General features: G+C 39.6%; 8 protein-coding genes across 12 annotated transcripts; 3 read left to right on the forward strand and 5 right to left on the reverse strand.

The window, feature by feature from the left end:
* Positions 1-2,804: 2,804 nt before the first annotated feature.
* LOC129778454 (protein maelstrom homolog) lies at positions 2,805-4,734 on the reverse strand. Its single transcript, XM_055785350.1, has 3 exons — positions 4,589-4,734; positions 4,171-4,531; positions 2,805-4,116 (listed from the first exon to the last, which is right to left on the reverse strand). The coding sequence occupies exons 2-3, from the start codon at positions 4,525-4,527 to the stop codon at positions 2,917-2,919; spliced, it is 1,557 nt and encodes a 518-aa protein (XP_055641325.1). The 5' UTR covers positions 4,528-4,531; positions 4,589-4,734; the 3' UTR covers positions 2,805-2,916.
* Positions 4,735-11,093: 6,359 nt separating this feature from the next.
* Positions 11,094-13,961, forward strand: LOC129777609 (ribonuclease H1). Of its 2 annotated transcripts, XM_055783981.1 has the most exons (5): positions 11,094-11,232; positions 11,304-11,381; positions 11,439-11,625; positions 11,689-11,993; positions 13,519-13,961. In XM_055783981.1, exons 2-5 carry the CDS (start codon positions 11,329-11,331, stop codon positions 13,886-13,888), a joined length of 915 nt encoding a protein of 304 aa, XP_055639956.1. In that variant the 5' UTR covers positions 11,094-11,232; positions 11,304-11,328; the 3' UTR covers positions 13,889-13,961. The 2 variants fall into 2 exon arrangements, with proteins under 2 accessions (XP_055639956.1, XP_055639955.1); XM_055783980.1 differs by having other exon boundaries at positions 11,119-11,381.
* Positions 13,962-14,001: 40 nt separating this feature from the next.
* LOC129777608 (ribonuclease 3) lies at positions 14,002-23,306 on the reverse strand. The gene is made up of 3 exons (XM_055783979.1): positions 22,594-23,306; positions 20,674-22,531; positions 14,002-15,694 (listed from the first exon to the last, which is right to left on the reverse strand). Exons 1-3 carry the CDS (start codon positions 23,224-23,226, stop codon positions 14,049-14,051), a joined length of 4,137 nt encoding a protein of 1,378 aa, XP_055639954.1. The 5' UTR covers positions 23,227-23,306; the 3' UTR covers positions 14,002-14,048.
* Positions 23,307-25,805: 2,499 nt separating this feature from the next.
* Positions 25,806-76,083, forward strand: LOC129775043 (bridge-like lipid transfer protein family member 3B). The gene is made up of 15 exons (XM_055779217.1): positions 25,806-26,127; positions 41,249-41,450; positions 47,222-48,093; positions 48,150-48,269; positions 48,323-48,570; positions 48,746-48,766; positions 51,504-51,596; positions 51,652-52,808; positions 52,865-53,024; positions 53,111-53,777; positions 53,834-53,948; positions 55,258-55,278; positions 64,887-65,029; positions 65,106-65,564; positions 74,165-76,083. Exons 1-15 carry the CDS (start codon positions 26,084-26,086, stop codon positions 74,337-74,339), a joined length of 4,497 nt encoding a protein of 1,498 aa, XP_055635192.1. The 5' UTR covers positions 25,806-26,083; the 3' UTR covers positions 74,340-76,083.
* LOC129773469 (sodium channel protein Nach) lies at positions 75,330-85,531 on the reverse strand. The gene is made up of 4 exons (XM_055777081.1): positions 84,897-85,531; positions 77,018-77,102; positions 76,673-76,958; positions 75,330-76,612 (listed from the first exon to the last, which is right to left on the reverse strand). Exons 1-4 carry the CDS (start codon positions 85,529-85,531, stop codon positions 76,161-76,163), a joined length of 1,458 nt encoding a protein of 485 aa, XP_055633056.1. The 3' UTR covers positions 75,330-76,160.
* A 519-nt stretch (positions 85,532-86,050) lies between these two features.
* LOC129777234 (TBC1 domain family member 19) lies at positions 86,051-107,351 on the forward strand. Of its 4 annotated transcripts, XM_055783391.1 has the most exons (7): positions 86,051-86,415; positions 86,479-86,721; positions 105,279-105,700; positions 105,773-106,025; positions 106,110-106,247; positions 106,307-106,641; positions 106,700-107,351. In XM_055783391.1, the coding sequence occupies exons 1-7, from the start codon at positions 86,380-86,382 to the stop codon at positions 106,953-106,955; spliced, it is 1,683 nt and encodes a 560-aa protein (XP_055639366.1). In that variant the 5' UTR covers positions 86,051-86,379; the 3' UTR covers positions 106,956-107,351. The 4 variants fall into 4 exon arrangements, with proteins under 4 accessions (XP_055639366.1, XP_055639367.1, XP_055639365.1 ...); XM_055783392.1 differs by having other exon boundaries at positions 86,468-86,721; positions 105,279-106,025; XM_055783390.1 differs by having other exon boundaries at positions 105,279-106,025.
* A 2,136-nt stretch (positions 107,352-109,487) lies between these two features.
* On the reverse strand, positions 109,488-112,068 carry LOC129773470 (uncharacterized protein K02A2.6-like). The gene is made up of 3 exons (XM_055777082.1): positions 111,758-112,068; positions 111,320-111,715; positions 109,488-111,277 (listed from the first exon to the last, which is right to left on the reverse strand). The coding sequence occupies exons 1-3, from the start codon at positions 112,066-112,068 to the stop codon at positions 109,954-109,956; spliced, it is 2,031 nt and encodes a 676-aa protein (XP_055633057.1). The 3' UTR covers positions 109,488-109,953.
* A 2,635-nt stretch (positions 112,069-114,703) lies between these two features.
* On the reverse strand, positions 114,704-115,974 carry LOC129777179 (39S ribosomal protein L28, mitochondrial). Its single transcript, XM_055783299.1, has 3 exons — positions 115,808-115,974; positions 115,532-115,673; positions 114,704-115,480 (listed from the first exon to the last, which is right to left on the reverse strand). Exons 1-3 carry the CDS (start codon positions 115,826-115,828, stop codon positions 114,795-114,797), a joined length of 849 nt encoding a protein of 282 aa, XP_055639274.1. The 5' UTR covers positions 115,829-115,974; the 3' UTR covers positions 114,704-114,794.
* Positions 115,975-119,330: the final 3,356 nt, after the last annotated feature.

Raw genomic sequence — 119,330 nt, forward strand, 5'->3', positions numbered from 1 at the left:
CAGGTGTTGGGTGTCTCAAAGCCGGGCAACGACAGCAAACACGGCGGCTGGTCTCCTCTTCGCAGGAGTGGCGCTTAAGCCAGCCTCTTATCTACGAAAAGCCCCGGTAGCGACTGGCTCGCACGCTTTCACAGCGTCGCGGGTTACAGCATAGTTGTCCTGGTAGAATGACTATTTTTCTATCTCAGAATTACGCTGAGAATCTTAATAAGGATACAAGTGACAAACGTCGAAATACATAGTCAGTTTTAGCGAGTTTAAAAGAATTTCCTCGGCGACCTTCTTAGGTTAAGAATATATTATCAATTAGAGGAATATTAAAAGGGTTTTCTAGCGACTTTCTCAGGTTGCCGAAAGTAACCTTGGTCTCCACGATTGAATAAAAATAAATCGATCGAGAGTTTTTAAAGGAGTTTTTTATTACCTTCTTAGGTACGACGAGTTCGTGTACATGAGGCCGCAGACGTCGATACTAACAAGGAGATCCGGAAACGCATCGAAGTCGTGTTCTCTTCGGGCGCGCTGGTTAGATCCGGTTGTCTTCTACGGGAATGAAACGTGGACAATGCTGGTAGAGAACCACCAAGCACTTGGCGTTTACTACGGAAAGTGTTACAATCAGACATGGAGGGAATTTGGCGCTGGAATGTTGAGCTACAACAACTTCTCGGAAAACCATTCATTGTTCACACCGCATTACCGGATGCCAGATGCTAACCCGGTTAAGGAGGTTCTCATCAACAACCCAGATGGCACCCGATGGAGAGGAGCGTTAGATGCGCAAAGCAAAAAAAAAAGGATTGAGCCATTAAATCGACATTCAGACAGTAAATGAATCGCTTGTTTGAGAAACCCTATAAGTCCATTTGACGCACAGACGAGAAAGCGACAAAAAAATGTTTTTCTCAAAATTTCGACCTGGTCCTTCAATTTGTTGGTATGAGGTTCGATTATTAGACCCAAAACATATTATTTGGGACCACTACTTCACCAATATAACATGTTCAGCTCAAAATATAACGCTTCAAAGTTGGTGGACTTAGAGGGTTTCTCAAAAAACGAGAAATCAGCGGTATATTTAGCGGTTTTGAAATGATTCAATTCAATTTTATGTATTTTTAATGCATAAAATAAAGAATTGGGCTGTTTTTATGTTATGCTTTGAATTCAAGGAGGAGTGAGAGCTAAGGGAAGTCGGATAGGTGTTATTTGTTATACTCTTAATGCAAAAGGAATACAAAAATACGTTGTGGAGGAAGATAGAGAATCTGTTGGCGTAACATATGTGATTCTTTTCCACCGCCAAGTATGTTGGTCATTTGGGGTGCTTTCCAAGGAAATGTTTTCTCGCGTAGTTACTGGTAGTTTTCTCGACGATAATATAGTGGGATATTTTTACGGGAGACGACGAAATGTGTTATAGGGTAAATTATCTTGGTTTGTCCAATTTGGGGTGTTTTTACGCAGCTATCAAATGCAAATCGATTTTTCTTCATGAAAATCACACATAATCGATACGAGTTTGGGTTTGTTGAAAAGCCCCAAGTCTCTAGTTGCTAATACTACCATAAGGTGTTGAAATTATTCAAATTTTTATGTTTTTTTAACGATTTTCCTTAAAGAAGAATTATGATCATGGTTTGACCACCTCTGATCATGGTTTGCCCAAAAAAATGATCATGGTTTGTCCAGTTTTAGAAATCTCCATTTTTGAATGAAAACATTCGAATTCACAATTAGATGTTGCATTTATCATTGCTTGAATTTACTGTCATCATATTGATTCATTCATAATTTAGGCTTTCTTCAGAATATTGCCTTTTCTTGGGCATTTTAGCAGTGTTCACCTCAACACAATCAACACAGAAAAACCATACTTCTGCTATGCGCGAAGCACACCATAAACAAACTGCAGCGCGCCAAGCAATTGCCATAGGAATCATGTGGACAAAAAAACATTATTGAATTGAACAACTCATGATCAGAATTGAGTTCATCAAAATGCGTTAATTTAATGGTTTAGCTATGTAAATCCGATACAAATAGTGAGCAAGCATGATGTTTACAATATTTATAAGTGTTGTAATCCAGAAAAGGTCTGAATACGTGCCAAATAATCATCTGGTGATCGATTAAAAGTTAGCTCGAATGAGGGGCGCATTGACACAAATAGAAGGTGTATTTTATAATCCTTTAAAACATGTGATTTCGTAAAAAATATACTATCAAACTACTATAAATCATGTAAAAGGCAATTTCATTTATATGTTTCGAAACATTCGAAGGCCTTATTTGACACAGGAGCGCTGAATTAGAGCATTCAAAAAAGTGGGCAAACCATGATCATATTTTCGACTGGACAAACCAAGATCATTTACCCTATTACTTCTTGCGAATGTAAATAGAATGTAAACAATGAACGAAATTGTATACCGCAGCGTTGCCCATGGTGAAAATAAGAAACATGGACATACGGGGTTTCTCAAACAAACGAAAATTTGCAACCCCAACTTAAGGTGGTTCGTAGAACTTTTTCTTAAATTTTGATAGTCGATGTAGGTACCCTCAAGGACTCGGAATCTGCCACAAAGTGAATTTTGATAAAAATGGCGTTTATGGGGTTTCTCAAACAAACGATTCAAAAATGACAATGGTTTTTTTCTCTGTAATTTCTGGTTTTATTCGGACTTGTTATGATTATTACAGTGAAATTAATAAAAAAATATTTCCTTCTCATTTCTATGAGAAGCCAAACTATCCAATCATTTGATTCCGATTATTCGAATTATCCAAAGTTTCGAATATGTAGTTCTCTGACTGCGTTTAATTCAATTAAACAAAATTTAAAAAACAATCACTTCAATTTATACTTCTGTTCTGGATGACTGTTGAAGAAACCTTCCCAAATAGCACACTTCAGTTGCCATCCTCCTCGTAGCTGATCTTACTTGTAGGGCCAACCGATGATAGGGAACCCGAAAATCCAACTCCACGGCCAGCGCCTTTGAAAGCCATGCTTGATTTCGATCCAGCCGATTTAATCTGACATTCCAATCCCAGCAATGATCCACGTCCTTGTCCAATAATGCTAACACAATCCCGCGGTTGACGAGATTGCTCTAGCTTCACACGACGGGTTAGTGGGCTGTCACTTCTGACACTGCTCATCGAGAGGACAGATGATTCCGTTTCGTAATCATAGTTGTAGAATGGATTTCTTAGATTCTTCCTATCTGCACTTAATTTGGCGTGCCCTTTGGATGTCCCTGCTCGGGAGCTGCAAATGGTTGAACCGGTGTCATCTTCTATGGAACGACTGCTCGATTGAATCCGCTGGACCTTAGGCAGCGTTACATGAGTCACATCCGACGTTGAAACGAACGACATTCTATCGGATTGAGATGGACATATTTTGGACTCATTATCAGATATTTCTGAACAAAGCGTTGTATTAGCGTTTTGAGGCAAGTGACGACCCGCTATCAGGTCGATGCTCAGATCCAAACAACAGCTGTCCGAGATTGTGTACGACCAACGGATAACCTTGGATAGTGCGCAGTTCATGCCATTGCCCTGCTTTTCGTGGAATTCGCACGAAATTCCCCTGGTAAACTCATATATATCTTTCCTCAACAAAACGTCTGCAATCACCTTCGAATGGAATGTGCATATATCAAGCCCATATCTTTCCGTTTCTCGCTTCAGTTGGAAAAATAATTCCCCCAGTGGGCACACCAAAAAATTGTATTGAATCTTCGATTCGTCGGACAGCTGTCCGATGATGTTTTCCACCATTGAAACTTCCTTCGAATCGGTGAAGAGAAGAAACGGTTTAGCTTTCTTGCATTTGATTTCAATGAAAGCAAGCAATTTATCGAACAAGACGGAAAAGTCTGTTTCACCCATCGAATCAGGTGGCACCGGTAGCTTGTGAGATTCTTCGCTCTGTATCCTCGCTTCGTAGGCCAAACCTAATGGAAGTTTGCCAGGATTAATGAATTCATGGAGTTTATCCACCACTCCATACTTCAAATTGTATCGAACCATTGCCATTTCCGCAGGTATATAACTATCTGCGGAGGTTTTACAGAAACAATTGAACGAAATGAAATGCATCTGAAATGGTAAATAACATAAATATAGTTCTATTGCACCTAATATTATATAAACCTTCAATTCATCCAACGCGTTATAGCAGCTTGCTGTTTGGATCATTTCAGCAATAGATTTCCTAATCGTATCTTGTTTAGTCAAGCATTCGTTCTTTTCTCGGTCAATTTTTGAAAATGCTACACCTTGGGCGGTATATTTCTCGCCATAATCGCCAGTCTTCGATTTGTATGATTTGGCTCGCTCTTTGTAAACCGCACGTTGCTCATCGCTAAGCTGGTTCCAATGAGGGGCCGCTTCCTGTTTGATTTGTTCCATTCCTCCGGGAAAACTTTTGCCTTTCGATTGTTCACGTCTACGATACTCAAGCATGAAGATCAAATATGGACCAATGGGAGCCTTTCGACGCGGAGGCATATTACTGAAACAATGATCCAATTTGATTAACAATTTCAAGATAATTTTACAATATACTAACGAATGTTTGGATTAGTTTTAGAAAATTAGTTATTGGTATACAGAAAACCAGTTGAAATTGGTATATTGTTGAAAGTGATGATGAAAATTTTCCAACAGAGCCAGCCGAGTCAGCAAGCGCAAAAAATAATACAAAAGAAATGTGTCACAGTGTTAAGGCTGCTGAATCCTGGCAGCCAGAGATGCCAGGTATGAAGAGATGTCTTCATTTTGAGTCAACACTAAGAGAAACAATAAGTATATATTACAAATTTTCTAATAAATACCAATTTGTTAGTCATATTCGACCGTACTAATTATTCGTATATTTTACGCGAGTACATTGGTAAATACAAGTGTCAAAATATGTACCCGAATATCACCCCAACTTCGATCCTGCTTTCGGGATTTCGGGCTAACGCCCAATTTATTGAAACTGGGTTGCATTTGTATTATTATTGTATTTTCAGTTCTAGCAATAATTACGATGAAAAAGGTTATTTTTTGTCAATTTATTTCCATCAAAAACAACTTCAACATACAAAATGTAATTATTTCGGACTTGAGCACTTGTATGGGCTCTGGTTTATGTTGGCACAATTTGTAGATGAGTTCACTTTCCCGCTCGAAGGATTTTCCTGTTGGATGATTGGCAAGTTGGTAATGAATACAGTGACTCAAATCCGTAATCGTACTCCGCCATGCAGATCACTTTTACCTTCTTTTGAAAGTCGAAAACAAGCTTTCGGAACTTTCTATTTAGATAAAATTATAATGTCATATGAGAGTTAAAAGAATTGCTATCTGTTTTCAGAATAATGGTTTTTATTTCTCTAAAAAAGGCGAATGTATGTGCTAATGTATAAAAATTGACTCAAACTCATAATCGTACGCTGGTTCAAGTCTCTACTCGATTTCGAAGGCGTTGGCCAATTTCCTAATTCCATCATTATTATGGTATCCCTTGTTCATTGCAACTATCTTTAGCTGTCTTTAGCCTTATCTGCAAATTTTTTGGTGTATTCAGAAGGTATATTCATCATTTTTTCCATTAAGTGGTTTTTAAAATCGTTATTTTTAGATATTTAATGGTTTCTAAATTTCCTACACAGATAACTTCCTTAGTTTTTTACTGGGATTGATGTCGGAAGAATGTGGAGGAGTATCAATAACTTTTGAGTAATTGTAAAGTAACCATGTGCGAACTTCATATGTCTTGAGCTCTGGATCATTGTCTTGACATAACTTGAATCCTCGATTCCATCTCATTTTGTTCACACTTTGCTACATACTACACCTTTAGAATGTTCAAGTAAACATTCTGATCCATTACAACATCGATATAAACCAAATTGAGCAAACAAAAAATTTGTAATGTGCCTAGGAAGGGCAGCAAGAATGCTCGAGCACAGAGGGGCAAACCATTTCTCAGCAAAAAAAAGATCAGTAAGGCCGATTACACATTATCCGGTTTCAGCCGGACCGTCAAATTTCCCAAATGGCAAATTTCGACCGTACCAACCTCTTTACGGCGCCGTGATGCAGCCGTCTACTGCGACTACAATGTCCGGCGACCGGACAAGAATGATACGCGATGACAGTAGCACTGTGTCGACGTCTGGTGGAGACTTCGGTTTGGGAAAGCAAATCATTCTCTATAAGCTTAGCAGATCTTAAGACAGTTTTAAGTTGTTTAAATTTTTAATGAAAATTTCTACTTTATGTTATTTGATTACTTAAAACCCGTAGTACTGATTCTTAATTAACCATTTTTTGTATAATTTTCTTGTGAAAATAAAACTCATCATTGTAATATGAAATCAGTATCAAACACAATTCTTCTTCAGGGCATTTTCCCCACTTGCAAAAGAAGGTGTTACTCTATTACATAAAGAACATATTTCATAAGAAGAAGTTAATTTTCATTCATACTTTCATTTTTCAAATATGTGTTTACTGCACCTGAAAATCCATTATCACTATCATTTCCCAAAAGCGGAACACGAAACTCCATGCCATCAACGCGAATTGATAGTTGTTTGTCATGTCTGTTAGTATTAGTACAATTCAGGCAATAGGGCTCTTGCTACACATACATGCAGAGCATGTGTTGGGCACACATTCGCTTGTTTACATTCGTAGTGTCTATGCAGCAGAAGCGGATTTTTATCAATCGGCGTTCTTGTAGATGATTTAAATAGAGTTACGGTCATTCTAATAGTGCATAGAGCTAACATGAACTTTGTGAAACAGTTAGGCAAGCTATTTTATGAACAAGAGTTTTTGTGTAACGCATATTATTTAGTTTACTAGCACCTATTTCGCGATGTTCATTGAGCGACTCTCCCATTAGATTGGAATCGAAAAATTGGCAGAAAAAGGATTATCAACATTTTCGCACCTAGATCAAAGTCACAGAGTCTCGAGCTCACGTTTGAATGCTTCCTTGTATTTCCATGAATTGGTCAATCGATGGATTTTTTCCGTTTCCGATAAATTTTCTTATAAACGTATTTAGCTTCTCCGCAGAGCATTCGGGTACTCGGAAATCATATCTGAGAGTTGGTTGATATTTCAGGCTGAAAATGTCCTTAATTTCAACATAATCAACTGCTTTTTTGGCGGAACTAGCCGCCGATTAAGGATATCTGCACACGAATATTCATTATAGTTTATTCTTTCACGAGACCAGCAAAAAGCTTAAAACCTAAATGGGAGCACACTTCACCTAATCCGGCTATACAATCGCAATGTGCAGTTTGCACTATTTCTGTGAAAATTTTTGAATAATCAATCTGCTTCCATTGATATGAATCATGGCCAAAACAGAAATTTCTATTTTTCCCCGTGTGTATGGCTTTGACGCTAAAAGTAAATATTTTTATGTGAAGAAACATATATTCGCATGTTATTCATATAGATTAGCGCGTAATCTTTATAACTATTTCGCTAAAATAATTATTTAAACAAAGCTCAATCTTGTCGCTCCATATAATTCCTATGGAGCGATCACTTTTGCCTGCCCAACAGATCACTAATACATATGCACGCTGCAAGCGCCCTATGTTTATCCCCTTGAATTAGTATGTGTGTGTGCTATTGACGTTTGTTTGTTGATTTTGAAATCAATTCAGAATTTACAAGTGATATGGATGTCGAAATTTTTATTTCGCTTCTTCGGCAACGATCTTTGCTGCGGAACAAATTCGGTGATGCAAGTTGCTGCACGAAGGTAAGCAATGGTCACAGGCGCACGAGATCATCATGGAGCATATTGCCGTGGACTGTGTTATCAACGGTGGGTGGTGTCTTTCGACAAATTGAACGAGTTCTTAAATTAACTTCCGTTTTTGTTTTGTTCACAGATTTGCTACTGAACGAGTTCGATGATGTCAAACAAATTTCCAACTGGTTCATCAAGGGACATATTTTGAGTGAGCTTATCGAGACTTTATGAGGAGGTTAGTTTGTGGTAATTTGAGCACACCAAAAATAGCTCTCTCTCTCTCCTAATATTATATTCATATTCTTTCAGACAATTCGACCTGACTTGAGACGCGATCGACTACGAGGTGGACGAGGCTCGGCTCGAGGATTTCAAGCCCTAAATGTCCGATCTGTGATCGGTGATCGAGATGTTTCCCTGTCCGACGCCGAAGCATCGGTTCTGTCAGAGCGAAATCACCCAATATATCTAGGTGGCCGTACACTGTTTGCCCGGAGGTCAAATATTTGATATATTTTGACAGATAAAGTTTGATTTGATATTTGTACAAAAACTATTTTGTTTGCCACTCTTAAATATTCAACAGTGTTAAACAATGTCAAACACCGAACATGGATAAAATCGACTGAAATATTCAAGGTAACCTAATCATGTACCGACAGGTTCGAAGAACAGAATAAAAAAGTATTCGAGGCATCCAAAAATTGAATATTTGCTTGTTGTGTTTTGTGTAGCATATATTTGATCAGTACACGTCGACCAAATTTTATCTGTCAAAAAGAGTCAAATATTTGGCTTCGGTCAAACAGTGTATGAGCACCATCTGAGTCGGACATTCTTTGCCCAAGATCCGCGTATATGAGATAGAGTTCGAAGGAAAATTATGACGTTATTTTAATCATAAAGATTGTCAGTGCAATGGTGAAATAAAGGAAAAACACAAAAATATGGGCACACAATACATATAAATAACTTCATCGAGCTGATTGTGAAGGTGAGTTTTTGTTGATTTGAACACACCAAAATAGTTCCCTCTTCTAATATTCTTATTCGGTATTCCAGACAGTTCGACCTGACCCGGAACACGATCGACGATGAGGTGGTCGCAACTCGGCTCGAAGAACTCCAACCCAAACTGTCCGATCTATGCTCGGTGATCAAGATGTTCCCCTGCCCGCCGCTGAAGTATCGGTTCTGTCAGAACGAAATCACCCAGCTGTTGGCATATATGATTTGGCCATTCTTCGCCCACGATCCGATGTGCGTTGATGCGAAATGTGCTCCAGAAGCTGACCCTGCCCCAGGGGAACGTGTTCCAGGAATTGCGACACATGCTCAGCGTGTTTCTGGACAAAGATCTGCGGAAGCAACAATGAGCTAGTGTTTGAAGGGAAATTATGTTTTTTCAATTAATTTATTTGTAAGGCTCAATCGCGTGTGAAATAAATTATGCTATGTGCGAATTACGGAAAATGCTCGTAAACGTATTCTGAAGTGGGCGTAAGAACACCGTCCTGATGCAGGGTGCGCGTAATGTCCTGGTGTGCCACACTCAAACATTCGGCCGTCTTCTCCAAGGGACGCAAATACGAGAAGGCTCGTAGTTGCCGCAGCAGCTGTGGTTCCAATATTTTTCGTATACAGTGGAACCCCGATTATCCACGAGCGGATGATAGTTTGCCTCATACAAACGTCTTAGATACAAACTAATGTCGTATCCAGACCATTCACCATTCCGCTGTCATCGCGGATATTTGCAGCAATGTTTATCTGTCATTCCGCTATATAAATGAATGCATGTATGTGTTTGTGAAAGATGTATGGTTTTGTGTAGCGCGAGGTTTCTTTCACATTGTTATCCGGTTATCCGTCCAAACCCAGTGGCGCTTTTTGAAACCGGATAATGTGTAATCGCCCTTAGTGGAGGAAGTTTTGCTACTGGCAGGCGAAACCTAATCACATATAAAATTCCAGAACGACATTTACTTTCTTGGTGACTAAACAAGCTAAATAAACTCTTTTTGTTAATAAGAACCGCGAAAACAGTAGCAATGCTTCATTATGATCAATATTAGCGCAAATGCAATTCTAGTTAAAGGCAGTTTTGCGACTGGCACGCGAACCCAAATAACTTATTACATTCCAGTAAGACATTCAAGATGCTTGGTATATCCCAAATAACTTTTTGGCGCACAACCTTAACGCCTGCTTTGCCATAACGTCAGTTCAATGCATTGATGCATTCTCAAAGGCAACAACGAAGCCCTTATGATGACGGAAAACAAATAATGTTAAAAGCTTGGAAAAAGACTGAATTATGCCACACAGCTTGTACTCTGCTGTAACAACCATCGATGCGAATTCGCTGATGAGTTTGTCAAGAGCGATCGCCTTCACCACCAGCGGGGGGAGCTTGATTTTGGTTGCTGCCTGGGTAACGGCGTTTACATTTTCGACCGACGCGCTGAAATCGCCTACTTCGCTGTTGTTCGATGCGGTGTCACACTCGCGAAGGCTGGGTTCAGTGCGAGTGCTTTTCACCGCACCAACATCGCGTGCATCATTAGATGACGCTTGCCTCGAAATTTTATTGCCCCTGACAATGCGTTCGTTTTTTGCAAGGCTACAGCCTGCCTTCCTCTTCTTCTTGCTCATCACACACTACGTGGAGCGTCCAATTTATAACGCGGGAAGAAAAACACACGATTCAAATAACGAATAACGAACAGAAAAAGCAAACGACAATATCCAAGTTGGATTACCACTGGTGGGGTCCAATCTCAGATCGAAACGCAACGAAAGCAAAGTGAACTGAATTGCTCAACAGTTCGATGCCAAATGAAAGTTTGCCTCAGCAAGATCCACTGTTTATACTGTGGATGAGTATTCCTCTTCATTCTTCTACTTTTCCTTTGTTCACGGGGACTTTAAATCCTACGATTTCCCCTCCGTTGATCGGCGATAAGTTGCTCGTTATTGACAGCTCTGTTCGGGAAAGCACACAAATGGACAGAACAAATGTATGGGAAAATGGAAACGCCTAAAGTTTTCATGAATTTTAACCATTTAAAAACCAGGGGATTCTAATGTATAGCATATTAAACAAATTTTACGGAATTTCCGATTCGTTTAGTATGTAAATCGCCAAAATCCGTTCGCGGCAAAAATAGTTATTAACGTTAACTTTATTTCATAAAAACGTGACCTGTTTTCTGATTTGGCACCCTTAATGAAAGACGTAGTTCTACGTCAAAAAAGCAATGTACTCACTCACACACTCCACCGTTCCTATTACTACACACTGACCTCCTACCATTAATCACATTGTTCAAAACAACACTCTACGAAGTGTTTTGATGGCAATAAGAAAGATTATTAGTGTACGAAGCCTAATAAAGTATTTTTTCCCTGCATGTTGAGCGCGTTGGGTGATTTTTCAGGTATCGTTAATTAGCTTGGTTGGCTTTATGCTTCTGAAACTAACGAATCATTTCCGTTGAATGTTTCGAAGCTTGCTGAGGCAATTGATACACGAAATGCCTTTCTATGCCGTAGCGAAGGGGAGAACAACTGGCATATTTTTAACATGGTAGGTGCAGCTATTAGTTCGTTGAAATGGCATATGACACATAAATACTCCTGCCAGGCCCGAATGCCAACGTCAGGTTAGCGGATTTACAGGTGCGAAATTCAAAAAGTTCCCAACACGCGAACAAGCTGAAGCGTTTGTACGCGGAAATGGTGGCACACTCCCCGCTTCCGCTTCAGACAGTGGAAGTGAATCTCCAGCTGACTTGCACTCATTCCAACCTGTGGATTCTTTTCGAGTATTGGTTGGTTTGCTATTTATTTCCTGGTTATAACCCACAAGTGATAATAAATTACCCGTGTTCTAGATCGACAACAACGATGAAATCAACGCGGCATGCTCGCGGATAGAAGGGTTGAAGCGAGAACTGGACGAACTCAGAAGCTCGACGTCATCGGCCACAGCAGCTGGCAGTGGTTCTAAACCTGCCAAGCGTCGGAAATTGAATAGCATCACCAAACCAGTAACGAAGCTGCAGAAATACGGCAAATATAGTTTCTTACAGGACGATGACGGTTACGTACATGTTTACACTGATGGTTCATGCGAGGGAAACGGAACCGCTGCCGCTTGTGCCGGACTGGGAGTGTACTTTGCCGAAGGTCATGCCTTGTAAGTTTCCTTCATTGTTTAAATGTTTAAATTATGTTTAAATTAAACCGGTGCTATAGTGTTAACACTTTGACGACCATGGTGTTTTGGCCAAAAAGTTCGTAAAAACCTGGAGGGTCCAATGGTTGATTCTTGTATTAGATGGTGCCAGGAACCCATCTAACATAAAATTTTATCCCCATCTGCTATATAAGGGTAAAGACTACCCGTGTGTAGTACTGCACACGCGGCCCCAACTCAAGGTAAACAAGTAAAATATCGATAAAAATCATTATAAAACAATTTATTTTTTCGAAATTACATTCTTTTATAACATTATTTTAAACTCGTAAAATGTCTTCTATTAAAACAATCCAGACAAAAACTTTTCGGGGCATTTCGGACAGTGATAAATTGTAATTGGCAGAATAATACAAGCAGTGAAGCCAAACTATAAGATTGAAGTGTCCTATTATGTATTGAGTTCAGTAGAAAACGAAAAACTCATCAGTTTTAACGTAAAACGTGTGCTGTAGCGCACACGTTTGAAACCTTGGAAGATCTCGCGTGTGCAGTGCTGCACTCATGGCCCCAGCGGAATAATTTTTGAGTGCAGTACGGTACTCATGGCCGTCAAAGTGTTAAAGGGGCCAACCAAATTTGATCTTTTGATTTGGCGTCGTGCACAAATTACGTAGCGTGAGAAGGGTGGAGAGGGTATTCAAAAGGTGCTCTCTGGCTGTTTAATTATCCGTACATTGCCAAACTGAGTGATCGATATTATCGAAACCATTTCGACAACGAAAGACATGGCTTTGAACCAGATTTATTCTGTGAAGATGCACATCTAGCGAGTAGCGGTTGGACATAAGTCGACCCATTACAGGAATGAAGTATCAGCTTACGTCCAAACCATTGAACCACAATGTTAACTGATAACAAATTTTACAAGAAATTCAAAATTCAAGAAAGTTCACATATGTACAGATTGACAGAATTTATATGGAAACCGAATCAAACCAATGACGTAATGGCACAAAATCCTTACTGCAACCAAGAACTTGCTGAGAAGGAGCCTTCGAATTTGTTTTCTTACTATTACTTCTGGAATTGGACAATCTTCTGAGGGTCATTTTAGCTTTCTTTATGATGATTCCATCCATTATTGAAGATTCTGGTGCAGCTGTAGTGTGACCCTCATCAGAATCAGAGTCCGATTCTTGAGTTAACGAAACTGAAATTTTGTTTTCAACATGAGCGGCTGATGCGGTCTTCAGTATTTCAGCATAAGTCCGCTTGGAACATCCTGTGATAGAACGCTTCACTTTATCGGAGTACTGTTTGTACGTTGAATAGAGGCGTCTCGTTCGCCTGTTCAAGCTGTCCATAGGACAGATAGACAATCTCAAAAAAAATTGCCGAATTTCTAGCGTTACGTAATTTGTGTACCTCGCCTTTGGATTTTTTTTTATTTCTGATGTTGAAACGTTTTGTATGATAATAATACACGAAGTCAATTGAATTAACATCGATTTTCAATTCCTAGAAACACATCGAAACCAGTGAGTGGCCGAGCGACCAACAATTGCGGTGAAGTCCAGGCCGCTTCGCTGGCAATTCGACTAGCGAAAGAGAACGGCATCAAAAGACTGATTATCAATACCGATTCCAAATTTCTAATCGATTCCGTTACCAAGTGGATACCGGGTTGGAAAAGAAACCAATGGAAATTGTCATCTGGTAAACCGGTAAAAAATCAGATCGATTTTGAGGAACTCGATCGGGAACTTGCCGGCAGCGCAATCGAAGTCAAGTGGAATCATGTGGACGCGCACTGTGGTATTCTGGGTAACGAACGGGCTGACGCGTTAGCCCGAGAGGGCTCGGCGATTTTTCGCCGACAGAATAATCGTTGATTAGTGCGGTAAGTCTGATTGGGGTGTTGATTTACTGTATGTAATATTAATAATAATACAAACGTTGTTACTATGACAAGTGCAAGTTTCTTTCCTAGAGAAAATTCCGTGCATTTTAATGGATTCTTTATTGGATAATGTACTGTGATTGATACAACTATCACTCAATTTCTCCAGATTCTAAATCGGATGAAACGTCATCGGTTCCCTCAACCTTAAACATCTGAACTGAATTGACAAAATTGCAACTGGCTTGTAGTGCAGTTATAAAGCTAGCCTTTTCCGTTTCAGGGTCTTCATCTTTGCTCACATCAGAAGCCATGCTAGCGTCGTGCTGATCTGTTTTAACTAACTTGTCACAAAAATCTTCTTCAGATTCTGAAATTTCCTCTAATTGTAGATCCATATCATCCGATAAAGAATCGTACTGCTCCACCAAGTTACTTATATTGTCGGTCGAGGTTTCCTGCGTGACTGAATGCTTCAGAGAACGCGTTTCTTTCCCAACTCTGGACTGTTCTTTCTTTTTTCTCTGTCGACCGTCATCGTTATCATCATCATCACTTTCACTGTCTTTAAGTTGATACTGTTTGGGTAGTGTCGGTAATTCCGGCATCTTCCAGCGTCTTCTTTGAAGCGATTCGCTTGAGTTTTCATCGCTATCCGATGAATCTGATGAATTTCCTTTTCGTTTATTGTGTCGCTCATCCGTCGATGATCTTCGTACTTTTTGGCGTTTCAGGCTCTGGGCAATCACTCTTTTCTGATGATCCAGCTGCGGGAATAAATCTTTAGAATTTTCTAATGCTTGCTTGGCCGCATTCATCTCGGCCTGCTGGATGCTGTGACCGTTCGAGCATGCAAGTCGTTTCCCACGGAAGTATACGGCAACTGTGTACACCCGAGTATTGGTAGGTCCGTTACACTCGATAACTTTGTAGATCGGAATATCGGGTTCTCCACCATCCATCGTTCGGAGTGTGAGACAGCACTGTTGCAGTTTTGATTTCGGATCGTTCCAATCCTGATTCATGATGAAGTCTTGCAGTCGCGGGAACAAACAAACATGGCAGAATGTTTCACAGTGCTCTAGGCCCTTGTCCACATAGAGTGAACCAAGAAATGCTTCCAGCAAATCGGCTCGATCTTTGGTTTTCAGATCGGCTTTGGGATTCGAGTAAACGGCATACGATGTCATCCCTAAATCATCACAAACCACCGACTGGGTTCGATTGTTGACCAACGAGCTTCTCAGCAGCGATAAGTGTCCTTCATGATGTTCTGGAAAGTGTCTGTAAAGATATTCCGAGCAAATCAACTGCAATACAGTATCACCTAGAAACTCTAATCGTTGATTAGACCCCAACGTTAAGTTAGTAAAACCAATCGACCTGTCGGTGAACGCTCGAGCCAATAGACGAATGTGATTGAATTTTATACCAATACTGTCCTCGAACTTGGTCAATGTTTTCAACATTTCGAATGACTCTACATGATGGCGATCTCCCAATGGCTCCTGTTCTTGTAGCGGATGGGGCGGATAGTTGACCCAAATGTTGCGCAAATTTTCGTCCTCCTGGAACAAAGCGTACGCAAAGACGCGATCGCCCATCTCGATGCCTCCATCCAGCAGAAGGGCACCCATGAGTGCTTCAAAACAGTTGGCTAAAGCATGACGCAACTCTAACTCATGACACAAATCGGAACCGTGCGCATACAGCATAAACTCCTCCAGATGAAGCTTTTTCGCAAGTACAGCGAGATGTTGATTTTGGACTATGGCAGCACGGTATGTCGCTAGTCCGCCTAGAAAAAAAAACAGATGTGAGTTTATCAATTGTGAATACGACCAAAGCTGATTTGAAATTTGTTTCGCAAAAAGACGCTTGCTAGCGTTATTCTATTACCGAGATCGGTTGAAAGTATAACCATTCAAATCAACTGGAAACCAGCGTCGGATCATAACTGAAATTCTGTAGCTTTGATCCACGACGACGTCTGCATACGAAGTTAAGGAGTCCATTAATCAGCTAAAGAACCACAAAGCAGTTGGGAAGAATCGCGAAGCTTTTCAGGAGGGGTTCGGTAAAGCTTTTACAGTGTATATTCCAAAAGCACCGCGAGTATCAAGTACCTACGCACCACGTCTTCGTCGATTCTATGCATCTGACACCATTGATCGGCGATAACTATGGAAAATTATGGACGAGCAGGGCTTTCTCTGAGAGCTGACAAGATTTCTTTTGATTTCTTTTCTGATTCTTTTGAGACCCACAAGGGACTTCGACAAGACGATGGACTCTTCTGTCAGTTTTTCAACGAGGCACTGGAAGGTGTTATGCGGAAAGCGGACTTCATCAAATCCCTCAGGTTCAACAAAGTCCTACCCCGTACGAAGTGTGCCATGTACATTAGAGTGCCAATGAAAATGTCCATCTCGAATTTACAAAGGGAACTTGATTAAAAGTGTTCATTCCCACGAAAAACTACCCTATGCAAAATATTAGCTGAATCGGACTTCAAAGTTTGAGTTTTTTAAAAGCCGAAAAATCACCCTCCCACCGAGGGAAATCGTGGTTTTCAAAAAAATAAAATTGATACCAAATGTCTTAGAATTACATAGAACGTCGAGATATACTGTTATCTCGAACATTTTGTTGTTGTCAAAAGTTGACTTTTGACCAGACTTCCTGTGCGCGCGCTTTATTTTCGAGAGACGAGCAGTCTTCGGAATTGAACGCAGTTCTGATGTGCAACACTTTTTTTGCACCCAGTTGAACTCTCTCTCCATGCGCACACCTGCGCCCGGACGAATCAACGCACACCGAAACAAAGTTCAAATGTTCTGTTGTCATAACGGTTCGCTTTTGAGTTCGAACATCCTCACTGCACCGTATCCATACACCGGCTAATATTCCCAATTTTAAACCGAGCTCGAATCTAGTCTTTCTGCGTTGCTTTCTCTGTTGATGCGGATTGTATAAGGGTGCGCTGTTGCTTAGCTTAGAACAAGCGAAGACAAAACGGGCGCTAGAATTTTATGTGTGTGTGTGGGTATAGAATGAGGGGGAATTTAGTATGTGAATTCTGCACCGTGCTGATTTTAGGCTCACTTGTTTTGAGCGGGGCTCTGGCAACCCTATCCCATCCAATGCAAATTGAGCGTAGGCAGCATAAAACAGGGCTCGCGCTTAGGGGGCTCACGTATTGTTTAATGTTTGGAGTCATATATGTTAATATTTGATTACGTTGGATAGTTTTTTTTTGGCAAGCGATGTTTGGATACCCATTCGGAAGCTTTGTTGACAATTTGCAATTCAAATCACAGCCGAAGAATCGCGCGGAGCACTTCATTTTGAATTTTAGGTTATGATTTCTATGCTCATGATTTTCTATGCTGGCTACTGAAAGGCGGCCATCTTAGCAATCCCTTGGTTTTGAGTTCGGTGTGCTTCGTGCCAAGAATGAAATTTGTTTTCAGCGCACGCTGATGAAAATTGAATTCGAGCGCAACACAGCGTAAGCTTTCTGAAGACTGGTTTTCAGACTTCCTGTGCGCGCGCTGCTAAATTTCGAGAGACGAGTACACCCATGTTTTTTACGCGGTTTTTTTGCTCGTTTTTTACGAGGCTTTTTTACGCGGATTTTCCAATTAACGCGTTTTTTTTACGCGGATTTTACGGGGTTTTTACGGGCAGCTATTCGTGAATGTCTTTCCCTGTCTACTTAGCTCTGGACGGTCCAACAGTGGTACTGCACGTACATCGGCAAAAGAGTGTACAAATTACTAGGGAATCTTCCAGCAACCTCAGATGACCTCATTCGTGAGGAAAACCGAACTATAGCTACCAGTAACCAACGAAATTGCAGGAAAAAACTACGAGTTTTCGGAAGCGAGCAACACTCAACTTTTTACATCCGTTCTACGTAAAGATAGTCCCATTTGATATCTATCAATTATTTTCCAATTATTTTCCGTTATTTTCCAATTAACGCGGTTTTTTCACGCCTATTTTCGAATTAACGCGGTTTTTTTACGCGGATTTTCCAATTAACGCGGTTTTTTTTTACGAGGTACGTATCCCCGCGTAAAAAAAAAACTGGGTGTATTGATTTTCTCCTCCTCACAACCCCTTCAAGTGCAAGCGATGAGACCGGGCTTTAGCACACGAGCCTGGGTTCGGCTCGTTCTCTTCTTTTTCGTAAAATATTGAGATGTGCTCAAGAACACTTCGTTGCACCTCAACATGAGTGATGCACATGTGTTTGGTGCTCGCGAGACTTTCTCGTGTGCCTGCCTCAAAGTGACATTTGGTGCTGTCGGAGGAAGTTGTGCTTCTGGTGTTAAAAATTTAATCTTCGTAATATGGCGCGTAGAACAATTAGTGATGAAAAACTGTTTCACATAAATATCGCTGCTAAAGTCACCCAATCAATTCATTCATTTGTTGCACATAGCTTGCAATGATTGTGTGAGGTATGAGGCTGAATAGGGCAAAGCACATTGTCTCTTCTACGTGCTGTGCGAGACCTCAGAAGGCCTAACCAAATGTCACTTTGAGGCAGGTACACGAGAAAGTCTCGCGAGCACTAATAGGGCTCTTGTTACACATCCATGCAGAGCATCTGTTGGGCGAACATCATTTGTTTACATTCGTAGCTTCTATGCAACAGAAGCGGATTGATTATCAATCGACGTTCTTATAGATGATTTTAATATAGTTGCGATCTTTCTATTAGCGCGAAATTTTTCACAGAACTAACATTTACTTTGTAAAACAGTTAGGCAAGCTATTTACCGAACAAGAGCTTTTGTGTGACGCATATTGCTTAAATTACTAGCACCTATTTCGTGATGTTCATTGAGCGACTTTCCCACTAGATTTGAATCGAAAAACTAAAAGGAAAGAATTCTCAGCATGTTCGGACCTAGATTCAAGACACAGAGGCTCGAGCTCACGTACGAATGCTTCCTTGTATTTTCCATGAATTAGCCAATTGATGGATTTTCTTCGTTTCCGATCAATTTTCTTATAACAATATTTTACTTCTCCGCAGAACATTCAGGTACCCGGAAATCATATCTGAGGGTTGGGTGATCTTTCTGGCTGAATATGTTCTTAATTTAAATATAGTCTGCTTTTTTGGCGAAACTAACCACCGATTAGGGATATCTGCACACGAATATTCATTATAGTTTACTTCATCACGAGACCAGCATTTCAGGGCAAAAAGCACAAAGCCTAAATGGGAGCACACTTCACCTAATCCGGCTATACAATCGCAATGTGCAATTTGCATTGTTTCTGTGAATCTTTTTGAATAATCAATCTGCTTCCATTGATATGGATCATAGCCATAACAGAAATTTCTATTTTTTTTCCGTGTATATGGATTTGATGCTAAAAGTAAATATTTTTATGTAAAGAGACATATATTCGCATGTTATTAATATGATGTAGCACGTAATTTCTGTAACTATTTCGCTAAAATAATTATTTAACAAAACTCAATCTTCCCGATCCATATAAATCTTATGCAGCGATCTCTTTTACCTGCCCAACAGATCACTAATACATATGCACGAGCATCTCTTCGTGTACACAACACATGTGCATCGTTCGCATAGAAACGCGAACACATCACAAAATTTTACGTAAGAGAAGAGAAAGAGCCAATCCCAAGCTCGCGTGCTAAAGCCCGGTCTCATCGCTTGCACATGGAAGGGCTGTGAGGAAGAGAAAATCGATACTCGTCTCTCGGAATTTCATAAAAAAATAAATTGCATACAAAAAAATTTAAAACACGGTGATTTTTCGGTTTTCAAAAAACTCAAATTTTAACGTCTGCGACACTAGTAAATTAAGTCCGATAGAACTAATATTTTGTAAAGGGTATTTTATCGTGCAAATCAACATTTCGCAAAAAGTCCCGTATGAACAATCGATATGACAATTTTCATTGGCACCCAGAAAATTTTTTTTGAGATGACAGTAGATCTCGACGTTTCATGCAATTTGAAGACATTTGGTATCAAAAATAATTCTAAAACCCCGATTTCTTTTACTACCCCTTGGATGATTTTTCGGTTTTCGAAAAACTCAAACTTTGACGGCTGTGCGACACTAGCAAATGAAGTCCGATTGAGCTGATATTTTTTATAGGGTAGTTTTTCGTGGCAATCAACATTTTTAATCTAGTTCTCTTTGAAAATTCGAAGATCACTTTTTCACATACATCCATTGACACTCTAATATAGGGGAACTGGGGGGAATGTGGTCACTCTAAGGAACATGCCCATTTCCTGTGTCCACATATCACTAAAATTTCCGTTCTTCGAAGAATATTGTAATTCAAAAAGAAAAAAAAAGGTTGATAAATCGAACATTTTTTTAGTGAGGAGGTAAAGTGGTCACCTGTGGGGGGCAAAGTGAAGTGAAGTGAAGGAGAAAATAAGTTTACTTGTCGAAAGATTACAGAAGACATCCTTTGTATGATTCTCCTCACATTGTTTAATCTCTGGGAATAAGAAGGCGATGGCACACGAAAGTGGGCACATTGTAGGGCGAATTGTTTTACAGACAAGTTTCATGCGATGAATTTTATCAATAATTACTTCATAGTACTCTCAAAAAATTCAATTCGCGTAATTACTAGATTTAGATCATCAGTAGAGCTATTGGATTTTATAAATAAATGAATGGAAATGGACCTTATGAAAAATGAATTAAAAAATAAACTAGAGCATGCAATGGTCTAACAGTCAACTCTAAAATAAAATTTACCTTCCTCTAGGTCCGGAAACATGTGGAACAGATGAATAGAAGTAATAAATTCCACCACAGCATCGCCCAAAAATTCCAACCGTTCGTTATGCGTGATGTTGCTGTCCGTTTCGTTCTCCTTGCCAAAGCGTGACATAATGCTGATTAACGTATTTATGCCCCGCTTACGTGTGTTCATAAAATGTATCTTCCTGTCCCCATATTCTGGCTGTCGTATTCCGCAGTTGGTTAAGCTATTCCTGGCGTGGTCCGGATTGGTGCCGAAGTTTTCCTTGTACGACGGATGGGTCAGCGCCAGCTGCAGTATGTATCGGTTCTTGAACGTGTAATCAATATACTTCTCCAGCACATCCAACGAACGATGAAACCGCAAATGGCCAATCAGCACCGGGATAACCATAGCATGCTGAACCATATCACACATAATTCCCGTCCGATGGAAACCTTTGGCACTGACGGCCACCGTAATGTTTCGCTTCATTCTGCCCTGTGTTCGCATTTCCAGCAGACGGTTCTCTTTCGCTTCCAGCTTTCGTTTATCATCGAACGAAGGTTTCGACATGTTGGCAATCAGGTGCCTGAATTTCACATATTCCCTCCATGCTTTCTGATACTCTGGATTACCAGCATAGCTCAACTGGGGCGGCCGTATCCCGAAATGAACAATCACCGGATGCACAAGCCCATCCTCGTCAGTTAGATTCACCTCTGGAACGTCCGTGACGTTTCGATCGAGCTGATCAACTCGTACCGAACATGGTTTCATACCAGGATTGGTAACCACCATCCCTTTCACATAATCGACATAATCCTGCCACTCGATTTGACTCATCTCATTCATCTCCTTCAGTATGTCGGGAGCGACCAGTGGACCGGAATTGTCCAACAAGTATCGGATAACCTCACTCATTGCCAGCACTTCCTTTCCGTTATCGGGAAGATCACGAACAAACCGTGGCAGAAAATGATAGCATGGGCAAGATTCCTCCGTGTTAGCACCGGATGGATAAACCGTAAAATCCACCAGCTCCAGCAATTCTTTGAAGAGGAACCGTTCGAATAAATCCAACTCGCGAATAGTGAAGTTTTCAGGCATTTGTTCTTCGATGTAAAGAATGGTATACTCGATATTAAACCGAATAACTTTGCAAGTTGGCAATTCCCCGATTGGCTGGTGCGAGAGAAGCGAGAATCCCTCGAACAGAAACTCATGCTGATCGTGTTTGATAATAGTTGGAGTCTTGGTGAGAAAATTAGTTGGCGGAGAGATAGTAATTCGATAGTGGTACAATTTATCCGCGTTGTTAGCATTCGGCAAACATTTGCTGAACCCAACTTCGCCAGGGTATTTTCCGTGTCTAATTCCTGTCCTGCGAGATCGTGCAGAGCATCGACAAAGCGGTCCATCGTTCATCTCACCTGGGTCATTATACCACAAATCAACGTGTAATCTGTACGGATGCTGAATTTTAGCCGTGAGTTCCTCCATGCTGCATTCATCCTCGAAGTTAATCTCATCCTCTGACGAATCGGATGAGGAACACCTATCCGTCTTGTGGCGACAAATGCGAACCTTCTGCTTTCTAGGAGGCGGTTGATATGGAGTTTGCTTTGCGCGCGCTCTGTCCGCACGTTCCAGCAGTTCTGTTTCGAAAAGACCACAAAGCGCATCCAGGCGCTGTGTCGATTCCACAACTTTATCAGACAGCCGCCGATAGAACAGATCTGCCGGAGAAGATCGTACCCAGCTTGTTTTTTCCTCGTTACGTATCAACTCGGCCAGCTTCCGCCGAATATCATCTGGCGTTTCACAATAGTTTTTGCGCCAGTTAGACAGAATTGCTGCCCGCTCAGAATCCTACAGAAGAAATCACTCTTTTAATTTAAATTCTTTTCGAAAGCGGCCGCAATCGCACTTACCAACTTAAATCTAGAAACGCGTGCCGGACGCTCTTTACCGGCATCTGAGGCCGATGCATCGTTTCTCTGTTGTTCCATGTAAGAGGATGACCTTGATGTACGATCCTGCTCTCGACTGCTTGATCTGTGGCGATCGTGATTACGATTGGGAACAGAGTAGCTACGACCTCCATGATAAGGAGGTTCCCTCCGAGAGGGAGACACCCGGTTTCTATAGGTATCTCTTTTCGTTTGCTCGGAATATTTACTTGTAGGTCTGTCTTTTCTATCGGCAAACCTGCTGGAAATCGAAGACGAGGAGCGGTAGTATGAAGATGTCGATGAATGTTGGTTACTCTGCTGAGATTTATCCGAATGTTTCTGATAAGAACTTCCTTCCGGTTGTGCTGTTTGATAGTGCGTTGTTTTGTAGGCTGGTTTTACAGCCGGAAGGGTCGGAGGAGGAACACTAAAATTTGGTGGTTGGATCGGGAAGGAATGTTGATTTGATGGAGGTACAACTGGATAGGTGGTACCGGGTGGAGGTGGATCTCTTGTTGAGGAATACTTCGCAGGGCCTGCATCGTTTAGACGCGATGATCTTGATTGATAATTTGTGGACGTATACTTGTAATTTGACCGGTGGTAACTCATAACGATATCTGAATCTTTTCACGTATTACGTACTGCCTTTGCGGCATTGGGTACGAAAATGTAAATAATCGATAAATGCAATAACATTTGTAGACTAAACTAAACACACACAAAAATTGGGCAAAATTTATTCCAAGGTTTATAGAGGAAGGAATTTGATGTTTTCTTTCAAAACCGAAAATCATATGGTCGATGTTAAGACCATATGACATTTTTATGATTTCGAGAAAAAACGAACTTGAAGTTCAGTGTTCTGCAATTTTCGAAGCTTTCAATTTTTTTGTTCAGTATTGTTCCCAAAAAATGTTAGATACTAGTGTCCGTTCAGTCAGAGTGAACCATGTTAATGTTTGAATATAATCAAAATGTGTACCTTCTACGCTAACGGATTCAAACACATTTCAACAAGGTAGCCGTAAGAAAAAGTTTTGTTGGTTTGTTTCAATTAAATATACAACTAATTGACACATGGTTCATTCTGTCTGCACATGATATAGAGACATATCGCTATGGTTAATAGTACATGGTCAGCACAGCAGAGACCGTCGTCGGGTATGAACAACGTAGACAAGACGGCGTCGATGCGAACTACACCGGTGCAGTGAACAGCGACGATGTACCACCGCCTACTGTGGATGAAGCTACGGCCATTAACCAGCCAAAGAACCACAAAGTAGCTGGTAAAGATGGCCACACAGCGAAGCTTTTCAATGGAGATTCAGTGAAACTTATAAAGTATATACACCGGTTGAGATTAATAATCTGGGACACAGAATAGCTGTCGGAGGCGTGGAGGGAATGTGTAATATGCCCCATCTATAAAAAAAAGTGACAATCTGGATTGTGAGAGCTACCGTGTAATCACTGTTCTGAATATGGCATTTAAAATTCAGCATGTGGGAAACGGTTTCCAAGAAGTCTAGTCAAGTTATCTGATTCAATGACGTGGACACAATTGGACTGAAATACGAAGCAGGGCTGATTGAGCCTGTGATCATTGCGTTTAAGACTAAATATATGTTAACATGAGAAGCTGATCGAACATAATTCTTCTTGGTAGTAATGTTGTGATCGACGGCGACAAACAACAACAGCCGTGAAATTCGAAAATTTACAGTCAACGAAACTCGCGCCTAGTATGGTCTCCACAAATCCCTTAGGTCCAACATATTCCGATCCCGTACGTAGTGTACTATGTACAGATCCCTGATTCGACCGGTTCTTCTGTATGGACATGAACCATTGAATATGCTCAAAGAGAACTTACAAGCACTTGGTGTTTTCGAACGCCCTGAAAAGATGGTGTTCATATCGAATCCGGTGGGAGCAAGAAGAGGAGCCGAGCGAGCGAGATGATTAGTCCAGGTGGAGCACGACTTGCAAAAACCAGTGCGACTGGAAGTTGTAGAACTGCAGCTATGGACCAGGTTCATTGGAGAAACAATGTTGTGAACAAGATTTAACCTCTTCATGATGCAGTATCATTGTAAATAAATCTTGTCCCCTCATCCCACCGTTGCCCACCTTTGACAGCTAGTCGAACCTTTGACAGATGCCATCCCTGGTCCTAATGCACAACGCTACGGTGCGTGTGGCAACTCTCGGTTGAGACAACGTTACCAAATTACCATATCTCAAACCTGACCAGTCCCACAAGATTGTTGCTCCCTTAACCTCCAGTACACCGCGAGTAGTCGGTCGAATCCTTCTAACATAGATTTCAGATTAAATAATGTAAATTAAAATAAATTAGCGGTTCCACAAAGCTTCTGCGATTGAGCCTCACAAATAAATGTAATATGTAATAAATGTATAATTAATTTATTTATTTATTTATAATTTTTTTTCCAAGTCATTTATTTGTAACGCAGATATCTTAATCGCAGAGAGCTTTGCGGATCTCGCTAATTCAGTTTAGTTTAAATTATTTAATCTGAAATCTATGTTAGAAGGATTCGACCGGCTACTCGCGGTTCACTGGAGGTTAAGGAAGCAACAATCTTGTGGGACTGGTCAGGTTTGAGATATGGAAAATCTCTCGCATGATTTGATTCGAGTGTCAAGCAACAACGAAATCATACACCTTAGCACCTAGAACAAATTGAATATAAAATGTTTGGTCCGTAGGTTCATCGAGCAACATGTTTGTATGACCACACTCAACCTTTTTTAATTTTCAAAAATATGGTTTTAAGCAAATGGAAACACTAATGTGCATATAACAATATGTATTCCAGCAGTAAAATTCTTGAGAAACATAGAAAAAATAAATATGTGTTTTCATAAAACGATTTGATGTTGTACTATCAAAAAAGTGATAATTTAACTAGTCGTATAAGATTATGCAAATTTTGTACATAAAGTATTGAATTCAGTACCCATTTTGCTAATTATCCAAACGATTAAAAGTATTTGTATTCGTGCAAATGTGTTCAGTGCTTTTTATGAGACCTGTTGCTCTACTAATTTACATCACCCATATCCTTACCTTGCATTCATAGATCTTGTCATAAACATGTAAAGCGAAATCAAAAACCAAAACAAAAAAAGAAAATGTCAAAAATTTTCATCAAATCCAGTTCACGTCTTCTCGTCGTTGGACGTTGATTTGTCGAGTTCGTGATTTTGTGGAAAAATAAATCCAACCAATCGTGAAAGTTTCTTGTTATGGATAAACGCTGAGGATTTTACAAAAATGAAGACGACGTTAAACATTAGTAAACATTGTTCTTAGCATGTTGGAGAACAAATTTTCCAGACCAGTCCACGTCGTGACTAGTAAAATTGTGGCTTAATCTGTTGAAGAAGTTGAAGTCGTGTTTTTGGTGTTATCAGTGGAAAAAGTAGCACGGAAATAATGGTGTCTATTATCAAAAATCAATTGCTAAAACATCTTTCACGGTTAGTACTGCGAGTCGAGTTTATATACACTTACACCCATACAATTGCGCTAAACATAGTTCAAGGATACAGTCATGTTTTTGTCACGACTTCGCTTGTTAATTCGTACCAGCTGGAAAGGCAGAAATCAAGTAGTGACCTATTTTATTGATAATATTATGTCACATTTGGAGTAATTGTTTCACTATTTACCTCCCCATTACTTTGTTGCAATGCATTGTTATTCAACAACTTTTTCCCGGACCAGAAACACATAGTGTATGGAAGTCATAAAAAACGTTATCTATTGCAAGCAGAGTCTAGATTAAACAAGTAATCATATCATATTTTTTTTGGTATTGGCGAAAATTTAATGGTACATATCCTACAGATACCCACTTAAACCGTACGATTGAAATATACCAGGATTAAGTTCACAACCTGTGAACAAATTTCTCCCCACCTATATTTAATTCAAATTTAAATTGATTCTGGCGGATTGGTTTGTATTTCTTGTCGTTGTTTATGTTTCATTTATAAAAAAAGCGCTGAATAAAGGGTTAACACAGATCTTGTTAGAATTTCCAACAAGACTAAAACATAGTTTGACTTTTTTCTTCGTGAAGCACCCATAGTTACCCATTCAATTAAAATCGCTATGAAAGTTTTACTCGACACTCCACTTGTTCTTCGTGAAACCAGCGGCAATGCAAGTCGTGTCGTCCAGTCTGTTAAATTCTATTTGTCGGCAGCACGTGATTAAGATGAAGGTATTTTGTTACAGCTATTTCTCCTCGGTCAGGTAATAAGTTTGCCACTTATTGTGCAACGGTGTAGGAAAAACAAATACATATCAACCGAGTTTTTGCAATGCTAGAAGTTTTTTACTTTTGCGCCATTGTACAGCTTAGCTAGACTGGTTTCAGGTGATATAAACTAAAGTAACACTTTTATTAGCACAACTCGAGAAATGTGTCGGGTTATGTATATAATTATTTGTCATGTTTTGCAATGAAACAACTTGTAACGAGGCATATAACATATGTATAACATTCCTTTCAGCATCAAATGTATGAAATCCAAAGTTAAAGGTCACAGTGCTAATATGTATATCCGCCGCTGTATTCTTTCATTCCATTGGCGCTCATCTGAGGCCAACATGCGTTAATCATAATTGAAAGATGAAATGTGTTTAGTGGAAAGTCGAACGATAGTGATGGTCTACCGAGAATGCATGGTACACGAGAAAAGTAAGTCTTATGTACTCGTACGAGCTCCGCGGATAAATGAAATAAAATGATGAAATGGAATACGAATTCTCTAACATCACACATGCGTTCTAACGTGTTGCGGTTTGGCATACATTTTGTTAAAAAAAAGTCACAGGAGAACTGTGTCCGAGACGCGACCGCATAGTTCACGCAGGATTCCTTTAGGCTATCTGTTGCATACTGATTTTTGATATGTTTGAAGAATTACATCGTTTAACTCTTTGATAATGATTTGGTGGCCTCCTGCAGAAGGACCATTTTGTTTGGTTGTTGGGTATTGTTTGTTCACTTAACCAGTGTTTACCGAGTGATGATGACAGAAGGATGGTCAACAATCGTTGGATGGGGCGTATCAGAAAAAAGATACCGAAGTGGAACGAGATATGATAAAAACCGCCCTCTGTGATCCTAGATGAGATGCCTCCTGTGTTATGTATGGATGAAATAAAGAAAAAAAACTCACCAATGTAATATAAGGTTTTCATCAATACCGAACATTTTTCAATTGTTCGATAGTTAGTTTCATGATATATATTAAAAAAAAATCATCAATCCGTCATGAAATGACTGAGCAATAAGCGTTTGAAATTGGACAATTTTCACGATGTGCTCGATTTTCTTTTTTCAATTTGTACCCCAATGTTCCCGAAAGACGTAATCCTACGTCAAAAGTGTCAATTTCCGACAGCACATATATGATTCTTTCAAATGTACTGTATTCGGTATTGCATCTTGCGCTCTCATAATTTTATTGAAAGATTACCCTTTTTATGAGAGTTCTGAGTACATAAGACCGCGATAACGGAAGAAATAATCAATATCATCTCAACTTTTGATCGACTGGCTTGATTTCTCCGGTTACTGCACAGTTGAAAGACGTCAGTCCAAAGTTTGTTAGCTGGTTTGCATATCACTTCTGGTCGTGAAAATTGGTAGCTTTGTTCCTTAACGCGAAATATCACACTCTATTTTTTGTTTTTTTTTTTCATTAAGGTGATCATTTCTATTTTACGATTGTCCGAAAAAATCTATTTTTTCCCCCTTTTCTCCAAAAATGAATTTTTTTTTCAAAAATTCATAACTTTTGAACTAACGACCGCGTTTATAACGCTTTTGAAGTACACTATTGGAGTGCAAAAATGCATGCAGGTACAAAAGTACCCGCATCTCGCATATATTTGCAATGCCAATTTCCCCATACTTCTGGGTTTGAAACTCTGTTAGGGAAACTCATTTGAGTCTGCAGAATTGCATGCAAGTATAAAAGTATCCGCGCCATGTATCTATTTTTCAATGCCGATTTTTCAAGGCTCCTCGGTTTGAAAGTTTGACACACAGATTCCAGTGATCGCACATCAATCACTGCGATATCATAACTGAGTGGATTTCCGAGCGGGCATTCGTTTCCATGCAGATTTGTGTGATTTCGATAGCCTATTTTCAAAGCAATTTTTATGCTATTGAAACAAGTTTACGGGTCAATAGTTAACAAGCATATAACTTTTGCACATTTTATCTTTCGAATGAAGTGATTATCATACCACTCCGTTCAGTGAGCAAAGAGTTCGTTCGTTAACGTTCAAAACCTTGCACTCCAAGCGTCACGAAAGACATAGTCCTACGTCAAAAAAATCTTGCATCTTATATTCGTTACTAACCCATTCCAGCGTAACGTGACAACGGTTTGGTTCACTAAAAATTGTTCTTTTTGACGTAGAACTACGTTTCTCAGGAGAGGTGTCAACTCAGAAAACAGGTCACGTTTTTATGAAATAAAGTTAACGTTAATAACTATTTTCACTGTGAACGAATTTTCATGATTTGCATACCAATCGAATCGAATCTATGATTTGTTTGATATGCTATACATTACAATTCGCTAATCTCTAAACTGTTTAAATTCATGAAAACTGGAAGCATTCTTTTCCGATACATTTGTTCTGCCGATTTGTGTGCTAACCTTACCCGTATTTCGAGTGCTTATAACTCGAACATTTCTTAATAGATTTGTTCCCACCGAGTTCCCACCGAGCTGTGTTTCCCAAACACGGACTTCAAAATCAATGTTCCTGGGGGAATCCAATTTGTCAAAACATGCAGATCGGGGGTATTTTTTGGTGTTGAGTACTTTTGTACTCGCTTGTTGTTGTGCAGACCGGAATGTTTCCCTAAAACGCAGCGAAAGCAAAGTGAACTGGATTGCTTAACAATCCGATGCCGAATGAAAGTTTGCCTCAGCAAGATCCACTGTTTATACTCTAGGGAAGTATTCCCCTTTATTGGGAAGGAAGGAAGGTATTGAATTAGAGAGACTTTAAACTCTGAGAGTTCATTCGTCTCTCAAACGTCCCCTTTATTGTTTTTCTTTTCCTTTGTTCACGGAGACTTTCAATCCTACGATTTCCCCTTCGCTGCTCGTCGATAAGTTGCTCGTTATTGACAGCTCTGTTCGGGAAAGCACATAAATGGACAGAACAAATGTATGGGAAAATGGAAACGTTTTCATGTATGGACCCCACCAGTGATAATCCAACTTGGATATCGTCGTGTGGTTTTTTCAGTTCGTTTTTGGCGTTATTCGTATCGTGTGTTTTTCTTTCCGCGTCATAAATTAGACGCTTCGCGCAGTGTGTGATGAGCAAGAAGATAAGGAAGGCTGACTCGAGCACTGCAAAAAGCGAACGCATTGTCAGGAGCAATCAAATTTCGAGGCAAGCGTCATCTAGTGAAGCACGCGATGTTGGTGCAGTGAAAAGCGCTCGCACTGAACCGAGCCTTCGCGGGTGTGACACCGCATCGAACAACAGCGAAGTAGGCAGCAGCAACCAAAATCAAGCTCCCCTCGCTGGTGGTGAAGGCGGTCGCTCTTGACAAACTCATCAGCGAATTCGCATCGATGGGTGTTACAGCAGAGTACAAGCTGTGTGGCATAATTCAGTCTTTTTCCAAGCATTTAACATTGTTTGTTTTTCGTCATCATAAGGGCTTCGTTGGTGCCTTTGACATTGCATGAATGCATGAAACTGACTTTATGGCGAAGCAGGCATCAAAGTTTTGCGTCGAAAAATCATTTGGGGAATACCAAGCATCTTGAATGTCGTACTAGAATGTTATAAGTTATTTGGGTGCGCGTGCCAGTCACAAAACTGCCTTCAACCAGGATTGCGCTAATCTTGATCAGAATAAAACAGTGCTACTGTTTTCGAGGTTGTTGATATTAACAAAAAAAGATTTATTTCGCTTGTTTAGACACCAAGAAAGTAAATGTCATTTTGGAATGTTGTATGTGATTAGGTTTCGCTTGCCAGTAGAAAAACTTCCTCCACTAAGGGTGGCAGCTGCGCTTATCTCGAACATGAGCAAGTAATGCAACTTTTTTCGAGGCCAGTAATATAAACAGAAGCGTTTCTTTTGAGAATAACGCTAAATGATGAGAAGTGTTAATATTCCTAGTAGTTTCAAGTCACCAATATATGGCTCTGTATGCGTGCTATGGCGAACGCTTGTTTGGCGCTTGGTTTACGTTGTACGAACGATGCCTAGAGGTGCAATTCCACTGAGGCAATACTAAATAACATGTAGCATGATATTTGATACTTGCATGTGTTGTCATTGTTGTTGTTTCCTCGTGATGACAAATATATATTGTAGTTATGAGATGTGGACTAATGGCGCTGGTGCAACATGTATATAATCGACTGTAGCCGAGTCTATGTCAATTGCGAAAAAGGCCACCATAGTAGCGTTCGACGTAAATTTTCAATGTATTGACATGAAATTATTTGCGGCATATGATTAGCTAGTGTATTGTTCTGCGAGGGCAACAATGAATCATCAATCAATTGTCGTCAACTGATTCTACAATGAAAAAACCGTTTCAGAGATTATTCTACTAAGCAGTTGTTTCTAAAATTTCACAGCACTATAGAATAATATCCGAAGGTATAAACAAGCGACTTATATAAAATAACAGCGTAGTTCTACGTCAACAATGCGGTCTTATCTTGGACACAACCTCCTATAATTTTTATTTTTCCGGCACCCTCGGGTATATGATAGCACTTCTATTACCGATCGTATTGTGGTATTTCATGCCATTTTCGGTCTTTCAGAGCCGTTTTTAAACAAACTGAAAGTCACCATCTTCGGTTTCAAAATGGCGTCGGAATACGATGCTCGACTTCCGCTTCTTGGACCATCTCTTCTTGGGGGTTTGCACTTACCAACACATTTGGCGTTCCATTTTTGTTATTTATTTATTTATATTCATTTATATGGAAAACTATTTCAAAGTATTCCAAAAAAGTCCCGCAATTACCGTTCCTTCATGTTATGCGTATTTTGGAACCGTTATGATGTAATCCACTGGGAGTAATTGAATACACGGGAGACAGTCGATCGGCACCAATATCAGCATCAGCTTAGCATAGTGACCAAGAAGTTAGGCAGATCCCATGTCTCAATTGCTAGGAAACCAATACCCGCCTAGAGCACGGGAGACAGTTACGAAAGCGCAGGAACAGGGTTTGAGGTAGAGATGGGCAAACCGTTCATGAACTGTTCAAAAGAACTAGTTTACCAAAAAGAGTGAACGAACGGTCGTTCTTTTTTACTGGGCAACAGTTCACATGAACTGCTTACCCAGTTCAGAACGAACTGTGTACGAAGACCGCTGGCTGAACTGTGTATACAGTTCAGTTCAGAACGAACTGAACGGTGGACGATGAACTGTGTATGCAGTTCAAAACGAACTGTTTACGATGACCGCTGGCGGAACTGTGTATACAGTTCAGAACGAACTGACCGCTGGCTGAACTGTGCGTACAGTTCAGAACGAACTGTTTATGGTGATCGGTGTATAAGAGGAAGGCGAGCGAACAATTCTCGCGTAACTTTTGAAAAGGTCCTATGTAACAAATGTAAACAAATCGAGTTAATGGATGCACGCTATTAGTCTTCAATCATTGAATGCATTACAAAAACAATCGTTCACGTATCTATTTTCTTCATCTTTTTATCGCCGATACAAAAAATATCCAATGTACAGATTCGGATTTTAAGCACCCAGCTGTTACTTCGGACGCCACTTTCCTCCGATGCCCGAATCGTCCGAAGTAACAAAGCAGTCAAAACAACACGAAGTCGTACTTCGGTCGTTTTGAGTTTTTGTTTCTTACAGTAGTTGTTATCGATTTCCGTTCAATTCAACGGGTGATAACAATAATAATCTGCCTTTAGAACGAAATGCTGATTTTTTATTGTTGTTTAGTAGTTAGTTTCAAATTCTTATCGTGCAACGTAATATGTCCAATGTGCAAACGCGGGCAGTCAAAACGTCCAATGTAACATTTTTCGCTCCTTGGCTTCAACTTTAAACTCAAATCACGGAACAACAGCTACGATTGGTTTTGGAGAGCTATTCTTGATCGCTAGTGGTGAGAGGAGCGATAAAGATCGATAAATTTTAAGACAATTCGCGGAATAATGTTCGGGTCTTCAACTTCGTTTTTCTCGAGTTAACGAAAATGTTACATTGGACCTTTTCAAAAGTTACGCGAGAATTGATAGACGAATGCTGCTGCAAGGTAAATAGTCCTCAAATTAACGAATGGAAACAAACGATAGCCCCATGAAATAACAAAAATAAGATGTCGGTATTGTCGTTTTCATAATAAAACGCAATATTTCAGGATACGATGGTTCTTAAATTGGATTGTTCGATTATTTATCAAATAAAGTTTTAATTTCATATTTTCAAGTTGAGGGTAAATATTTCAGTAAGATCATCACAAGAAAAAAACCAATCACAATCACAATCACAAGAAAAAAAACCAGGTGAAAGCGAAACGATTCAAACAGTATTTTTCAACAGTAAATAAAAATTTGTGTCGCTGATATGATTTTTTTTTATATTATATCATATTGTGCTTGATAATTTCGAGAAAGTCTTTCGCGTTTTGGTACAGTTTTGCTATAGCAGTTATTGCAAAACATTGTAGAAAAGCAGTGCAACGCTAGTTTGTGCTGAAAATAATAAATCACGACTCAAAATAAATCAAAATTTCAAAATCATAGTTTGATTTTCTATTCTGCTAAGATATTTTTAACAGAATTCGGACACAGAGTTATTGCTAACAAACAGCATTTTATGAATGAGAAGAACAGTCCTACATGAGGAATAGGGAACTCAGATCTAAGCGGGAGATCATCGACTTCCGTACGGAATGTTTCTACAGTTTGACAGATTTCTTCTTTGCTAGGGGTACAGATCTGCTCAAGACTAGATGGACGTTGTAGCAAGTGATGAGAAATACGTTCCGGAGGAACAAGTGCAGGAAAGATGCAGGACTGGTTGGCTTCTCTTATTTCAATAATTCATTCTGCGACTTAAGTAAATAGTAACGAGTGTAATGCTGTGCAGGTTACACAGCAACCAACACCGGTTCAGTACCCAGTGCGTGAAGCAATCCCCATCGGCATCGGCGGTCATATCCCGGCACTAGAATCGAGTCCGGTGAAAGGACGTTATCTCGGAATAATTCCAAGACCAGACATTAAATAAATCGAGCTTTAATATTCCTGTCCGGAAAGCTGATAGGAGTCGACCTTAACGTAGATGTTGTTATCCATCACGATGCAACATTATTTGGTTACTAACTGCGTGTAGAGTTTCCGGGGCGGGCTTTGCGCTGGCTGTTTTGCTCATCATTCCGCATTGGTGACTTCTGCACGTTGCGTACATGTAGTTCAAAGCGTTTGTTGCTGTTCTGACCCAAACAGTCTGACACTGCAGCGACATCCCGGGTTGATATTTTCAACTGGCACTCAAGTTCTGCCAAAACTTTCGTTGCTATCTTGGGGTTAATCGGGACACTTTTACGATCATTTCCTCTTTTGTGATTCTTAGCGATGAATCGATGAGAAGCTTACAGAACTTCATTGTGAGTGCACATGTTTTTAGGGTGATTTATTGTTTCGACGACAAGGTTGTAAGTATTGTATGAATTACTATGAAACAGATAACAATATATATTTTCAGATTTTTCACTCATACGGTTCGAAAGATACAGTCAAATTTGTGTGTACAAGTTATATCGAAAACACCGTTTAGTATTACTAAAGCAGTTTTTAATTAATACTTAGTTGGGATTTTTATGCAAAATATTACTCCTTAATTGTATTTCGAGTGCAAATTAGAGAATATGCGTTTATACCAGTCCAAGTCGGAAGAATTTTAAGTGATGAAAAAGTTTCCAATTAGAATGGAAATCGGTCCCTTGCCTTCCGCAATGACTTGTGTAACGTTAACCACTTCATCGTGGGTGGTACCTACATTTATACTCATACTAATGCTAATATACGAAATATATATTTTCCTATTGGGGATGGCGGAGGAAGACGACCACCCGGAGTAAGATGGCCACTCTCTAGATTATTGAAACAATCAACTATTGGAAAATTGGAATACATTATTTGAGTGTATCGCATTACCCACAATCAGGGCTCGGCATAGTCATAGTCAACCGAGGATAGTCAGCTGACTATTCTAACTGACTATATCCGTATTCAGTCGGAAATGACTTTTGGCTCCTTCACGCAGTTTCTCCGCCAAAACGACTAAACAGTCAGGCGGGCGTTTAATCGCTTTAGTCAATTCATTTTCTAGTTAATTCATTTTTTTGTTGACGGCGACTGCCGAAGCAGTTCTAGTCGAAGCGAAGCTACTGGGAGTAGAGTCGGTCTTCATTTTTCACCTCCGAAGGTTTCGGGCCCTGCCCACAATTATGCATACCCATTTTGGCGTGTGTTTAGGTGAAAGGCTATAATAAAACAACAAAAATAAACTTTTAAAATGGCGACGAGCGCCAATTTATTATTTTGCTCGCTAGAAATTTAGTGTTACAGTGGTGAATATGCACATGTCTCGTGAAACCAATGTTATATTAGTAAATACACTGGTCTGTTAAGAGTGTTTATATAGAAAACGGTATGTTTTTTAATCATTTCATAGAATTATTGAGGCACTTTGACTTGACTCATACCTGGGTTAAGACGGTCACTATTGTAAGAGATATGATTTGCCATAAAAGATATTGAAATGAAATGTATCCGTGATGACAACAGTACGGTGTCGACACCTGGATACGGAATTAGTTTTTAACAAGACATTCTACGCTCTATCAGATTAAGTGGCCCAAAGGCAATTTTAAATTGCTGTTGGAAGAAAAATATTTGTCATTACTTATTTACTTGAAGCATGTTCTTACCCGTGAGCCCGTTTCACCATGAAGTGTATACGGAAATGAGGATCATCATTGAACGCACGTCACACCACTTGGTTTGTTGGTTTCAAAACTCGAAGCGCATTCATGATAAATTTGATTTGTTTTCAGATGCCACATATCATAGTTTTTTTTATTAGGATAAGGGTTGCGAATTAAGTACAGGTAATTGAGGGAAAATAACACCAGATCTAAAGTACAACGGTGTTGATCTGTAGTTGCATTTTTGTCGGAAACAATTATCCTCTATACGGCTACAATCATGAGTTATTTCATGTGGTCGTCTTACCCCTAGTAGTGGCCAACTTTACCCGGCATGATTTTAGAAGCACCATTTTCATGTCTTTCTTGATTTATCATATAACATTATGAAATAAGAAGGAAACTGTATGAAAATCAACGTGATTGCCTAAAGATGGATGCTGACATGAAGAAATGCTTCAGTTTTGTATACATTGTGTTTGATTGTACTCCATGCTTAGCCTCGTCCTCCCCTGGATGTATTATGTTCCATTGTGTTCTGTTTAGTCACGAAATGAATTGATATGTATTTAATAGCTCGCCACCATGTTAAGTGATTTGAAAATCGTCGGAGACAACGTGAAATGGCGTTATGATAACAGATGTCTGAGACGGTTAGTTCAGGAAGCGCCCCAAATTAACGCAATACTGAATATTATAGCTAATCAGATCATGAGAAAATGGGGAAAGCGATTTTTTTTCAGGTTAGTTTAAGTCGATTTAAGGATTGAAATATCTAGCTAAGTTCGTTAACAATTTATGAACATCCTCAATTTTGTGCAGCTGCTAAAAAGTTGTTTTTACACACCTTTCTTTCTATATTATTTTTGAATTTACTGTAGATTATGCTACTTTTTTTACCCGCTTTATTGTTTTTTACCCACTTTATTGTTACCTTAGTTTTTTCGTGCTCAACGTTCGCTCCTTAAAAGAAGTATATAGCAGTTGTACCCTCGTCTGCTGTGACATTTTCTCCCATCCTAAAAGCAGATAGTAGCATCCCATATTACACTGTCTCCAAGCGTATATCAAATTGATTGGTCATCCGAATAAATATTATACCTGTCCAACGGTTATGAATTCCTAATTGATGAGTCTGGCACGATCCGGGCACCTTGACATAAGATTAATTGCACGTGGTTGTGACTATTTCACATTCTCCATTTTTTCTGTTCCCTATTACAGTTGAATAAATGGAGAAAACCACGTATTTAATATTCTACCAACGGATTGGAACAAAATTGAAACTAATTCTCATCTAGGCAAGGCTATAACGGTGCAACAATCTTTATAACAACACGGAGAACAGTCCAGTTTAAATTTTTGGAGAGTTTTAATATTTTTAATTCTTCACTATTTGTTGTTCACCGGCTCAGTAATGTCCGAAGTTTAATAGCTGTGTTAATATAATTTAGGTTAATATAATAAAAAATATAAGGTTTATTTAGGCTGACCAAACAGTTCAGAAATAAAAACGGGACACGTAAGCAAAAAAAAAACACAAAATACCATTTTTTGTAGAATTTCATGAATGAGTGAATAAAACCGGGAATAAAGCCAAACATTCGAACATTGTTAGATTCACCTATTTTGTTCTCTACAACGAATTTTATTCGTTCGGATTTTCAGAAAAAAAAATTATCACAGAAATTGTCACATTCCAGATCGAAGTTTGTACGACTGTTTTCGTTCCTCACATAATATTCATCGTACAAGAATTCTTTCAACTAGTCCGGTACAACCATACAGACACAAAATATAATTAGTAAGCTTCACAAATTTCTCACACTCTAGAAATTTGTTTTTCATGTCTGAAAATATTTGCACCCAACGATTTGCAACTAGCACAGATTTTTTGTTCCTACTTTTTATCTTAATTATTATAGTACCTCTGATAATTGTCCACTAATCATACAGTATGGTTTTATCTATTTCAATTGAAAGTGCTTTTTCTGAATGCTAGTTTCAAAATCAAAACGATATTCTTAGACGCTAAGCATCAGTGCACAACAATAGATCAAACTAATGGTCGCTGTGGTTCAATGCACCTACAGAGGTAGACGCTAAACATATAAATACACACTCAGCTGATTCTTTACAAGTTGGAATAGTAATCAGATAGTTACATTTACTATTAAAACAAATGAGAAAAATCAATTTTACAAAAAAGCATCATGAAATAGAACGTTTTTACTTGACTAGGCAACCAAAGGTTGCGGCTCAGTTTTTTTTTTGAAACGGCTGAACCAAATTGAACGCAACAAGTTCCATTTGGCGGGAATAAGAAAACTAGCTCATTGGTGACCATTTCAAGGGTTTTGGTCACATTAGGAAAACTCGTACCGTCTCCGGATGACCTGCAGCTGAAACTTCAGATCGAGATGGAATGAGAAAGACAAGACTACAACTTTAATCAAGAGGGCTCAAACTCAAGAACATCCAGATATGTGCCGAAGCCCATGAAAAACCATAGGTAGAGGTCCTGGCAGAAGAAAAGTTGAACTGTCTCATTGAAAATAATGATAAAGAAATAGGTGCCCCCGGAGTCTGCAGAATTATGTTGGTCGATAGTTTCGTCGTTCGACTTAATCAGTACGGAGCGATATGCATATGCGCACACTACACCAATTCAGTATCGATCAATAAAAAAAGTTTTAATGGAATTCCTGATTGCATTCAAACTGTTCTGTCGGTCAACTATCGGCCGTCTGTTCAATCAGTACTGGCTAGCTTCGACCTACGCACACACGACGATTATTTATCGGTCGAATAGTTCAATTCGCTCTCAGTTCGCTCTCAATGTTGACATCCGACATACGTGCCGTGCGAATCACTGAGAATGGGATGCACCCAATGCTCTCGGAATTTTCTTCTTCTTCTTTTTTGGCTTTAAGAGGATTTAATCTTCTCAGTTCATTCACTTCTACTCTCGGAATCTCTTTTTTTTTAATTTTCCTTCTCTATTTCCTTCTTCTTTTGTCAAACACAAATTGAATACACAGTCGTTCGAGAACAGTCGGCCTACAGTTAACTACCCGACTGTTTGATTGGCTCGGTGTGCGCACTAGCAACCCAACCCGACCAAACTATCGGCCGAAGAAAAGTCTGCAGTGTGCGGGGACTCAATTTTTTTTTTCTTTTTACTCAAAATACGGTACAAATTGATAAATAGACGAGACAATCACAAAGAGTCGAAAAGACGGTACTGTCCCGTTAAAAACGATACGTTTGGTCAGCCTAGGTTTAGTATAAAAAATATGTTTTATTATATATATTTTTTTAAATGTTTATTAACTTTTTTCGAATTATTATGGTAGATGTGACATATTTAGATTACCGCAATGTGGAGGTCGACATTGTTCCATAGTAAGAACCATGTAAGTGGATGACGTAAATTAATTCGCCTCAAGTGAGAAATTGAAATATTTTAGGTACTACCCTAGTGCATCCGTGGCCTAGTGGTTAGCGTCTCACATTATCATGCCGGGTGTTCGGGTTCGATTTTCGTTCTGGCCGGGGGATTTTTCGTCAGAGAAATTTTCTCCGACTTCCACTGTGGTCACGCGTATTCTAGAGCTTGCCCCTCCGAATACATTCAAGGCGTGTTATTTGGCTTAAGAAATCTCAACTAAGTATTAATCAATGACGCTAGGTAATACAGGGTTTTCCATTTCGGGCTTCCGAAAGTATACAACCCTGCGCTGGCAACCGTTTGACATAGCTGTCAACCAAAGCGTCATATCGTTAGTTGAATGTCTGCCATTTTACAATATGGATCGTTTTAGCATCGCACAACGTGTTAATTTTGTTAAATTATACTATAAAAATGATGAAAAACCGGCAAATGTTTTTCGAGCATTACGGACGGATTTTGGTCGTCATGGACGGCCTACAGAGCACACAATCGCTAATGTAGTGCGTAAATTCGAACAAACTGGATCCGTAGCGGATATTGTGGAACCTGTGCATCATCGTAATGTGCGTTCGGCCGAAAATATTGCTGCTGTTGCTGCCAGTGTGGAGGATGACCCGAATGTTTCGATTCCACGGCGTCCTCAGCAATTGGGCTTGTAAAACACATCATTGTGGCGAATTTTGCATTTGGATTTGCACCTACATCCATATAAAGTCCTACTGGTACAAAAATTAGAGCGTGGTGACCATGGAATGCGTCGGGCATAAGTCGATTGGGTGAACGAACAACAGCAGCAAAATGCTGAATTTTCGCATCAAATTTTCTTCAGCGATGAGGGACATTTCGAGCTCGGTGGCTATGTGAACACCCAAAATTTTGTATATGGGGCTCAGAAAATCCACACGTGATTCTTGAGAGGCCATTGCATCCGCCAAAAGTCACCGTCCAGATCATGCGATTTGAACCCGCTAGACTTTTTTTTTTGTGGGGTTATGCGAAAGACCGTTTCTATGCCAACTCTCCGCAAACTCTTGAACATTTGAAAGACAACATTCGTGAAGTTCTGACCGAAATACCGCCCCATATGTGCCGAAAAGTCATCGAAAATTACCTGTTCCGGATCAAGGTGTGCGAGGAAGCCCTAGGTGGACATTTGAATGATGTTGTATTTCACACATAATGGCATAAACCAAACTTTAATTTGAAATAAAAATTCCATCGAAATTCGAATTCTAAGTGTGTTTTATTTCAATTTACTTTCTTAATTCAAAGTTGGAAAACCCTGTACATACGTTGAGAAGGCAAAAGTTCCACAGGGAACGTTACTACCCTAAGAATGCTCAAAATAGTCAGCTCTGCTTTTGATGATAGTTTTCTGATGGCGGATCCAATGACACTCTTATCTTTTTCTCAACTCTGATTGATGTCGTATACCCTTATTTTGTTTAGTAAGTTATTCAGATTGCTTTCAGTTTGGCCACCTATAAATAAATCATAAGGCGTCATAATTGCACGAACCATAGTTTCAGGCAATATGGAACTTCAAGTTACAGTGCGCGTAGGAGGAGCTATGAAAATATCTGTGGGTGGCTAAAACATGTCTCGGGAGAAAAAGAGCATCTATTGTCCTGTTACGTTTTCTGCGAATATTCCGGCATAATACATCTTAATTTAATTCGAACAAGATAATAAGAATGGGATGAGATGTATGATGCATGCGGTGCGGTAGATGAACATACGTGGGACACGTTGCCGTCACAGTATTGCATCAATAGAATTATGTGCCAACAGATTATTTATTGTTGGAAAGCTATCACCGATAGAAAAGAATGCGGTCTCACTTCTCATAATTATGAAGCTGCTAATATTTTTGAGCTGTTATCTTCTGAGCTGAAAAGTTCACCTCAATGGTGAACTTCAATTAGTAGTAGCTTGTGGAGAATTCCACGATGCTGTACAGGGAATGTGAACAACCCCATTAACCCACCCAAACAAACATCATGGATGAACGATATTCAGTACCAGCGATGCAGAGGATGATTCCTCCTGTTCGTCCTGTATTGCATATGTTGACCTTGTTGCAATGTGTGCACGTTATTCCTGTTAGTTCATGCAGCGATAATTTACACTCATGTTTTCGTTCTCTGTTACAGTTACACTAAAAATTTATCACCGGACAAGGTGAATCTGAGCGCATTCCGGGGCGAAGGTGATCTCTCGAATCTGCAGCTGGACGAAAATGTGCTCACAGAGCTGCTGGAATTGCCTGCTTGGTTGCGGCTTACCTCCGCGTGGTGTAATCATGTATCGTTCCGAATATCCTGGACCAAGCTAAAAAGCACGCCCATTACGCTGGTAAGTAGTACGCTAACTAATTGTCGCACATGAAACTTTGGAAGTTCACATGAGATTGATTCTGACAAATCTGGAAAAGGTGAACAAAATAAGAACTATTGCGGAATAGTTGAACGAGACGATATTTCGACGTAGCACTACGTCTTTCATTTCTATACTGGGGTGTAAGTTCAAAGTTTAGAGAACGAGAGCGTTACGCCGCTACAACACGATTTTGAACGTTAATACCTTATATCCAACTGAACGAAATGTATGATAACCATTTCATTAGAAAGATAAAATATCTACGCGTTATATGCTTGTTACTTATTGATCCATAAACTTGTTGCAATAGCTCAAAAATAAATTTGGAATCACAAAAAAAATCTGTATTGAGCGGATGCCAGCTCAGGAATCAATTCAGTTTCTCTTTTGCTCTGGCATGGAATGGTCATGGTCGTGATGCAATCGCGACCAAGAGCATCAGTCTCTATTTTGCCACTGCGTGGAGAGGGCATGGAAAATATTTCGCATACGAATGCGCCCGAGTGAATGTAAATGTTTTCACTAGGTGTTCCCGCGGGTTGTGTCCCATTCACCCGAAACACATTTACCCGAAGCACATTTACCCGAATGTAACACATAACCGAATGACATTCATCCGAATGTAACAAATACCCGAATGCAACATATACCCGAAAGGACGTTTACCCGAATGAAAAAGGAAAATTTTCCACAAATAAGATTATGAGTTATGTCGAATCTCCTGTAACGAAATTATGAGGTAAAAGAAGAAATTATAATGAGGAAATTAGAAATAGATGTTGAAGACATCCGACATCCGACCCGCAAGCGAACCTGTGTTCCACCGATTGCTCGGTTTGTTTGAACCATAGGAGACAATCTTTTAGTCAGGTCCGACCGAGCGTTAGTGAGCGTATTTTGATCTCAGAATAAATTTAATTGCGAAAAAATAAATACATAATCAAAATTGCACTTCAGTTCCATAATACGTACCAAAATTGTCAGCTTTCATTCAAGCAAAGGGCTGCGTCATCCCTATGAATGGATGAACCACATAAAACGTTATAAAACTGCATTCTTACATTTCTCATCATTATTTTTTATTTCTTCCATTACTTTGAGAAGGATTTTATTCAACGCCACTATTTCTGAAATTGCACTACTTATTAGCATACTTTTTGAATGGAAATTAACACTGATCAGAAATAAATATACAAATGCTTTCTTATAATAATATTAAATGTTACATTCGGGTAAGTGTCAGTTCAGGTAGATTTTACATTCGAGTAGCAGTCGCATTCGGGTATTTGTTACAATCGGGTAAGTGGAATTCGGGTGAAAGTTTTTGGGGTAATTGTCTTTCGGGTGAGTGGGTTTCGGGTAAATGTGACACAATCGTTCCCGCGATGAAATCGTATCCAATCAATAGAATGTGTTTACGCATACATTCGAACAGACCGATAGGTGATTCCATAACATAGACTTACAATCGAAGCATTCTGCGAAATCTAAATCGTGCATCATAATGCTGCTCGTTTGGTGTTTGTTTAGTGAGCACCGTTTGCCGGCAAGCGTCGAGATGGAATGAATTGTCTTTTTCAAGACATAGAGAGGAGTTGGAGTTCATTCTAAGAATTCTGTACAAAGTACGATTACTGCCGTAATTTCGCAGTGACGCGAGCGCCAGAGGGAAGAATTTTCAGTACGAGACTTTTTGTAAAATTGTATAATAATCATACGCGTACATTACGATAATCTGATCTGTACAAATTGTGTACACTTGATGAAAAACAATGCCATCGTTTTGATTTTTGAAAAAAAAACAGTTTTGTTTAATTTATGTTACCAACGCCAGTTTATTGTGGATTGCTAATTTTAATCGCTGTTTCCACAACCGATTGGTGTTCATCCATTAAAGTATGCGAGAATCTGTTTCCAATTATTTTTTTCCAAAATGCCGCCGTTGAGCAGAGCATGAGAAAGCATCAGGGAGAAAAGTTCAACATATTTTCCGACTCTGTGGCATGTGTGATGGTCGCTGATATGAATATCGTCGGAACCTACCCAATATGAATACTCTAACCTACCCACCAAATTGAGGCTGGCTGCTGAAATATCAATGGCTGTGTTGTTGGTACCTCTACGGAAAGAATCCGTGCCGTCGTTTAAGACCGAGAGGTTCTGCTCCTCCAAGAGGTCGGCGATTATATTCCTTCTGACGTCTGGTGTTTGCCCCAGGATAATGATGGGGTCCTACAAGCCTCTAACTTCTCACGTATATACAGCAGGTATATGCAGATGATGGTCATCGGAATCGGGGCCGCGATTCGGACTGCTATTGTTGGCAGGCAGGTATGGGAAAAATCGCATCGAAATTCGTTCAACAACACTCATTCACAAATAAAACTCACCCTTTTATTCTCCGTTTATGCCTCACTTTGTTTGAAATAGAAAACATTCACCTATCCTCTTCGCAAAGTTCATTCTCGATTAGAATGAAAAAATACTGTCTCGATTCCGCTCTTCTATTCTCAGAAATTTTTGCATTCCCTCATTCGCCTCATTCGCTTGAGCCAGCGAGTATCTCTTTAAAATCATTCGTTTTTCACTCAAATAGCAATCATTGAGCCTCGATCGCGGCAGTAAAATATAGGTATATAGTTGAAATCGAGTTGTTTCCTGTGCACTATTGCAATGATTTTTTTTTGTTTCTAGTATGAAACTATCTAAGCCAACGCAAAAGACTATATTAACGCAAGTTATTGATGAGCGGGAAGAGGGATTTCATGTGCACTTGAATGCTGACAAGGAAAAAAGTACAAGGAAAAATAAAATCATACATACACGCAGATTCAATCTATTTTGACTCACTTGTTATTTTGTTTTGTGCGATCCTTCCAAAGGAATATTCATTCATTGAATGTTGTTTTCCACTCTATGTTTTGTTATGTTTTCTATCAGTCCCGAATGAAGATGGTCGGGGAGTGTGAAACGATTCATCGTGCAATCTCACGATTGTTGCTGCATTTTTTTCGCCATGATTATTCCAAGCAGATACAAGAGGGATTTATAATCAGGTGTGGAGAAATGAGCGAATGAACTTTTCCATACTTGTTGGCAGGTCCGTAATGAGGAATGTTTTTTCGGATGTGTTGCGAAACGGAGCATCGTTTGGTGTGCCAGTGGAATTTACCCTCAAGGATTTTCTGAGTGTTTGTTGGGGATATTCGATTTATCTCTTAGAGTGCGATGATAGACGTGCGCGGTTCTCGGTCGAGGATCTCCAACGTCTTCATCATTAGGAAGCAGTGTCTGAACTATTCGGCAACGAATTCATATGAAATTTTATTTATCTACTAGCTGACGCGACAAACTTCGTCTTGCTCAAAATGTTTTTTTGTTATCAATACTTTCAAACATTAACCCTGTACAATTTCCTTTTACTATAAACAATCTAGTACTTTACCAAAACTCATTATAATAAACAAATATTTTCAGACACAATTCTCGTTCAAGATTGTTCAATTACTTGCAAATAACTTGTTCTTCCGTTACATGGAATACATGTTAGATACGGGAAATATAATAAAATGAAGACGGCTCAAATCGGACCATTCCTTTCTCGAGTTTTGCGCTTACCAACATATTTGGCGCAAGGCGCCTAGAAGTATATCCTAAGGTGGGTCAACTTGCTAAAACCACTCTTCAGCCATCTTGGAAGTCTACTGTGTTTTGTTTGTAAACAAAACACAATACGCTAGTGCCGAAGCTCGCTCGTGATCAGTCTGTCTCTTTCACGCTACAAGCAAATAGTACCCCTTCTGCTTTCTTCCGTACTGTTTTCATATACCGCTCTCCTAACCAACTTAGTGACGAAACGGCCTCACCTAGTACCATAGACCCGTCTTGATTTGGCGATTCATTTTTATTTTTTTTATCCCATCTGTTTATTTTTATTGCTTGGCTCATCTAGCAATTCAGCTTTAACAGAGCCGAAATTATCGTGTACATTTTTTCTCATGTTGTAAATTACACAGTAGCCATATAGGCGTAAAAGTGTTCCTATTTCATCGATACACATTTTTATCTATTACACATTAACCATTTAGGCGCAAGAGTATTCATTCCTATTCTATCGATACACAACACATGTCGCATTTTTCGGCGTAAGAATATTTCTATTGTTCGAATGATCACAGTTGGAAACAGTGGGACTGTTGATATGAGGCTTCCATTGTTGTGTTTATAAATAGCACCAATTACCGATGCAGCAGATCGATCGTATGTGGAGTGAGAGGCTGGGATCACCATCACATGATGATTGATGCATGGACGTTGTAGCTAGAATAACACACAAAGATGGTCGGTTGAGGGCCCTCCCAGCAAACATTAAATCGCATAACAAGCGTATATATAACATCATATGCCCTAAAATTTGGTTGGCATATAATGCGCCTAACTGAAATATGCATGCAAAAGTGGAGGCCATATACATACATTGCAAATGCTTACCGAATTTGTTTGGATGAATATGCAACTTTGACCGGCTATAATAGCGACTTTTGCCATACTCATATACGATTTATTACAGACATAGAAAAAAAAAACAAATGGCGCAAAATATTTTCGTGAAATGTATATTATAGCCTCACGAATCGCCATTTTTATATATGAGTATTTGTGTTTGTAGAAATAATAGTTGTTTGATTGACTTGTGTTGGGAGTGGAATATGAATGTTTGAAATGGCACAGATTGATGTTTGGTTAAAACTGCTCCGATGTGGGTTCGAACTTATCATCCACCAGCTATCTCGCGCGGCGATCTGAAATTTAATTCAACAGCGGTTAAAACTTTCGAGTGCATCAGCATTTCATTGACATTTCAATATGATGTAATATGTTCTTTATTAGGATCTAATATTATTCACTGTTTCATGATTTTCTTCAGCATGCAACACGATTCACTACAGTACTGAATCGATTTAAATTATACGCTTATACGACACACAAACTGCATCAGCTTAATATACGCATATGATGCGGATTAAATATATATTACGACAATGTGCATCATAAAATTGATGTTTATTATACCGAATTGCGACTTAATTTGATAATGGTATTTAAAATCGAGTTTTTACATTTAATGCGATTTCAAATGTACACGATACATACTTTGATTGATATTATATGCGATTATGATTTATTCGGATTTCTTGTAAGATTTGGCACGTGCAAAATTATACGATTTAATGTTTGCTGGGCTGAGTTATAAGCTCATGATTGTTCGCTTAGTAGCGGACACGCAACCAATTAGGCTACGAAGACCCCATCATTTTTATTTATATAGTCATTTTTATTTATATAGTTATTTTTATTTATATAGTTATTTTTATTTATATAGTTAGAAGATATATGAAAGCGTTTTTTCACTTGAAAATTTATCTTTTATTTATTATTTATCTTTTTCTTTTAATTTATTTATTTTTACTTTCGATGATTGATCGAGAAAAATTCGATATATCGATCTTCTAAATCGGTTCAGTGGTTCAAAGTTATAAATTTTGGAAAAAAGTCCTTTTTGGGAAAAAGTGGACCACCCTAAAATGGAAATGAGTACCTCAATGAGAAAATAAAAAATGCGAGTCTAATGTTTTGTGAGAAAGAACAAAATTACCATATTTGACGAAAATCTGAGAACCACTATATCGGTTTGACATGAAATGGTTGTATATAGATTTCTAATTTACCCTCTCTTTCATTTCCAGACTCTCGATGAAGTAAACATCACGATCGAAACGTGCGAGATCGCACGCAGTGGCACACCAACGACGGGGTTTTCCAGCATTGCGATCCCCCAGGGGAAGTACAGCTTTATCCAGAAGGTCATCGATGGCATAACGATCGTGGTTAACACAGTGAACGTGAATCTGAAAAGTCCTGCCTTCACAGCATCGGTTCAGATGTCCCGGATCCGAGTCGAATCACGCACACCAAAATGGCTTCCCGGTGATTTACGTGTTACCAGAATAAAAGATCCATCTCGTGGTTTAGTACTAATATTCAAAGAATTGTCGTGGCAAACGTTGCGTATCGAAGCGAGCTCTACGCAGGATCAAAGTCTAACACCCCTGCGATTGCTTACCAATCAAGCGCGGTGCAGGATAACGGTGAAGAAGAAGCTGTCCGATTGTAGTATAATAGCTAGCAGATTAGTGTTGATATTAGATGATTTGCTGTGGGTGTTAACTGATTCCCAGCTTAAAGCCGCACTTTATTTTGTCGATTCACTATCGGGATTGATTAAAGCATCGAACAGTGTGGTTCAGCGAGTGAAAGCTCAGAGAAAACTAGAAACGCTTCCAGAATATCAAGCCCAGTTAGCTCAATCGTCGAGAACACCCGACATCCAGCAGCTCACAGCAGCACAAAGAATTTTCAACATTTACGACGCGAAAGAAACTTCGTACCACTTTTTCAGTCAAAGGATTGACTTGCACCTCTGCGATGATGCCGGAGTGGGTAGGTCTAGCCATCCAAATTTGCAGGAAGGTGGAGCGTTGCAAATTTCGGTGCAAGGTTTTCAAGTGGACTATTACCCGTATCATTTGGCAAAAGCAGATCGCTCGCATTGGCCGAAGTAAGTAGTTGTGATTCGTTTTGAATACAATTTCGTTAATGTATGGTACTTTGCAGATACAAAGAAGCAAGTATCCCTCCTGCCCTGTGGCTTCAGCAATCTTTAAACACTTTTCGGGAGTCGGTGTTAAATCTAGCTCAAGCCAATAAACCCCCCGTTCATCCAAGTTTGGAGAGGTAAGAAACATCGGATAACTAAACTTTTCAGTGTAAAACTTTGCTGTTTGAAGAACTACCAATCTCGGGCAGCATCCTCAGGCAGCCCAAAGGAATGCTGGTGCCAGTGGACCGAATGCCAGTGGGAGCACACCGAATACACCTGGACCTCAATCAGCTTCAACTTCTCCTGTAAAAAAACATGTCCTGGACAACCTGGCTAAACTGATGTCAGTGTGTGTGATTTTGAAGATTGAAGAGTTCACATTGTATCGTGTGACGACCGGAGGGAATAAACAGATGCCGAAGGAATTCATTACGGGTAAGTTTGCTCTGTGCTATAAATTGTAAAACTCAGCTGATCGGTTTGTTTGTATTGTTTGGAGCTGAAAAGAAGAGAATATAGAATATATAGTTCTGATAGCCTTTCTTTATTTACACGCTGTGACTTGCGTAAAATATACGCTGTGATTTGAAAAAAATACACGTGTTATAAGCACTGAGCAAAAGGAAGAAAGGTATTAGGAATTCATTTTTATAGTTTTCAGTAGGTATATGTTTACGTGGATTTTTTCGTTTCTTCTCTTCGATGCTTTCATATTTTCTTAACGGATAACTTTAAACTATGTGTTAGATTTCCGATAAAAACATTTCTCTTTGATCATATTCTATATCTAACAGTTTGTTGTAATTTACGCTAAATTTGAAATGTTTCTGCTATATTTCAAATACCATCTAACTTCTCATTATAGTAGCTCACACGTCTCAATCTGAATAATACAAATCCTATAATGTTATCGTTCATTGGCATATCATGTTTGAAAATATTATAATACCAATCATTATAGAGCTTGTTTGTTGCGAAAAATTATTGTGTATTTTAGTAGCGTATTCGGAAATGTGTTGCATTTATCGGTTCGATTTCCAAGAGATACAGAACATTTTTTTCATAATTTTTTTTTATGACATAAATATATAATATTTTTCGTCAATGAAATTTCCTCCGTCTTGCACTGTGCTCACGCGTATTCTAGAGCTTGCCACTCAGAATACATTAAAGGCGTGTTATCCGGCATAGAAATCTCAACTAAGTACTAGTAAAAATAACGTAAGTAATACTACGTTGAGACGGCAAAGTTCCGCTAGGAACGTTAGTGTCATTTAAGAAGAAGAATATTAGGGTGAGTGTCCCAATTATGGTATGAATTTGAATTTTTGATTCATCCCCTTGAAGTCAGAAAATACCTTTCTCACATGAACAAAATATTTTTTCCGCAAACTCTCAGGGGGTGATAGATGGTTATATTTGATGAATAAAATCCTTCTATGCATAAGTTCGAATTTCAACGATGACAGAGTTTTAAACCTTTTTATTGTTTCGGACTCTGTTGCCTCAAACTGGCTCTACATTGAAAAATACGTCACGTAAGCCGATTCTGTTGCTTTCATTTAAATACGGTCGCAAAAAGCCGTGCCCGGGTGTTGTACGACCAGAAGTTAACGAAAACACACCGCTGCGTAATGGATGACGAGACATTTGTGAAGGCGAACTTCGACCAGATTCCAGGAATCCTGTATGTGACAGGATAAGTTGGATTTTCCCGAGAACCTTCGGATCAGAAGATGTCGAAGTTCGCCAAGAAGTTCCTAATTTGGCAAACGATTTGTACTTGCGGAAAGCGAAATACACCTTTCGTTACCGTAAGCACTATGAATCGACAGGTGTATTTGGAAGAGTGTCTCCAAAAGTGGTTTCTCCATTTCCAGAAAGCTCACGACGGCCCGACGATTCTTCTGGCCGGATTTGGCATCATGCCTCCACGCGGAGGATGTGCTAGAGTGGTAAAGGCGAATGATGTCGATTTCATGTCGGAAGATTTAGACCACCCAAACACTCCGCAACTCCCTGAAATTTTGTGATAACCGGACAAAAACTCGAATTTTGAGATTGAATTTTGTGTGTGCGGATTTTAAACTGTACCCTCATTAGTTCTGTCAGTAGCCCTCGAAGTCTCGATGAGCCATCCTTGAGAAACATATCACATAAACTTCTCCGACGATGAACTTTCCGTCGCCGAAATTTGGTCGAAAATTGGATTGCATGAAATCGGGGTTTTCAAGAAATAAAAATTTGATACCAAATGTCCTCAAATTGCATCAAACGTCGAGATCTATTTTCATCTCGATTTTTTTTGTCAAAAATCGACGCTTTGGGACATCTTCGTTTTTTCGGAATACGAGGCCAAAAAAAATATGGTTTAGGGTGCCAATGAAAATCGTCATCTCGATTTTTCACACGGGACTTCCTGCGATATGTTGATTTGCACGATAAGATACCCTATGCAAAATATTAGATTAATCGGACTTCATTTACTAGTGTCGCCGACGTTAAAATGTAGGTTTTGTTTGTTGATCTCAAATGTTCTTGAATCGCATTAAATTTCGAAACGTACTGTTATATCGAGAAAAAAAAATTCCTCAAAAATTGACTTTTTGGCACTCTTTTTGAGCGATTTCATTTCAAAATCCGAACGTGAATAGCACCAAAGAAACTGCACGGAAAGCGATCGCACAAAACCCGGTTTGCCTGTATTTAAATATATTCCACCATACACTCCTCTGTTAAAATTTGACCGTAATATAATCACTAATTATCTTAAGCCACTTGTTTCGATCAAAAATACAGAAGTATTGAAAAAAAAAATGAAAATATTTTTGTCCGCTTGCTTTGTATGAAAATCTTCCATAGTGGTATCGTAGCCTCACATGGTGTTTTCTCGAATCGCTGTAATGTTACTTCTGCTGTTAAATTGAGCGAACTGTTGAATATAATTTGGTCGTTGGTGAAGTTGACACAGCAAACAAATATTCATCCAAAGGAACAAGATGCAAAGAACAGTTTGTACGTTCCGTTAGAAGAGGTTCGGATGGAAGATGCGCTGCAAATATGTCCTATTTTTGGAAGAGCTCCGACACCTAGGGCATATGCATAAGATAAGTGCTGCGCAGAGAAGATTATCAATATAAACGCGATATTCTTTGATCCTTTACATTCGGATAGACATGTAATGATGTTAGTGTAGCAATAGATTTTTCAGGGTTTTGTATATTTAGTAAATTTCATATCATTCACGACTTTTTACATTTTTTGGAAAAAATATGCATGTTAAATCATGATTATGTGTACAAAACTAAATCCGACTAACATGCAAAGCAGAATCTATTTAATGAATGGTCGTTGTCTACGTCTTCCAGGTGATCGTGACCGGTACTCGTTGCCACCGGAAATGCCCACAGTGCACGCGGAGTTCACGTACTTCTACTACCCCGGAGATTCTGTTTTTCCATGTAAACCGTTTCACTATATTCAAGTATATCAATACTAAATAAAGTTTTTTTTCAGTACCCCCTTCGAAAGCGTTCATCCACATCAATCCAGTGCTGATTAATTTCGATCTAGACAGTTGTTTGTGGTTCAGCTCGTTCATGCTTAATTTGCACGAAAGCCTCCTTCAGACGAATCATGTTACGAGTAGTTTGAGTTCACCATCTACATCGTCATCCCATGCGGAAGAAATGGAACCTCCGCCAAACCTAATGTACATGGACGTTAAGGTGGAAGTGATCATGCCTCGAATTGTATTTGAAGCAGTCCCCGGGGCTCCCCAACAGAAAGATCGACCGAAATCGATGCAAATTCAGGTGTCTCGCTTCGCTATGACAAACATTCGCGAAATGGGTGCATCGCGGGCCGACTTAGCACAAGCTATATCATCTCTGCAGAACGGAAGCTTAGTGTTTGGTTCGGGATTCCCGTCGAAGGCTGGGGATATGTGCATTGTTACCGACAGAATATTATCCCACATTGCTGCTAAAGATGTTACTGCTGGCCAACCTAGTTCACCATTGATGCAATCGGCATTCAGTAGCCTAACGCGTTATGCTCTGTGGAGTGAGCCTCGGGACGTATGGTGTATGAAATTAGATCCCATCTGGGTTGATTTTTACGGAACACGATCCGTTGGACTCAATCGAGCAATCCCATTTGTGGATGCCGTTCCAGTGACGATTTGGTTGCACGGACGATCGGACGACGACTTTTTATCGAATCATTTGACTAAGCCCATCAAAAACGATATTAGCAGTAAACGAAACAGCAATAACTCAAACTTAATCAATTCTAGCGATAGTCTGATTTTATCGGTTAGCAATCTTAAACAATCACTAGAGTTAGACCCGATGGTTAGTAATCTTTATAAGGAAAGCAGTGATAATGGTTCCATCAAACGCAATTCCACGTGCCATCACCCACTCATTGGTGACAACGTTAAGAAGAAACTGAACGATTCGGAACATCGTCCAATAAATCCTCCAAATGACCCTGTAGATAGTGGTGCGGATGCAACGAAAACTGCTGATCTGCACATAATAGCACATGTTTCTAATCTAGTTAGTGTTCAAATTGACCATTATCAATACTTGTTCCTGCTGCGTTTAGCTGAGGAGCTGACTGAATTGACAACGTTCCTTTCTCTGGATTCGAAGCGTATTCTACAGGCGGTAAGATTCTAATTGTTCGCCAACAAGCAAACATTGTTTCGAGCTTTATATTACAGGCAAATATAGAGAAATCGATCATTGTTGGCTGTGTCATACCACAGGTGGAAGTTTCACTTGTGATGCCTTCTCAAACACCAGGCAAGGAATCGAGTGGTGGCGATGGAGAAAGTGTACTTCCTGATTCCGCCAGTTTAGGTGATGATCTGCTTACTAACGGTAGCGTGATAGCGCACACTAAATTTATTCTGTTGGTCGAGTGTTCAGCTAATTTTGCCTTATCTCTTTTATGCTTTCTCGAACAGGTTCCGGTTGGCCTAATTCAATGGATCAAACGAGAAATTCCAACATATTTAGCAGTACAGATTGCCCTTCGCCTGTTGCAACCGGAGTACCAGATCCGCAGATGGCAGGTCTTGAGTTTACGAATAAAAGCGACATTCTCAGACACAGCGTCCAAATTCAAAGTGTCCCTGAGACATCGTCCGATGCAATATCGATAGAAACACCATCAGCATCGTCAACCATAGCAGCTAAGGGTCAACAGCAACAAGCTCAAGCCAAGGGCCGTGGTGGAGGCGGATCCGATTCCGTTTCATTCTCCAAAGATATCAATTACGGCTTAAGTTCGATGAAAAAGGGTTTCTCGAACTTCATGACATCGATAGATTCAGCATTGAAGACAAATATGTCCGATGACATGAGCGATACACTCTCAGTTCAATCGGATCTGAGCTCGGACTCGGAAAATTATCTCATGATGCTAGGCGAAACGGAAAAAACCGCCGACTGTATGGATGTGATGTTCAAGCTGAATCCTTTCAGTAATGACACCAGCATGAAGGTAGCCCCCATTGAGCTAGCTAGCGAAGTTTGCGAAGACCCTTATCTCACCAACATGTCATCACCGTCCGAACCGTCCGAGGCAAGTAGTCTGCGAAGAAGGGATCTGGTTTCAATGGTTACTTTCAGGTACAGTGATGCTACACGTTCAAACATTCTGTATAAATACCAGAGTTCAATTTTAGACTAACTACAGTAGAGGTTATACGTGAAAACGTCGGAAACACTTCGTCGATCAGATTGCAAGTGTCCGCGATTAGCTGTGACGAGTGCGGTGCCATTCCTTGGGACGAATTTCAGGTGTGTATGTCGAACAAACACCAACAAAGAAGGAACTATATCAACATTTGATACATGATTCTGTTTTAACTTCTTCAAATAATCTGCTCCATTTTCGTCCATTTATTCAATTATTTTTCGTTTTTCACACGTGTTCACGTTACTCAACTTTATTTTATTCTGTCTATTTTTAAAAAAGATCTCAATGTGATTTGCTTCATAGCCTTAACAATATTATTGAGAATCACTTTTTCTTGTGAAAATTTTTGAACGGTTCGACTATTTCTCGAATAAGAATGAAACGTTTCGCAAAGATGGGAGAGTTATGTATCGCGATGTAACCATTGTTATCATGTGCACGAAGAGGAAATTCTGGAAATAGTTGCACTTATCGAACGCATTTTTGGTTGTAGTGTCTTTGATAGAGACGCTAGTTCCTAAATGCAATCGGAAATCTTGATTCATAATTTCCATCATAAGTTTTCAATTGCAATCCACCTTGTAAATAATCCTACGTATTGATTTAAATTTGTATTCGTCTATTTATTTTTTGGATAATATATTTTGACAATAACCTCGTAGCATTGATTTTAAGATTTCGTATGTAGGACAAATTGACAAAATGCACAATTTTACATTCGATTTGGCATGAATCACGCTCATATGAAATCTTACTTATTTACGATAGAAGTTAAAACTTGCAATCTATATTTTGATACAGTATACTTTTCCACCAACGTCTAGTGATATGAAATACTCCAAATGAATTATTCATTCCATATGAAAGTGTTAATGTGTTGCAAATATATATATATTTCTTATTCTTTTTTTGCATGCTTTCTCTATCTTCTACTTAAATCAATACCCAATAATCAATCACTACAAAATAAACGAAAACAAAAACATTACCACTACAACAACCCACGGTCATCATCAAACAAACAACGTCGAATAAAATAATTCAAACGTTAATATCGCCGACAATTAACAACCCACAAATGATTGAATCTGCAAACCCACTAAAACCCTGAATGAATTGGACGTTTTCTGTATGTTTGTGTCGTGTCTATATATGAATTATGAATTAATGTAAAAAATGGACACGTACAAAATGTAATAATCAAAACAATACACGGCTGGAATATTTGTGTTGCAATACTATCGAATATCGAACCTCGATCGATCGAATGTGCCTATTGTGTAAACCTGATGGGCGTTTTGCTTTTTGGCGGATGTGGTTGCGTGTGTTATGCTCGGTGAACGATGACACTCTAATACCATTGATGTAAAAAATGAACAATTCGGATGATACACGCATACACACTCACAGAACGACCAGCATAAGGCAAAGGTATTTATCGGTTTTACTTTTTTCAACCTACATATTGTAATTTTAGTTTTATGTGCCTTGGAGAGTACAGAGCAAACAGTTGATTTGAGGGTGGATTGATAAGCTTTCATTTTTCCGTGCAACAATTTTGTTTTGTTAATAGCTTCGATTGGGTCCATTTGTTTATGCTGATTTACAAATCATCGCCAAAATTGTGTTGTTTACCTTCCTAGTAGTTTCTTTTTGAAAGTATCTGTGTTTTTGAATCGTTTTTTTTCCCATGTTGCATCAAGTGTTGCTTCCGTATGCACTCTCACTACTATCGTCATGATTATCGTGTATTTGAAGCGTTGTACAGTAATGCTCTCTCAAATACTCTCCAAGTATTGCTGTTTTTTTTAAATAGTTTAGATCCGCACTAGTTTGTGTGATAGTATTTTGAATTTAAGCCACTTTTTCTTAAATTCCAACGCTAATTGTTCTGATCTAGCCTTTTTGTCATTTAATCTAGACTTTGCTCGCAATTTTTTCTAAAGATCTCTATGAAATGGCTGAACTTACGAACAGGACTGAAATGATTGTTCGTCAATGAAGATTTCAAAAGGAACTTTGTTTGCACAATCACCACTGGTGATGTGATGGAATATTGATCGGATTACAAACAAAAACAAATGATAATTATATCCATTCGAGTTATAAGGCGTCTCGCACGCCGGAGCAATAAGCAACTAACAACTAGCAACATGCAATAAGCAATATTATCGCCAATGGGATTTTCCATTTAATTTTTGTTGATCTCGCACACCGACCCAATACGATATCGCTGTCGTCTTTGTAGAGCAACATACATCGCTAGCAACACGACGTGTTGGTTGAAAAGCAACTTACCGCCTTTTAATCAGGGGTACGACTAAAACGTCAAATCGCTCATATTGCCAGTGTACCCAATATTGCTGCGGTTCACTGACATTTTGGTTCTATCAATTACTGTTGTTTACAACTCGGTCCGGTTATATAGTCGAATAGTGGCTAACTTTAAACTCCATGTTAAATGTGAACACCTCCATGTGAAACTGAAATATGAAAATCGCTCATGCAGTTAGAATAAAGCAGCGCATTTTTCAATTTCAATCCTCGTAAATGATATGTTGATAAACAAATGACGCCATATTGATTTTGATTTTGGGTAGCCTATATTCAATTGATGTCTAACCCCTGCTTTAAATAAGCAAGTTCCATTCATCAACCAGAATGTTTACAAAGTGTCAGACGATTTTTATTGCTTTGGTATGCGAAGCACAACAAAATATGTTGCGTATTGCTAGTTGTTATTTGCTTATTGCTCCGGTGTGCGAACCGACTAATAGTACACCTTTCACTTACATTCATTGCTCACATCTAATATGTAACAATCGATTGGGAGTCTAGTTATTGCTTTCTAAACGACAGTCTACGAATTACGAAATTCTCGATGCTATATGACAGTTTACGAGTCATATTTTCGTAATTTTTGGGAGTTTTCTAAAATATGAAGAATTGTGTGGTTGAGTCTTGTTGAATGTATTCGAATAATTTGATAAAAGCGTATCGTGTTTAAATTCAAGAACTATGACAAGAGATGAAAGCGAGAATTTTCAAAACGCAGAATTGAAGGTACTAGTTGATCTACACGACAGCCGCATACAGCAATAAAAATGGATACTGTATAAATGGAAACAAAGATATATGAACCAGCATACGACATTTTATCAAGAACATCGCAACAATTCGGATCTTCGAGGTCAAAATAGGAAACAACAGCGATAACTTTGGTTTTATAGAATTCCTGCAAGTTGTGAAGATGTTGAGTAGTATCTGCCATCTTTTAATTGCCGCATAAAACTATTTCCTAGGAAGCTGTTTGATGTTTGACGTAGGTTTCGTCGTCCATCACCATGCAATCCAACTTCGTCAGCATCATCGTCAGTCAGAGACGACAGTCCGGCTCGGCATATCATGTAGGGGGCCGTCACACATATATTACATGCGTATTCAATGATTCAATGATTGATTCAATGATTCAATCATGATTCAATAACACGAAAAAAGCTATAGAGAATCGATGGAAGCGGCTTCTCCAGAAAACTTACAAGACCGATTAAGGCTACAATGGATAGAATACAATGCTGTGTGCGAATAGCGGGTGGATAATCTGATTCATTCGAGTCTCGAAGGGGGCTTCGCCAAAGTAATGGTCTCTCTTGCCTGCTATTCTACATTGTGCTAGAGCAGTGATTTTCAACCGGTGGAGCTTTGAAAACCCCATAAAAACAATCGACCCGTGTATTGTGCATTCCGAATAAGCTGATAATAGTCACATGTCCATAGCTTCTATTTAAAATTTGCATTTTAGCTCTGCAGTATGGCTTGAACACTTGTGCTGAAGAATAAAGGTGCAAACGGTAATTTTATCTATTTACCCTTCAGGTTTGATTCAGTTAGAATCCGGAATCTCAGTTAATTTTATAGCAACGGTCGTAGTAGGTGTATCTAGAATATTTTGACAGCAAAATGAAACCAGTATTTTTCGACGGTGAAAATTTCATGTTGATCCGTTTCGTTTTGAAATAAAATTGTGCAGGATTGATTCCGAGAGAAGAAATTTGATTTTGGACACCCAGATTAAAAATCCGACGTGATCAGATATTTAAATCACGAAATCGCTGAAGGTGGTTAAATCGACAATGTATGATGTACTGATACGTTTTCGTAAACGTGCAAGTGTTGTTCTGATGGACAGATGACGGGTCTAGAACATATGATCGGAAGTCAAGGTGTTACCAAGGTTTTCGTCGCAAACGAGACAATGGGCACGAAAATGTATACGGAAGAGTATCTGAGAAAAATCTCGTGAAGTTTTGGCCAGATTTGGTAAGTTACCAATACAGTCAAGGGTGCTTCAAAAGTAGCCCGTAACAATGGGATCGTTTACATTGAAAAAAACCTCAACCTTCCCAATTGCACTCAATTTCGCCCAATCGAAAAATCTTGGGCAATTGGGGAGCGGAATTCACGCCGAAGTGACTCAGAATGCTGCAGACATCATCTCGTTGAATAAAATTACCGCTGAAGTTGACCAAAAGAGAGTCTGAACTTTGATGGAGGAAATCCGGGAGAAAGTACGAAAATTCATCAAAACTGTAAGGAATAATTTCTACAATTTTTTTTTTCTGAAAGAACAATAAATTATCTATATTTTGAAATAAAATATTTTTGTGCTCTTAACCAATCCCGAAATACAACTGGTTTTATGATTCCGGATTCTAAATGAGTCAAGCTTTAATCAACAGCATGAAGGGAAACATCATGAAAAAGGTTGACATCATCTTCTAGATGGACTTTTTCATCATTATTTACTTACCTCACTTACCTCCGCTATGTTCGTAAGTTCTTTATTATTCTTCGATATAACGTACAATTCGATACAACGTACAATTTTGAAAGTGAAATGTACATTATATCGAAGGTCCCCTGTACTACTAAAAATGCCGGTTGTTATATTACGTCGAGACGGTGAATTTCCTTTAGGAACGTTAGTGCCACCCAAGAAGAGGAAGAAGAGGGGCCCGCTTGAAGGAGCTTGTCGTTGCTACGGCTTCCGATTTTCGCTTTTCTCTCGATCCATGCTTCCTAGTTTTTTTTGTTAAATCGTTTATTTTTACAGGCTCAATTACATAAGTTTAAAGGAGCCAAACTCCTATCTGTATAGTTACAAATATATATAAACATTTTTCATTAATTTTAATGTTAATGAAGTAGAGAACCGATTACTCGCGGTTTGTTTGAGTTTAGAAGGGTGACATTTTTTTCAGGAAAAGTATAGGATATAAGGATATGTTGACAATGTTCACACTCACACTCGCACTCACATTCATCATACTCAATTCTTAAGCCTATCTTATATCTAATATGTATTTACATTTCACCTTATTCTATTGTTAGTAAGAAGGGATTTCTCGTGAAGGAAAAGGAAAAGGAGAATATAAGGATATGAGGACAATCACACACGAAGATCGATAACTTTTAGGAAGACATATATTTGGGACATGTAATCAAGATCTAACCGAGCCAACACATCTCTCACCGGCACATTGGGCTGCCTTCCTCTAGCCCGAAGAGAGTTTTCTAAATTCAATCTGGCAACAAGATACTCCTCGCACGACCAAATAACGTGTTCGATGTCATGGTAACCTTGGCCACAAGCACAGATATTGCGACGGTATTTTTACGGACTAAAGAATAAAATTCATTGAAGGCGATTTGACGCTGATAAATATCGCCTTCAATTGCACCTACCTTTGCCAATGAGTCAGCCCTCTCATTACCCGGAATTGAGCAATGTGGAGGGACCCAGACAAAGGTAATGACATACAGCGTCTGGTCCAGCAATATACACAGCGCCAATCCAGCAATATACACTGAGCTAAGAATTCTGAAGACTGTGGGAGGTGCTAAAAATTTCGTTGAACACTCCAAATCCTGTGGACTCATTCATAGAGGACCCATCAGTAAAGTACATATTATCACAATTAAAACGCCCATACTTTGCATTGAAGATCGTAGGATGATGATGATGATGTTGAATTAAAGAGGCTTTAAACTTTTCAGTTCATTCGCCTCTAGATCGTAGGAACGATCCCCGATCGATGATAATCTGGAATTCCATGGATTTTCTCTTTCATGAACAGATCAAAATGTACAGAGGAATTGATGTAGTCAGGAAAACAAACACGGTTGGGAATATACGAAGAAGGATCAACCTGCATGGAAATGAATTCATGATATGAGTTCATGAATCCAGAATGAAAATTTAGCTCGATAAGCTGCTCAAAATTTCCGATCATTCCGATTGAACCTCGAGACTAATGGTATGCGTTGAGGGCATACATCCCAACGCAATACGGAGACAAAGATACTGAAATCGCTCAAGTTTAATGAGGTGTGTTTTGGCAGCTGATTGAAAACAGAAACTGCTATACTCCATCACTGAGAGAATAGTTGTTCGATACAACATTATAAGATCTTCGGGACGGGTTCCCCACCAGGTGCCGGTAATTGTACGGAGAAAGTTTATTCTTTGTGGCATTTTTTACTCAGATACCTAATATGGGCCCCCAAGTACATTTGGAGTCGAACCAGACCCCAAGATACTTGAATGACATAGCATGAGTGATCGGTTTACCCAAAAGTTGAAGCTTTGGTTTTGCTGGTCTATGCTTCCTAGAAAAAAACACCATCTCTGTTTTCTCCGTGGAGAATTCGATCCCTAGCCCAATGGCCCAGGTTGAAAAACTGTTCAAAGGATCTTGTAAGGGTTCTTGCAGATTGGATTCTTTTGATCCTACGACAGACACCACTCCATCATCTGCAAGTTGCCTTAAGCTGCAATTTTGTGTAAGGCAATTGTCAATGTCGCTTACATAGAAGTTGTACAAAAGGGGGCTTAAACAGGAGCCCTGAGGTAGGCCCATGTAAGAGACCCGACTCACTGCTGAATCTCAAAAAAAACTCAAATTTTTCTTACGAAGCAAGTTATATAACATGTTATTCAATAGAGGCGGTAGAGCCCGAGAGTGTAATTTGTCTGACAAAACCTCTATTGAAACAGAATCAAAGGCTCCCTTTATGTCCAAGAATACTGAAGCCATTTGTTTTTTTTCGGCGTAAGCCATTTGAATTTCTGAAGAAAGCAACGCAAGACAATCATTCGTCCCCTTGCCCCTGCGGAACCTATATTGTGTATATGAAAGTAGGCCATTCGTTTCAACCCATCGATCAAGGCGAAACAAGATCATTTTCTCCAACAATTTCCGTATACAAGACAGCATTGCTATTGGGCGGTACAAATTGAAGTCGGACGCGGGTTTTCCGGGTTTTTGAATAGCTATAATTCACACTTGTCTCCAATCATCTGGAACAATATTCTGCTCCAGAAACCGATTGAATAAGTCAATGTGTCTTGTGAGGTCATATGCCATGTTTATAGATTCAGAAGAATTCGACCCAATGGTGATGGAAATTTTGATTGGCAAGTGGTCACTACCGTTGGGGTCCTGGATTACATTCCACTTGCAATCTAACGATAGTGAATTCGAGCAAAGCGACAGGTCAAGAGCACTTGGGTTAGCAGGAGGTTCAGGTACACGTGTTGTTCCCCCAGTGTTCAAAACGGTCATATTGAAGCTGTTACAAAGGTCATATATCAAAAATGAACGATTGTCGTCGTACTTTTCTCCCCAGGCAGTTCCGTGAGAGTTGAAATCTCCCATGATCAATCGTGGCTCAGGAAGGAGTGAGCACATGTCAACAAGTTGCTTGCGGCTAACCGCAGCTCTCGGAGGCCAATACAAGCTGACAATACAGAGGTCTTTGGCTCTGATGTTTGCATGACAAGCAACACCTTCGATCCCTCCAATAGGCGGAAGGTCAATTCGAAAAAATGAGTGGCACTTATTGATCCCCAATAGCACTAAAGCCAAGTTTCGGACAGAGCAAAAACATCACAATTGAACTTATGAATTAAAAATTTGAATGTATCCAATTTAGGGATAAGACTACGACAATTCCACTGTAAAACAGTGATATCTCCGACCCCTCTATTTAAATTAGACACCAAGAGAGATAATCATTGCAAGGAGGGCCATGTTTGCATCAATTGCTGCAAAATTGTCTTTAACACTGGAAGCATTGAGATGACAATGGTTCTGATGGAGTCGGATACGTTAAAACATGAAACATGAAGATTTGATCCACAAGGTCATTCAACTTTATAAATCCCGATTGGGAAGTTGAACTGGACGGAAAAACAGGGCAGGGTGCTCACTCCAGTTGATGTCTTCTCGAGTGCTGGGCCATTCGAAGGTGAATTATTCCCACGGAAACCAGGAAGAACCTGATTTTGCTTGTCCGCTGCATTCGATTTTTCCGGCATGCTAACAGGGGGTATAACCGGAGGGGCTTGTCCTTGAACTTTGGAAGTGGTCACATTTTTGCGCCGGGGATTCCCTTGGAAAATGAACGGTGTGCCCCCGTTAGCTGTGTCCGCTTCCATTTCGTCAACGGGCAACGTGGCGAAGACATTTTGTGTGTTGATTGGTTGTTGTTGTTGGGTCAGTGGAGAAGCGCCCTTTAAAATATCCGCAAAAGTGCGTTTCGAGCGTTCCTTCAAAGAGCGCTTCTGTTTCTCCCAGCGACTCTTCCCCTCATGTTGCTCTCCTCAAGTGGCACAGCGCTCCTTGTTGGCACAATAATCTGAAGTGTGACCAACTGACTTGCATTTTTGGCAAGTCATGGGCTTTGGCACGAAGAGTCGCACAGGCAGTCTCAATTTGCCCACCATGACGAAGTCAGGGAGAGCGGAACCAGCAAAAGTTGCTCGAAACGAGCCTGACGGCGTGAATTTATTTTTTCCCTCTTCTTGGGATACTTTACCTAGTTGGCGGCTGTCCAAAATTTTAACGCCAACCAAAGGGAGTCTTTTGAATTTACCAACTCCTACTTTTATCATTTCGCACGTCAGACCCGTTTCAGTTACCACCCCCGAGATTTCTACGTCATGGGAGGGCACGAAGACACGATACTCTAGGAAGAATCTCTCGTAGATCACAATTGCATTTGCGTATTTCCGTTCACTCACGACAACACGTAGTTTGTTCGGTCTAACCTTAGAGATTTCGACCACGGAGGAATAATATCTTGCCAGATCTTTCGAAACCTGAATGACATTGATAGTCTTTCCTTTTGGTTTGGGCCGGAAAAAAACAACCCATGGACCAGCTCCAGGTGCATTGTCTGGATAGACCTTGACACGAGGAGAAGAAACAACTGAGGGGGAGGACGAGTTCGATTGTTGAGCGGGAGCGGGATCAGTAGGGCTGGGAGGCAAGTTCGGGAGTTGAGCGGAAGCGGGAGCGGGAAATTGAGAGGGCGAAGAGGAAAAGTTTGCCAATTTTCTTGAGGAAGGGTTTGTTAAGGTTGATTAACTCTTTCTCTGAAGAGACATCTTCTGAGGGGGAACGCGTTTAAGCGACTTCCCAGTCCCCGTTGTAGCTAGTGAGGAGGAAACAGTAGTTTCAATCTCCATTTCAACATGACCTTCTGCCATTACGGCAGATATAAAATAATATAATTTTTAATTTTTTTTGTATTCCTAAACCTAATATATGTTATACCTAAATCGCAATCCAATGCGAATGAGATGAAACGGTGCCCCAATCGAACCGCGTGGCAATCGCTCGGCACAGATGCAACGGTATATCGCACCACAACACGATGATGGAATTGATGACGATGATAAAGCACACACAGCGATGATACGGCACACGCACCGCGTCCGCCGTGGAGGACTTCTTCCTCACGTTGGTTGTGATTGCTGCTCTCCTCACTCGCGCAATAAAGAGAACCCCGTTAGGGCGAAATAACTTCACCAGCCACGAACTGATAACGGTATAATCTCCACTCTATAATAGACGCGAACAAATGTGCGACCGATGTCTTCGGACTGTCAATTAAAAATAGAGGCATCATCATTCACACACCTACAAAATGAGGGTTTTCAAAATCAGGAGTTCAAATACACGATTGGAAGAAATGCTTCAATCTTAAATCTACAAATTTTCACCGTAACACCCTATTTCAAATATTCAAATCAATATTAATCGAATGTTACTGTTGTAGTTTGTTTTCGACAATGAAAGTGAACGAAATAAATATATCGGGAATATGCAGTTATTGATGTTTCGGATATAATCAAATTAATTTTTGTTATGTTCGGAGAAGCCATTGAGTGATATTTCACACATATAGCATCATTTATATTCTTCCTTTAGATTCGTGTACCATTCATGATCTCTGTTACGGGATACATTCTAATCACCAAAACACCAAATGATGAGTTTGGTAGCTTTCGTTTTATCGATTTTATAATTCAATATTCGTGATTGTTGCACCGTTGCATACTATAATTACAAAGCGATAACTACTCGTAAACGTCTGTTATTGAGGAAATTTGACATCGAAGCATCAATGCATCAATTGAAACCCTGTATAAACATGTCATGAGAAACATATACGATTCGAGATAACTTATAAAAAGCATGACGTTAGATGTGAGACGTGCCGGAGCTTCATCATGTGAGCTTACAAAAAAAAATCTTCCATTGCATGTGTTTTAATGTACCACGTCAATATTGCATTTGATCTCCACTTCAATAGCTAGTTCAAATTTTGCTCGCATCCTTTTTACGATTTGCTTCACTGTGACGATTTATATATTATTGTTTAAAAGCTTCTTCATTTTCAAAAATAAAATATTTTTCACTCTCTGCTCCAACTGAAACAAATTTAAATTAAGTTCGCGGATGCATCTTTGTAGATGACTAATTTTGGTATTTATTCTCTTTGTTTGGTTTTAAACTTTTTTCGAAAATTTACATCGACCTCTGCTGTTTGTGGATATCTGCGGAACACAACATTGCCTGTTGAAAAATCTAAATTTATAATATAATCCATGAAACTGAATGAACAACACCACACATTCCACCTAAACAAACACCAAATGTTAAAACAAATTTAAAAAAAAACAAACACAGACAAAATTTGGAACTAGGTGCAGAGCATGGGACATAGCACCGCATAACCCGGGGGCACCGCCTTGTGTCGCAGTTAGGTTAGAGGAAGAGCTCACGCTGCCGGCTGATTCATTTAGCGTAACGGACAAAAAATCTATACAAAGGTAATATTTGTTGGAAGGTGAACGAATGCGTATTGATACTTCTTCGCTTTTCATTATTTCATATCACGGCCCATAGTTGGTTCAAAAGGAAGCTCAACGTTGAGGTGAAAAATATTAATCTCCAACTATCGATGAGCACCGTCGTAGGCCTTGGCGATCTTGCCGAGGACGAGGTCATTCCGACGCCCATTCCAATGGAAGTGATGCTGGAAAACGTAAAGATAAACCTCATCGAAGATCGCCCACCGGTGAACATTACGTCCCCTGGATCGCTTCCCGTTAATCTGGCCATTGGTCGGATGTTCATTACGAGAGATGCCGCCGGAGTGTTCTATTTGCAACCGCAGGATAAAAGTGACCCACAAACGGAAAGATCGTCATCGGTGACGATAGCAAAACGAAACGACGAAACAGTGAAGAAGGATCGTGATCGGGAAGTGCTTTCGCTGAAGCTGGTTATGGAGCAGCTCAAGATGGATAACGATCTATTGCGGAAACAGTTGAGTAGCAACGAGAAGATTGTAGAAACGATCAAGTAAGTGCTGAATTTGTTGTTTATGTTATAATTGAGGTATACCGGGACAAGTTGAAATGCGGGGTAAGTTGAAACGGAAGCCGTAACTATTGCCGTAACTTTTCCTTTGCAATGATTATATTTTCCAGGATACAGATCTACTAAATACACGAACTAACTACCATAACCAGAAGCTTGAGGCGTCTGAAGGCGCTCCATAGCATTGTTTGTTTTAGGTCGTTCGTAATTTTGAATTCGAACTTTTTGAAGTCAGCTCAACCCGTCCCAAAAACAGTTTTCTTGTACTATAAAAATTCTAACCTGGAATGTTAGGTAGTTACTGAATGTTGACTAGGTGGATTTCAGTTGATGAATTTGCGAGGGAATTGTAATTATCAGATTTTTGATATTACAATTTACAGTGGAACCTCGATTATCCGCGAGTGGATGATCCGCGGAAGCGAGTTCCATAGTAATTCTATAAAGTTTATTTGCCAGTGAGACGCTGGTGCTTGTTCTTTTGATTTGTCATAGCTTTCATATTATCTGACCACTGGTGCACACGACCTTGCAGATGGATAGTTGAATATTTTCTGTATTGATAAAACACAGTTTTCATGCTGAAATATCTTTATTTCGTGTTTACACCTCATTTTTAGTCATATATCGCCTTATCCGCGATTCTCGTTATTCGCGGTGACCTAGCCAGACTATTTCGCGGATAGTCGAGGTTCTACTGTACGTCTTGTATTGCAACGAGCGGGGTAAGTTGAAATAAAGGTATGGGCCAACTAATTGCCACTTATGAACCGCACTTTTAATCCATTATGGTCTGAAGTGCGTTAGAAGAACGGCTGAGTATTCTAAGAAAAAGCTGAACATAGCAGCAGCTGTTGTGCGATGTTGTCTCAAAGAAGCCACAATTCGCTGAAGTGACCAGAAAAAAAAGCAACTGATCCGTGGTACTTTCGGATAGAATACTCTGAATATTCACTTGAAGTTATGATGCTGGATGACGTGAAGCAAGATTCCGGTCGAGAAAAAAATGAAGAAACGACGAGCCTGTGTAAAAGCGAATGTCATTGCATCAGTGACTTAACTGCAAAACATTTGGAACGAAAAAAATGGGTGGGCTATCTCTATGATATAACTGCAAGGTTGACGTGGGACTAACGTTGGCTTACTAATCATTTGTTTGTATTGATTAATTGATTGAATAAAACAACTTTCGAATTCAATTGAACTCAGCTTATTTGCTGTGTAAGTAAAAAATTTGAACAAACGCCATGCAATGTAAGGCACCATGGTTTTGATGGCTGTGTCAGGAGCATATTTCGGTGGGAGCAAAAGTTCCCTCTACTTGCATGTATTGGCAATACCAATTTCTCTAGGTTCCTTGGTATTGAATGCTTTGTTGGATGATGATGATGATGTTGGATTAAAGAGGCTTTAAACTTTTCAGTTCATTCGCCTCTAACTTTGTTGGAGAAACCGTAAATCGGGTCAATCAAAACAGGGCAGTTAGGGCGTTTAGATAGCGCTTGACATTTTACAATTATTCAATGGCTTATCTGGAAAAAAAATAACATTTTATTAACTGTGATAGATGCGTAGAAATATTTGCTATCAATTGCTGTAAACATCATCCCGATCTATTAAAAAATGTTTGAGTTATAAGCATTCGAAATCTTTCATTTTTTCCTTTCTATTTCTGTGTTTAGGTTTTCATTTTACCCATAAACACCATTCAGGGTCGTGATTGCTCGGTAGTTCCCACAATCGAGCTTGTCACCTTTTTTATATGTGCGGCAGATTACTTCATCCTTTCACTCCTCCGGTAGTGTCTGTGTCCCAGATTCTGACTATCAACCGGTGCATACACTCTACAAGTTTTCCCGAACCTCTCTTGAAAAGCTCCGCTGCGAAGCCATCCGTACCAGCTGCTTTGTGGTTCTTTAGCTGATTAATGGCCTCCTTAACTTCACCCATCATCGATGGTAGTACGTCGTCGTCTTTAACTGTACCAGTGTAGTCCTCTTCAACGCCGTCTTGGTCTCCTGTCTTGGCGCCGTTCAAATTTTCATCATAGCGCTGCCTCCACCTTTCGATCACCTCGTGTTCGTTCGTTAAGATGCCTCTTTCCTTGTTCCTGTACATTTCGGTCCGTGACACAAAGCCTTTGTGCGAGACGTTTAGTTTCTTGAAGAACTTCCGCGATTCTCAAGAACGATAAAGCAGCTCCATCTCCTTTCACTCTTTCTCTTCCAAGCAGCGATTTTTTTTCGAAAGTGATGTTTGCTGCCCTCGCTTCAGTCTGTATCGGGTCACGTATTGTTGAGTCGATCGTTGCAGCATAGCTGCGCGTGCTGCATCCTCCTCGCTCGGGACTCGTTGTGAACCATTCGTTGATTTTCAAACCAATCGTTGATTTTTTTGACCATCACCAGGAGCTAGTGGTCTGAATAGATGTTAGCGTTACGATAGGTTCTGACGTCGATGATATGCGAGAAGTGCCAACCATCGATCAAAATGTGATCAATTTGTTTGCTGAGGTGATCTCCAGGTGTAACGAAATTGGAAGCTTTATTGGAAGAAGCTGCTACGTATAGCCATGTTCTTGGAGACAGCGAGGTCGATAAGTCTTAGGCCGTTTTCGGTGGTCCGCGAATGGGCGCTAATTATGATTGAATTTGATTGGTTAAATAAGTTAAAAATGAAATTTTAAAATTTTAAATAATGAAGTCTTTTGAGGTAACAATCCTTATTCCGGAACACGGACGGGTTTGAAATTAGCACGATGTTGCATTCTATAACCAGAACGAGATCGACTTGTAAAATCTATCCGACATTCAAACATAATAAAATCCATCCAAGATTTAAATCCAACCGACATATGTAAAAGTGGCTCCATTACCTTGAGGCGAAACAAAATATTGTGTGGTAGTGATTTTATACGAGAGCGGTCCGATAAGTACTTAGTCTCATCGCCCGATGGTGTCAGCATCGCAAGAGAGATTATTTATCGTGTAGTATATTCTCGTAAACGACTACTGTCAAAATTTCAGCCGAATCGGACTCGTAGTTTTGTTTTCACCGTGTGTGACAGCGGGCCTGTCCGCGGATTTTAGAAGAATGGAAAACATGGAAATTCCGCCGTCGCCACGGCCAAATTGGCCGAATTGCACTACGAACTGTTGCCCCATCCATCGTATTCTCCAGATTTGGCCCGGCGCAATTTTTTTTGTTTCCAAACTTGAAAAAGTGTCTCGCCGGGCAGAAATTTGAATCGAATAAAGAGGTCATCGGACCTCGAGAAAATGTATTTTTCAGATGGATTAGAGAAGTTGGAGCTGAGTCAAGAGTATCGAGCTAAAAGGAGACTATGTAGAGAAATAAATCGCCACTTTTCCAAAATTTTTGTTTTTTTTTTTGTAGGCTAAGTACTTATCGGACTGCCCTCGTATTATTTATAAAGTTTTAGCGAATATACTCGAAATATTATAAAAAATTGTTTAGTGAGGGCGAGAAATACGTGTTCAAAGTATTTTATCAAGACCAAGTAACAATTTACATTAATATTTCAACAATTTAAAATTGCATTGGGGTTAATGTAATAGAGAGTAAAAAATGGGTGGGTTATATCTACTACCGTTACTACCGTTGGCTTAGTAACCATTTGAATTAAACAATGTTCGAATCCAATTGAATTCAAAATATTTGATGTATATCTAAAGCATTTGAACAAACGCCATGTGATGTAAGGCACCTTGGTTTTGATGGCTGTGTTGTGAAAACCGTTAATCGGGCCAATCAAAATGTGGCAGTTAGGGCGTTTGAAATAGCGCTTAACATTTTACAGTTATTCAATTGCTTATCTTAGGAAAAATAACCTTTAATTAATTGTGATAGATGCGTAGAAATATTTCCTAAAAAATGATACAAACATCTTTTCGATCTACTAAGAAATGTTCGAGTTATAAGTATTCGAAATCTTTCATTTTTTCCTGCATGTTCTTTGGTTAGGTTTTCTTTTTACCCTCCGTATATTCCGGTTAGATGTAGTCCCACGTCAATAGCTTCACAAATACAGATAAATTATTTTGACGTTTGTTTGGGTCAAGGCAATGCTGCCACTTTTGTCGAACGGGTTTGAATCTCGGGCGGATTTTAGAATGCAGAAGTTGATATCGTTCGGATTGCAAAATGAAAAACCGATCTCGATCTGAAATTTCCAATTTCCGTTGCAAAATGGTTGTAGAGGAGTTGGGGGTAAAACGGACATGTTAAGAAGAACTTCAATTCTATCTTTGGAAACTCATGTTTCCCAAAACTTTGATGCAGTTTCTTGCAATTCAATATACTGTTTTTCTACCTAATCAGCCAAATATTCTACAAAGAAGTGTTTTTCATTGTTTTTTCTAAAATTAAAACAGACCGAAACGTACAACAATTTTTTCGGTGCGGGTAATATGGACATATAGTGAGGGTAACATGGACAGTTTTGTAATATATGAAGCGTAGAGATTTATCGATCGCGAGAGGAATAATTTTATTCAACCAAGGTCTGAACTCATCACGAATATCAGTTAATTGATGAAAAAATCCACCTAGAAGTGATATCGTACTTTTCAGCAGTATAAAGGGACAGACCCTCAACTATTTTGCTTTTGGTTACAGTCAGCTTCTAAACAGTCCACATTTGGCGATTTCCATTTATAGACGCAGGGCATTCACAGGACCTTTCACAGTCCATTTCACTCCCACTGGCAACTGTCCGTTTTACCCCACCAGGACAATTATTTCATTAATTAAAATTTTCCACCCAAAAATGAATTTACTTTCCCTTACATACCTAATATCGCTTCTCTGTTAACTCACAAACTTAAATATAAGCATCGGCGAATTGAATTTTGATATTAAACCACTCGAAATGCTTTATATCGAAGCAGCCAAAATTACATCCACACGCAGAATCATGTATGATTTTCGCCATTTTTTCCTTTTTCCACTTTTGATCAGTATTCATTGCCATAGAGTGGCTTAAATATTATAAAATAATATGTAGATGGTGTTCTCATAAACATAAATCTGAAATTCAAAACGTAACTATACAAATCAACCAAATTACCCCCACTGTCCGTATTGCCCGCGGTTCCCCTAATAGGATTGTCCAGATTTTGAATTATATAGAGCAAACAAATTCATGTATTTCAACTGCAAGGAAAAGCTGTTCGATGATGGCTCATTGAACCCCACAACTCTCACTGTTGATGCAGTCTTATGGCGGGTTTACATTAGGGAGATCTATAGTTATAGATGGATTTATTCACGTGAAAATAGGTGTAAACGGGTGAGAATAAATATGATACACTTATTCGAGGTATATATAACTAGAATAAATTTAGCATATGTAAACGCTTGTGAATTTCTCACTGGTGTGAAATCACTAAAATTGGATGCAGTTCTACTTCATGTGAATAAAGTCACCTAAGATATGAATATATTCATTATAGAAGTTCACGCTAGTGTAAACAGTTGATGCGATTTCTATAAATCTCATCATATTTCTTCACATGAATATATCACTAGTCTAAACCCACCTCGAATAAGTGTATCATATTTATTCTCACCCGTTTACACCTATTTTCACGTGAATAAATCCATCTATAGCTATAGATCTCCCTAATGTAATCCCGCCATTAAGTTTGCGGAACGAATGGTTCAGATTCCGGTCTAGAAATCTCAGTCAGCACTTATGTTTTTCGTATTTAAAGAATGTTCCATGTTGTTTTTTTTTTCTGGCCAATTCAAGAGCCAGACGGTTCCCAAGGTCAAGCAGGTGATGGATAAATTCCTGAAACGAAGAAATACCATGAGCTCTGACAGGCTTTTTTGTTGACATGCACTATCCAACGTTCGTTTTGGCTGTATAAACGCTAGCCATCTACAAAAAGTAAGAACGCATTCTTCAATGAAACAAAATCAGGTGTCGGTTTCACCCTGACTGAAGTTGTCGGTGTTACCCCGAATGGACTCGGAATTTCAAAATAATATTTTCAAGCTTCGATAAGCAATAAAGCCACCAACCGTCCCACAAAATACACTGAACAATGATCTAAGATGAATTAGGCTCCTAAAGTATCGAATTTTCCAAAAATTTCTGACTAAAACGCTTAAAATGCACTAGTGAAATTTTATACGGACTAACTCTTGTATGCTGACCGGCACTGTTTTGTTGTTTGTTTTGACAGTAAAGCGACTTCCGCAGCTGATAGGTGATTCGAAACGTAAGAAATGACAAGTGTGTACAATGGGCATCGGAAAATTAAAGAAAAATGTTTCTAACTGATAAAATCAGGGGGTGTCGGTTTTTCCCACAGTGTCGGTTTTACCCTGATTTCCCTAGTTGCTTCCAATTTGTTTTAGTGATTGTCGAAAAATGGGCCTCTTCATTTCGTTAGAAACACACATACATACACAAACTCAGGAAATATATGTATGCAGTTATCGAAGCAAAACTAAGCCGTCAACTCATATCAGTTCAGAATTATAAATAGCTTCCACGTTGCTTCAACTAATCACAATTTGAACCAACTTTTATTCAATACTTCTGATTCATTATTTTTTATCGATGGCCATTGGAAAGACCTATTAAATGTAGCTAACAGGTTTGAAATTTACGATCTTATGATTTTACTAGCTGACCCGGCAAACTTCGTCCCGCCCAAAATTTGTTTTTTGTTATCAATACCTGTTCATCGATTGATCTTCTAATCGACCCCGTTGAATTTACCTTTTACTTTAATTTTTTTAGTTATTCTAACAAAACTCATCATTATAATATCAGATTATTTTCAGACACAATTCTCGTTCAAGATTTTTCAACCACTTGCAAATAACATGTTTCTCCGTTACCCGTTACCCGTGTCCGTAAAACCTTCACATGCCAAATTTGGCTCCATTTGCTTGATTAGTTTTCGAGTTATGCAGAAATTTGTGTTTCATTTGTATGGTAGCCTCCCCTTAGACAGGGGGATGGAGAGTCTTACCACCATAGAAACATTCATTGCACCCTAAAACCTCAACATGCCTAAATAATTTGGTTTCATTTGCTTCAGTAATTCTCGAGTAATGCAGAAATTTGTGTTTCATTTGTATGGCAGCTCCCCCTTAGAGAGGGGGGAGGAGTATCTAACTACCGTAAAAACATTTATTGCATCCTTAAATCTTCACATGCCAAATTTGATTTCATTTGCTTGATTAATTCTCGAGTAATGCAGAAGTTTGTGTTTCATTTGTATGGCAGCCCCCCTTAGAGAGGGGGGAGGGGTCTCAAACTATCACGAAAACCTTCACCGGTCCCAAAAACCCCTACATACCAATTTTCATGTTGATCGGTTCAGTAGTTTCCGAGTCCATAAGAATCAGACAGACAGACAGAAATCCATTTTTATATATATACTAGCTAACCCGGCAAACTTCGTCCCGCCCATTTACTTGATTAATTCTCGAGTAATGCAGAAGTTTGTGTTTTATTTGTATGGCAGCCACCCCTAAGAGAGGGGGGAGGGGTATCTAACCACCATAGAAACATTTATTGATCCCTAAAGTTTCCATATGCCTAATTTGGTTTAATTTGCTTGATTAATTCTCGGGTAATGCAAAAATTTGTGTTTCATTTGTACGGCAGCCCCCTCTAAGAGAGGGGGAAGGAGTATCTTAACACCATAGAAACATTTATTGCATCCTAAAACCTCCACATGCCAAATTTGGTTCCATTTGCTTGATTAATTCTCGAGTAATGCAGAAATTTGTGTTTCATTTGTATGGCAGCCCCCCCTTTGAGTGGGGGAAGGACTGTCTAACCATCATAGAAACATTTATTGCACCTTAAAACTTTCACATGCCAACTTTGGTTTCGTTTGATTGATTAATTTCCGAATAATGCAAAAAATTGTGTTTCATTTGTATGGCAGCCCCCTCTAAGAGAGGGGGAAGGAGTATCTTATCACCATAGAAACATTTATTGCATCCTAAAACCTCCACATGCCAAATTTGGTTTCATTTGCTTGATTAATTCTCGAGTAATGCAGAAATTTGTGTTTCATTTGTATGGCAGCCCCCCCTTTGAGTGGGGGAAGGACTGTCTAACCATCATAGAAACATTTATTGCACCCTAAAACTTTCACATGCCAACTTTGGTTTCATTTGCTTGGTTATTTTACGAGTAATGCAGAAATTTGTGTTTCATTTGTATGGCAGCCCCCCCTTAGAGAGGGGGGAGGGGTCTCAAAATATCACAAAAACCTTCCCCGGCCCCAAAAACCCCTACGTACCAATTTTCATGTCGATCGGTTCAGTAGTTTCCGAGTCTATAAGAATCAGACAGACAGACAGACATCACTCCATTTTTATATATATAGATAGATTAGACAAATGTGAAGATCAACTTTGGAAAACCCGTTTCAACCTGCCCCGGTGTACCTTATTGTATTATTTGCAAAAATTTCGTAAAAAGAAAGATCAGCATCACCGAAAAGCACAATTCATGATTTTTCATAGCGCTGAATTATTTTATTCGTTCAATCCATACAAACTTCAAACAATATTTTAATTTTCAGAATCAAAACCCGCCAGGAAAACGATGTCCTTCGTACTACCTTGATGGCAGCACAGGACAATGTTTCTACCTTATTGGATGAGAAGCGTACTCTCATGGACACAATACGATCACTCCAGAACCAGTTGACAGCGCTCAGCGATGTCCAGATGAATGCCACCAATGGGAAGAGATAGCATAATTGTATGGACTGCATACAGTGCTGTGGCGAAAATCCATTCTAATGGTGTTGTCGCCGGGTGGTGGGTGTACGAGTAGAAGGTCTTGATAGGTCGCGAAATCGATTCGTTTTCGATAAGCTTTAGTGGGGGAGCTCTTCTTCGGTGTTTCTTGGAATTTCTTTCCGTTTCAAACTCAAACCACTGGCTAACGTTGGCATGCTTAACTCTATTCGAGCTATCTTTAGAAACCATGTGTGTACCACATTTTGAAGAAAGTAAAACGGATAAAACATCCATAATTATTATGTGAGCAGCTAATTCATTTTCTACACATGACTCGTTCAATACGTTTCATATCGTCGTCTATTACATCTATATTGCGTGGTATAACAACCTTAGAATAATAAGCACAATGTAATAAAAGACAATTTGTTTTTATATCCAATGATTTGTGTGTAAAATAGTGATAGGACTGACATATCAAAAGAAATATTACCTTCTCCACAACATTTACTGTTAACTCAACAAAGAATATGCGTAGAATGTGGTGCACACAATAATGGTTGTCTGATCAAACAATCTAACTTATCCCGCGAACCAGGATATCTCAACACGAAGCAAACAAAAACGAAAGCAAAGACAGTCAAACTGCCAAAAAATCACCCACCGTTAGCCTGTACTAGTAAGCAGTCAGCATACGTGCAGTATAATCTAAAAGTTACAACAGACGATTGATTTATGTGCAAAAATGTGGTCCCAAAACTGGATCACACCACCTTGAAGCTGAGGAGCAAGCGAGGGCTGGACAGGATTTGCCGACAATAACATACGCATTTCCGCACATTTGCCTAAAACCGTGTGAGCTTTTTACCCTACTGTTTGATCGGCTGGTTTTTTAAGTATAAGCAGATATTCAGAGGCTCGGAGAAATAATCATATAATGCCAATCAACCCTATCCTTACATATAACCCGAGACTGTGCACTTAATGTGTGCACAAAGCGAATTGATAAAACCAACTTTTTATTTCTTTATGATGCCGCCCTAACAATTTGGCTACGAAGTCACAACTGAAACTGTTGATTTTTTTTTTCCTTTCCGCTTTGGTTTCATTTTGAAAGTTTACTTGAATACTATCACCTAAAAATATCTAGCGTTTTTTGAATAAATTTTCAAACGGTTCCCATTACGGGTTCCGTTCTCTTCCACACTTTCCAAAGATTGATAAAGTTTTTACAATTGTTCAACATGAAGTAATCGATGAAAACGATACATATAGTTTTTCGACTCAGTACCATTTTGATACAACAGTAGTCATTTCTTGTGATATTAAATCTAGTTTCTTAAATATAAACGTTAATACGTACTTCAACCCTCAGTTACAGCTCTGAATAAATGTATAATTATACAAGTTTTGCTTTTTACAGAGGAAGCATTGTTGTGACTTTTTCCTTTTTATTGTGAGTGAGCAAATATGCGAATGGAAAAAGGATAAAAGTGAAACTCTCTGTTCATTTCTTAAAATGTAGAAAGCAATTATAGTTGAACAAGATTCCAAATCGCTGTTTTGTTGTAATGTTTCTTCACATGTTTGTCGTGAGCGGATTTGTTTTACTGATATTTGAAGGTGTATTTAGAGGGGCAAAGCATTGCGCTGTCTGCAAACGTTCGACGGATGTTCAAAATAGATTTATCAGATTTATATATTTACCATTATGGCGATTAGTGAAACACTCACATCAATATAAAAGTCAACAAAAGCTATCGAAATATCCATATCTTGCGAATATCACATCCCAAGATCTCACAATTTGAGTATCGAATTCAAAGCCTCCGATCAACGAAATTCCATTTCCATATCGTGTTCGTCCTCTTCTTCATCGTCGTCGTTTTCCTCCTCATCGAGCGTGATCTGATAGCTCGTGGAAACTAACCTGACTGTGAAAAAATAAACCAGTTCCACCAGGCTGAGGATACTGGCTCCCATAAAGAGTCCCAGTATACCCCCAACTGAAACCACAACATCCAAATTTTCACGCACAATTTGCCTACGATAGCGTTGAGTGGGTAGTGCCAGCAGTTTGAACGACACCGACCGGTCGTTGCGATTCTCAATGACTGACTGTTTCCCAATAACACGAATTTCATGTTCACTGCAAGAAGGCAGACACTTGCATACCAGTCCGTTCGTTCGCCAGGGCTGCATTATTGTCGTTTGTGGGAACATGAGATCCTTCTGGTCCAAACAGAACAAACCGTCATAGCCACAAATAAGACTTTTGTCATTATCTGGAATGAAGATGGGTATATCAAAAGCTATTCGTTTTTGAGTGATTTTATCATTCAAACCGTTTGTAATAACATTATGATGACAACAGTTACATAACTTGATCTGAGCCTGTTTTAAACATTCCGTAACGCATACGCTGTAGCTGTACTTGGGGTATCCGGAATCATTCTCTTCATCCGGAAAAACACAACGACGTATTTCTGTGTCCACAGTTCGTACCAGCGGATCGTTCACTATATTTTTCACAGTGAAAAATATAGTTCCTGCATATCCTTCGGGCATCTGTGTGAACTGCAGAGTTGTTAAAAGCATATGCGGAATATCCTCTTCATTAAGTATATATGCCTAATATGTTGTAGAGTTGAAATAGTAATGAAAATTTGAGCACTGAGCAACTTTCTTACCGAACTGGCTTTAGAAATGTTCAGCAATAATTCACCCGATGCGACTCCTCTTCCAACTTCCATCCTGAACCAGCTTCTTCCGCCTCTGAAATTGTTATGCGAAAATTACTATGATGTTTGAAGTAGTATGTATAATTAAATTAAATTAAATTGAATTGAAGACGTACTTGATGCTTCCATATTTTCGCACTTGAGGCAAAAGAACGTGAACGACGAGTCATACAATCACCTTAATACATCGGAACTTTTTTTTCGCGAAAAATCCTCAATATCATATTTTTTACGCGAAATTAAATACAACAGACCCTAAATGAACCCTTCATGTTGGAGAACATTCGAGAGAAGGAATTTATAAGACTACACCCAAAATAAATTTTTAGCCCATGTTTTGGCATCCCGATTTATTACATTAAATGAGCCTAAAAATACCAAAAAATGTGCTACTCTCAAATACTGGTATAGCCTTTTTTTAAGATCAATATGAGCAGGCGAAACTAGAGACGTTGCATACTTTGCCAGATACACGGACGAGATCGAAAAGGCTATAAATTCACGTTTGTGCTCTCCTTTTTACTCATAGAGAACACTTTCCAACAGCATTTTATAATAAGGTGTAATCAGGGTTGCCACATATAAAGAATTACAGATTTTCAGCAAAGATACAGAATTTACAGATTTTTTTTAATTCATTTTTAAATATTGAATTTATTACAGTGTATACATAGATACATCGATTTACAAAAATGTTGAACGCAACGCAACGAGATGTATTTCGATGGAGGCAGTTGTTGAACGAAATCTTAAGCGATTTGAAGAGCTTAAACTATTCGTTTCGTTCCAAGTTAAATATGGTTATGGAATCAATCCGCCAATCTGACTCATTGACTCATTTAAACGATCCTAAGACTAAACCTATTATGCTGTTTCTAAATTTTGTTCTACCGCTCATCAATAACGTCAATTACACTTTCCAATCAATTTTCAATTTTGCAAACTTTAAAATGAGACAAAAATGTTATTGCTGATCGTGTTGAGTAACTTATGTTTGGAGAGCTACGTACAACGATTCGCTGATGCTGACATTGATGTGAAAAATTTTGAGGACTTTCTGAAGAAGCCTGAGGGTGTTCGCGTTGGTATCGATGCGGAAGAAGCCGAAAAAGGATTGGATGCAGCTAGGAAGCTGACCTTCAAATCGATTTGTCGTGACTTCTATGTTAAACTCGTGAAACAGATTTCAAAGCGATTTGATTTCAGCGATCCGGTGATAAATCGTTAAAATTTCATCCCAGCTGTTGGATGTTAAAAGACGTGATGAGAAATTTTTGTATCCATTGCTGAGGTCGTTTGTGAAACACTTTTTGATAACATTCATCAGCGTGTGTTGAGTGAAAATTTTTGCTTCATAGTGGCAACAAAACAAAGTCCGGAAATCGGTTGGCACCCACAATTATAGACTTTATTTTGAAAGCGAAGGATTATTGTATCGACTCAAGGAGGAGCTTCAAGGATGAAATTGACGATAAATTTGAGGGCAAAGTTCAACAAAACCATTTGCAAACTTTATACAACTCAAAGGATTATTAGGAAACCTTTATATGATTTATTTTGATATATTGATACGACAAACCATAAATAAGAGAAATTCAAAATCAAAATAAACCTTTATTTTCATTTTTCCCCTAAATTTTTCGATACAGATTTTTTTTGCTAAAAACACCAGTAACCATGTGGATAGCGTGGTTGTGTAGAACTATCTTGCACTCCAGCCGGCCTTGGTTCGATCCCCGTTGACAACGTTTGGATTTTTTTTTGTGTTATCCCAAGCTGACGTTCAGTCTGAGAGAAAGAGATGTCTGCTCCTATACATACAAATGTTTTGAAGCTTTTGAAAGGGGTGCTTTTATTTATTCATTTCACCCTTCAGCACTCGAAAAAAACATTGTTTCTGCCGAAGATGATATGTTTTCTGTCAACGCTAGTTTGTGTGTATAGTGTTTTGTACCTTACTCTGCCGAATTAGGTAAAAACAAGATTACTGGCTTAGGGTCAATCTGAATGAGAAACAGAGACGAATTTTAGTTAAATAGTTTCTTCATTCAAATTAATAGTACACAGTTTGCAACGCAGAAATCGAGGAATACTATGTGAATAATTTGTTCCTTTTGTCGAATATTCCCGGAATGGTTGTTGTTAGCTACGAATTTGCTCGCATTTTCTCATACTTAGGGCCTGATCACGAACGTCACTTCACGGTGAAAACGAAATGATTTGTATGCAAGGTAATATACATTTCATTTCGTGTTTACTGTGAAGTGGCGTTCGTGATCAGGCCCATAGACTTTTCCGATAGATGCTCTATCGTAAGAGGAACAGAAATTACTAGCATGTCGTTTTTGAAAATGATTGAACATAGCGCTGTTTGTTTATTCCAACCAAGTTGTTAGTTAGAGAGTGACCAACGTTTGTTATTCTTATCGCTCTCTTCGGCTTTTTTCTGTCGGTTCTTCTTCCTGTATCTTCTTTGAGTTCACTTAAAAAGAGTACTCTGTTGAAATTTCAGGAAGAGATCTCTGATTTATACCACTCTCTTCTCCTGCGCGGTGAATAATATGTGATTGTTATGCGAATATTAGGTCTGAATCTGAATATATATTGGGTGCATAGATTAATGTTCCTTTTTTTTGAAAGAAAACCACATTTATTTGAATACCACTAATACACTATTCAAAATATTGACCATCGCTACCCTCTTCTTTTTCCCATCTTTATAGCAATTTACGGATTCTCTCGCGAAACAAGCCTTCATCTTTTGGAGCAAATAATGAATCCAACCAATTTTTGATACCCTGCTCTTAAGTGAAGCGTGGTCCACTCAAAGCGTTCTGCATCGAAACAAATGGTAGTCGGGAAAGGCATGGTATGGACTTTAAGGCGATTGAACCAGAATTTCCCATCCGATACTTTCCAAATAGTTTTCAACTAGAACAGTAACATGAGCTCGAGCTTTGTCATGGTGAGATTGACTCACTCGTGTCTGGTCGCATAATCTGGGCGTTTCACGGCAATATCTCGCTTTAAACGAATCAAGTCTGTAGAAACCTCTATTGATCGTTTGACCAGGTTTTAGTTACCACACTTTTTTGATCCCACCAAATACAGAGTATTACTTCGGCACCGTAAATATTCGGCTTTGGCTTTGATGTTCCTGGTAGGCTAGTATACGATCTTTTGCGTAGGCTCGTATACGATCTTATGCGTTTTAGATTGTCGTAGTAAATCCGTTTTTCGTTCCTGGTAACGATTATATGCAAAAAAAAAGTTCTTTTTGTGCCGTCCAAGGAACATTTCGAACATGGTAAATTGCCAGTAGACATCTTTCGCTTTCAATTCGTATAAAACATAATTTACTCGAAGTGGCGTCTTCATCAATGTAACTTAATACATATAGAACATCAGATGCTTCGGGATAGGAAATGGAGAACTGTCTCGGGAGGTTGTATACTCCGCAGAGAGATGAACAGTATACTAAGATTCCGCCTGTTTCATACGCTTGAGACCGGTCAGCGTATTTCGTTCTATATAAAAGGTGATCAATTGCGACAATTTTCTCTGCACGAACTTGATTTACTAGTCGATCATGCGATCGTGGTGGTTAGATTGCTGGTCAATGCTACCGTAGAGAAGTTGGTTCTAGTATATTCTTCCTTTTTTCAAGAATGAATTAGTGTTAGGTATTTCCATAGTATTTTCGACGGAGCTGATAGCTCGGCTGGATGCTGTGATCAATGTTTTAATGTAGATAAAGTGGGTAAATTTGGAAAAGTCGATGTTCTGGAGTGATGTTCTGTTGTTCGGTTTTTGTCTATCGTTAATCTCTTCAAACAGACGAATCCATATATTTGTCCAACTTTTCCCAGTGGACATGGAGAAACCAGTACTGCTTGCCCAATTGTAAATCGCACGGAATGCTTCTTGTTTGGAATGATCCCGACCAGAAAATACCAGGCTCGATCCGATATGTCACAGAAATCCCAAAAAATCGCAATTTGTTCACTTGCATTAGCATCCCAAAATAAATCCCCAAAGCATGAATAAATCACAAAAAACATGGGTGAGCAAATGAGATGAAAGAAAGTGGAAAATTCCATCATTGCTTTGCTCGAGGCATCTTGAATTTTCTTATTTCTCGTGTTTTCTTCCTAATGGAAACGCACCCTTACATTTTTCCAGGACAGAGTTTCATATTTCGGAGATGCTTTTAGCAAACTGAATTAAATTTATTATTGTGCCCTTCGTTCGGATTCCAATTCAGGTGATCATCGTCTCCATTTACCTGCCATAATCCCGGATTTAAAACGCAAGCTGCTAGAGGTGTTGAAGAGCTTGGTGGTTCCTAAAATCGTTCTGGAGGATTTCAATGCTCATCACCACAATGAGAGGATGAAAGGACGTTGTAAAAAAACAACCAGGGAACACCAGTTCCAAGCGCCTCCACGATGGAACTGGCGTACCGCAAAATTCCGTCTTAGGTTAAGGTGACATTGGCTCGGAGTACGCATGAAAATTTGATTGTACGATAACTGACGAAGAGAAACAAACACGTATGTTCGATAGAAGCTGGTGAATTCAAACGATGCAAGGGGGAAGCAATGTAACCACACCAATACAATTCAATTCGTACGACTACTTTTCCGAAATAAGAAACAAGTTCCGAGCTGGGGTGAACTCTGTGGGCTTGAGGCAAACGTTTTTCGAACATGTCTCAGACACTAGCCCTATCTAGAACGCAACTACGAGATTCGATACACGGACGGTTCCAAAGGAATGCTCGGAGTTGGTTTCGGGGTAAGTGCTCACAGCAACTCTATGATCTCCAGCAAGTTTCTCTTTCATCGACATCTGTCAGGCCGAAACAGCCGGACTTTTTGAAGATGGCAAGATTTCGTCGACTAAGCCTATCCTGATAATTGCCGATTCGCCATCGATGCTATTGAGGCAATCGAATCCAGGATCCTATGGGTACAAGCCACTAGAAAATATTTGCTGCCGGATACCGACATAGCCGGCCAATCGCTTTGCTATGTACAGTTTTTACCGCGTGAAGTACCGCTGGATGAAATTAAATTATGGATTACCAACACTCATTTTTAATCACAAACAATTATTTATTGGTTTCGCGAAGCAAAAAAAATTATAGGAGGTTGTGTCCAAGATACGACCGCATTGTTGACGTAGATCTACGCTGTTATTTTATATAAGTCGCTCGTTTATACCTTCAGATATTATTCTATGATGCTGTGAAATTTTAGAAACAACCTCGAAAACAGTAGCATTGCTTCATTATGATTAAGATAAGCGCAATCTTAGTTGAAGGCAGTTTTGCGACTGGCACGCGAACGCAAATAACTTATAACATTCCAGTACGACATTCAAGATGCTTAGTATTCCCCAAATAATTTTTTGGTGCAGTGCGAGCGCTTTTCACTGCACCAACATCGCGTGCATCATTAGATGACGCTTGCCTCGAAATTTTATTGCCCCTGGCAATACGTTCGTTTTTTGCAGGACTCGAGCCTGCCTCCCTCTTCTTCTTGTTCATCACACATTACGCGAAGCGTCTAATTTATGACGCGGAAAGAAAAACACACGATACGAATAACGCGAAAAACGAACTGAAAAAACCACACGACGATATCCAAGTTGGATTACCACTGGTGGGGTCCAATCTTAGATCGAAGCGCAGCGAAAGCAAAGTGATCTGGATTGCTCAACAGTCCGATGCCGAATAAAAGTTTGTCTCAGCGAGATCCACTGTTGATACTCTAGGCAAGTATTCACCTTCATTCTTCTTCTTTTCCTTTGTTCACGGAGTCTTTAAATCCTACGATTTCCCCTTCGTTGCTCGTTATTGATAGCTCTGTCCGGGAAAGCACACAAATGGACAGAAAAAATGTATGGGAAAATGGGAACGCTTAAAGTTTTCATGAATTTTAACCATTTAGAAACCAGGGGATTCGAATGTATAGCATATTAAACAAATCTTAGGGAATTTCCGATTCGTTTAATATGTAAATCGCCAAAATCCGTTCGCGGCAAAAATAGTTATTAACGTTAATTTTATTTCATAAAAACATGACCTGTTTTCTGATTTGGCACCCTTAATGAAAGACGTAGTTCTACGTCAAAAAATCGCAATGATTGAGCTTATCAATGAATGAATGGAAAAATATGAGGACATGCCTCGGCAAAATGTGAATTTTCAGAGAAAAAACATAAGTTAATTAGAAATGGGAGGTTAAAACTATTTTTAAAGGTATGCCTCCTTGAAGCGAACTATTAATATATTTTCGTATTTATAAAGTAAATGAAAATTGTGCAACGAAGGAGCAATGAATTGTGGGGAAACGGAAGAGGAAAAAGGTTTCCCGTTTTAAATCCGCACACACAAAATTCATTCTCAAAATTCGAGTTTTTATCCGATTATCTCCAAATTTTCAAGGAGTAAGAAAGGAACAACTAAAGTTAGTTTTGGTATCATTCATTTAATTTAATCCTACATTCTTCAACACTTTAAGTCGTTTTAGAAGGTGCGTCTTCATAATAGCCCAGTATTTTTCTATTGGGCGCAGTTCCGGAGGGTTTGAGGGGCTCAGATCTTTCAACGCGGAATCGACATCATTCGCCTTATACCACATCCTTCGTGTAGCGGCGTGATGCCAAATCTGCCCAGAATATCGTCGGACCGTCGTGAGCCTTCAGGAAAGGGAGAAGTCGCTTTTGGAGACACTCTTTCAAATACACCTGTCCATTCATAGTACTTGCGGTAACGAAAGGTGTACTCCGCTTTCCGAAAGTACAAATCGCATGCCAAATTAAGAATTTCTTGGTGAATTTCGACATTTTCTGTGTCCAGAGGTTCTCGGGAATATAAAACTTATCCTTGGCAGTCACATACAGATTTCCTGGAATCTGATTGAAGTCCAGTGTAATTTCGTAACTTCTGATCGTACAACTTCTGGGCACGGCTTTTTGTGACCGTATTCTGTTCCTCGTCACGGCTTGGGGACTTCTGAACCTTAAGCGTACGTAGTCCAGCTCGAGTTTTGGTATTCTGCACGAATGTCTTGCTCACATACAACTTTTCTGCCACATCTCGAACTAGACATTCGGTTTCCGTTTAAAGGCCTCAATCACGAATCTCGTTGATCTGACGATTTTTTCCGGATCTTCACTTCCGATGAACATTCTTCGAATCATTTTATGTTACCAGACACCGTATAATTCGCGTTTCCTTTTTTTTCCGATGGCACGATGCGACAGTTCCTTATCCTCGAATGCAAAACTTTTTCGCGCACGCATTGTTCTTTCATCGCCATAAATCACAGAGGGAAAAAAGATGCTTGCCATGAGTTAGCCTATGACGTTTATCTTTGGGATTTTCAAGTCAATTGCTTTCTTATCTTTTATTACAAATCGATACCAAAAACTCTTTCGTTGTCATCCATCCAGAAGTTGGCTGTCGTATTTAAAATTAGCTATTACCCGAATTACCCAGATTCATTCAAAATTAGGTGACCCATCGAAAATTTTCATAAATGAAGGACATTCTTGAAATATTGAAGGGATTATGGTTTTAAAGGTAAGGAACTGTGTGGTGTCATCTAACATGAAGTCCGCATTTCATAAGTGTAAACTAACTAACGGCTGTCACGACGTTTCTAGAAGAAATTTGCCGCATCAACATATTAGATTTAGATGTTGATTGAATTTTAAGTGGCAATCTCAAAGATACGCGTATATCATTGGATGTCGGAAGAACTTTCCTCAACGGCAAATCCAATCTATACATTCAAAATGAATTAATGAATTAACTTACTTTTGAACCAATTGTGCCGAATTCATCAAATAGCACGATCCCATAGTTGTTTGGATAGGCTTAAAGTACCGACAGCAATCAAACTTTATCCCATTCCATGTGCATTCCTCGAACAACTGAGTGCAATTGGCGCGTACTTTTGCAGCGTATTCATTATATTTATCCACTGGGCACTTGAGACAATCATCGCAATCCTTGTACGGCGCACAGTACGACATAATCGAACCATAATTGTACAAATTATGAAATATGATTCGCAGCATGAAATCTTCCACATCGTAGTTATACTCCATGTCTTCGGTCGATTTCATTTCTTCGATTATATCAACCAAACTTTCGTAAACCTCTTTTGCGTAGCCCATCTCACAGATTCCCACCGAAGGGAAGTTGGTTACTTCACGGGGATGGACATTTTCAATTACCATGCTGACGGCATTTTTTCGGAATGTTTCCATAAATGTTGCTATCAGGAAGTACGATCCTGTCCAAGAAAGAAGGACACATCCCAACCAGAACAGTCGTTCCGTATAGTGGTACTTATTGTTGGCGATGTAACCCAAACCAGCGAGGGAGCAATTGCTGCAGTAATCCACAAAAACTCGGAACCATACATGTAACGCCCGTTTTAGGTTCATCTCCATTGACATCGATTGCAACACTAATGTTTAATGTAATTCAAATGTTTTTCATTGTTAGTTGTTCTCTGATGTGATAATGATGTGTGTTATTACGTGTTGATATGTGGAATCATTAAGCATGTAATATGAATTCGTAATTGGTGCTGCAACACGTGTATGCTGCAGTCACACTTCAGTTGTTTAACATACCAATTACAAATTAATACAATATTTATAACAGAATGTAGTATGCAACACCGAGTAACGGCATTGATACCGTTGCCTTTCTTCTTCGACATTCTTGTAAAATTATGTGTGCAATTACTGATAATCTTACGCCAATTAATTTTATTGCGACTAATAGGGAAATGGTAAGCGCTCAAATCTCACACCAATAACCGGAAGCAAAATTAATCCTATTACCGTTTGAAAATTCCTGCACGACCGTCTCCGCGGCAACAAAAATGTGTTTATTTACGAAAAAAATAAATATTTTTCACTTTTGCCTTTACTAGTTCCAGTCATCCCGTGGGTTCAATACAATCAGGTTCGCAAGGTACGGGTATAGACTGCAGCAAATTTAAAAGTTGCACAGTACTCCTTCTCCAGGATTATACTTCGTAATTTGTTGGCTCCCATCGTTTGGTGTGTAGTCAGCTAAGTAAAAATATCGGCCCGACAAATCGCAAACAGTTACACGGTCTTTATTTTGGTCTGTCTTCACAAAAAGAGTTCCTGACGGGGGTTATTAGAATCCTGACCCCAATTCAAAGGCAATAACTTCCCTCTGTAAATTGGAAACGCATGCGGAGTTGAGGATACGGCAACCTGAGCGAAGAATACACCAACTCTACCAACACACCAGAATGCCTGAATGGGCAGAAGTAAAACGGGAGAATAGGGTGAATTGATTGATGATAGTTACGAGTTGATTTCACGTTTAAATAAGACCAGTGATTTCGCAGCTCGCGCTCGAACCAGCCACAGCAGCAGCAGCGGAAGCCGCACTAGAAGCTGAGCAAGAGGACACAGAAACGACCAGTTTGTCCAGCGAGGCACCATCCCCAGTCAGAAGCACGTCTTGCGGTGCCAGTGCAAGTCAACAAATGGAGGAACTGAAGGATACCAGTATCCACCACACTGCTCTCAAGCTGTCTGAGGACATCAAAGCGATGAAAATCTACGGCAGTTTGTACAAGATGGTTCAGGTGGGCTAATTTGGAAACATTGTATAATCGCTACACCCCTTTAGATCTCCCTCCCTCATTCCTGACCTTTTGCGTACGTTTGGTGTAGTTTTATTAGAATCGATACTTGTTTGAATTGATGTAGCGTGTAGTCAACTGTGACAGTAGAACTTGTATGCTTCGGAAAGGGGTACCGTGGCGACGGATGGCGGCTAATTGAACTGTTGCCTTTGGGCAAGGATCGATAATTCAAAACTTGTTGAAAACAACATGTGTTTCGTTATGAGCTCGTTTGGTAATGAAAATGTATCCCTTTCAAATTCTGTTTTGTTAGCGATTGTCTAAACTGTATGAGCTGACGAATCTTCGAAGGAAGACTCGATTATTGACTCGGGACTGTTATATCACAGCTAACATAAAATGACAATAAGAAAGTCTTTGTAGCCGCTAGGCTGCACGTCCACTTACCAAGCGAACGATCGTTAGTTGAAATATCAAAACCATCTTTGTGTTACAGAGTAACTACACCCAAGCAATAACCCTAAATGATTGAGTGAGAGCCCAGCCTCTCTCTGTCATCACGCGGATTTGCTGTTTGAAACAAGCAACTTCAGACTATTTAGTGGATTGACTATTTTGGAAAGACAATTGAGGGACTCAGAATGCAATGGGTGTAAGTGACATCATCGATTTGTCTACATCGACTCTCTCTTTTGGTCATAACTTAGCTGCGAACTCATTCCCAGCTGTATTTGACTACATGGAAGATAGGTCAAAACCTCATCTGTCGGATTCTATAGCAAACTCAAATTGGAACGTTTTTGCAGTTGAGTTATTAACTAAAGAAAAAGTTGATGAAGAGAAATCGTTCAAATCACTTACACCTCTTTCATTCTAAGCCCCTCAATTGACCTCTTGTGCACTTCAAAACTAATTTAGCGTAATAGTATGAGGCCAAAACAATACTGGAGTTTCGCGACTGCAAATGATGGGCAACAACTGCTTTTGCATGCAATCTTTCGAACGAAATTTTAAGACCTTCGCCCGCCATTGCAAATGGTCTGCCAAATCAAATGCTTCGAACACGTTTTTCATTTTAGTCCAATTTGTAACGCAACGGACGAAAATGAACGTAATGGACGAACAATTTAACCAAAAATGAGTATACAGTTTTTTGGTGCTTGTTTTGGATGATATATGTTACTTGCCGCGATGCAACGATGGCACGCTTCAGTCCATTCCGCTACTTCATTTTTTGACCATACCATGATGGAATGTTTGAATCGAGTTAATTTTTCTCAATGATGGCTAACAACTTCTTGTTCGTTTTCGGGCAACTCTTCTCCTACTTGAAAGTACTAATATTCCTAGAGGCCATCTCAACGTAGTATTAGTCGCGTGCTTTTTTATGATCGATTGATTTTTTTTAATTATAGAGACTTTATACTGCAACGCTCATTCACTCTACACTTGAAAAAAAACCAATCAAGTAATTAGGGGCCCTCAAATTGAACTCACGATTGTTCACTTGGAGAGTGTACGCGCTGCCATTCAGGCTACAGAGACCCCGTCTTTTTTATTAATAGTTGGTTGAGTTTTCTGATCTGTAAGGTATGCACTCTTTTTTCTGTAAGGTATGCACTTAAAAATGACTAAATGGACTCAGATGGCGATGAAAAAACAACTACAAATGATAACTGGCCTCAAATCCTACGTCCTACGGAAAAAAATCACAAAGAAAATAAGAGCAACGGAAATAACCCCATAAAAGTCCACTATAAAGACTCTGACGCGGAATAAAACTTCATGGATATAAATGTGATACGGAAAAGAGCCCAATTTTTGGTATGAATTTATTTTTTCGTGATAAGGATCCGAGGAGGCCTCAAGCCGCCGAGTTAACGCGAACCGAGCCGGTCACCGACCCACCGTCGGAAGCGACAGTCTCTCGTAAGCAAACCTGTGCAAACTGATTGCCAGGTTAGTTTGAAACATCGGATACGATCCTTTAGTAAGGTCCGTCCAAACTTTAGCGAGCGTCAAGTTAACATGTTTTCAGTTTTCGTTCAATATTCCTATGCGACTAGACCAGGGGTTCTCAAAGTGGTCGATATTGGTTTCATAGGGGTCGATGTGAATGAAAACTGATTTTGAAATAATTTGTACAAACGCAATGTAGTGTAAGGAACTTTGGTTTAGATGACATGTGTTGGATTGGGCGCTCTTTGAAAAAAGATCGATCTTGTCGAATTGATTTTCCAAACAGCGTAGGGATCGATCCACTGATTAAATCGGTACCAAAGAATCGATCTTTGCCGAATCGATCTTTGAAAAATCGAAAACTTTTTTTCCAATTAACTGCTTATTCCATAGATGTCGTCTTTTCTTTAAACAGAGAATACAAATTTCATATTTATAATGAAACATCAAAAGCATTTTGTTTTGTTCCTCAGCACAGGCCACAACAATTTCTGAAGTACAGAAAAAAAATTCAAGAGCATTCATCTTGTGCCGTCAAGGAGTCATAAGGAGAACACTATTTTAAAAAGCTTTAATAGAAATTCAATAAATAGTATTTGCCCAGAACTGACAACGATGTCATAAAAGCTAATCGTGATATACGTCTGTCATTTAGTCGAAGCCAATTCTTGATTTTGGCGCCAGTTCTAAAAAACATCATTTCGCCTGGAATTGATGTCAACATCTAGTTCAGTGATCCTATGAGCCACTGGTTACAGTACATACCCTCAGTAACTGCCGCTAGTTCTGTCTCTGTCAGCATTTTTACGCAAGTAACTTGTAGAAGATGCGATCCAAATGTTGACATTATGTTTGGAAAGAATGTTAGGTGGTCTTTGGTGAGATTGAAATCGATGTATACTGAAAAACAAGTCTACAAAAAGATCGAAAAAATCAAAAGCAAAAAGATCGATTTTCTCGGTTTTCTCGAGTAAAAAGATCGATCCAATAAATCGGAAATCGGAATGGAAAAGATCGAACTTCTGAAAATCGATCCGAAATCGCCCAATCATAGACATGTGCTAGGGAACATATGTCGATGGGAACAAAAGCTCCCCCAACCTGCATGTATTTGCAATGCCAATTTTCCCAGACACCTTGGTTTTGATGGCTGTGTTGGGAAAACCGTAAATCGCGTCAATCAAAACGGGGCAGTTATGTTGTTTAGATACATTTTCAAAAACTCAAGTAGATGAGCGTGCATAAGTTCGTATAAGATGAAAAATTTGGCATTTGCGTTGTGAAATTGGTTGGAGCATGAATGATAATACACTCATTTACTTAATTAATTCAAAAGATTACATTAGATTTGTGGAAAGTCACCAGGTTCTTTCATCACACCGACTTTTGTATTGTTTTATCATTACCTCGCGTTTTTTTTTCAAAAATTAATTAGCTACTCAAGTATTTGTATTAACATATTTAAAATTAAATTTAATGATTGTTGAATTTTGATGAGAAAATGATGTCAACTTTACTCACTTAACCAACCGCAAAGTTTTTAAATTGGTAAGAATTTTGTATGTATAAGAAAAAAAACTAGAGATAGATTTCCGTTCTAAATATGGGTGGGGTATATCTATACTATAACTGCAAGGTTGATGTAGGACTACCGTAGGCGTAGTAATTGATTAAATTATTGATTGGATGAAACAATTTTCGAATTTAATAGAATTAATCATATTTGCAGTGTAAGTAAATAATTTCGAACGAACGCCATGAAAAATTGAAAATGAATTATATTTTCAGCATGGAAGAACAGTAAATTATCTACATTTTGTATGAAAACATTTTTGTACCTTCTACGAATTCCGAGATACAACTGGTTTTGTGATTCTGGATTCTAAATGAATCAAGATTTAGCGAACTTTGGCACAGAATCCTTGAGTGTTTATATGTATAATAGTACGCGTCTATTTTACCTAATCATCAAACGGCATGCGTAGAAGTTCAGTGAGTTGACAACATGAAGTGATATCTTCCAATGCAGTCTTTAAAACCGAGCCAAAGTGTTGTATTTGTACCCTCTTTTGTAGTCCGTTTTAGCAAAACACATTCCGGAGTGCAAAAACTAGAAATGGGTTATATCTGTGATATGACCGTAAGGTAGATGTAAGACTGCCGCTGGCTCTGTATTTATTTGTATGAAATTGCATCCGAATCAATTCGCAATAAATGAATGAATAATTACTTCTGAATATTCATTCCTCATCGATCAATTGTAAGAGCCGGACGTCTATTGTTCGTGCTCTGTTAGTAATAAATCGAAGCTGTTTTTTCCTTCTTCTAAAGTGGTTTTTAGTTGGTTTTTTTCTGCTTTCGTCGCAAGTGAACTGCACCAAAAGCAACAGGACGCGCCTCTCTGGGAAGCCCGGATCGGTGGCCTGTTCATTCGTTCCACTGAACGCCGTCAACAAAACAGAGAAGTACAACAATAGATTTTGCCGTCGCGCTATAGTGTTTACCTTGTAGCGCGCGGCTTTGTATCGCTCTCTAAATAGGGGTGTTCAAGGTTGTTCGGACACTTATAATTAATTTTTTTTGACGTAGGACTACGTCTAACCGGAAGATATAGGGGGTGAAATGGAAATCTAGGAACTGAACAAGTAGGAAAAAATGCAAGATTTGGAACGCTTATAACTCGAGCATTTCTCAATAGATCGCAAAGGTTTTTGCATCAATTGATAGGAAATATATCTACGCATCTATCATAACGAATAACATTTCATTTTTCTTGAGATAAATAATTGAATAATTGTGAAATATCAAGCATTGTCCAAATGCACTATGTGCCCATTTTTGATTGGTCCATTTTGTGCTCCTCAAATCGTACCGATCAAAACGGGCAACTAGAGCAGCAGCGGAATAGAATGAAGCACGATTGGAAAGGAAAAAGAAAAAAAAATGAACAAAACATTGGTCGCAGTCTCACACATGCGTAATTCTCGAGCCACCCAGTCAGTTTAAAAATCCCCGCTCCGCTGCCGTAACGATCATTCTCATCCAAACCGTACACCACATCAGTTCGCATCACAACACATCAACAAACCAACCCAAGCAGCCATGTCTGGACATGGCAAAGGAGGAAAAGTGAAGGGAAAGGCAAAATCCCGCTCGAACCGTGTTGGTCTGCCAATTGCTCCGCAAGGGTAGCAAGGCCGAGCGCGTTAGTACCAGTGCACCAGTCCACCTAGCCGGCGTTATATAGTTTCGGCCGCCGACGTGATCGAGTAAGCTGGCAAAGCTGCTCGCGACGATAAGAAAACCCGCATTCGGAACAGAACACATTCGGTTCGGTGGACATCAAGACAACAACAAGCAGTTGCAGCGAGTGGCGAGTGGCAAACGCAATCGCAAAACGGCAGCAGGTAGCAGAAGAAAAAAAGTTTGTTCTTTATACAAACTGCTTTGGTAGCAAATTCAGAACAAGGCGGCATCGAGGGCGTACGAAATGTTTTTTTTCAAAACCACGAGTACAAAGTTTTCTAAATTGGAACCATTCCATAAAACAGGCGCTTATCAGGGCCATTATACCTTTCAAAAAAGAGTTTACGAAATACAGTTCAATGCTTTCTAAAATAATATCCAAAATAATAATAAAACACAAACTGATTTTTTCATAATTTGTTTGCCAGGATCTGATGAGTATGTGAATTTGGCAGTTGTTCTGAGCTTATTGATAGTTGGGGACTTTCCTGATTATTCAATTTTCACCAATTCCTAAATTGTTTCCAGATTGAAAGTACAGTAATTTACAATTAGTTTGACATTTAGCTAATTGGACGGACATGTAATGCGACATATTTAGTTGGACATTTTTGTAAACATAGAGATCCAAATTATGACACCACATTGAAAGTCGACACTGAACCACTGTCATCGCAAATGTTCAATTACAGGTTAAAATCTCCTCCAATGCGACACTGAGTGGTGCTTCGGCACGTCGCATTGAATGTAATTCACTGTACAACATGTCACAAAGCTGGATGGGAAGAAATTTTCCAACTGTGAAAGCTGTGGCGAGTGGCAAACGCAATCGCTAAACAGAAAGGTTTAGCCGAACAAGATGGGGATATCGAGTGATAACAAAACAATAAACTCTTCAGATTGAAGATAATTTTGTGATCCTGAAAAGGACCCTTTTTAGCCTGCATGTGAATCCAACGAGCGAACAAATCGTAATGAATGTATTTTTCTTCTTTCTTTCTTTGTTTTTAAGAGGCACTAAACTTTGCACATGTATTTTTTTGCCATCGCTGCCTTTTAACGCTCATTCGTTCGTCTCGTTGGACTCGCCCCTTTGGCTGAGTCTGCCGATTTGTCTCTATCCTGTGAGTGTGTACCGCTGTAGTATAAAACACGCGGACCTCAAAAAAAATATCTTATTTTCTTTCAAACCGTAAACCCGTGTGGTTGTATGGCATCGTTTCACATCACATCGCATCAACGGATTGGTGCCGGAACACCAGTATACCTAATAGCGGTTATAGAATTTCGGCCGCCGGAGTGTTCGAGTTGGCTTGCAAAGCACATTCGGTTCGGAGGCAACAACTAGATTCAGCGAGTGGCAAACGCAATCGCAAAACGGCAGCAGGTAGAATAAGAAAAAAGTTTGTTTATACAGACTGCTTTGGTGGCAAAACCAGCCACCGTAAAACACGGCGCTTTTCAGGGCCATTAAACCTTTTAAAGAGGAGTTATCAAAAGTTATTCACAATACCAATGCATTCTAAAGTGACATAATATGATATATAATATGAACTGATTTATTTTGTTTATGCTTGTTTTTGAACTTATTGGTGGTTGAGGTCTTTTAAATTGATCATTCAGTTTTCACAAACCCATACATGGTCTCCAAATTAAAAGTGGCTTCAAATTACAACACATTGTATGCAGGATGGCATTAACGAGTTTTCTCGGTAGCAAGAACTGCTTTCTTTGGTTGATAACTGATGTTGAAAATTGACTGACGTTACATCTGCATTGTATAGACAATTAACTAAGGAGCAACATGATGAGCTATGTATTTCCTGCCGCTCTGTTCTTATTTTAAAGACTTTAATCCGAAGGTCATCCGTCCCTGTATTTACTGTTGGTTTATCAGAACGCTTCTAGCTCGTTTATTTCTCGACAGATCGTAGAGTTCGTCTCCAAAACCTCAGTTCTTTTTCATTTTCATTTACTTTATTTGCGGAGACTACAAATCTTACAATTCATTCGTCTCCGAAACCACAGTTTAAGGTACGGTAATGTGCTCAATAGTGAAATATATGATAGTGAATGAGCTGATGACCACCTATGCATTCCCTATCACAGACATCTTTTTGATTGTACGATGTGCATACGCCGAAAGCCCGGCGTTGAACATTTAATAAGTACAAAGCCTTCAGAAAAAAAAACAAGAATCAAGTTTGTAAAAAAACGCAAAAACACAACACCAATGGTTCTTTTCAGAACCCCCAACATGTTCATAAAGAGTAAACAGTAAACTAATCCATTTTTCAGGTAGATAGGTAGGTATTCACGTAGGAGAAGAAAATAGAAAAATATATTCGAAATATATATTTAGCAAAAGCTGTCACCTTTGTATAGTCCTACGTCACTCCGGTTATGTCCCCGACATTACCCACTCGTCTTTTTTTTTGAAGAATTTTTTTTTGGAAAGCAATTTTAGTTTTGAAATATTTTTTACGTTAATTCTAAGTCTAAGTTAGTTTTAAGTTGAGTTTTTGCGCGCGCGCGTGTGTGTGTGCGTGTGTGTGAGAAAGTTTTTTCTTGTTTTTCATAGACGGTTGCGCACCGTTTGCCAACCGTTATGGCGTCTGCTGATGCTATTGTTGCGCGGACGCGCTATTACCAACAGTCCTCAAAGGCACCATGGGTTGTTTTCTTTCGGCCCAAGGAGAAATCGTTGAGAACTCTTGACATTTCAAGAGATTTGCTGCGTAAGTATCCGGATGTCTTGATACGTAAAGAGAGACCGGACAAACTGCGTGTAGAAGCACCGACTTTTGATGTGGCAAACAAGATTGTTGACCACGAGATTTTCAACAGGGAGTACCACATTTACATCCCTTCTCGAGATGTGGAGATAGAAGGCGTAGTCTCCGATGCGAGTCTGAGTGTTGAAGAATTGAAAAAAGCATCGGGTTGTTTTAAAAACTCCCTAATTGGTGAGCTTGTGAAGATTCTGGATGTTAGGCAACTACATGTAGCATCTTTGGAAGACAACCAAAAAGTCTATAAGCCTTCACACTCGTTTCGGGTGACTTTCGCTGGTTGTGTTCTCCCGAACTATGTGAAAGTAGATAGTGTTTTTTTTTCCGGTGCGCTTGTTTGTACCGCGGGTCTACAATTGCACCATCTGTAAAATTTTGGGACATTCTTCCAGCCATTGCGGGAACAAGTTCCGCTGCGGTAAATGTGGTGAAAAACACAGTGAGGATTCTTGTACACAAACTTTGGAAAAATGTATCCACTGTGGCGAGAATCCTCACGCACTACAGGAGTGCCCAAAGTACAAACAGCACTCCGATAAAGTGAAGCGTGCTATCACAGGACGCTCCAAGCGGACTTATGCTGAAATGCTCAAGGCCGCATCAGCCGCTCATGATGAAAACCAATTTTCGGTTTTGTCAACTCAAGAATTGGACTCTGATTCTGATGAGGATCACACTACGGCTGCACCAGAATCTTCGACAAAGGATGATTCTCAAAAAAGAAAACTCTCTTCACCAATGATGCACCGTAAGAAAGCTAAAATGATCCTCAGAAGACTGTCTAATTCCAAGGATAATGGTAAAAAAACTAATCCGAAGACTCCTTCTCAGCCAATTCCTGGTTGCAGTAAGGATTATACGCCGTTACCCAGAAGAGAGAGAAACAAAAACGCTGCCCTCGATCTTCTCATAGAAAATTCGCGTCCAATCGAGGATTGATAGCTTTTTCGGACATTGTGGACTTTATATTAAACACCCTCAATATTCAAGACCCCCTTAGAAGCCTTATTTCTGCCTTGCTTCCATCTCTGAAGTCTTATCTTAAGCAATTGACTGTTTCATGGCCCCTCCTTGCATCAATCATATCTTTCGATGGATAATTCACCTAACGTAGTAGGAGATATGATCAATGTGCTACAATGGAACTGCCGTAGTCTAGTGCCTAAACTAGACTCGTTCAAATTTCTACTTCAAAATTATGACTGTGATATATTCGCCCTTTCTGAAACATGGCTTTCTTCTGATACAGAACTCAACTTCCACGATTTTAACATTATTCGCCTGGATAGAAATGATTCTTATGGAGGAGTACTTTTGGGGATCAAAAAGTGCTACTCTTTCTATAAAATTCCTCTCCCAGCTCTATCAGACGTCGAAATTGTCGCGTGTCAAATAACGGCAAAGAATAAATTACTTTGCATAGCTTCAGTATACGTTCCTCCAAATACTAACATTAGCCGTAGTCAACTTTGGAATCTAGTCTCGATTCTCTCATCCCCAGTTCTAATACTGGGTGACATGAACTCCCATGGTACTGGGTGGGGTGATCCTTATGATGACGCTAGAGCGGCTATTTTTTACGATTTATGTGACGATTTCAATTTAACTATCTTGAACACTGGTGAAGCGACACGAATTCCAAAACCTCCGGCTCGAGAAAGTCGACTCGACCTATCTTTTTGCTCAAGCTCGCTATCATTAGATTGTCAGTGGAAGGTCATCAATGATCCCCATGGTAGCGATCACTTGCCAATCAATATATCAATCAAGTGTAGCCCGCAATCCACTGAACCATCTCGAGTTCCATTTGATCTAACAAGGAACATCGACTGGCAAAAATTTGCAACGGCGGTAACAATTGGTGTCGAATCAATAGATATACTTCCACCATTGGAAGAATATCGATTTTTCGTAGATTTGATGTATAAAAGCTCATTGGAAGCACAAAGAAGAAAAGTTCCAAGTGCTCCGTTTAAAAGAAAACCAGCCACTCCTGGCTGGGACGACGAATGCACAAAATTGTATTTGAAAAAATCGGATGCTTTTAAAGCTTTTCGTAGACATGGAACATCCACACACTTCGAGGAATATTCGAAGCTTGAAATACAGCTGAAACAATTAATTAAAGCAAAAAAACGCGGTTACTGGCGCAATTTCATTGAAGGTCTTTCTCGTGAAACCTCAATACGTACCTTGTGGAGGGTAGCTCGCAACATGCGTAACCGCTCATCTACTAACGAGAGTGAGGAATACTCCAACCGATGGATATTCGATTTCGCTAAAAAGGTTTGTCCAGACTCAGTTCCAGCCCAACATATTCTTCGAGAAACGTCTCTAAGCGGTGGACCTCTGGACAGACCATTCTCAATGCTGGAATTTTCTATGGCTCTTCTTTCATCGAACAACTCTTCACCCGGAAGCGATATGATTAAATTCGTTCTTCTAAAAAATCTTCCCGATATCGCGAAAAGACGCTTGCTAGACTTATTCAATACCCTACTAGAAAACAATATTGTGCCACCCGAATGGAGACAGGTCAAAGTAATAGCAATTCAAAAACCTGGCAAACCAGCGTCTGACCATAACTCATACCGTCCGATTGCTATGCTCTCGTGCATTAGAAAATTGCTGGAGAAAATGATCCTTCGAAGACTCGATCAATGGATCGAGACAAATAATTTGCTATCAAGTACACAATTTGGGTTTCGTAAGAGCAAAGGAACAAACGATTGTCTAGCGTTGCTTTCTACGGATATTCAACTGGCCTTTGCGCACAAGGAGCAACTGGCTTCAGTATTCTTGGATATTAAGGGAGCTTTTGATTCGGTTTCCATAGAAATTCTGTCAGACAATCTGGACAGATGTGGACTTCCTGGAATTTTGAATAACTTCTTGTACAATTTGTTGTCAGAAAAGCGAATGAACTTTACCCTTGGACAACTGACAACTTCCAGAAATAGTTATATGGGTCTACCCCAAGGCTCATGTCTCAGCCCCCTTCTTTATAATTTTTATGTGAAAGATATTGACAGTTGTTTGGCAGAACAATGCACGCTAAGACAACTTGCAGATGATGGTGTGGTTTCCGTCAGAGGTTCCCATGCCGGAAACTTGCAAAGACCATTGCAAAATTCCCTAGGTAACTTGTCTTCCTGGGCAAGGAACTTAGGGATCGAATTCTCGCCGCAGAAAACAGAACTGGTAGTGTTTACTCGAAAGCGGTTCCCAGCCCAACTGCAACTCAAGCTTTTGGGCAGAAGCATTACCCAATCATTGACCTTCAAGTACCTTGGTGTCTGGTTTGATTCAAAATGCACTTGGAATACCCACATTACGTATTTGAAGCAAAAATGTCAAAAGAGGGTCAACTTTCTCCGTTCGATTTGCGGCACGTGGTGGGGAGCTCATCCGGGAGATCTCATAACGCTTTATAAAACAACTATTCTATCTATTCTGGAGTATGGCTCTTTCTGCTTTCTCTCAGCAGCTAAAAGTCACCTTCTAAAATTGGAACGAATTCAATATCATTGTCTGCGTATAGCTCTCGGCTGTATGCACTCAACGCATAACATGAGTCTCGAGGTTCTGGCAGGAGTAACTCCTCTACAGAACCGATTCTGGGAACTTTCTCTCAGAATACTGGTGAAATGCGGTGTCACGAACACACTTGTGATTGAAAACTTTGAAAAAATTCTTCATCTAAATATACAATCTCGGTTTATGAGAATTTATTACCACTATATTTCGTCAGATATTTGTCTTCCATCGTTTACTCCAGATCGTGCTCACTTCACCATCAGCAGTTCCTCAATTGAATACGATCTGTCGATGAAACAAGCAATACTTGGGATTTCAGATCAGCTTCGACCAACTTTCATTCCCCGTATTTTTAACCGAAAGTACCAAAAAGTCAATTGCATGAAAAGATACTTCACTGATGGGTCTCGCCTCAATGGATCCACTGGCTTCGGTGTTTTCAATGAAAATTCGAGCGCCTTCCGTAAACTGCAGGAACCTTGTTCCGTTTATGTTGCTGAGCTGGCAGCAATCGACTTCGCATTGGGGATGATCTCCAACAAGCCTGCAGACCATTACTTCATTTTCTCGGATAGTCTCAGTTCGCTTGAAGCTCTCCAGTCGATGAAAACTAGTAGGCACCCATCTTATTTCCTCGCAAAAGTGAGGCAGCAGATGAGTGCACTGATCGAAAGATCTTATAAGTTAACCTTTGTATGGGTCCCCTCTCATTGCTCAATTCCTGGCAATGAGAAAGCGGACACTCTCGCAAAGGTGGGTGCCCAGGAAGGCGAATTGTTTGATAGACAGATTTCATACGATGAATTTTTCCAATTACTGCGTCAGAGTTCCCTCTTGAGTTGGCAAACCGATTGGGACACTGGAAGTCTTGGGCGGTGGTTATATTCAATTATTCCAAAGGTTTCTTCGAGAGCGTGGTTCAAAGGTTTGGACGTAAGTCGTGACTTCATTCGTGTAATGAGTAGACTTATGTCCAACCACTACTCGCTAGATGTGCATCTCCACAGAATAAATCTTGTTCAAAGCAACGTCTGTCGGTGTGGAAACGGTTACGATGACATCGATCACGCAGTTTGGCAATGTACGGATAATTACGCAGCCAGAGAGTACCTTTTGAATGCCCTTAGGGCCCAAAGAAGACAACCCTATGTTCCTGTTAGAGACGTGTTGGGAACTCGCGACATCTGCTATATGCAGTTGATCTATATGTTTGTGAAACGGACTAGCATAAGAATTTAATGCTTTTGTGTGTTTTTTTTTTCTTTTTCGTTATTAGTTTGTTTGTCTTGTCCCCTCATCTCACCGTCGCCCCCCCTCGACAGATAGTCGAACACCAGATGCTATCCCTGGTCTTTATGCACAATGCTACAGTGCGTGCGGCAACTCTCGGTTGAGACAACGATACCTCATATCCATATCCCTAACCTGATCCATCCCACAAAAATTGTTGCCCCTCTAACCTCGAGTAAACCGCGAGTAATCGGTCGAAACCTACTAAACATAGATTTAAGTTGAAATTCTGTAAAAACAAATCATGAATTAGTGGCTCCGCAAAGCTCATGCGATTGAGCCTTACAAATAAATGAATTGGAAAAAAAAAATACTTCTGAATATTGTTGAAAGTTTTTTGAGAGTGGATGAATATGAGTATGAAGTTGTTATTAACACGAAATTCAAGTATTTCGAACTTGTTGGTGGTCCAGAATAGATCCGTTGGGTTTGCGAGGATTTTGTAAAAGCAACTGATAAAGTTGATGAAGTGATGAATTCTATTTTGTTCTAGTGCGAATAATGCACGAGAGTTTTCATGAACACTCCACGAGGAAGCAGAATAGAAACTGATGTTTTTGGATACGATTGCATCACGGGAACCGAATGCATAAATCTTCCTTTACTCGAGCGCATTTGCGAGTAAAAGAAATCACAACCTGCATGCATTCGTGATGACGGTTTCTCCAGGTGCCTTGATTTTGTGTCCGTGATCGGAAACACATTCCGATCACCACAAAAGCAATCATCATCTAGATTGAGCTAGGTTGCTATGATTTCAATAGTTTGTTTTTAAAGCAATTTTTAAGCTATTGAAACGATTTGTTGGACCTAGAAGTGACAATCATATAACTCTTTGACATTTTATCTCTCGAATGAAGTGATAATTATTCTACTCATCAATCGCTGGATTTCCGAGCGGGCACCTGCTTATATGCCGATTTGTGTGATTTCAATAGCCTGTTTTGAAAAAAATTTTGAAGCTATTGAAACAAGTTTTCCGATCAATAAGTTACAAGCATATAAGCGTAGACATTTTATCTTTCGAATGAAGTGTTCATCATCATACCATTTCGTTGAGTTGTTTGGGAGGTATTAACGCTCAAAATCTTGTTGCTCCGGCGTAACGCTCTCGTTTTCGAAACTTTGAACTTACACCCCAGTACAGAAATGTCCCACGTCAAAAATCTGCTGCCAGAACATGAAGTGTTTTGAAACAGCCTGTAGGAACGCTTTCTATTGTGTTGGGGAATAAGTTCATAGCGTAGCTTTTATTTGAACAAATAACAATAATTATATCAATAAGGTAATCGATTATATATTCGCCGCAGTTAATTTTTTCACCAATTCATGACTGGTTTGGCGACCGTTCTCCTTCAAAACAGATTTAAAGAAAACTAATAAAAAAATTAATAACTCAAAAATACCATTAACATAGTGTTGTAGAGCAGAATGAGTTCTATCGAATGAATACTTGCCAAGAAGCAAACAAATCGTTGGAAAATTAAAGAAATATAAAAACGCTATTAACTTATTCTTCAACCCAATATAATACACTCGACACAAAACAATTGTGGAGCAGAGTGTTTCGTCTAAAAAATGAAGTTTTTTTGAAATGTACAAATACAGATATACATCATTTTTTCAAGTTTCGGAATATTTAACGAATACATTTATATCTTGAGGTTTGTAAACGTAGTAAACAAATTAGGCGGAATTTGATGCATTACTAAGGAACATACGAATGAGCATTCCCGCAGTCGTACTACCTACGAGGCTCGTTCAAAAAATAAGTTTCAGTGCCTCAGAATTCGCGGAAAAATAAAGTTAGGACAAAAAAACAAGGTGATTTTCGTAATCTACGTTTTATTTTCTATTTTTCTACATAATCGCCGTAACGTTCGAGGAATTTTTCATAGCGTGGCACAAGTTTTTCTATTCCGAGCACGAAGTGTGTAGCGTCCGACTTTTTGAAGTACGATGTAACTGCGTCACGAATTTCTTCATTGTTATCGAATCATTGACCACCGAACGCCTGTTTCATCACCGGGAATAAGTGATAGTCGCTAGGGGCGAGGTCTGGGGAGTAAGGAGGATGCTCGAACATAGTCCATTTGAATTTTTTCATTTGCTCTTGAGTTACGCGAGTAGAATGGGGCCGCGCATTATCGTGGATGAGGAACACTCCTTTCGTCAATAAACCTGGCCTTTTGTTCTTAATCGGTCCAAAACTTCACAATTGTACGGTGATGAAACAGGCGTTCGGCGGTCAACGATTCGATAATACTGAAAAAATTCGTGACGCAGTTACATCGTACTTCAAAAAGTTGGACGCTACGCACTTCGTGCTCGAAATAGAAAAACTCGTGCCACGCTATGAGAAATGCCTCGAACGTTACTGCGATTATGTAGACAAATAGAAAATAGAACGTAGATTACGAAAATTACCTTGTTTTTGTCCTAACTTTATTTTTCGGCGATTTCTGAGGCACTGAAACTTATTTTTTGCACGACCCTCGTATAATGATCGAAAACGCCTTCTTTGCACTTTTTGTTCCTGATTCCAATCTACAAAAACATCATTGTTTCTAATTTTTTGAATTAGTGTTCCTAATTACAATCATCAAATTGTTGAAAATAGTAGGTTTTCACATTGTTTTTTGTAAACAAGTTAAGTTAGTGTTGAAATCAACTATCATATGAATTACAGTATTAATAGATGGTTTATTTCCTTCTCCGTTAATTTACTCGTGTTTTGGTAACTATCCTCAGTTTTTTTCTGTTTTAATATTTTTTCTTTTGTATTTCCAATTCTATTTTTTCGATGGCTTCTTTGAGATTTTGGATATATTTTCTACATGACTGGTAGCTACAGCAAGTGTTTTTGCACGGCAGCGTTTAGTCGAAGTTTTCGTAGATACAGATTGCATACTAAACGAAGCATCAAATTAGATACACGATTTTCTCTTTACGAGTTACTTTGTATCGACAATTCCATCTTTGTGGATGCTACATTTTTCACTGTTCAAATTATAGAACACAAAAACAAACTTACGTAAATTTTATAATTACCTTCTGAATGTCTGTCTTCAAATCCGTTAAATGGTGACTCAACTGAACGTTGGTTAGAACTTGGAATAGACTTTTCAACCAATATTCATTTAGCTTTTGCCCAGTTCCTGATTTGTGGCTTAGAAATGACCACATGATACTTTACCTATGCGTTTGGAATGCATTGACGCATTTACGATCAAGTATCCTGTTTTTGAACGGATAAGGATGAGTGTTTTGAATTTGAACACAAAACAAATATGTATCAGAACCTTCTACAAAAAAAATTAAAACTAATTCCTCACCAGATGTGTTATATTGATGATACCCAGCAAACATTAAATCGCATAACAAGCGTATATATAACATCATATGCCCTAAAATTTGGTTGGCATATAATGGGCCTAACTGGGATATGCATGCAAAAGTGGAGGTCATATACATACATGGCAAATGCTTACCGAATTTGTTTGGATGAATATGCAACTTTGACCGGCTATAATAGCGATTATGTTGGAATTGAATTGCGATCTAATATGAATATATTCATGAATTGTCAAAGCACCAAATACGACTTTTGCCATACTTATATACGATTTATTACAGACATAGAAAAAAACAAATGGCGCAAAGTATTTTCGTGAAATGTTTATTACAACCTAACGAATCGCCATTTTTATATTAGGCTGTCAAAAAAGTCCTGCGGTATTTTTTTTGAATTTTCATTTTCCCAACGAGATGCCAACTTCATAATACCCCTGTTATAGAAGCTCGCTTGCTTATTGGCAAAAAACTCGGATAGCCAATTTTCACAGGCCTCTTTTGTGGCTAACTTCTGACTACCTAGCTCGTTCGCCATGGACAAAAACAGGTGGTAGTCACTTGGTGCAAGGTCCGGACTATACGGCGGATGCAAAATAACCTCCCATCCGAGCTCCCGGAGCTTCTGGCGCGTCACCAAAGAAGTGTGTGGCCTGGCGTTGTCCTGATGGAAGACAACCTCTGTTTATCAAAGATGGCCTCTTCTTCATGAGTGCTACCTTCAAGCGGTCCAGTTGTTGGCAGTACAGGTCCGAATTGAGCGTTTGGCCATAGGGAAGCAGCTCATAATAGATTATTCCTTGACAATCCCACCAAACACACAGCAGAACCTTCCTGGCCGTTAATGAGGGCTTGGCCACCGTCTGAGCCGCTTCAGCGGGCTTCGACCACGACCGTTTGCGCTTCACGTTGTCGTAAGTGACCCACTTTTAATCGCCAGTCACCATCCGCTTCAGAAACGGGTCGATTTTGTTGCGATTCACATGCGTCGATACGGTCAAAGATGTTTTTTGCGTCAACGTGTGTGGCACCCATGCATCGAGCTTCTTTGTGAATCCAAGCTTCTTCAAATGGTTAATAACGGTTTGATGACTTATCACCAGCTCTTGGCCGATGTTACGGCTGCTACTATGCCGGTCTTTCTCGGCTAATTCAGCGATTTTGTCACAATTTTCGACGATAGGCCTTCCGGAGCGTGGCGCATCTTCGACGACCTCTACACCAGAACGAAAACGTTGAAACCATCGTTGTGCGGTGGAAATGGAAACTGTATCGGGTCCATAAACTGAACAAATTTTATTGGCAGCTTGAGATGCATTTTTGCCTTTGTCATAGTAGTACTGTAAAATATGTCGGATTTTCTCCTTATTTTGCTCCATATTTGCGACACTCAAACTCACGAACGACTTAACCAAACAAAACACTGTCAAGGACTATATAAATACCTTTCCAACAAGCTATAGTATGACTCGATACAATGAATACAACTAGAAATACGCGCTTACAACGACTCCTCGCGGAAATACCGCAGGACTTTTTTGACAGCCTAATATATGAGTATTTATGTTCGTAGAAATAATAATTGTTTGATTGACTTGTGTTGGGAGTGGAATATGAATGTTTAAAATACCACAGATGTTTGGTGAAAACTGCACCGATGTGGGTTCGAACTCCGGTCGTCTGGATTGTCATCCACCAGCTATCTCGCGCGGCTATCTGAAATTTAATTCAACAGCGGTTAAAACTTTCGAGTGCATCAGCATTTCAATGACATTTCAATATGATGTAATATGTTCTTTATTAGGATTTAATATGATTTACTGTTTCATGATTTTCTTCAGCATGCAACACGATTTACTAAAGTGCTGAATCGATTTAAATTATACGCTTATACGACACACAAACTGCATCAGCGTAATATACGCATATGATGCGGATTAAATATATTTTACGACAATGTACATCATAAAATTGATGTTTATTATACCGAATTGCGACTTAATTTGATAATGGTATATAAAATCGAGTTTTTACATTTTATGCGATTTCAAATATACACGATACATACTTTGATTGATATTATATGCAATTATGATTTATTCGGATTTCTTGTAAGACTTGGCACGTGCAAAATTATACGATTTAATGTTTGCTGGGTATAGACTGATTCTTTCAATGGGTCATTTTAACACGGGATATTCTATTTCAATAAACTGTACGTAACAGTAGAAACTTTTCGCATAATAATTTGTTTTCAGTTGCTATTTGATTCGAGCTAATTTGGTTGAAAGTTTTGTGAGTAGGTATACAGACGTAGAATTTTGACCAATGAATGACATGGCACCTGTGTGTTAAAAAAACATATTCGGTACAATCTTTCAGAAGCTTGCTTGCTCGCCCGAAGTAGACAAGGATGATATGAAACACACGCTCGAGGCTGCGATCAAATCGAATGGCCTTGAGACGGAAATTCGCAATGTGATATATCATTTGATAAGAAATTCACTAAAATCGGAAGCCAAACCAACATTGCCATCGAGTGACCCGCTGAACTATCTTCGACGCGCCGGGATTCAATGGGAGAGACGCGTTCGAAAGTCACTCAACTCTATGTGTTCAGAGTCGAAGGCTCAGTTGCAGGGCCAGATGCGCATCATAACAGACCGGGAGGATATTCTCGCCAAATGGGACGAGCTGAGCACCTATCAGACAGATCTGTCCAACTACCGTCCTGTGTATGCGCCGAAGGATCTACTGGATGTGCTTCTCTCCTTGAAAGGCCCAGTCAAACAGGACGAAACAGAGTACAGAAAATACTTACGCTACTCGTCGCAGCAAACCGCCAGCAAAGTAAAACTAATTCAATCGTTTTTCAGCTTTCTTCCAAAGTGGGAATTTTCGCACATTTCACTTCCGGTTAAAAACTTGTTCGAACTAAGGGTGCACTTTTCCGAATTGTTGCGTAACGACAATAACGGCGGTGTTACAGACTGGGCTATGACGTGTCAAAAAGTACTGAGAACTCGACACGCCCCACTGTGTCAGCAGGCACTGAAGAAGGGTGTCACCCCGCCACCGCTACGTGGATCACTTTGGGCTTTCGTGCTGGGCAGCCAGGTGGAAGCACATGTAAGCTTAGGTTGATCATTAGGATCGAGGTGGGTTGCATGCTTTTCATTGCTACTAATCAGTTTTGGTTCCATTACCGTACAGCACACCGACCATTGGGAGAATCTAAAAAAATCTGTACTCACAACGGAATCCATCGTAGACAAATTGGTGTTCAAGGACGTTCAATTGACGGCCACAAATGACGATCGATACTTTGTGTTCGAGGATGTTCTGTATCAGGTACTTAAACGCGAAACTGTTTTATTTAAAGTGCCAATACAGGAATAAATTATTCACAGATTATGCTTTGCTTCAGCCGTGACACAGAGATTAGCCAGATGATCCAAACTGAATTCTCCAACTCTGCTAAGTTGAAGCAGTATGAAGGACCCGCGTGTGGCTTTGTTCCATTTCACGGAATTTGTATGTTGGCGGCCCCCTTTTGTTATCTCTATGATAACCCGGTATCCCTATACTTTACGTTCCGTGCATTCTACATTCGCTATTGTCATCGTTTGACCACAATCAATACTCACCCTCAGGGAATCGTAAGCTTGTGTCTTCTTTTCGAGAAGCTTCTGCAGACACATGAGCCCCAGTTGTGGTCACATTTTCGGGAGTTGCAGATCCAACCGTAAGTTTGCTTTATTTAATTCATTCGTACTATAATTTTTCTCCTATTTTCTTCGCAGTATCCGTGTTGTTTTCAAATGGTTGATGCGTGCCTTCAGCGGTCATTTGCCACCCGAGCAGTTACTTACCTTGTGGGATCTCATTCTTGGGTATGACAGTTTGGAGATTTTGTCACTACTGGCACTAATTATTTTGAGTTTCCGGCGAGAGAGCGTAATGCAAGTTGTATCCTTGGAGAATATAGAAGCTATCTTGTCAGATCTGTCCTCGGTCAAAGTGCTGCCGTTGATACAACTGACGTTATCACGAGACTGAGTGCTACGCAGCATTTTCATGCTTGAAAATGATTAACAAATGTGAAGTGACATGGAGATTCACACATGAAAAACACTATGGGTTAAATAACTAAAATATGGGTAGTCAAAACGAATTGCTAGAGAAAATAATGTAATCAAATGAGCTATACTGTGTTTAAATTTAGAATGATTGCACTGTAGTGCTTTAGCGAATTTTAAACTATAAGTAGATGAATGATTAGAAAAATATGTTAGCTACAAATGACACAATTGCTATTTGTGCAAAACCTGTTTCTACTGTTTATACAATGGCGAAAGAAGAAATAACTGTCCTTCATACAGTGATAGGCATAAAAAGCCATCCTTGCATATTTGAAAACATTTCTCAACTTCTGGACTATTTCATCAAAAACTATTACCGTAATTTCATAGAATTGTATATAATAGTTTAATAGTTTGAATAGTTTATATAATAGAGTAATAGTTTCTAGTAACTAACAAATTTTACCATTTTTGTTGAATTTTGCTCACTTCCTTACATGACTTCTTTAAAGTAAGCAAATATGCGATGACAAAAATAAAAGCCCATCCCCAAAAAATAATATTAAATCATTCAAAACCTTTGAGTAACCCCTCGGTTCCACAAGTTATAAAGGTTCGGATGTGTGTTTAGCAGAATTTCCTGAATTCATGTGTGCTTGATTGATTCTGGTTGCACTATTGAGGAAATAGCGAAAGGGAAGTTCGCCGCTCTCCGGGCTGGCCGCATCACAGGGAGTCGATGGGAGGAGTCCGGATGTAATTTCAATTGCTAGATGATAGGTGCTAGCTTGTCCAGTAGAGTATGGGCACCGATGAGTCTTCTTTCACTCTACCGCAGTGTGGACCGAGGGATAACTCTCTGTCTATGAAGGCGCCGAGGATTTTTAGCGTGTTCCACCTTGGGATGACTTTTACTAGAAAACCTCGTGGGAAGCACAAACAGCATCTATTGCCAAAGCAATTCGTGTTCAACGGAGAAGGGTTTCCGATCCAGATCAGTGGAAGAAGCACCAATCCACGCGTATTCACAAGCTGGTGATGTGAGCATAATGGTTTGCAAGCCCATGTTGTGTGTAAACTTTTGCAGAATCCATTGTGCTCTCCAAAAAGCGAATTCTGGATGTTTTGAAGATCAGTGAGGCAAACACTCACCAATCAATGCAATACCACAAAATCTGTTACAAAAGTACGGATGCACATATAGTCGTTTCCAGTCGAACCAAAATGGAACTTTTACATCAAAATAGGCACAGCGTTTCTCGTGCGGAGTACAACGACATTTAAGGTGAAGGTGGAAGGAAGCCACAAATGGATGCCACAATGGCGCTCGTTTCTTTCATCTCCTTCACTCACCCTTCGCCCGAAAATGAATAATGTTGCGAAACAGTGTGAAGAAAATGATCGATTACGCACACTTCCCATCAAGTAATATCAACCAAACTCTAATCGATTACTCACAAGATATGAAATTCGTCACACTGTATAGTGAAAAACGTCAGGAAACTCGAGCTAGTGCTTTGTATGTTAAATTTTCATTTTGATGCAAGACAACATCATCGAAACAGCTATAAAATCCACTCAATAAAATGTTATTTCTGAGTCATAGCGTTTCATGTCATGAAAATCAATAAAATAAAATTGTGTTGATATCAATACAATTATTATTTGTACGTTTAATAGGTCTATAATGTAAGTTTTAGCAACTTCAACATTAGTTGAGAAAATTTTATTGCAGAGCTCGGTATACTGCCACGGCTGCATATGCTTCAAAAAATAGTGAACGGAAAATTATCATATCTAATCAAAATGCCTCGGCCAACGAAGAGAAGCGTTAAGGCTCTCCAACGTGAATATGTGAAAACAATACGATTAACGAAGAAAAATATTAAAGAATTATCAACATCGAGTTACTGTGCGGAAGAACATATTAATACCAAAAGAGTCCCCAATTAGCATCTGTTATAAATTTGCTCAAGTTACGCTCGCGTATAATCAGCATTTTACTTCAAATGCAAGTACACCTTCTATATATATTTATATTTTACGATTTAAATTCTACAATTTCCTTCAAATTACCGAATGGAATCGTCGAAAATTCTAATTCATTTTTTATCGACATAAAAAAATGGACTAATTTGGGATGGCGATGAAAGATAATTTATAGGAACAAATTTTCTTTGAATCTTACGTTTATTAGGTCTGCAACAAAAATGATTGAAGGCTGTTGATTCTCAGCAGCAGCACTGTCAAGCAACTTGATGATTTTTCCATGCTGCAAGCTCCACCCCACAGTGAGGGAGTTGGACATCCTGAGGCACTTTGTGTCCGCCAGATATAGCCGATCTGGTATTTACAATATCATCTCTTTTCCGCTCCTTGAGCCAGGAGATCGAAGCAACCGGCCAAACGGTGGAGAAGAACCTGGCCAAAACGGACATTTTTATGCGGAAGTGTCAGACGAGGTGTATCTGAGCAGCAGGCAATCACCCAGAAGGAGTAGCTTGAGGTGCTGGTGAAAAACTTCTTTCCGGCGGAAGAAGTGAAAAGCTTCTTTTCGTACTCATAATGAAAGACGAGACGTACTTGATGCTAGAATTCAACGAATGGCAGGGGACCGGGTACTTTACGTTCCCCAGGTAAGCGATGACGTCGAATATATCATTCACATCAAGTTCTCGAAGAAGGCCCTTCTCTGACAGACGTGAAGGGAATGTCCAAGCCGCTCTTCTTTCGAGTCATATGGTGAACGGGGAGATACATAATACGAAGTGCTTGCCGGAATTGGGAAGGTGATGTGGTCTTCATGCCGAACCTGGGATCAGCCCATTATGCCAAAAGAGGCCAGACCTTCGCGATCGGGCTGACTGTAGCCCTGTTCTGCCTTCGTGAGCGCCCTGGATGCATGTTGGACCACCTTGATGGTTCCATCTGGGAACCTATGGCTAATGGTAGCCCCAAGTCCAACGGATGAAGCGTCAGCAGAAACGATGATTTCCCGCTTCGGATCGTAGTGTGTCGCGACTGTCGACGATGTGCCCCAAGTATCGGATTTGCTGCTTGCGAAACGAACACTTGTCAACACGAATCGTGAATCCGAAATCTTGGATTCGCTTCAGGACACCCCGTAGATTGAGGTCGTGCTCCTCTTTAGTTTCTCCGCCGACGATGACGTCATCGAGGTAGCCAGAAGTGCCCTTCAGTCCGGCTAACATTGTGTCGATGAGCTGCTGAAATGCGCCAGGCGCGATCTTCAAACCCGGCGGCAGGCGGTTGTAGAGGTAGAGACCACGATGCGTATTGATCGTCAGCAAACTACGGTACTGCTCGTCAACTTCCACCTGTAAGAAGGCGTCGGACAAATCTATCTGGCTGAAGATCTTACACTTAGCCAGCTTGGCGAAGATGTCATCCGGAAGTGGAAGTGGATACTGCTGTGATTGGAGAGCTGCATTCAGACCCGTTGAGTAGTCTCCGCAAATCCTGATGGAGCCATTGGACTTGCGGACTACGACGATCGGAGCGGCCCACTCCGAATAATCGACCGGGGTGATGATGTCCAATTTCTCTAACCGGTCGAGCTCGCGATCAACGGTATCATACATAGCGTAAGCTACCGGACGCTTCGGACAGAAGACGGGTCGAACGTTTTCTTTCAACTCCAACTTCACTTTTGTTCTGGTGCACAAGCCGAGCTTCTCGCTGAAGACCTCTGGAAAAGACGACTTGAGTGCACCTGTCGACACTGGCGTTCCAGACACGTGGCAGCAGAAGGTGTCCATAGGGACGGCCCAAAGGTTGAAACTGTCGACCAAATCGGATCCGAGTAACTGCAGCTGCTTCTCGGTTACACGGATGAGCTCACGTCGTGTACTGCTTCCGATGGTGACGTCGCACTCGAACTCCCCATCGAGCGATAGGATGCTGCCAGATGCCGTCTTCGCCTTCACCGTTGCTGACGATAACGCAGGACTGCCAATGCTCCGCCAAATCTCCCTGCTAATGACGGTGATGTCTGAGGCGGTGTCGAGTTGCAGGCGAATTTTTGTTCCAGAAAAGCCCACGGAGACATATCTGCGTCGTTGCTGCACACTGCACACATCGACGACCACCACCTTGGCGGACACTGGTTGCTTCCTGCGCCTCCTTCCAGTTTTTCGGGGTTTGGCACTGGTACAGTACCCCTCACGATGCCCGAACTGGCCACATTCGGAACACTTGTGGCTCTTGTATCTACAGTCCCGAACGTAGTGGAATCCACCGCAAAACCAACATGGCGAATTTGGTTTCCTGTCGGTGTCACTGGAAAAATTTTTCGGTGACTCACGGTCACGCTATTCGTACCGCTTCCCACCAAATTTTCTTATCGCTTGTACTTGGTCGTACGTGGACGGAGATTCGATCATGGCGCTGTCGTGCTTCAGGTTGTACAGTCGCTGGCACTCCTTCGAAAGTTGCTCCAACGTCACGTCATTTCTCTCTTCTATTTTCGTGAGGAGGCGGGTGCGAATCTCGACGTCGTTCTCCGATTTTAAACCACACACATAGACCAAGTACTTGAATTGCTCCTCCGAGAGCTTATCCAGCTCAAACTCCACGCAAGCCTTGTTTACGCGGCAAGCGAATGCCACATGGTCCTCTGCAGGATTTTTCGCTATCTGCAGGCATCGATAGCGACGGCTGATCACCGATTCTTTTGCTCCGAACAGGCTCTTGAGCTTGGCCACTGTTTCCAGGAAGCTAAAATTTTTCGGAAGTTTAGGCAGAATGTAACTCACATACCGTTCGTGCTCCGATGCACCCAGCTTTCGCAAAAGAAGACGAACTTTTGCTTCACCGTCCAATCTAGCAGCATCCTTCTCGAAGAGATCGTCGTATCTCGAGTACCAAGCCGCAAACGTCACGTTGGAGTCGGCCTCGAACCGGAATTCCTTGATGTTGCCGGCCAAAGAGTCAAGGATCTGTTCGGGATTCGGTGGTACCTGCACGTTGATTGACGATGCGATCGTACGGAGAAAGCGTTCATGCTTCTCATCACTTTGCTGCTGCTGTTGAATCAGTTGGGTCATCATCTCTCGGTGCTGCTGCTGCATCATTTGCAAAATTTGCACGAACACATCGCTACCGACCTGTGCTTGCGGTTGGTGGGGCGGAAAGGGCGCGTACTGCTGTTACTGGGCGGCAGAGACGGGAATAAACTGCTGCTGATAGTGGACCGCCGGCACGGGGATAATCGGCTGGTTTTGTTGCCGTTGATTGTTTATCACACCCGTGGGGTCAACACTATTCTGCCCGTCGTCGTTGCTCGCCATCGCACTTTCACTCCACTTTCTTTTCTTACGCGCGGGGGGCGAAATGTTCAGTGTGTTTTTCCGACGGTGAAAAACAACACACACTCGCGATTACTCGTCGCCACTTTTGTACCGCGGGACCCTGGTCTTGCACTGGGACAATATCACGACAGGGTTAATGAAACGCGCACGGTACAATAAATAAAAAACAAACTTTATTCACGACATGACTAAACGATACATTTCACTATGGACGATAAACAATGACTCTGTCCACAACAATAACAATGTAAACAACAACAAGTGACAACCACATTAAAAACACATATATGCGCATCTCCAGCATCGCTCAGTGACAGTCATGCTGTCGCACGCGAGCCCTGCGGTCTGAGCTGCGTCGGATAAATAACGTATCCGAGCGCGGCAAAATAGGGTTGTCCACAACAACTTTGAAATTTCAGTACTTCTACCAAAACTCGACATTATAATATCAAATTATTTTCAGACACAATTCTCGTGTAAGATTTTTCATCCACTTGCAAATAACATGTTTCTCCGTTGCATGGAATAAATGTTTGATACAGAAAATATGATAGAATGAAGACAGCCCTAAATCGGACAATTCATTTCTCGAGTTTTGCTCTTATCAGCACATTCGGCGATCCATTTTTATTTATATAGATAGAATAGGATATATGAGTGCGTTTTATCACATTAAAATCCATTTCCACTTTCGAACAAAGGTCAATTTCGTTGACGCAAACATCAGAGGAGGAAGGGGTGTCATACCATCATAGAAACATTTCTCGTACCCGAAAACCCTCACATCCCAAATTTGGCTCCATTTGCTGAATTAGTTCTCGAGTTATGCAGAAGTTTGTGTTTCATTTGTATGGCAGCCCCCATGCAAGGCGACCCTTCTGGCCTTCGGGCGGCGATTATCAGCCCCATGCACTTAGAGAGGCGGTAGGTGTGTCGAACCACCATGGAAACGTTTCGTGCCCCCTAAAACCTCCACATGCTAAATTTCGTTTCATTTGCTTGATTAATTATCAAGTAATGCAGAAATTTGTTTTTCATTTCTATGGTACTTACCTTCTAAGAGAGGGGGAGGAGTATCTAACCACCATAGAAACATTTATTGCACCCTAAAACTTCAATATATTTTATTTGCTTGATTAATTCTCGAGTAGTGCAGAAGGTTGTGTTTCATTTAAAGGGCAGAATGTGCGAAAGCACTTTAAAAAGTCCGATTTCCAAAGCTTTGTTTGCTTTTTTCCATGCAGGTGATCGCTATCAGCCACAATTGAATAATTAATCACCCTCAAGTCGCTAGAATTGGTGTTCTGCTCTCCTGATCTTTGCACATCATTCGCATGTGGAATAAGATTGTTGTTGTAACTTTCTGGACCAGCTGGTTGAAAAGTCCTGGTCCATTCCGTTTTATATGCAACTAAAATTGCGTAAGTCGACATTCTAGGTCCTGTTCTGTATTCCGACGGATTTCCATTTCGTTCGATACCGTTAATTCGTTCGAGTTATTTCGCATTCCCTATTTCGAACGTTTTGCCCATTTAATGTTTGAAGAGATCGAGATCGAGCGAAATGCAAAAACCACTCGAACGAAATACAGAATGGAATTTTATCAAGTCGTTTGAAATGTTTCGAACCGATCGAAATACAGAATCGGGGTGTCTATAATATTATTCCGTTACAATATGAGTAGAGTGTAATGAGTAAAATCAGATGGAAAACTGTCACTCCTTCACAAAATTAAAATCAAATTCGCATGAAGAACCAGCTTTTTTAACACGTTCGTCGCCCCGACACCCGGATATGGGTGACACTTTCCTCGTTCAAATTAAATAGGATTTCCAAACCGAATTTCATTGAATTGGTTCCTAAATATAAATTAAAGGTATGTAGAAAAATCATAGAATCAAAACCATCAAAATACAATGTTTCTTCTATATGTACTTTATAATTTACATTACGGATGGTTTGTACTGCTGTTTCATGCAAAATTCATATAATATGGCATTGAAATGTGTTATTATTATTGAATACTTCAAAGCATTCATATTGCTTGTTAAATACATATACGATCACTCTCCATAAGTTCTCGATTGGGTTTTGATCTGGTAAACAAGCTGGCTGGTTAAGATTCTAAGGTCTCTATTCATTAAATCATTCCATGGCCGTCCGGCTTTTATGAACTGATGCGTTACCCTATCGGATTACCCAATTATCATGGTGGTTTTGATGCAAAAACAGCACTAAATCATCCTAGAGCACTTCGCAGTACTCCTGATCAGACCCCTTTGAGAAAATTTATTCCCTGATTGGTGACGAAATTCCCTGACATTATTTGATTTTCAGGGATTTTCCAGGTAGTCGACATTCTGGGTTCACACCCAACGAAACTACCACTGAAGGGTTGATTCTCAACAAGTAAATCTATTCCCATTTTGTTACAGAGGTGTACTATCATAGAACTTGATACAACGTACATCGCCTATCGATTTTTACTACCAGTTTTTGGGCTTGAAGGTTAGCTTCGACAGCCATGACGAACTAGAGCCGTCGATTGATTTGAGTTCGTTCACAGAGCCTTGCGCTTCTTTGATGCCGGCCTCCTTGAGCTGCTCGATTAATTTTTCACGAAAAATAATCTTGTGCGGCCTCTTGTCCTCACTTGACTCGATCTGTTGCTTGACCTTGAGTATGGCTTCCACGTATGTTAGGCCATACCAATCAACTTCCTCCGAAGTGTACTGAGCGAGGTAGCATGAAAATTCCTTAACGATTTCCTTTTGCTTCTCCGGGTTATCTGCCAGCTTCGGACAGCCCGCCAGCAGATCCACTAGAATTTTTTTCTTAAGCTTAATGGCTAGCATTGAGCGTAAATCGCAAGCTGGAGTTTTCAGCAAATAATGATCGAAGCCATGGTTGTCGTGGATCAAATCGAGCGTTCGGTCCGTCACCGTAACTGCCATGTATTCGTTTAGAACCCGACTGTGCACGACCGAGCGTCTCAGGACTGGTACCCAAAAGTGGGGAACACGCCGCTTGTATTGGTTCCGTTTTTGGAAGCCTTTGATAATAGCCTCTCCACCCCAGATACCCTCATGGGATTCCGGCGGATCGATCAATGGCAGTGGAACATTTTGTATGGGCGTCACTAATCCGGTGAGGTCTTCCCGTTGAAACATACCTGAAAAACGGGAAATTCAGCTGGGTTGGGTTCAGTTAGATTGCATCATACCATTCTTAGGAACGTAGTGAACTGCTGCTGGTTGCTGAATTTTCCATTCGTCCCAAAACTTCTTGTAAGCGGCTGGTAACTGGGCTCCCAACCCTTTCGTGAATTTTTTCGATTTTCGGAGCCCATACAGCAGACTCGCTCCCTAAATATCCCAATGTTGATGCGTAGTTGAGTATAAATATGAAAAAAAGAAAAACAAAGATGATGAAACGAGTGATTACGGAACACTTCACATTCGTTTTATCATTTTAGTTTAGTAGTGAAGCATTTCATTACCTGGGGTGTGGCGGATGCCATTTAGATATTTATTAAATTTATTTCTATCAATATATTGGCAGAATTCTTACGAATTTAAGTTTAGAAAATTCAGAAAAATATTTTCTCGATTTTCCTACGCGTCAACATTTGCGAGCTATTTTGACGTTTGTACTTCATATGACTTGCGGAGGGATATAAAGGAAGGTTGTGAATATTCGAGGATTTTTATTGTGTGAGTTCCAGTGAGGACCAATTTCGTCTATCGGAGCAAGGCGCCTAGAAGTATATGCTAAGGTGGGCCAACTTGCTAAAACGACTCTTCAGCCATCTTGGAAGTCTACTGTGTTTTGTTTGTAAACAATACACAATACGCTAGTGGCGAAGCTCGCTCGTGATCAGTCTGTCTCTTTCACGCTACAAGCAAATAATTCCCCTTCTGCTTTCTTCTTTACTGTTTTCATATACCGCTCCCCTAACCAACTTAGTGACGAAACGGCCTCACCTAGTACCATAGACCCGTCTTGTTGTAGTACTTTACTCCGTACTATCGAGACCCATGCAGCTCATCGTGGTGAATCATTCGAAAGATAATATACAGTAGAAACCCCGAGATTCCGCGAAATAGTCTGGCTAGGTCACCGCGAATAACGAAAATCGTGGATAATGCGATATACGACTAAAAATGAGGTGTAAACACGAAATAAAGATATTTCAGCACGAAAACTATATTTTATCAATACAGAAAACATTAAACCAGAGAATTAAACTGTCCATCTGCAAGGTCGTGTGCACCAGTTGACAGATTGAATGTAAGCTATGATTAAAACAAAAGAGCAAGCGCCTACGTTTCACTGACAAATTTTGGGAAGTTCTATACAATTGGAGTTACTATGGAACTCGCTCTCGCGGATAATCCGCTTTCATTTTTTTTGTTAATCTAATATGATTTTCCTACTAAACAGTATTATCCTTATTTTTTAACAAATTGTATTGCAATGCCTCTATTTTTGTTCATAAAACAACATTAATCGAACGAAATAGTTTGCAAAATATTTTAATTTATCTTATATATAAAATTCTTGTGTCACGATGTTCGTGGTCAAACTCCTCCGAAACGGCTCGACCGATTTTAATTATATTATACTCAAATAACTTGGTAGGCATGAGAATAGGTCGTAAACTATAAATGATACCGCTAGGATACCTATTACTATTTGATACCGATTAGGGTGGTCCCATGCAAATAAAATCTGAATAACTTTGTTTTCGTATTTTTTTTGCATAAATTTGGCTTGAAAAAAAACTTATAACCATATATAACCAATTTTCACCCTCATCTCCTTTTTTATCGCGATATATGTATTTTTATATAAACGATACTAAATAATTGATTCGTCGTTTTTTTTTAAACAGGACGAATTTATTTACGTTGTTTAATGCCAGATGGCATTTCGTCTTCTTTATCGAATTTCACCCTACACATACGCAAGTAACCTCAATTCCACTAAAACTAGGAATATCACCGGCGAGCTGGAAGCCCTTTGGATGAGCACAATGAATTATTGAAATTATTCTAATCACACCCATGCACGGAATGCAAAATAACAGTCACGCTATTGTCGTCAATCCTGATAAAAAACCGATTGAAGAGCACGTGTGTAGATCTAATGCGCCACAGTTACTTTGATTATTAGGAACATCATTACTCATTTTGAATTAAAAAATTTTGAACGAAACAAACAAAAGAGTGCCCTCGATGGATTCTTATGTGTGTCGTTTGATGAATTGGCGCAGTCAGGATAACGTCATTCTAGGATGTCTTGAGCTGTGTCAATAATCCATGGTCAACATATTCGCAAAGGTAGAGAGCGAACGACTGCGTCTCCTATGAGACAATCAACAAAAGCGGTTCGAGGAATGATAGCGAGACGCTATCATGAGTAATACCTACACAGCCTTTGTTCAAACGACAGCACGTGTGTTCAAACAAAAGAAATGCAGTCTTCAATGGGCTCTATTACAAAATTACACGTATTTCGTCCAACATGTTGCTGGATGTATACAAGATTTATAGAAGAATCGTTAAGTTCGGACTGTTTTCTAAGTATTTAAACAACATCGAGTAATGATTTTCATCCAAATTTAAGCAATTTAAAATTATTTTCGTGTCTGCTAATCTGATACAGATTAAATTGCTCCACGAATACGGATTACTTATTTTGAAGTTCATTTTGCGCCGAGGCAAGGTTGCTACATTTCATAGCACATCAGATTTCTGAATGCAAAAGACGAATCCTGAGATCCGATCGATCCGGTCTGTTGGATACACTGCGATTTTATGGAGACGGATTCCTCTGACATGATCAGTTTTGCGGCATGGGCTAGATTTTTATATTGTGGGTACCTTTAATCACGAACACTAAGACACTGAGAAATGAAATGGGAAAGTGTGAACAATAGGAAAGAAAGGAAATTATTGAAAACCCCAAGCTTAAGGAGAATAGTTGGATAGTCATTGAGTGGAGAAATTTACCAAATTACAAAGAATTAAGAGTTATTAGATTGTTGTAAATAGTATTGTAGAATAAAGTTTTGGAGTGTGAAATTACGTTTTGATAAAAAATAAAGTGTTTCCATACCAAAAATATTGGAATTCGTTGTTTGCGAAAAGTAAGTGGGCCGAAAATCCAAGTGCGAATATCGTGGATATATCGCAATCCAGGAGAACCACACCGAGGGCAAGGGCCCGATATCCAGAGAAACATTGGTCCTTCGAGCCGGATCCGTACAAAAGGATTTTGCAACCAACGGAATCGCCATCACGCTCACACAAAACTTTACTGCCATCTGCTAATTCACATCGAGGCACACAATAAACTGCAAAAGGATTCACACCGTATTAAATTGGGCAAATTATCTTGGCCCGTCCAGGTAAACAACTAATAATTATATGTCCTGCTGTTGCTGGGCAAATCAGGACCACTACACACATTTTCGATTTTACTTCTTCTATCCGCCTTCACAATCCACGGAGACGAATCGAAATATCATTCGAGACCGAACTTGAAGCGATACCATACCGACACGTCAAAACATTTTATCACGGCATACATTTCATCAATCAATCGGAGAAACAACAGTGGGAATCCTACGAAGTCTACGCACACCACTAAACACAATCGATTTATGCTGATACCATATCGTCATCACATTGAGCCAAGGTCAACGACGAGTTGAAACAATTCATTCACTGCTATTGCTGCCACAACACTCTTGTTTTCAAACCGGAATATTTTCCTGGTTTGTCCAGGTAAATATACACAAGTTTATGTCCAGCCGCTGCTGAGACATTTTGGTCGGATCTACACCGTTTGTTTACATTTCTATTCCACGGTAAAAACAACCACACAACCGAAGTCGAACCGATATATGCACCGGGTCGTACCACAATATTGGCATCATTGAGGAACAGAAGACTAATTGCTAACTGAATTGAGCATCGCACCGCACATTATCACCGCTCATTCAGGAAAATCCGTCG

Source organism: Toxorhynchites rutilus, chromosome 3, assembly GCF_029784135.1.
Source record: "Toxorhynchites rutilus septentrionalis strain SRP chromosome 3, ASM2978413v1, whole genome shotgun sequence".
Lineage (NCBI taxonomy): Eukaryota > Metazoa > Arthropoda > Insecta > Diptera > Culicidae > Toxorhynchites > Toxorhynchites rutilus.

Coding starts and splice junctions, on each gene's coding strand:
- LOC129778454 (XM_055785350.1), bottom strand. CDS start 4,527: ATGCCTCCGCGTCGAAAGGCTCCCATTGGTCCATATTTGATCTTCATG. Junction 4,117..4,170: donor ACGCGTTGGATGAATTGAAG/GTTTATATAATA, acceptor TTACCATTTCAG/ATGCATTTCATTTCGTTCAA.
- LOC129777609 (XM_055783980.1), top strand. CDS start 11,293: ATGTTTCGAAGCTTGCTGAGGCAATTGATACACGAAATGCCTTTCTAT. Junction 11,626..11,688: donor TGGATTCTTTTCGAGTATTG/GTTGGTTTGCTA, acceptor CCCGTGTTCTAG/ATCGACAACAACGATGAAAT. Junction 11,994..13,518: donor TTTGCCGAAGGTCATGCCTT/GTAAGTTTCCTT, acceptor TTCAATTCCTAG/AAACACATCGAAACCAGTGA.
- LOC129777608 (XM_055783979.1), bottom strand. CDS start 23,226: ATGAGTTACCACCGGTCAAATTACAAGTATACGTCCACAAATTATCAA. Junction 22,532..22,593: donor GCGTTTCTAGATTTAAGTTG/GTAAGTGCGATT, acceptor TTTCTTCTGTAG/GATTCTGAGCGGGCAGCAAT. Junction 15,695..20,673: donor GTTTCCGGACCTAGAGGAAG/GTAAATTTTATT, acceptor TTTTTTTTCTAG/GCGGACTAGCGACATACCGT.
- LOC129775043 (XM_055779217.1), top strand. CDS start 26,084: ATGGTGTCTATTATCAAAAATCAATTGCTAAAACATCTTTCACG. Junction 26,128..41,248: donor TTGCTAAAACATCTTTCACG/GTTAGTACTGCG, acceptor TCTCTGTTACAG/TTACACTAAAAATTTATCAC. Junction 48,270..48,322: donor GTTCATCCAAGTTTGGAGAG/GTAAGAAACATC, acceptor TGCTGTTTGAAG/AACTACCAATCTCGGGCAGC.
- LOC129773469 (XM_055777081.1), bottom strand. CDS start 85,531: ATGAACCTAAAACGGGCGTTACATGTATGGTTCCGAGTTTTTGTGGAT. Junction 77,103..84,896: donor TCGGCACAATTGGTTCAAAA/GTAAGTTAATTC, acceptor TAACAATTTCAG/AGGCGGAAGAAGCTGGTTCA. Junction 76,959..77,017: donor ACATTTCTAAAGCCAGTTCG/GTAAGAAAGTTG, acceptor ACAACATATTAG/GCATATATACTTAATGAAGA.
- LOC129777234 (XM_055783390.1), top strand. CDS start 86,380: ATGCCTGAATGGGCAGAAGTAAAACGGGAGAATAGG. Junction 86,722..105,278: donor GTTTGTACAAGATGGTTCAG/GTGGGCTAATTT, acceptor ACAATCTTTCAG/AAGCTTGCTTGCTCGCCCGA. Junction 106,026..106,109: donor GCAGCCAGGTGGAAGCACAT/GTAAGCTTAGGT, acceptor ATTACCGTACAG/CACACCGACCATTGGGAGAA.
- LOC129773470 (XM_055777082.1), bottom strand. CDS start 112,068: ATGCAGCAGCAGCACCGAGAGATGATGACCCAACTGATTCAACAGCAG. Junction 111,716..111,757: donor GGTGCATCGGAGCACGAACG/GTATGTGAGTTA, acceptor GAAAAATTTTAG/CTTCCTGGAAACAGTGGCCA. Junction 111,278..111,319: donor AGAAAATTTGGTGGGAAGCG/GTACGAATAGCG, acceptor AAATTTTTCCAG/TGACACCGACAGGAAACCAA.
- LOC129777179 (XM_055783299.1), bottom strand. CDS start 115,828: ATGGCATCCGCCACACCCCAG. Junction 115,674..115,807: donor TGGCATCCGCCACACCCCAG/GTAATGAAATGC, acceptor TGGGATATTTAG/GGAGCGAGTCTGCTGTATGG. Junction 115,481..115,531: donor TCACTACGTTCCTAAGAATG/GTATGATGCAAT, acceptor CCCGTTTTTCAG/GTATGTTTCAACGGGAAGAC.